Source organism: Tachyglossus aculeatus, chromosome 12 (genome assembly GCF_015852505.1).
Source record: "Tachyglossus aculeatus isolate mTacAcu1 chromosome 12, mTacAcu1.pri, whole genome shotgun sequence".
NCBI lineage: Eukaryota > Metazoa > Chordata > Mammalia > Monotremata > Tachyglossidae > Tachyglossus > Tachyglossus aculeatus.
In genome coordinates, this window is record NC_052077.1 from 20384318 (window position 1) to 20514234 (window position 129917).

At 41.7% G+C, this 129917-nt stretch overlaps 1 long non-coding RNA gene and 1 other non-coding gene across 3 annotated transcripts; one reads left to right on the plus strand and one right to left on the minus strand.

Moving 5' to 3' along the window:
- The first annotated feature begins 31611 nt into the window (after nucleotides 1–31611).
- Nucleotides 31612–121651, plus strand: LOC119935833. 2 transcript variants are annotated; one of them, XR_005453456.1, is made up of 4 exons: nucleotides 31612–31737; nucleotides 33468–33566; nucleotides 116802–116871; nucleotides 121548–121651. It is a non-coding gene; the product is annotated as an uncharacterized LOC119935833 (long non-coding RNA). The 2 variants fall into 2 exon arrangements; XR_005453458.1 differs by lacking the exons at nucleotides 116802–116871; nucleotides 121548–121651 and adding an exon at nucleotides 79202–79274.
- On the minus strand, nucleotides 67133–67270 carry LOC119935951. Its single transcript, XR_005453546.1, has one exon. It is a non-coding gene; the product is annotated as a small nucleolar RNA SNORA7 (small nucleolar RNA).
- Nucleotides 121652–129917: the final 8266 nt, after the last annotated feature.

A 129917-nucleotide genomic window follows, 5' to 3' on the forward strand; every position in this document is an offset into this window, starting at 1 on the left:
CCACCAAGGGCAGCTTATGGGGATTTACTGATCTTTCTATAATACCCGAAGCAGCAGCAGAAACAGTAATTCAGTTGAATAAGCTAATACCTATTTTGAAATGACCTTGTTTGCATCTTATAGTCATAGCTGGTTTTAAAATCAAAGGATGAATTTGTGTATCAGAAGGAAAATTAAAGGAAAAGAAATGCTGGACTTTTGCAGGTTTGACCCTCATTCCCTGAGGTCCTACATTGTGTCATTGGATTCCTTTGTCTTGATCTTATCCACTTCTTGCTATAAAGCATTTTTATGAGATGTGTTAAATATGGTATATAAAAAGTAAATTGTATTGTACTGTAGGTCAAGGCAGGAAGGACACCCTGGTTTAATCTTGTTACGGTCTTTCATCAGTTTTGTACCTCAGTTAAATGCTCCTCTGTCTCCCCAGGTATAGAATCATCCATTTTCTCCCAAGGGGTGGAGGGGAGGAGGAGGGATGGGAGCAGGGAAAAGGGACAGTGCAGAATGAAAATCTTCTGATTTGGCGCTCTGGCTGTGGCTTGTGACTTTATCCATTATAGCTTTCAGTATACCTTTCATGCAGTTAATCATCCTGCATTTCTTTTAAGGGCAACGTGGAGCTTAGCTTCAGAATTTTTATGAAAATTCCCTGTTTCAGAAGGTTATAATGTTTAATGGGATTCAAGGCTATTTCCTTCAGTAGGAATGTACTGAACAGGAGATCCTATAGCTGCTTAATTGGGGAGAGAAAAACACCACTGAGCACTTTCATGGTGCATAATATTGGAGTAGATACAGAGATAAATATGGATGGCGAGGCACCTTCCTTCACCGTGTTTGTAATCAAATAAGGGAGGCTAGAATTATAGTTAACATACTACCAACACAAATGTGCATCACTACATCTTATATTAAAATAGTTTTTTGGTGTGTTTGTTAAGAGCTTACTATGTGTCAGACACTGTTCTAAGCACCAGCAAGTTGAAAGTATTTATGCTGGTGGTTGGGTGAATAGGTAGTGAAAATTAGGCAAGAGCTCCTGGAGGATGCAGGCCTGATTTGAAATGTAAATGGAGGAAGGGCTGGCATTTGGAAATCTGGAGGAGAGATGGTGTTCTGTGTTTTGGGGGAAAAGCTTTAGATGTGGCTAAGGGAGGTAGGAACAAGAAGCCAGAATTGGCTATGAAGGAGGTAATGGGAGAAGAGAATAGATAGGTTGGAGAGAATCAATCAATCAATTGTATTTATTGAGCGCTTACTGTGTGCAGAGCACTGTACTAAGCGCTTGGGAAGTACAAGTCGGCAACATATAGAGACAGTCCCTACCCAACAGTGGGCTCACAGTCTAAAAGAGAGAACTAGGAGAAGCTTCAAAGGACTCAATCAGAAGTTTGAATTTGATTAGAAAAGCACGGGGGAATATTGAATGTTGGTGTGCAAGGAAGTGACATGGTCACAGCAGAGAAACAGCATGGCTAGTGGATAGAGCATGGGCCTGGCAGTTGAGGACCTGTGTTCTAATCCCAGCTCCACCACTTGTCTGCTGTGTGACCTTGGACAAGTTACTTCACTTCTCTGTTCCTCAGATATCTCATCTGTGAAATGGGCATTAAGATTGTGAGCTCCATTTGGGTCATGGATTATGTCCAAAACTGATTACCTTGTATCTACCTCAGCGCTTAGGACAGTGCTTAACAAATGCCGTAAAAAGTATGAAAATTGATGTCATCAGGGGAATACAGTGGGAGCAGTGGGAAGCTGGAGAGACCAGCAAGAAGTAGGTCAGCATGCAAGGTAGCCAGGATCTGGACAAGGGATTTGGCAGTAGGCACAGAAAGGAAAAAGGAGGATAGAAGTTATGTGGCAGAGAAGGAAAAAGCTGGAAAGGATAAATAAGGAAGTGCCTGGGGTCAGGGAGAAAAGAGAATGCCCACGATTTTCAGCTGTGCTTTTGTAAGTTAGCACAGTTCAGCACTTGTTTCTCGAAGTGAATGATGACTAGCAAGTTTATAGGAAATGTTTTTCTTGCTATTTTCCCAAACCTCTTAAGAAGCAAGGTCAGCTTGAATGAAGAATTATATACCTAAAACACATGTCATAAATACTGTGTCCTACAAGTTCAAAGCTGACACTATTGATGACAAGAGGTTTTCAATCGTATGGTTGATAAAAACCAACATGTGACTGACAATCCTTTCCCAACATGGTATGTAAAGATGGACCTTTAGGTCACTGTTGCCTGTGTTGTGTATGGTGCCATTTTTCCCTCTTGGTGTCAGGTTCCTCTGGACACCTCTGCTCGAAGATAAGCACTTCCATTTCTGGCTACTGTTTCTGCCCATTTCTGTGCAATATTGTTTGAGATTTTGCTTCATAGTGTCTTTGCAATGTTTTTTTATCCATCCCTCTTAGAGTTGCTTCATTTCAATTAACCGTAGAGAAGCCATTTGGTTTTTCCAGCCCTCGCTGGTCTAAGTGGGATGTGATAACCCTGCTTCAGTGTGGATAGTAGGACCTGGGTTCTAATCTCGGCTCCACCACTTGTCAGCTGTGTGATGTTGGGCAAGTAAGTTACTTTCTCGTGCCTAAGTTACCTCATCTGTAAAATGAGAATTAAAACTGTAAACCCTATGTGGGACAGAGACTGTGTCCAACCCAATTATCATGCATCTACCCCAGCACAGAGTACAGTTAATACAGTAAGAGAAGCAGCATGGCTTAGTGGAAAGGGCATGGGCTTGGGAGTCAGAGGACATGGGTTCTAATCCTGGCTCCACCACTTGTCTTCCGTGTGACCTTGGGAAAGCCACTCAACTACTCTGTGCATATTATCTCATCTGTAAAATGGGGGTGAAGACTGTGAGCTCCATGTGGGGCAACCTGATTACCTTGTATCTGTCTGAGCACTTAGAACAGTGCTTGACACATAAGAAGCACCTAACAAATACCATTATTATTATTATTACGGTTCCTGGCACCTAGTAAGTGTTTAACAAATACCATTTAAAAAAAACTGCTCCAGAAAGAACAGTCTCTCAGAGAACAGTGTTACAGAATTAGATCATTTTTCTCTGACAACATGCTTCTCTCAGTAGAGAATGTGATGGTTGTGTGCTTGCACACAACAACTGTCAAGGCAGGTAATAGAGCGTGAGCTTTCCTTCGTGTGGAGTTCATCAGGAGTGGAACACTCCCTTTTTGGAAGAATTGAATGCAGTTTCATAGAGTGGCAGATAGATATCCTGTTAGGTAAAATTAGTCTCGCTTTACATATTGGCTTCTTTAGGCAGCAGAAGCCATGAGTTGCAATTTGCAGAGAGTAAGCAACTAGAACATTAATAATGGAGAAAACAAGCTGATTTTTCTTCTAGTTAAGGTAATTTGGTGAAATTTTTCCAGACTATTTTAACCAAGCTGTCCTTTAAGGTGAAGGATTCCAGGATTATTTCCCTTTGCAGCAGTCAGTGGATTTATGCAAATTGGCCCCTGAAAACTCCATCTTAAATCAAAAATGTTAAAAACTGATTTCTCATTGGAAAAATGTAACATATTTTAAGTGTTTAATTGCTATAAATCAAATCTCCACAAAGCCAAAAATGCAATGTGTAAAACAATTCTGGGATCTTGAAGGACTTCTACCTTTGGTCAATCCTTGAGCTCCATCCTTCGAACTCTCTTTATCAGGAAATCAATCAATGGTATTTATTGATCACTTACTGTGTTCAGAGTACTGTACTAAGTGCTCGGGAGGGAACAGTGCAACAAAGTTGGTAGACATGTTCCCTGCCCACAGTGAGCTTACCATCTATGGGATGGGGCGGCAGATGGTAATATCACTAAATCACTTGTAGTTATATAATAATGATGACATTTATTAAGCACTTACTATGTGCAAAGCACTGTTATGCATATAGAGCTGTAGGGCTGAGGGTGGGGTGAATGGTCAGAAGTACAGATTCAAGTTCATAGATGACACAGAAGAGAGAAGGAGTTGGGGAAAGAAAGTTTAATTGGGTTAAGACCTCTTGGAGGAGATGTGACCTTAATAAGGCTTTGAAAGTGAGGAGAGTAGTTGTCTGGCATAAATGGTGTATACATTATCCTTCGTATTACAAGACTTTGAGCCAAAAACAAAAAGACACTGAGCAAATGCCTCAAGAAAATAGTAATGAGCTGCTAGACTAAAGGAGCCTTATGCTGTCTCCCACTCTTCCTGTTATATCACCAACTGGAGAATTGCATCAGTGATTACAACCCCTCCTACAACTGGTAACTGGACTGATTATTTGAAGAGACTCTGTAATAGAAGAAGAGAACTAACCACAGGTATCGACTCCATGTGATGGAGGGGGTATTGTTTGGGGTGGGGGGCAGCGGCGAAGGGTTAGAATCCAGATGCTGTTGCAGTGTGAACTTCTCTGGGCCACATAGTCTCTGTGCTGCATTTCAACCAAAATCTATGGCACCAGAAACTGTCAGGCTCTTTGTACAGCTTCAACTGTGCCCCCTTAACATGTCATATGGTAAACCACATCCCAACATGACCTTATGCTCAAAATGAACAACTGGCCCCCTGAAACAAACTTTTTGGTACTGAAGAAGCCTACAGAAATCTTAAAAAGGAAAGAGGGCCAATGTCTAAATTCAGAAACAAATCAACCAGGAGACAAGCCTGAAAAAGAATATTTTGAGGCAAGAGTGTTTTCCAGCATCAAGAAAATGATTTAAGAGCCAGAGTACTCAGATGAGTGATGCTCAAAATAACAGCAGTTAGTAAATTGGTGCTGCAAATTTTGAAGGTATGTTTAACAGAGTGACTTAGAAGTTAGGCGCTACAAAATGCCTTTAGTCTCTCAGGAAACCCTTCAAAGGCTATGAACTACACACGTTTGGAAGTCTTCATCAGGAGCTACTCTCTGCTGATGACTGTTCTCTCGGAGTATACACCCACAAATAAATGTAAATGCTTATAAACAACTTTGCAGAATGAGCAAACTTTATAGGCTGCTGTCTAGCCTAAAGAAGGTCAAGTTTAGGTACCTCAATGCCCAGGGGAATCTTCAGACATTCAGAATTTTTCACCTGTAATATACAGCTGAAAGCAGTCACTAAATTCCTTTAGGCAGTTCACTGTCCAATGGTGTAAAAATAGACAAAAATATAAAAATCATATCAATAAGACCAGAGCATCCTTAGGGACACTGATTGTCTTGTGCCAGAATGGCATCAACCTTCAGACCAGAAGTCCAGTTTATTCTGACTGTAAGACCAAGTCTATCATATTTGCTACAACTGATTTCTTGAGCAATTTCATCAGTGTCACCCAAATGTTACATTTAAATACCAAATAGCAAGACAGAAATTTAAGCAACTAGCTTCTGGAACCTAATCATTCTATTGGCACTAAAACAATGCTCATTTGAATTTTGTGTCATTGAACGTAATGTAGAAGTGTGGATGAAGGTAGAATGTGTAAACAAACGTTTTTAGTACAAAGAGCATTGGCATGGGAGCTAGGTGACCTGGGTTTTAATTTTGGCATTACCACTTGCCATCTCTGTGACCTTGGACAAGTTGATTACCTCCGTGCCTTCGTTTCCTCATTTGTAAAATGGGGATTCAATTCTTGTTTTCCTTCCCCCTTAAACTGTGAGCACCATGTGGGACAGGGACTGTCTGACCTGATTATGAGTTTTTGGCATATATTAAATGCTTAACAACTACCATTGAAGTATTTTTTCTTCTTATTATTATTACTATTGAAGGCTGAATGATGAGCTAAATTAAGAGGACTCTTATAAAGGAAGGCAGAAACATGTTTAACTGATATGGTGAAGGGCAAACTAAAATGATGTGGCATAACTCAGCATGGCCTAGTGGAAGGAGCAGGTCTGGGAATCAGTGAACCTGTGTTCTAATGCTGACACTGCCATTGGCTGCAGTGTGACGTTGGGCAAGTCACTTTATTTCTTTGTACCTCAGTTACCTCATCTGTAAAATGAGAATTACTAATGTGAGCCCCATGTGAGACATGGACTGTATCCAAGTGAAGCAGCATGGCATAGTGGATGGAGCACGGACCTGGGAATCAGAAGGCCATGGGTTCCAATCCTGGCTCCGCCACTTGCCTGCTGTGTGACCTTGGGCAAGTCACTTAACTTCTCTGTGCCTCAGTTACCTCTTTTGTAAAATGAACATTGAGACTGTGAGGCCCTCATGGGGCAAGGGCTGTGTCCAACCTGATTTACTTGTATCCACCCCAGTGCTTTGTACAGAGCCTGGCACATTGTAAACACTTAATAAATAAAATAATAATTATTACTATCCAAACTGATTATCTTGTATCTGCCCCCGTGCTTAGTACTGTGCCTAGCACATAGTGTGCACTTAACAATACCAATAATAATAAAAAAAAACAACTTAGGAACTTCCAGAGACCACAGACAGACAAATCTGGCATGTGCCGAGGGCCAGGTAGAGATCTTGGTGTTCCCAGTGCAGTGAAAATTGAAGTCTGAAAAGAGTGATGAGTGTGAAAACTTTGGTTGAGGGGGCGTACCATATTCTTAGGTCTGGACAAATAATGATAATGATTGTAGTATTTAAGTGCTTTCTATGTGCTGTTCTGAGCGCTGGCGTAAATACAAGATAATTGGGTTGGACACAGTCCCAGTCCCACATGGGGCTGACACTCTTAATCCCCATTTTACAGATGAGGGAACTGAGGCACAGAGAAGTTAAATGACTTGCCCAGGGTCACTAACAGACATCTGGCAGAGGTGGGATTGAAACTCAAATCCTCTGACTCACAGGCCTGAAGTTCTTTCCACTAGGCCATGCTGCTTCCCAAGTCTTGCCTAGGATAATAATAATAATAATAATAATTTTGGTATTTGTTAAGGGCTTACTATGTGCAAAGCACTGTTCTAAGCACTGGGCCTCCAGTGATCAGGTTGTCCCATGTGGGGCTCACAGTCTTAATCCTCATTTTACAGATGAGGTAACTGAAGCACAGAGAAGTTAAGTGACTTGCCCAAAGTCACTCAGCTGACAAGCAGCCGAGCCAGGATTTGAACCCATTCATTCATTCATTCATTCAATCAATCATATTTACTGAGCGCTTACGCTGTGCAGAGCACTGTACTAAGCACTTGGGAAGTACAGGTTGGCAACATATAGAGATGGTCCCTACCCAACAATGGGCTCACAGTCTAGGAGGGGAAGACAGACAACAAAACAAAACATGTGGACAGGTGGCAAGTCGTCAGAGCAAATAGAATTAAAGAAATAGAATAGAAACCCATGTCCTCTGACTCCCAAGCCTGTGCTCTTTCCACTGAGCCATCCTGTAGAAGGATGGAGCGTGGTTACAGTCATCATCATCATCAATCGTATTTATTGAGTGCTTACTGTGTGCAGAGCACTGTACTAAGCGCTTGGGAAGTACAAGTTGGCAACATATAGAGACAGTCCCTACCCAACAGTGGGCTCACAGTCTAAAAGGGGGAGACAGAGAACAAAGCCAAACATACTAACAAAATAAAATAAATAGAATAGATATGTACAAGTAAAATAAATAAATAAATAGAGTAATAAATATGTACAAACATATATACATATATACAGTCAGTAGGTTCCTGGGTTGGGCACAGTCTCTGTCCCACCTGGGGCTCACAGTCTCAATCTCCATTGGACAGGTGAGGTAACTGAGCATAAAGAAGTGAAGTGATTTTCCTTCGGTCACACAGCGGCCAAGTTGGTGGAGCCGAGATTCAAACCCATGACCTTCTGACTCGTCCCAAGCCTATGTTCTATTCACTACACCATTCTATTTTCGCAATTGTTCCTCCCTTCCCAAACACTACCACCCCTTTGGTGGACTGGGGCCTTTCCTATAATGTAGGACTGGCCTTCGTATGTACAGATGTCATTTTTCATGGGAAGGTTTTGTCCACGTGAGCAAATGTGGCAGAAAAGATGCTTATGCAACTGATGTTTCTACCATCCTGTTCACAACAGCTGTGCTGTTGCCTCTGTTAGTTGCAGTACTGGTTGCAGTTTTCAATTCTGCAACTGGCTTTCATGATGTTCCTAAATAAGAATAATAATAATAATAATAATAATGGCCTCTATTAAGCACTTACTATGTGCCAAGCACTGTTCTAAGCACTGGAGCTTCTGCCCTGAGAGATACTTTATCCCTGATCGACTCATGAGCGTGCTACTATGCAAACTCCCTCCTGGCCAAGGTCCTCTACTCTCAGAAGTACTTAGTACAGTGCCAGGCACATAATAAGTGCTTAGCAAATACCATAATTATTACTATTAATAACATAAGCAAACGTAGGACATAAGAAGAAGATCTTTGAAAGGAGCTAACTAGGAGAGCTGGCTTCTTTCAGGGTCTATCAATCAATCAATCAATCAATTGTATTTATTGAGCACTTACTGTGTGCAGAGCACTGTACTAAGCACTTGGAAAGTACAAGTTGGCAACATATAGAGACAGTCCCTACCCAACAGTGGGTTCACAGTCTGAAACTCCCCATCTTTCTCCTTTTCTAGGGTGCTTTCTAGCTGAATTGAAGGTATATCTGTAATCATTAGGATTTTCTTTTATAAAGTATCCTTAAAAATGTGGGAGAAATATAAGTATATATTTCTGACAGGTTCATATATCATTCAAACAGAAAAAATATTAGTATGTTAAAATAGATTTGCAGGTAAGATCTTAAAAAGATTTGGGAAAATTAAAAATATTTAGTGAGTTTTTTTAGTTTTAAAATTTAACTAGCCAAGAAAATGCATTAATATTGTTAGGGAGACTGCAAGGAGCACTGACTTCTAATTGCCCAATCAGTCAATCCATCCGTGGTACTTATTGAGTACTGACTATGTGCAGAGCACTGTAGTAAGCACTTACGGGAGTATATTACAAGTGAGTTGATAGACTTATTCCCTGATCACAATTAGGATACAGTCTAGAGGGACAAATAAAACATTTCTATAATGGAGTGAATTGGGATGAGTGCAAACTCGCATGCATGAAACATCCCACTTTTTTCTATTCATATTGGCACTTCCTGAATCTAGTGAGACAACATTTGGCCCATCGTTTCCTCAGAATTGCTATGCTTTCCAGGGTGATATATCAGTGGGTTTTTTAAATGGTATTTGTTAGGCGGTACTAAGTACCAAGTACTGTACAAAGTGCTGGGGTAGATACAAAAGAATCAGGTTGTATACAGTCTCTGTCCCACGTAGTGTTCACAGTCTTATTCCCCATTGTACAGATAAGGTAACTGAGGCACAGAGAAGGTAACTGACTTGCCCAAGGTGGCACAGCAGTTAAATGGTGGAGCCAGGATTAAAAACCAAGTCCTCTGACCCCAAGACCCGTGTTCTCTCCCCTTGGTCAGGCCAGGCTGCTTCTCACGGAGGCAACTCTGAGGAAGGCCATTTTGAAAGACAAGGCTGCTTGCTTTTTACCTTGCATGTCTGAAACCAGCTGGAGCACTAGAATAGAAGCAATTTGACTTAGCCAGCACTATTATCTGTCTAGATAGTATTATGAATGCTTAAGAAGTTCTCTAACAAAGTTTGGTCAGGAACAAAAAGCCTTTCAAAAACATGTTGGGTTCTTTCATTGCCATTGTGCTTTCCATTTTCTGGGTCAAAGTTGTTCAAATATTTAGAGCTAGAAACTCCCTTTCTCAGCCTAAAGGTATTTCTCTGGATGCAACAACAGTTACAATTGCCAAGTAGCTAGAAGAAGTACAGTAGAAGGAGTATAACTGGTTTTAAAGCTAAACGTGTGATCAGTACAATGGAATTAGTTTGTGAATTTGACTTCATCTTTCTCCAGTTAAAATACCAGCTGTTCTCTCCAATTCTTCAGGTAGGGGTGAGGAATTCAAAATCTTGTGGTTATCTCTTGGAAGAATGCATTTTAAAAACCATATAACTTTTGCCTTTTATTTCATTTGGAAACATGGATGCAGTGGAAATTTTCGCGTGATATGTAGAATGGAGGGCAAATAACTGACTAACTTAACTTTCCTTACCAAGTTAAATTTAACATAAGGAAAAGCCAGTGAATGCCCTTTTCAGACATCTAGTCCTTTGAACCTTCCAGATGCAAAAGCAGCTCTGACTCTTTGGGTAGAAATTTGCCACTAAAATCTGACCTCATAAAATTCACTTCAAAAGCACAGTAGAAGTTTTGTTGAAAATTCCTGTAAATTGAATGACATACGCTATTGTAATCATTGCAGTGAAGAGACTTGTTTACTTATGGGACTCTGGTTTTCTTCTCCAATACCCTCATTTTTTTCACATGATGAAAAACTCAATATAATCTATCCCTATTTATTGGGTATCTGTTAACTGTGAGATCTTAAACTAAGACATGTAGTAGTAATGGAGGAATGAAATTTCATGTTCAAGAGCTACAGAACCACATGACAGGTAAATATACCACATTAGAAAGATCACTCATTGAGATCTACCCCATAATTCTAGAAGATTATGAGCCCATCAGAAATATAAATGTAATTCACATTAGCATTGGAGGACTTTGTAGTAAAAGTGTTGATAGGGATTGAAGGAAGGAAGGGAGAGGAGTAAATGGGTCGAAGGAGAGCTCTTTCTTCTAAATAGCATAGGAGTAGATTTGGAGTCAGGAGTGGAAGGAGTGTCTAAAGGTCAATGTATTCTGCAGAACCAGGGAACAGGACGAAGAGACCAAATCAGCTCCTGCAAATAAAGACTGCAGTCCACTTAAGCAATTCTCAAAGCATCTGAAGATGTGGGATCATTTTCTCCGGATGGCTCCACAGATTCTTTTCTTTGGACAGTTTGCCTATTAAATGTTTCGGGGTTACTATTTGTCTCCTGGATAAGTTGTGAAGTTGAGAGTTACTTTTAAATTGGACTGTTTTTACATTTGGTTGCTAAGGTAATGTTTAATATGGAATAGCAGACGGGTTATGGGTGTGATTTTCTCTTTTTATGCAGGTGTAGTTGTGAGAAACCTCTGTTAGAACAAAGCGCATGGAAAGATCTTCAGAACTTGTTTTACTGCTTCTTTAAAGTTTTAACAGTGGTTTTCTGACGTGGCTAACATTAAAAAAAGAGGAGATATTGCCTTAGGTGTAACTTTTCAGGAGAACAAAGCTATGAGTATCTGGGTTCCATCTAGTCTATTTTCTTCTTTTTCATAGTTTTCATTGTGATCAATTTATTTTAATCAGTAGTTAAAACTTTTTTTAAAAAAACGTATGTGTCAATGAACCCCAAAGGCACTGTTAGGCCCTATCTAAGATTTCTTCAGTTCAGAACTGATTCAGTGGAACTCCCTGGATTTGCTTTTCCTTCTGGAGGCCCAATCCCCTTTTCCTTCATCCTATAGGGATTGTGGTTTGTTTTTCTTTTTTTTTTTTTTTTTTTTGATCTGAGCTTTTTCTTAAAGTTCCTGGAGTGGTGACATTGTTGTGCTTGCCATGTGTGATTCTGATTTACTAGTTTGGCTGTTGTCATTTTCTTCCAGCAACACCAGACCCCCACCCTACTTGTCTTTATGTTCCTCTTCGGAAATGGGGGTGTAAAACAAGTTACTATGGGACAGCTCCCCTAACCTTGGTTTTGCAATTGCAGCTCTGCTGCCTGAGGGAAGCCCGATCAATCAATCCATCAGTAGTATATATTGAGTGCTTACTGTGTGCTCTGCTCTGTACTAAATGCTAGGAAAAATACAGTCTAATTGGTACAATATATTTAGTAGATAGGATCACTGTCTACATGGAGTTTACGTTCCATTTTTTATTTGATTTGATTTAATAGTATTTGTTAAACACTTACTAGGTGCTAGGCACTGTATTAAGTGCCAGGGTAGATCATCAGGTTGGATACGGTCCCTGTCCCACGTGGGGCTCACAGTCTCATTCCACTAACATTAACATTTAAACATTTTGAACATTTCTTTCCCTTAGCTTGTGCCCTACCCATTGTTACTTCCCTTTCTTTATTTTAATGCCAGTCCACTGGTCACTTAGAAAAAGGGTGCATTCATCAAAGCCTTCATTCTGGTTTTTTGGAAATGAGCATATAGCCAGTGCCAGGGAATCATATATGCTTCATTCACCTCTGAAAGGAAAATGTGCTGAAGACTTCCTCTGATCACATCCAACTCAAAGGCCCTCAAGCCAGACCTATTTTGGCTATATCTGAAAGGGTACGGTTAAATTCAAACGGGTCTGAACCTAAGAGCATAAGACCCAATAGAGAAGAAATGGAACTGCCCTAAGTAGTTCACTTTTAGGCAGGACTAACACAATAAATGGGCCTCTTCCTTTGTAGCAACTCACTCCTTGGTGATAGGTTAGAGGCTTAAGGAGGATCCTTTTTAGTGAATTCCTGCTCATTAGGAGTCAGAAGGAAGTGGGGAGGGACCCTGATTAGGATGGGTTGGAATGAAGATCCATGGGAAGGAATGCTTTTCAAATTCCTTCACACAGACCGGCATCACCAGCATGGAGAGGAGTCATTCCATCTGTATCCCAATGGCCAGACCGATTTCCACTTGACCAGGCAGCTGGACAGTGAGGCTGGCATAGTGATTGGTAAAAAGCACTCCTGTGGTAAAAATCTCCCCCAAATGAAGGTCAATGGCAAATGGAATTTATAAAATGGTGGATCAAGCAAAGGATATTTCAGCCATCTTGCCAAGAGTGCAGAGGGGCTTTCCAGTGGTCGGGAACGGGACCAGGCCACAGAGCAGAGAGATGTGTCCACTTCCCTCATTCTTTTTTCGTGTATGTATCAAGCACTTACTATGCACCAAGTACTGTGTTAAGCACCAGGATAGGTACAAGATAATCAGATCAGTCACAGCCAAAGTTCCTGGCCCACCTGGGGCTCACAGTCTTTCCCTCTTAAAACCACTCCAGATAAGGAGACCCCACAGTTTGGGAATCAAACAGAAAGGGTTCTGCATTTGGAAACCTTGTATCCAAAACAGTAGGTAGCTCGATGTCTTGGGTGAGAAGAAGGCTGTTTAAGTCCATCCCCTAGAAGATTTTCATAATTATTCGGAATCCAAACTTTTGCTCTGTTAATGGGAAAATAAATAGTTTTCATTGGTCCCTTCAACTTTCTTTGATGTTCTTTTAGCACATGAACATTTTTGGGTGCTTTGCAGTTTCAGTTTTATGTTGCAAGAAATGCAAATGGGAAATCTTCTGACACAATGTAGTAATATTGCTTCTTTTAACTGTACCGTTTTCCTGATAAGCCATTTAAAGTATTCACTCGAGTGTAGGCAGCTCTCAAACTTGACACAATTGGCTGTATGTTGGAGTCAATTTCATCATAAGAACAATGTTCTAAAATGGGGATTGTGATTACCCAGAATTGTGTAATCAATTATAGAGGGGTAATATATAGCTACATGAAAGTATTTCTATTGCACTAGATTCATTCATTCATTCAATCATATTTATTGAGTGCTTACTGTGTGCAGAGCACTGTACTAAGCGCTTGGGAAATACAAGTCAGCAACATCTGGGGCTCCCAGTCTTTCTGTCTTACAACCACTCCAGATAAGGAGAATCTGACAATGTGAGAATAAAGCCGGATAGGGAACCTTGTCTTTGACTCCTCATTGGACATAAAATGGATGTCAACTCTCTGGTGACTAATGCCATAAAACTTTCCACTCCACATTCTTCTAGATCCTCTTTGGTGTGTGCCAAATGGAGGTCAGTCCTATATAACCTTCTTTTCCTCTAAAGAGTGTATGCCCTCCCACAAGCTCTTTCTCCACGGCTAGTTTTGCCAGAAGATTACATCAGGTTTTTCTCTTAATGCTCTATGGACTCTATCTCTCACTCTCTAGGTCTTAATACTATTTTCATTAAAGACTTCTCATGTGTTATTTTATTCACAATTACATCTGGTGATGGATATTTCAAAAGACAAAAATTGGTTTATTGATAAGCCCTATTTACGTCAGCTTCTGCTGCTGCTCACTTCTTTCCTCCCTCTCTTCCAGCACTTTCTTTCTGCTCTTGCTGGACCTTTTCTAACTCTTAAAGCTATGCCAATCTACCCTAACTCTTATCACCTAATATCATGCCAATTCTAAAAATAAATTCCACAATCTTTAAATTTCATCAAAGATGTAAACTTTCAATATTTGAAGCAGTTTCAATTAATATTTCTGATCGTCTCACTCTTAGATGACTTTTTTAAATGATCTTTACTGATTTTTTTCCTCCCTAAGGTTTGGTATTGTTTTTTTTTTTTCACACCTACTCAGCCAGTGTGTCGGATAACCTTGCCCATCTTCGTTGAACTCAAATTATTTTTTTTCCAAAGAACCTGGTTTTCCAAGCCAGTTACTTTGTTTGACTTGAGTGTTAGTAGCCTGCTATTGGTTCAGTGAAGAGCTCTGTTCTGAGAACCAGGACACCTGGGTTCCGGTCCCTGTTGTGTCTGCTGGGGCTGGTCCGTTTCTGGTGAAGATTCCTGAATGAAGAACCACTTTAGGCATCCATTCTGTAAGCAGGAGTTCTGGGCAGGGATTGTCTCTCTCTATTGCTGAATTGTACTTTCCAAGCACTTAGTACAGTGGTCTGCACACAGTAAGCAATCGGTAAATACGATTGAATGAATGAATGAATGAAAAATAGCTGGTTTGCTTGGATAAAGATCATAGCAGCTACCAAGGCAATTGCCTGTATGCTCATGGTGTTCATACTGAAGAAGTTATTTGGGAGGTTGGATGTGTCTTTTTGGGTAGGCCCAAATCTTGTATTACAAACAGTAAGTCAGCCCTCTATTAACCCAAGTAAGAATAAAATAAAGATATTTTTAAAATGTGGTTTAATGAAAATATATGGGAAACCAAGCCACATTCATCCCTAGTCACAATGAATGACACAAATTTTCTTAGAAATTACGATTATTTTGATTTCCCCCCCCATACATTTCTACTTCCTACTTCATCCCTTTCTTTGCATACCATATATGCTGTGACTTCCTATTCAGACTGTAACACTTTTTCCCAGGCTAGATTCAGTCCACTGTTGCCTTTTCAGGTTTATTGGTGTCAAGGCATTATCAACTCGTTGCCTGGCTGAGTTGTCATAAACGCAGGAGACACTAAGCCCTTGGTAATGGTGATGGCAGTCTAGTGGAGACTTGTGTGATTAAAATATTTTATCATCTCTAGTCGTCCTACAGGATTTCTTTTATTTGGCTCCTGCAATGAACTCTTGTACTGTAAATAGCGCAATGGTAGTAGTCTGAATGGTGCAGTAAAAATGCATCACTTGATGAGTCAGTTCATTTAAGTAAGGGAACAGGTACTGGGTTAAAATACATGTGGCAAAATAAAGCAGGTCAAATGAACTCATTCCGAAACAAAAAGTTATATTGTAGTTTACCACAATAGATTGGAACCTTTCTGCCCAGGTGTGTGTGTGTATATATGAGAGAGAGTGAAAGAAAGAGAATGAACATGTAGCTGGTTTGATCCCTTGTTCGATTACACCTTCCTTTGGGCTTGAAGTCCTAGTACCAAGTGAAGTTCAGTGGTACTCATTGACCTGTCCTTTCCTGATTCCCAGTCTCTACCCAGATTTTTCTTTAACCCCATTTCTGTGTGGCACTGAAATGAGCCCTTTAGCTCCCTGTTTGATATGTGACAACTACTTTGACTCCTCTTCTTTGAAATCCCATCTGGAAAAGGGATGAGGGATCAAGTTCAGAATCCAATTTTAGCTGCAGACCAACATGGTCAAGTGCTTATCATGTGGAGCTGCAGGGGTAGAGCCTGGATCTTCTCCCTGGATTGGATTATTAGCATCCTATGACCCCAGTTTCTCCCTCTGCAATTTGCTGCTAGTAAAATAAGAAAAATAAATGTGCCGGAAGCAGATTTCAGAACGAATTCATATAGTTCCAAGAAAAGGAGGAAAGGAAGAAACAGAGGAATCCTAGAGAGCTCAGTATTTAAATTAAAAGCAATATCACATGCACAAGAAGTAGCATCATGGCCCAAAGATATGGAAAAGTGAGAGCAAATTAGTTACTTAGGCACAGAACTATCCAGGGTAGGAATGCCACAGATGGACAAAGTTGGAGTAGATTATCAATCAGTGGTAATTACTGAACACTTACTGTGTGCGGAGCACTGTGCTAAGTGCTTGGGAAAGTACAATGCAAAAGAGTAGGTAGGCACGTTCCCTGACTACAATGAGCTTACAGTCTCGAGGATTATCAAAGAAGAATACATAGATAAAAAGAAAACTCATTAGAATGCCAAAATGAAATACAACATGGGAATCTGTAAAGGGAAATAAGGAAGATATTTTACAAATATATAAACAACTGAAGAGTAAAGGTAAAATTGCCCCTTTATTTTGACAAAGCTAGATATTGTTCAAAGTCATAGAAGACATCTGAGGGGTAGAAACATGTCTTTTCCTCCAATTTTACTTCCAAAATGACTTGTAAATGGTGATTTCTCCTCTCAGATCAGTAGAGGGAAAACCAGTTGGAGTTAGGGAAGTTGAGGCTAAAGATTCTATTAAAAAATTGGATGTGAATCCTCTTGTTTAATTAGCAATGTTTCACTCCAAGTGAAAGCTATAGGAAATCAAGTTCAAGGTTAATCACCACTGGCTTCCAAACCAAAGTCACTCTCTGAATTGCCTAAGGTCACTGTCTCCAGGGTGATTCCACACTGACTCTGGAGCCCTATTTCCATTCAGTCTGAACTTTGTTAAATTAGACACAAAGATTAATAAATGAGGCAGCATTTTTACTCTCATTATTATAATGTAATCGTTATAAACACTGATTAAACACCAACCGTGTAATGGATGGTGCCAAGAAACCATAGCTAACCACGGGCACATTCTAGTGATGCTTGGGGTCGAAACCTGGGGTAGATATGATAGTTTTCTGCAGCCCCTGCAGAGTCAACCATAGAGACTCAAAGGAGACTAGAGAAAAGCATTAATGTTGTCTTTAATCTGAATTATGTCATTAGGGTTGAACTCTAGAAAATGCTGTTTTACTGGATTATTTACAGAGTGCCTCCACCCTTGACTTGACCCCTCATTTAGATTTTATAATGCTACTTTCGTACCTAGGTAATTCCCCAGCCCTCACTCACTGAGGAGATTAGCCAACACTTCCTATTGCTGAGGCACTTTACAAACAAAACACCAAAGTACAGTGCGAGGGGAAAAGAAATAGACCTGCCAATGGCTGGAACCCTTTGCAGAGTGTCACTCAGTCAAGTAAGAGTATTTATTGTGCCTTCTCTATGAAGAGCCCTGTACTAAAAGTTCGGGGAGAACAATAGCATCAGTAGACATGACTGCTGCCCTTAAAAAGCTTTTAATCTAGTCATGGGGACAGATATTAAAATAAATTACAGTAGGGAGAATCAATCAATCATATAGATTGAGTGCCTACTGTGTGAAGAGCATTGGGGAGATTACAGTATAGCAGAGTTGGTAGAAATGTTTCCTGCCCACAAGGAGCCTACAGTATAGAGGGGGAGACTGTTAGAAGCAACAGGGTTCAAATATAAATTCATAAGTGTTACAAGGGTGGTGGGTGGGTTGGTGCAGGGAGTGAGTAATAAGAATAATAATGATGGTATTTAAGTGCTTACTCTGTGCAAAGCACTGTTCGAAGCACTGGGGAGGTTACAAGGTGAACCGGTTGTCCCACAGGGGGCTCACAGTTTTAATCCCCATTTTCCAGATGAGCTAACTGAGGCACAGAGAAGTTAAGTGACTTGCCCAAAGTCACACAGTTGACAGTTGGTGGAGCCGGGATTTGAACCCATGACCTCTGACTCCACTGAGCCATGTGCTTAGCTGATTCAGAAGTGGTAAAGTGGTGGTAAAGAAGAAACTATGGTAGGGAGATAAGGAATTAATCAGGGAAAGAAGGGCCTTGAAGATTGAAATAATAATAATTGGGGTATTTTTAAGCATTTATCCATGCCAAGCACATTTAAAGCACTTAAGTAGCTACAAGTTAATCAAATCAGACACAGCCCCAGTTCCATACAGGGCTCCAACAGTGGTCTGCTGCATATAAAGAGAGGGAGAACTCTAGGAAGACATTAAAAAAATTTAAGCATTTTAAAAGGCTTTTTCAGTTCAAGTTTTAGCCAAGTGTAAGTTTGAAGTATTATGCTTCATTCATTTCTTGGACGATCCTCTGATTCTTATCAGTGGTTGTTGGAGCTGCCTGAAGAACCAAGCTCTGCTAAAAAATAAATTTTATATACTTCCACTTGTTTCCTTTTGCAGCTTTGATAAAGGACTGATAATAGTGTTTCCACAGGATCCTGTCATTGGCTTGAAACAACATTCCTTACAGAATCAGTAGCTTGTTAACTAATTCACATACTAGTTATGTTACTGTTTCCTCTATTCTTCCATCTTGTTCTAGCTAAATAACATAATGCCAGCACACATTACAGCAAAAATAACTGTACTGTCCTCTTCATCTTCTGCATATTTACTGCAGTGTTCCAGCCACTTTTTGAATTTCTCTCACAGTTTAATGATTAGCAAACATTTTGTTGAATTAGTTGCTACGGCATGCCATGTGGTTCATCAGATCCGGGATTTAAAAGAGAGAAAGATAAAGTTGCACAGACTCTGTACTATGAAATGGGGTCTTCACAAATTCTTACAGATGATCTGCTAGGTTGAAACCCTTCAAAACAATTTGAAGACTTCAATCCATTGCCTTTGTCCATAATATATAACCACTGGCTGGAGGCAATTTAAATTATTTTATGATAGTTTGACATATTTAGTCCATTTCACTGTGCATTCATTGAAGGTGGAGATTGTTTCTCTTATGCACTAAAACACACTCATTAAATGCACTAAAAGATGGTTTTTTTCAGCCTTCCATGAGGTGTTTTTTTGCTACTACTATCAGCAATAATCATGACAATCAATCAATCAATCAATTGTATTTATTGAGCGCTTACTGTGTGCAGAGTACTGTACTAAGTGCTTGGGAAGTACCAGTTGGCAACATATAGAGACAGTCCCTACCCAACAGTGGGCTTACAGTCTAAAAGGGGGAGACAGAGAACAAAACCAAACATACTAACAAAATAAAATAAATAGAATAGATGTGTACAAGTAAAATAGAGTAATAAATATATACAAACATATATACAGGTGCTGTGGGGAAGGGAAGGAGGTAAGATGGGGGGATGGAGAGGGGGACGAGGGGAAGAGGAAGGAAGGGGCTCAGTCTGGGAAGGCCTCCTGGAGGAGGTGGGCTCTCAGTAGGGCCTTGAAGGGAGCACACATTACATAAATCATAAATAACAGAAGATAAGGAATCCTTAGCTCTTTTCTTTGTGAAATGATACAGTTGGCTAGCCTTCCAAATGAGCGCCTAGAATTACTGACCAATCTATCTTTTTTTGTTTAACCAGTCTTTCATCCCTACAGGTAGAAAAGTTGATTAGTTTTAATTATTCCTGACCTGAATTAAGAAGTCAGATAACTCTCTCCATGGCTGAATTAAATATTTACCGCAGGCCTTATAAGAAGGAAGATTTCCTTGCATAGCAGTATCTTAAGTTTGTTATCTTGATCCCCACAGAAAGCAAGATAATAATAATAATCATAAAGGTATTTAAGTGCTTACTATATGCTGAGCACTAAGTTCTAGGATGGATACAAGATAATCAGGTCCCAAATGGGGCTCACACTCCAACTAGGAAGGAAAAGCAGTGTGGCTTAATGGATAGAGTGAGGCCTTGGAGTCAGAAGGACCTGGGTTCTAATCCTGGCTCTGTCATAAGTCTGCTGTGTAACCTTGGGCAAGTCACTTAACTTCTTTGAGTCTGTTACCTCTTCAGTAAAATGCGGATTAAGAGTGTGAGCCCCAAATAGGACAAGGACTGTGTCCAACCTGATTAACTCATATCTACCCAAGTGCTTAGAACAGTGCTTGGCACATAGTAAGCGCTTAACAAGTACTATTATTATTGTTGACACACATTGAATCCCGATTTTGCAGATGAGGAAACTGACGCACAGAGACAATCAGTGACTTACCCAGGGTCACACAGCAGGTACATGGGGGAGCAGAGATTAGAACTCAGGTCTTTTGATTCCTAAGGCTGTGCTCTTTCCACTATGTCACGCTGTTTCTAGCCTCTTGGGCTTCCCCTAAAAAGTCAGCTAGCAGAGCTGTTTTTCTTGTAGGGTCTATATCTGTCAATCAATCAATGATATTTATTGAGTGCTTATGACATGCAGAGCACTTCACTAAGCTCTTGAGAGAGTGCAATACAACAGAATTAGTGGACCTGTTCCCTGCCCCTAATGAGGTTACAGTCTAGGCTTAAGTTGGGTTATCAATACCACCCTGTGGGGTGTTAAAATTTCGCATTTGTTATTACTTGGATCGGAGCCTCTGGAGTTCCAGCCAATGCTGCAATGTTATAATATCTATGAGGTTCAGGTTTCTCTTTTCACTTGCAATACAGTAGTCTCAGTGTAATGCTAATGCCTGTCCTACAGGATAACAAAGAACTCATGATGAAAGCAGTAGAGGGGCCTGAATGTCACCTAAACCTATTTGTTACCTACAAAACCAGCAAGGGTGCACCTGGAACATGGGTGCTGAAACCTAAACCCAGTTGACAGGCAAATGCCTGTCTGTGATTAGACTGCTTTGAATAAAAGATGATGGAAAGCCTCATGTTGTAAAGGAAATCTTTGTCCTACATACCTGTCTTGGAACATGAATTTGTAGTTGAGCCAGGTTGCATGAGCTATCTCCTTAACATCCCCAAAAGGGATCTTATAGAGTACTCACATATAACAAAATACATTTCAGTGAACATTGTAATGTGCAGACACATCTAACTGTTGGTTCATAGATGTGTCTATGTGGATTTGTTTTATACATAGGAATATAGCATACATAGGTATGATTTCCATGGCAACACCTGGAGCTGCACCTGAATAATTAACAAATCTTGACACACTAATTTAACCGGGACTTTGCTATTTTGTGCACTGACTTGAAATTTCCCTCTTCCCCAATTTACTGGTTGCCTGTAGCACAGGATTGGTGATTAATAATAAAAATGCTCTAAGCTTATTTTGTAACCATTGTTGCAATTATGATTAATCCTCAAATGGGGAGATGGTTCACTGGATTTATTCAAAGAATCAAAGCAAATCCTTTATCTCCTGAAAGCACTAAGTAAATAGGAAGTTCTTGCAGCAGATGCTTTATTTAATATAATGCACTGATTTATATACTAAATGCATTTGGAGTATGAGATTTTTCTATTTCCATTACAGTTTAATAATGCCACCAGCACTATGCTACAGTGAGAAACAAACAAACCCTGGAATAATGGCACCTTCAAAGAATCATTAAACTAAATATTTAAAATGTTGGTTACACTTTTTGATAAATATTTCATAATAATGATAAACTGTTATTCCTGATAAATTGTACTTTTTGAGCACTTAGTACAGTGCTTTGCACACAGTAAGTGCTCAATAAATATGATTAAATGAATAAATATTTGATCATAGTCATTCATTCATTCAATCGTATTTATTGAGCGCTGACTGTGTGCAGAGCACTGTACTAAGCGCTTGGAAAGCTCAATTTGGCAACAAATTCGGCAGCACGTGAATCTAGCAAGTGGGCTGTGGGGTCAGGGAAATGCTGAGAAAATGTTTGGTCATTCAAACCCAGATTCTGGCTGCTTTCAAAATCTTAAATAATCAGTGATATTTATTGAGTGCTTTATGTGTGCAAAGCACTGTATCAGGAGCTTGGAAGATCACTGCAGAGTTGGTAGTCACAATCTTGGTGCCCATAAGGAGCTTACAGTCTAGAGGGGAAGACAGACATTAAAATCAATTACAGATAGGGGAAATGACAAAATAGAAGGATATATAGGAGTTATTGCAGGAGGACTACAAGGTGTGTAGAGGGGCATGTCAGTCTCAATATTGTGGCTGGTTCCACCATCTGGGGCTAAGGCTTTGCATAGGGAACTGATTCTTTCTTGCTTGGCTGTGGGACTAAGAAAACCCAGGACCCTTCATTCATTCATTCATTCATTCAATCGTATTTATTGAGCGCTTACTGTGTGCAGAGCACTGTAATAAGCACTTGGGAAGTACAAATTGGCAACATATAGAGGTGGTCCCTACCCAACAGTGGGCTCACAGTCTTCCATGGATGGATCATTCCTTCCTGAATGCACAGTCCTGTCCACAGGGTCACCCTGGGAATCAGAGAAGCAGCATGGAAAGAGCTCGGGCTTGGGAGTCAGAGGTCATGGGTTCTAATCCCGGCTCTGCCACTTGTCAGCTGTGTGACTGCGGGCAAGTCACTTAACTTCTCTGGGCCTCAGATACCTCATCTGTAAAATGGGGATTAAGACTGTGAGCCACACGTGGGACAACTTGATTACCTGGGGTCCTCCCCAGTGCTTAGAACAGTGCTTGGCACATAGTAAGCGCTTAACAAATACCATCATTATTATTATTATTATATAGCATTATTATTCGATTCTGGACTGTTGCAAGAACTCCTGAACTGGAAGTTCTGAGGACTGAGTCCTTCCTAGCTCTCCTGGGGATTCAGTCAATCAATTGCTAGTCCTTCCCGAAAGGACAGTATGCAGAGCACGGTAGTAAACACATGGGAGTGTACAACAGAGTTAGTAGACATGATCCCTAACGTGAAGGAGCTTACAATCTAGTGGGGAGACAGAACCCAGAATAATTTGTAGATCAGATAAAGAAGAAAAATGGTATATGCGTGAGTTAATAGTTAAATAGTGAGATGTGGGAGATATGTAAATAAATACTGAATGTGAGCAGGAGACTTTGGGGAACTCATGCTTAAATGTTTTGATTTTGTCACCAGAGAAGTTGCATGGTATCAGGAGCAAGAGAGTGATGGGCGGCTGGTTTCAAGAGAGAATCAAAGGTCTGTAATAATTGCCAGGCACTGTAGGGATAAGGATTTGAAGGAGGTGAAGTAATGTTGTTGATTGGAAGAGAGGACAATGTTGTAGAAAAAAACGATAAATTTAAAGTGGCTGAAATCGGCCTGGTGCCTGGAGTTCCGCCAACAGCATCCTACATCGTAATAATAATAATAATGATGGTGTTAAGCGCTTATTTTGTCCCAAACACTGTTCTTAAGCATGAGAGTAGAGGAAGTGTCCTATGGTGGGAATCAAGTGCTGGATGTGGGTGGTGTAAGACTGATGGAAGGGATGAGGGGGTGAGGGAGTTGAGTTCAGCAGGGGTTGAGGGCAAAGATCACCACTTTGCTGGGCTCCTATACCCTCTTAAGGTCAGTACCCTATACTCTTTTCAAGGTCAGTATCTACCAGCCACGTTTAGAGAAGCAGCGTGGCTCAGTGGAAAGAGCCGGGTTTTGGGAGTGAGAGGTCATGGGTTTGAATCCCAGCTCTGCCACATGTCTGTTGTGTGATCTTGGGCAAGTCACTTAACTTCTCTGAGCCTGTTACCTCATCTGTAAAATGGGGATTAAGATTGTGAGCCCCACGTGGGACAACCTGGTCACCTTGTATCCCCCCCAGTGCTTTGCACATAGTAAGCGCCTAACAAATGCCACCATTATTTACCCAGTTCCCGGGTGTCCAGGCAGGTGGGTGGATTCATTAGGCAGAGTGTCTTCCTGGAAAGAGCATAGGAATGGGAGCCAGAGGACTTGTATTTTAATCCCGACTGCTACTTGCCTGCTGTGTGATCTTGACAAGTCACTTAACTTCTCTGTGCTTCAGTTTGTCTTTATCTGTAAAATGGAGATTGAACACCTGTTATTCAACACCTCTTAACCCTTCTACTTAGACTGTGAGTCCCAGAGGGGACAGAGACTGTGTCTGAGCTAATCATCCCATATCTACCCCAGTGCTTAGTACCTAATAAGTGCTTAACAAATACCACTGTAATGGTTCTTATCATTATTATTATCAGTGCCTGCCACTTGTATTTCTGGCAAATTTTCACAAAATCGTTGCTGCAGCACTGCTGCAATGATTGTAGAGTAAGCCAACCATTTGTAGTTCCTAAAATCTCAGTAGACATTTTTGTTTCACCATGAAAATCATTTTCCTCCTTCCTCTCCTTATTGACTAAGAAAAAGGAACTTCTGTCACCTCTTTCCTTTTTCTGATGATTCAATCAACCAGTTCTATTTATTGAGCACTTACTATGAGCAGAGCACTGTACTAAGTACGTGGAACAGCCCAATACAACAGAGTCAGTAGACATGTTCCTTGCCCACAACAAGCTTACAGTCTAGAAAGGATCAGAGGGACATGGTCAAGTAGAGTGGGTATAAAAAATGCAAGATGGAGAGAAAGAAAAGGAAGGCAAAAAAATGATTGAGCGAGAGACAGAGAGAGACAGGGCTAGACAAAGAAGGAAACAGAGAGACAAAGAGACATAGACAAAACAAAGACAGAATGGCAAAGAAAAGGACAGAGAGAAAGAGACAGATATGTCTCCACTCATGTCTCTGGACTGTCTCCCTCTCTGTGTTGTCGGCCTGGCGAACATCTTCCCTCGCCCACTCCCTACATCCCCCTCCCTTTGAAACTCAAAGACTTCCTGAAATTCCATTTCTTCTTTGCAGTCCAACTGGCACGGAGGTGGGAATTTTGCCCTGCTCCCACCTTCACTTAACATTCAGCTCACATAAATCACTCTTCACTCTCCAGCATACAAGCTCCAAATGCTTAGGTTTGTGTGTAATATATTTAATGCAGATTTAATTGGGCAAGTAGTGTTTAACACTTGCTCTGTTGCATGCTTATCTGGGCTGTGTGCCCTTTCTGAATCAGTAGTGTCTGCTTTGGAGTGCAAGCTCCCAGAGAGCAGCATCTGTTTGTTTAACCTAGCCTGTATGGCATCCAGCACACTGCCATGTGGTGTGCAAGACTAGACAGACCTAGTAATAGAAAGGAGTGAGGTCAGAAGCTTCGTTCCAGTCCTTCACTGTCATCCCTGGCAGAGATCGGTTGGATTCCGGCCCAGGTCCTCATGCGGGATCTGGTGTGCAGAGATTTAGGCGAAGGATCTACTTCACCTCTGGGTCACCAGCAGTCCAGAAGATCTCCTGAAGGCCAGGCCAAGATTTTCAGGAGATTCAGATGTAAGCTTGTTGTGGGCAGGGAACATGTCTACCAACTCTGAGAAGCAGCACGGCCTAATGGGTAGAGCACAGGCCTGAGAGTCAGAAAATCACAGGTTCTAAGTCTGGCTCCACCACTTGTCTGCTGTGTGACCTAGAGTGAGTCACTTAACTTCTCTGTGCCTCGGTTACCTCATCGGTAAAATGGGAAGTGAGATTGTGAGCCCCACGTGGGACAGGGACTGTGTCCAAACCAATTTGTTTGTACCCACCCCAGCTTTTAGTACAGTGCCTGGCACACAGTAAGGGTTTAACAAACACCATAATTATTATTATTAACTCTACTATATTGTAATCTCCCAAGTATGTAGTACAGTGCTGTGCCCACATTAAGCACTCAACAAATATCATTGATTGATTAGCGTGGGTCCCAGATGGAAGCACATTCAAGTCAATTGAATTCAGTCATATTTATTGAGCGTTTACTGTGTGCAAAGCATTGTGCTAAGCGATTAGAAGAGAACGATGTAATGATAAACAGACGCATTCCCTGCTCCCAAGTCTACATTTGGATGCACCCCAAATTCCTAACTCAGTCTAGAATTAACTAAGGCTGTCCAGTGCCTCCCCCAGACTGATGAAGAGCTGGATTTCTTGGGGTCTCTCCAGGATGGAATGGATTCGCCTTTGCGTGCCTCATCTGAACTCCATCTTTGGGACTTGGCTAGGCAGGATGAGGATGGCAAGAGGTAAATAGAGGCCATTCCTTCAGGCCTTGTCCCTCAGAGGGCATCTGTCTCCTGCCAGCCAGCCAACAGCACAGTTGTTCATTGTGGAGCCAATGGCAGGAGCCATTCCAGGGCACAGTGACTGTATCCATAAGTCAAAATAATAATGATGGTATTTGTTTTTATAATGGCATTTATTAAGCACTTACTATGTGCAAAGCACTGTTCTAAGCGCTGGGAAGGTTACAAGGTGATCAGGTTGTCCCACGGGGGGCTCACAGTTTTAATCCCCAGTTTACAGATGAGGGAACTGAGGCCGAGAGAAGTGAAGTGACTTGTCCATAGTCACACAGCTGACAGTTGGCGGAGCCGGGATTTGAACCCCTGACCTCTGACTCCAAAGCCCGGGCTCCTTCCACCGAGCCACAAAGTGTTTACTATGTGTCAAGCACTGTTCTAAGCACTGGGGTAGATACAAACTTATCAGGTTGGACAAGTCCCTTCCCACATAGGGCACACAGTCTTAATCCCCATTTTACAGATGAGTTAACTGAGGTGCAGAGAAGTTCATTCATTCAATCGTATTTATTGAGTGCTTACTGTGTGAAGAGCACTGTACTAAGCACTTGGGAAGTACAAGTTGTTACTTGCCCTAAGTCACCCAGTAGAAACGTGGCAGAGCCAGGATTAGAACCCAGGTTCTTCTGACTCCCAGGCCGAAGCAACATGGCTAGAGAAACAGCTTGGCTTAGTGGAAAGAGCACAGGCTTGGGAACCAGAAGACATGGGTTCTAATCCCTGCTCCGCCATTTGTCAGCTGGGTGACCTTGGCCAAGCCACTTAACTTCTCTGTGCTTTAGTTACCTCATTTGTAAAATGGGGTTTAAGAATGTGAGCCCCACATGGAACAACCTGATTACCTTGTATCTACCCCAGTGCTTAGAACAGTGCTTGGCGCATAGTAAACACTGAAAAAATACCAAAAGTATTATTATTATTATCAATATAGTCTTCTGACCTATACCCCCTTCCCTGACAGCTGTAGGCTGAGTCGGCTGCCCCAGGGCACCCCTGGCCAAGGAGCAGGACAAACAAACTGCCACTGACATTGCTGCCGTCTAAATGCTTTTGCTTGCTAGTGGTGGGGCCGCCCGCCAGCCATGCCATTCTGGAAGGTCTTCAAGAATCACCCCACACGTCGTGGGGCTGGGGGGGAGGTCGGAGCTGATAAAATGAAGGCTGAAGCCCACGCGTGCTTATTGCATCTCTGAAAACCCACTAGGAGAACGTCAGGCGCTTGAATGTTTCATTGCGTTTTATATTTCATAAGGTGCTGCAGGGTACAGAAAGGGAATCAAAACTAATGGCTAAAAAATGAAGGAGGAAGAGTGATGAGACCTGAAATTGAAAATTATAATGATCTTTTGTTACACTGGAAAAATAACACACTACAAAAACCTTTTGAGGGGGAAAAAGGGCAATGGTGGGAAAAATAGCATCCCTGACAGAAGGAATTTAATTAGGTCTATAAAGCAACAATTAATAAAAATGAGGTACTATCCTTCCTCTCTTTTCTCCAGTGAAACTGCTTAGGTGGAAAAAGGGGATGGGCAGATTGGTGGTGACACACACAATACAGGCATGGATAAATCAATCCTATTTAATCAATCATATTGAGCACTTACTATGTGCACAGCATTCTACCAAGCACTTGGAAGAGTACAATACAGCAGAATTAGCAGACATATTCCCTTCCCATAATGAGCTTTCAGTCTAGAAGGGGAGACAGACATTAATATGAATGAATAGGTAATTTATAGTATACAATTATAGGAACATAAGTACTGTACTGTGTGTCCAAAGGTGAGAGATTGATGTGCGTAGACAACACAGAAGGGAGACCAAGTTGGGGCAGAGAGGGCTTAATCAGGGATGGATGGATATGGTGACGGGATGAAGATTGCAGCACTTTTAAAGGGGAATAATTTTTATTGCACCTATGAAATGAGATTAATATAGAACTCACTGAAAAGGCATGTCCCCTCACTCTCAGAGTCCCAAAGGCAGCATTTCTTAGACCAGGGAAAGGAAGTCATATCCGTTCTTACTTTATCATTGAGTTCTGGGTGATCTCGAACAAGTGACTTAACCCTTCCGAACTTGCGTGTCCCCATTTTGTAAAACAAAAAATACCACATACCCACCTTATCATTACGTTTGGAGGATACAGATGGCCATCCCAGCTCCACCACTTGTCTGCTCTGTGACCTTGAGCAGATGACATCACTACTCTGTGTCTGTTACCTTATCTGTAAAATGGGGGTTAAGACTGTGCTCCCCATGAGGGACAGGGACTGTGCCCAACATGACAACCTTATGTCTACCCCAGCACTTAGTAAAGTGCCTGGTACATAGAAAGCACTTAACAAATACCATTAAAAAAAGTGCAGTTATATGGGACAATGAAACTTGAGTGGTAAAATTAATTGTAGGTAATAGGAACTGAAGTTCAGAGAGCCCATTGGATTCAATTTTCAAAGCTCAATCCTTCCTCGTCCTATTCCTACTCCCTTAATCCCTGTTGGTCCTAGTTTTTCTAACAATATTTATTCAGTGTTTACTATGTTCCAAAACACTTTGCTAAATACTGGGGTAATAATAATAATAATGGTATTTGTTAAGCATTTAAGATGTACCAAGCAGTGTTCTAACCGCTGGGGTAGATACAAGGTTATCAGGTTGTCCCACTGGGGCTCACAGTCTCTATCCCCATTTTACAGATGAGGTAACTTGAGGCACAGAGAAGTTAAATGACTTGCCCAAAGTCACACAGCTGACAAGTGTTGGAGCCAGCATTAGAACCCATGACCTCTGACTCCCAAGCCCTTGCTCTTTCCACTAAGCCACACTGCTTCTTGATAATCAAGTTGGACACAGCCTCTGTCCTGCATAGGGTTTTCAATCCAAGAAGTAGAGAGAGCAGGTTTCTTACTGTCATTTTGCAGATGAGGAAATGAGTCACAGAGAGGTGAAGTGATTTGCCTAAAGTCACACAGAAGTCCAAAGGATTAGAATTCAGCCCATGAATCTCCTCACATGCCTAATGGCCATTCTTGATACAGATGACAAAGTCGGATTCACCGACAGTGAGATCATAGAATTTACTTAGTCCACCAGCATCGGAGCCCTGCTCATTGTAATATGGCTTCTCGAGGAGGGATGTGTGAGAAGAACAGAAAATAATAATAACTTGTACTCGTTAAGTGCTTACTATGTGCCAAGCACTGTACTAAGCACTGGGGTAGATACAAGATAATCAGGTTGGGTACATTCCCTGTCTCTCATGGGACTCACGGTAGGAAAGAGTAGGATTTAGTTCCCGTTTTACAAATGAGGTAACCGAGGCACAGAGGAGTTAAATGACTTGCCCAAGGTTCCGCAGCAGATGAGTGGCAGAGCTAGGATTAGAACTCATGTCCTCTGACTCCTTTTAGACTCCCTTTTAGACTCCATTTTAGACTGTGAGCCCACTGTTGGGTAGGGACTGTCTCTGTTGCCAACTTGTACTTCCCAAGCGCTTAGTACAGTGCTCTGCACACAGTAAGCGCTCAATAAATATGATTGATTGATTGATTGACTCCCAGGCTCTTGCTCTTTCCACTAGGCCATGCTGTTTCCCATGACACTGCTGATTGAATTCCCAAGCGCTTAGTACAGTGCTCTGCACACAGTAAGTGCTCAATAAATATGAATGAATGAACTGCAGGGAAGGCAGACAGATGTTTTAAAGAGAAGGTGAAACATCCTCAAATAATGTGGTGAAGCAATGTCCTGTTCAGGGGAAATAGGAACAGAAGAAACAGCCTGGTATGGGACTATTAGGAGGGCAGTTGTTTTCCCTGAGCAGAGACTTCATAAAGCCCAGGAAAGCAAAAGGAACATACAAACACAATGGCACAGCACCTTTATATATGTATATATGTTTATACATATTTATTACTCTATTTTATTTGTACATATTTATTCTATTTATTTTATTTTTGTTAATATGTTTGGTTTTGTTCTCTGTCTCTGTTGTCTCTGTTCTCTGTCTCCCCCTTCTAGACTGTGAGCCCACTGTTGGGTAGGGACCGTCTCTATATGTTGCCGACTTGTACTTTCCAAGCGCTTAGTACAGTGCTCTGCACACAGTAAGCGCTCAATAAATACGATTGAATGAATGAATGACTGGCAGGATTCCAATTGGGAAATGACTCAATCATTTGGAACACCTTGATAAAGTATCTTGAATGGAAAGTAAAAGTAAAAGCTCTCCTCCAGTCAAGGCATTCTAAAGGAACAGGGGTGGTTAGATGGCCTTAGCTGGGCTTAGATTGAAACTGTGGGCCTGAGAGCCACAAAGAGTCACTTGGCTGCTGTGTGATCTTGGGCAAGTCACCTAACTTCTCTGTACGTCAGTTACCTCATCTGCAAAATGAGGATTAAGACTGTGAGCCCCATATGGGACATGGACTGTGTCCAACCTAAAGTTAGCTTTTATCCACCCTAGTGCATAGTACAGTGCCTGGCACATAGTAAGTGCTTAACAAATACCATTAAAAAAATAACAAAAATGGGCAGCTAGGAAGGTTTGGGTGAATACTTTTGAGAGGGGATTCACAGACTTATAGACTACGAGACCCATGTGGGACAGGGACTGTGTCTGACCTAGTGATTTTATACCTACCCCAGCACTTAGTACAGTGCTTGGCATCTGGTAAGCCCTTAACAAATACCACAATTATTATAATTACCACCGACTCAATGTTAGCAACATATAGTCATTTACTCAGAGACGATTTCCTCACGGCAGGATTTACTTAGAGGAGGGTTGGAATTCAAATAAGGAAAAGCTAAGATTTAGCCCACCAATCAGAAATCCAGTTCCTTATTTCTAAGACTAACCTTCCTATGAATATTGATCAGGCAATAAATAGCTATAAACATGGCAGCAAGCACAGCAACAACGTGTAGAAGAACAGTTAGAGGAAGAGGTATGTTATCCCTGCACAGTTCTATACATATATAGGGAGAATTGTCCTTCATATTTGAAGACGGCACTGATGTTGAAGTGGATGAGTACAGGAATGAAAAGGTCAATGCTAAATCCACAGTTCCAACACTGGGCACAAAATAGCCTGTCTCTGGTTATATGTTGAACGTTCACAGCGTCCCATTCGCAGAGTTTGTCTTTGTGTCCTTCTTTTTCGTTATTTCTTATAGAACTTTTTCTCGAAGAGAACCGATTCCTTCTTGAGAGCAGCGTCGTGGTAATCTGTCCTTGGTCATTGGCTCCCAGTTTCAACAGGGATGCAGCATTGTCTGAATCTTTGCTTTTGTTGTGTCCTTAGAACATTTCCTCTGATATTCTTGATTTTAGTGTTCCCAATTTCAGCTCTCCAGTCAGCACTTCTATCTAACTTTCACGTTTGCCTCACTTGTTCCACCCAGTATAACTCTGTTGAGAGGATAGCAAAGCTTCGATTCTAGGAGACTGACTACATTCTAGAACTTCATTGTTTGCGACCTCGTCATATTATGTGGCCTGTAAATGTCACTGATAGAACTGCTCAAGGAACTAGATGAAGCACCTGTGGGGTTTTCAGGTCTCACAGCCAAGGAGAATCTTGGACAAAATCAAGCTCCATCACAGATTCTGTTGGTTTGGTCTGAATACCACTCCGCCGCCATCCTGTTTGAAAGTCTCCCAAATTATGTGCTGGCCTTCCTGATTCTGTTTTCTACTTCCTTGATGGTCAGTGTACTGCCTAGATAAAATATTTTTGTCACAGCCTTTAGCTCTCTGTTGCCAATACGTTTTAATTATGTATATAACAACTGGTGCTGGCTCATCCATCTCCTCATTGTTCTAAAGACATTATCCGCCCAGATTGCCTGAAAGAGTTGGTGGTACAGTTTACAGTTAGTAAATATATGTCTTCTTGGGTGGCTGCTTCGAAGGCATATTGATTGACATGCAGCTATTGTGCTGTGCAAAATCGTTTGAGTTGAAAGGGTTTCTGGAGGAGTAGAAGCATATTTTAATGTCTACATCCAATCAATCAATCAATCATATTTATTGAGCACTTACTATGTGCAGAGCACTGTACTAAGCGCTTGGGAAGTACAAATTGGCAACACATAGAGACAGTCCCTACCCAACAGTGGGCTCACAGTCTAAAGGTTTCTTGTGGTAACTTCCAGTATGATTAGGTAGAATAAAAGCTTAGGTAGAGTAAGTGGCTCGGTAGAATAAGTGGTTAGGTAAGATAAGTGGCTCTGCCACTTATCTGCTGTGTGAGCTTGGGCAAATCACTTTACTTTGTGCCTCAATTACCTCATCTGTAAAATGGAGATTAAGACTGTGAGCCTCATGTGGGACAGTGTCCAACCTGATTAGCATGTATCTATCCCAGTGCTTAGAACAGTGCTTGACACATAGTAATTACTTAACAAATGCCATCATTTTTTACTGGAACAGGCCAACTACCCATCCCTGCTCTAGTCCATCAGCAATGGGAAATGGATCAGACAGGGAACTTTCCTCCCTTCCCCCCGAGCCATGCTGTCATGACATAGTCTCAGAACCTTGATAGACTTTTCAGGGCAGGGAAATTTGCCAAGTAATTTCTAGAGGCCAGAGTACTCGTGGTATCAAACGCAACAAAGGTCAACCAAGTGAAGCAGCATTTCCTAGTGGATAGCATTGGCTAGTTGATAGAGCACATGTCTGGGAGTCAGAGGACCTGGGTTCTAATCCTAGCTCGGCCATTTGTCCGCTGTGTGACCTTGGGCAAGTCACTTAACTGCTCTGTGCCTTAGTTACCTATCTGTAAAATAGGGGTGAAAACTGTGAGCCCCATGTGGGACATGGACTGTGTCCAACCTGATGAGCTTGTAACTACCCCAGGGCTTAGTACAGTGTCTGTCACATAGTAAGGGCTTAATAAATACGATAAAAAAGATCATAACAGCTGTGCCATTTTATGGCTTGAAGAGTTCAGTCTGATCAATCAATCAATCAATCAATCGTATTTATTGAGCGCTTACTATGTGCAGAGCACTGTACTAAGCGCTTGGGAAGTACAAATTGGCAACACATAGAGACAGTCCCTACCCAACAGTGGGCTCACAGTCTAAAAGGGGGAGACAGAGAACAGAACCAAACATACCAACAAAATAAAATAAATAGGATAGAAATGTACAAGTAAAATAAATAAATAGAGTAATAAATATGTACACCCATATATACATATACACAGGTGCTGTGGGGAAGGGAAGGAGGTAAGATGGGGGGATGGAGAGGGGGACGAGGGGGAGAGGAAGGAAGGGGCTCAGTCTGGGAAGGCCTCCTGGAGGAGGTGAGCTCTCAGCAGGGCCTTGAAGGATGATATTCTTGAGTAGCTGTTTCAGGAGAATTCTACCTAGAGAGTAATAAGATACCTTGAAAATTGTGGTAATCTACTTTCACTTTTCTCTTTGTAGATCCTGTGACATTTCCTTAGTGGTCCCCACCTACGTTGAGGAAGAGTTTGTACAAGCGCTTAAGCAGGGTGTCCTGTCCTTATTTGAAGATCTCAGCAGGTATGCCATCAGGTCCAGGTGCTTTTCCATTTTTCATGGTTGACTCCTGCAATGACTTCCTCAATAGTTGGTACAAGTGCCATGTCTTCACATATTGGAAGGTTTCTAATATTTTGCAGAGCCTCCTCTTCAATAATAGAAGGCATGTTGAGGAGAGCATGGAAATGTTCTTCCCTCCTTGTCTGTGATGAGACTAGAGCCTCCATAAGGTCTTTAGTGATGTTTAGCATTTTTGTGTCATGGAAGTCTGAGTAATTCTTGATCTCTCCTGCTCTGTCATCTCATCACCTGTCACACATGTTACAAGATGCAACACGGTTTTTTGAAGGCTTCACTTGGGTCTGATTCTCAGATGCTGCGGGATGTTTTGAGTGTTAACAATGTTTAGCAGCACGTTGACATTATAAAAGCTTGGGTTAACCTTGGAGGGTGGTGTAAATTCCATCTCTGGATGAAGACACAAACTTCTTCCGGGAAGCCCAGTGGCCACTGGAAAATTTGAGAAATCAGCCACTTTGCCTTTTGGGAAATATAGTTCTAACTCCAGTTTCTGAAATTTCCTAGGTCATATGCAGCATGAAATTTGATTGAGTGTAGTAATAATACAAGCTCCAACAGGAGATGGGATTATCTTGAAAAATAGCACCGTCCAACAGTCAGGGTAGGGTAGTAAAGGGATTTAAAAAAAGGATAATTGTTATCTGTATGTGGTGTGCAATGAATTGTTGACTACACCCATATTCATGCATAAGATTTTACTGTTCAGTCATTTTCATTTCCAAAGAAAAGGTGTGTATGTGTGTAAAGTCTTAACCGTAATTGAACAGTGAACCTGTTTCCCTTAGTCATTTGTGAAACCATTTTTCAGTCTTGGTTTCAGGCACTGGTGGATTTCCCAATAGGTACCATAAATCCCAGTCTAGAGTGGTTAATTTGGGTTAAGAAGCAATTTTTGACAAAAAAAAATACAATGAGAAATTTTTATAAGACTAATAATAGGGACCTGTATGTGTCCTTTTTCAAACTATCTGAGCACATGGGGACCCAGTGAAATTGAAGGCTACAATGTGGATAGATTAATTGTCTGATTAAGGTGGTGCAGAAAGAAGCTAGTCCTGGAGATTTATGATAGCCTGAACAAGAGAATATATATTTAACACAAAAATGCTTTAGTTTAGTGACTATGGGTGTCACTATGACAAGATTGCTTAGTCTTAGATGAGAGGTCTGAGAATTTTCAGTTTAGATTTTTGCTTTGGTCGTGGGGAAAGAAAAAGAGTAAAACTCTTCATGCTAGAAACAAAATATGTCACATAGCGAGAAGGTCTTCCTGTTAGAAATAAACTATGAAATGCAGATGAGGACTACATCTTTTATTTCAGAGTGACCTCTGTGAGTGCAAGCATGGAAGGAATGTTGATTGAGGAAAAATACCAACTTTTCTTCAGCAGAAGAAAGGCCTACGAGGGGCGGTGCAATCAGGCTGGTGCACCAAGTATCCCAGATCTGACTTTGGTGAACTTTTAGTATCATAGCCATTTTAAACAATGGCTCTGGATTTCATGTGTTCAATGTTTTTGATGTTGGATTTGAATACACTTGCAGTAGGTTGCAATGATACATTTTTTTTTTACACCCTTAAAGTAAAAGTAAAAAACTCTGCCTGCTAATTTATGGCTATTAATGAACAAATCCGTATTTGAAGCCACATCTTTTTTTTTCGTGTAAGAGACCCACAGTATTGGGCCTAATATAAAGACACTCATACACTCATCTCTCAGACCCATCTTGTAGCCAAAGTTCTCCAAGTGACTTGGGGAATGATGTTCCTTCTCAATATCTAAATTTTTCTGTCAGTGAAATTGGGATAATAACTGTTAGTTTTGACCTACCTCACTGGACTGTAGATTAGTGGGATCAATTTGTTCAAAAGACACTGGCAGCGTGGATAAGAAGTCCCATATGAGAACACTCCTGCAATAGTAGACGTATTGTGGGAGGCAAAAAGGGACCTTACTGTCCCCGGTTCTGGGTCTTAAGGTTAGAAGGTCAGAAGGTTATGTCAGATTTATTAACACTACAATCTTCTCTGCCTTCATTTCCATATGCATTTTCTGATAGAGCTCTGGTTCCTAAGGTCTCAAAGGACACAAATGGCAAATTAAATTAAAAGAGACCAATCTTCCCAATTTGAGTGAGACAGTCCTGAAATTTAGGAGTTAGTTTTGTCACTCATGTTTATGTCTCGAAAAACTAAAGCTTACCTGGGATGCTATCACCTGATTAACAACAAAATGGAGAAGGTGACGTAAGCAGTACGATAATAAGGATAGAAAAAAGAGAATGGAGTTGTGGCAGCCCCTAGCCTTGCACACACAGTCCAGCTCTTGGAAAGGCTTTGACAGCTTCCAAATCCCAGATCCTGAGGATTGGCCTCATAGTTGATCCAGAACTTTGGTCCTCTGACTCCTTCCCTCACCCCATCACTGCCACCTGGGCTGCAACAGCCCTGGTTGAACTGGTCCATTCAGGGCTGGGCTGCCATGGCCACTGCCACTTAGGTGATTTGATTGATTTGATTGGAGAAGCAGTGTGGCTCAATGGAAAGAGCACGGGCTTGGGAGTCAGAGGTTGTGGGTTCAAATTCCGGCTCTGCCAATTGTCAGCTTTGTGACTTTGGGCAAATCACTTAACTTCTCTGTGCCTCAGTTACCTCATCTGTAAAATGGGGGTGAAGACTGTGAGCCCCACGTGGGACAACCTGATCACCTTGTATCCTCCTCAGCGCTTAGAACAGTGCTTTGCACCTAGTAAATGCTTAACAAATGCCATTATTATTATTATTGTGACAGAAATATCAGAAGATGGCAGAAAACAGCTGGTGGTGGAGGGGGTTAGGGGGTGGGATGCAGAAATAAGCTTTATCCCTTCTGTGTTTTCACTCCCACTTTTCCTCCTCTCCTTTACTTCTCCTTCGTCTTCTTCATCTTCCCCCTCTCCTCCTCCTTCCTCTTTTTCTTTCCTCAAGATAGTAATATTAATAATAATGGTGTACATATTGAGCACTTACTATGTGCCAAGCACTGTACTAAGCACTGGGGTAGATGTAAGGTAATCAGATGGAACAGAGTCCCTGTCCCCTATGGGGCTCCTCTTTCTCTCCTCCTCTTTCATTCCTCCTCTCCTCTCTGTCCCTTTTAAGCTTCACCTTCAAACCACTTTAATTAAACCTCACCCACCCTCTAAGTTGCAAGTGGCATTTCGTGAAATATGCATCTTGGAATTTTTTTCTAATTGTAATAGGTAACATTTAAATTATATGTATCCAAAGCAAACATTACCCTCTTTTTTCCTGTGGTCAGTATGTCCATTGGCCAATTTTGTGTTTTAACCATTATTTTCACTGAAATACAGTGAAATAAAAACAGCCTGCAAAATGGCGTGTCACTGCTGATGGTATTAGTGATATTATGAACCACAGTTTCTCCTGTCTCTAAAACAGTGGAAGCTGTTGTGAAACTGAGATTCTTTGGAGAATGTCACATAAGTGTGGGCTATTAATTATACTGTTTTAATGTTATCTTTTGTTCTGAACAATAGTGCTCCTGAGGTCCTATGGAACCTTTCTCCCATGGAAGGGTGTCAGGTTTTGATTAAGCATCATTATATACAGTTCATTAACAGTGTACCTTAAAATGAGTTTTTGATTGAACATTTTTACTGGTCATTTAGCATAATTGATGGAATCTGTTGAGATGTCATCTACAAAGTTTTCCAAGCTAGTTATAATTTTCATTATTTTAGGTTTTGTTCTGAGAGATTTCATGTTTTTAAAATGAGGTTTTCAACATTTGCTTTTGATCCACTGCTAGGACTGTCACTGTTTTCATGGGTCCTGTAAGTGACCAGACTAGGGGTAAGGGACATAAATCTATCTCAGAATGAAAGAATCATACTGTCATCCAATCTTAGTTCCACTACTTGGTCTTGTTTGTCCTTGGGCAAGTCATTTCACTTATGCCTCAGTTTACCTTATCTGTAAAATGGGCATTAAGACTGTGAGCCTTATATGAGACATGGACTGTGTCCATCCTGATTAGCTTGTATCTACCCCAACACTCAATACAGTGCCTAAGTCTTAGTAAGTGCTTAACAAATACCATAAAAAGTCAATTCTGACAAATTAGGGAGATGCAGTAACTCAGATTGAGCTCATCATTAAATCAGCTTCTTCCTAATGCACCTTCCTAAGTGCCAAACTTTACAACTGAGAAGAAGCCGATCTATTGACTTACTCTGTCAGATTCCTAGACATATAGAATCTATGCAGTCCTGGTCCCTCTATCTGTTCTTATATTCCGGGCCAGGAGATGACTCGTTCCCTGGGACAGTAGATTAGTAGTTCAAATAAGACTATTTTGCACCCAGAGAAAAGGAATATTGGCATCATTTCTGAAATGCAAAATGAGAAAAGTGTCATGTGTGTTTGACTTTCAAACCACAAGAAGGGGTAGAAATGTTTCTGTTCTAATGAGAAAAGATCAGGTAGCATTATTGCAATCATTTGACCTGTCTTGGACTCTTGGGATAGTTCTGTTGAAATGTAGAGTTTTTCCCTTCCCCCTCTCCTAACGCTCAAATGCAGTTTTCTCTGACAAAGCAGCTTGGCTTTCAATTTCTAATCATATTGGAAGAGTTCAAGTTCAGACATGCATACTTTGAAAATGCTTGCAATTTTTTTTTTTAATTGTGTTTGTTAAGTGCTTACTACATGCTTATTATGAACAAGAGAGTCAGGTTGGACGCAGTCCATGTCCTGCATGGGGCTCACAGTCTTAATCCTTCTTTTACAGATGAGGTAACTGAGGCACAGAGAAGTTGTGACTTGCCCAAAGTCCTACAACAGACAAGTGGCAGAGCTGAGATTAGAACCCGGGTGCTCTGATTCCCTTGTTCTTTCCACTATTCCATGTTGCTTCTCACGCTGCTGTTTGAGAGGTGTGCCGTGTTAGTGTAGCAAGATGAGCTCTAGGATTCGTGATAAACCTTGTACTTTATATTAAGTGCTTAGGACACAGCACTGAACTCAACATGGTGTAGTGGATAAAGCATGGGCCCGGGAATCAGTAGGTCATGAGTTCTAATCCTGACTCTGCCACTTGACTGCTGTGTGGCCTTGGGCAAATCACTTAACTTCTCTGTGCCTCCGTCACCGCATCTGTAAAATGGGGATTAAGACTGTGAGCCCCAAGTGGGATAGGAACTGTGTCCAAAACGATTTGCTTATATCCACCCCAGCACTTAGTCCAGAGCTTGGCAAGTAGTAAGTGCTTAACAAATATCTCAGTTATTATTATTAGGTGCTCAATGAAATACCATTGCCACTGCCATAGGCAGAACAGGATTCAGTGATTCAATGCTATTAAAAAAGCAAAGACTGGGAAGTTCAACCAGCCCCTCACTAGAATATCAAGTCAGGTTATGAGCCCACACACTGGGAAATGGAAAGGGTAGAAGGAGGTTCAGGGGAAGGTTCACAGAGATGTTGAAAGAACTAGAAAGCAAACGTTAAGAGGAAATGATATTCTATCCTGAGAAACGAAAGTTAAAGGGTAAATTAATGAAGGTCTTTGAAATACAAGTAGCTCTTTTACCCAGAGAATGGTGTCCAGCTGCTCTCTCTCTCAACTGAGAATAGAAGGAGAAATATATTTTAACTGCAGCCTGAGAAATTTAGATACAAGAAAGAACTTCTTGATAATAACAGGAGTCATTAGGCACTGAAGAAAGCACCATGCAGGTGATGGGATTTCTTTTTCTGGAAGCTTTAAAATCAGAATAGATTCTTCAGCTCTAAGGGTGATTTAAGTAGGATGTATTATATTCTCCCAAGCATTTAGTATAGTGCTCTGCACAAGGTAAGCATTTCCAAACTAGATCTTTTCCTCTCTTCAAAGCCCTACTGAGAACTCACCTCCTCCAAGAGTCCTTCCCAGACTGAGCCCCCCTTTTTTCCTCTCCTCCTCCCCTCCCCATCACCTCCCCTTCCCCTCCCCACAGCACTTGTATCTATTTGTACATATTTATTACTCTATTTATTTTATTAATGATGTGTATATAGCTATAATTCTATTTATTCTGATGGTATTGACACCTGTCTACTTGTTTTGTTGTCTGTCTCCCCCTTCTAGACTGTGAGCCCGTTGTTGGGTAGGGACTGTCTCTATATGTTGCCGATTTGTACTTCCCAAGTGCTTAGTACAGTGCTCTGCACACAGTAAGCACTCAATAAATACAATTGAATGAATGAATAAATACTATTGAATGAGTGATTGGTTGATCAACGCACTTACACTATCAGTAATTGAAACTGAATTATTGAGTACTTGTACTAAGTGCTTCATCAGTTGGCATGTCTGTGATTTAATGACTGATCCTGCTGAAAGGTGAGGATTGATTTGGCCTCTTAAAGTCTCTTTCATCCCCTAAGTATCAATTATCAGCTACTCTGTATCCTGGCCTAAATGAATAGATTCTTCCATCTCCCTGTTCCCTCCTTCCTTAGCCACTCCCCCACCGACATTCATGCAGGGGCATTCATGCTAAGTACTTAGAACTGGTTGACTATGAAGAGTGACATGCATTAGCACTTTCCCTCATTTTCTCCTCAGACCATGATTTGTAAGTCATGACTTCAGAGTCCAAAAGAGATGGTTTGGGGTAAATGCCACAGCACACTTTCCCCACGTTGGCTTGACCTTAGGGCTCAGGAATTCCTGTGGCTACCTATAATTTGCTGAGGGGATTTGGCTAGTCCTTTCTGGGTTGACATTCCTCCTCCTCAAAGTCTTTTAATATGAGAATGTGGGAAAATAACTAACAGAAATTGTGGTAGTTTGCAATTGTAAAACAATGAAAAAAAGGTGAGTTAGAAAATATCAGTTTTCAACATGTCCTAAGACAAAGAGAGAAAAGATTTCTCCAACTAATACCGTGTTTCCTCTTAACTAGTGGGGGGAGAGAGAGAGAGACTTGCAACTAGAGAAACATGGAACATTCCAACTAGTGTTGTTTGACTGCTTTGAAAATAATCGGCTTTTTAGTCATTGTTTGTTTGCAAGAATAGAATGAAGCCTGTCTAGTGACTGGTAAATTGTGCATATCTGTCTTCTATGAGTTTCACAATTCCTTTGAATTGATTCTAAATATCTTGCAGGTTTTTCTTCCATACGGAAGATGAAGTCATTCATGGGAAGAAACATACCCCTGATATAGAAAACTATTAAAATATCAAGAGCACTTGATTGGAGTCAGTCCCTGAAAGGCTGAGTGATGAGAGTAATATACCCTCTTCCCTCCCTACTCCCCTTAGTCCCTACACAGTATTCCCTCTGCACACCCCATCCTCTCGCTGATAGTGATATAAAGCTGCAAGAACAAAAATGAACTAGATCTCCATGGACCCAATTACTCCAGAGCAACCACTCTAGCAACTCTGCTGAGCATCTTTCACCAAATCCTGAGCTCTGTGGTGAGCTGGAAAGTTTCAAGAGCCTCACCTCAGAAGCACTCTCTGCCCCCAATCTGGGGGTCCTGACATTTCCAGAACCCAGTTCGGGTGGAGGCATTCTGGGGACATTTTAATGTCTGCAGGGAGAAGATGGGGACTTCTCTCCCTTAAGATGACAGGTGTAAGGGGAACTCGTGTCCTCTGAAAAACAGGAAATCTCTAAGCCAGCAGGACTCATACTGTTTTCACTATGTTGTATTGCTCCAGTTATCAGGGAAGAGCTGCCAAGTTGCTGTGAAGCATCCATCTGACAGGGAGGGATATGCTCGCTGGAGCTCTGACTCCAGGGGTTATTTAAGGACTTTCTGACTTTCTGCACTGCCCTGTCTCTCCTTGAAGGTCCCTGGAAATGTTCCCCAGGGAAACTCTGGCAAAGCAAATTGGGTCTCTGAAGGGTTGTGTATTCTTGAAGTTAACACTGTGATGGGCACCCCTTTTCCCCAACTTGGCTTCCCCTTCCAAGTTCTGTCCTCCTGACTCTTGTTGGGAATGGTTTCTTTTTATCAAGTCATGGTCTTCCTGGTCTACCTCAGCACTCAGTGCAGTGTCTGGCACATAGTAAGTGCTTAGCAAATACCATAAAAAAGGAGTCGGTTATGATTCTCAGGGTGAGGCAGGAGATAAAAGAGGATAGGGAAGAGAGGGCCAGCTGATGAAGTGCCTTGCAGCCAGGAGTTTTTGTTTGAAACCTAATAGTTCCTCATCATGGTGACTTCCTTTGGGGCCATACCAGGGAGCTGGAGATGAAAGAAGTGATCAGAGCCAGGGGAAGAGGGCTAGGAGAGGCAGCTATAAGGTGATTTTTGGAGTGCAGCAAGCAGGTATTGCTGATTCCTCATTTCAGCTGACTCCCTGAGCTTGAGAACTCATAGTTGGCTCTGATAGCCATTCTTCACTCATCATCGGCTCCTCACCCTCTAAGTTTAATGCTTGTAACACCGCCCTGCCTGGGCTGTTGCCCACAGGTAAAACCTTGGTCACAGGTTCCACTGCCACTGCCTCCGAATGACGAAATTCCTGATGCAGCTCTCATTGGAGCTGTCACCATGGATACTACAGTCCCAGCACATTGATGGGATCAAGACTGTGACTACTGATTAATATCCATCTCAAAATTCAGTGGAGGAGAGGTGAAAGGGGAGAAGGAGAAGGGAACAGATGCAGGGAGTCTCCTGGCAGAATGCTTAAATCTGAAAGGAGCCGAATAGAGAGAGGACAGGAGAGTGAAATCGAGTGGGGAGGTGGCTGTGTTTTTGCAGGAAGGCAAAAAGGATAATAGGGAGGGGGCAGAAGGAGCATAAGGAGTGAAACAAGGATGGGGTGAGCTGGGGGAAGGAAGGAGGGGTTGCCTTAGCTCAGGGATTCTTGGGGAGAAGGGTGAGGGGCTACTGCATCAGCCCAAGTCAAAGGGGACTGTCACCCACATACATACTGGGAGGAGAGTGGTCCCTCACTCCCTGCATATCCTGGACACATTGGAGCCTTCTCAGGAGCGAGTGTGAGTAAACTCCTGACTCCAAATTGATGATCCCTTCCAAATCTTGTAGTACTATCACACTGTGACACTGTCAGGAGCCAGCCCTCGACACTGGCAGCCAGGCATGGGAATGGCGACTGTAGCTTCACTTGCCTTCTCTTGCCCTTTGCTGTTGCTTCCCAATTATCACCACTGGCTGCTGGACGGGCTGATTTCCATGCCGGCTCCTCTAGGGTCTTTGTCGGGATTTCAGCCAGGCAGCAGTGACTGCAACCACTGATTTTCTTGCTTCTGTCTGCTGCTCTAGTCCACTCTGAGTATATTAGCCTGTGTGATTGAGGTGAGACTGGGCTGGCCAGAAGTGTGGCCTGGGACTGGTTCTTGCTCTTTCTAGCTCCACTTCTGCTGAGACTGCAGTGGTGAAATGGTGGTGACTGGAAGGAGGAAAGAATGAACACAGGTAGGTTGGAGAGTACTAGAACATGAAGACATTATAATAATAATTGTGGTATTGGGTTTTTTTAATCATTTTAAGATAAGCGTTTACCGTGTGCCATACACTCTACTAAATACTGGGGTAGATATGAGATAATCAGATTGGATACAGTCCATGTCCCACTTGGGGCTTCACAGTCTTAATCCCCATTTTACAGATAACTAAGCCATAGAGAAGTTAAGTGACTTTTTTAAGGTATTTGTTAATGCTTACTATGTGTCGAGTACTGGTCTAATTGCTGGGGTAGATACAAGATAATTAAGTCCCGAATGAGACTGAGTCTTATTAGGAGGGAGAACAGGTATTGAATCTCCATTTTGCAGATGAGAGAACTGAGGCACAGAGAAGTTAAGTGACTTGCCGAAGGTCACCCCACGGACGAGTGGCAGAGCCGGGATTGGAACCCAGCTCCTCTGACTCCCAGGACCCTGTTCTTTCCACTAGGCCGTCTGTTGCTTCTTCTGTGTACTGTTAGTGTGTGCATGGGGATAAATTTGACTTCTTCATTTTATTTTTGAATGGCATTTGTTTAGCTCTTACTAGGTGTCAGGCACTGTTCTAAGCGATGGAGTAGATACATAAATACAAGTTTATCAGGTTGGACACAGTCCCTGTCCCTTATTCATTCATTCATTCAATCGTATTTATTGAGTGCTTACTGTGTGCAGAGCACTGTACTAAGCGCTTGGGAAGTACAAGTTGGCAACATATAGAGACGGTCCCTACCCAACAGTGGGCTCACAGTCTAGAAGGGGGAGACAGAGAACAAAACAAAACATATTAAGAAAGTAAAATAAATAGAATAAATATGTACAAATAAAATAAATAGAGTAATAAATACACACAAACATATATACATATATATAAGATGCTGTGGGGAGGGAAAGGAGGTAAGGTGGGGAAGGGGAGGAGGGGGAGAGGAAGGAGGGGGCTCAGTCTGGGAAGGAGGAGGGGGGGCTCAGTCTGCAATGTAACGGCCACATATCAAATCACTGCAGCAAGTCAAAAATCCACCGTCCAAACCAGGGACATCGCAGCATTGCAAGGGCAGGGTGGATCACAGGTGGCTGGGGGAGAGAGGAAGATCCTCATGGGTTTCGCAGTCTAAGTTGGTGGGAGGAGGATTTAATCGCCATTATACAGACGAGGTAGCTGAGTCACAGTGAAGTTAAGTGACTTGTCTAAGGTCACACTGCAAGCATTGGCAGAGTAAGGATTAGAATCCAGGTCCTCTGATTCCCAGGCCCGTGCTCCTTCCACTAGGCCACGCTGCTTCTCAGTTTGTATTTTTGGTTTTACTTTTGTTCATTTGTATTGCTAATATCCATTAAATTTCTATCCACCAGTGCAAGAGACTCAGTCAGAGGTATGGCCAGCCTGAACGTCTCATTAAATAATGGTTTCTGAATCATTGCAAGGTGAGGGGCAGGCTCAGTGATGTTTGCTACTGAGAGTGGTCTACCAGATATATTGTGTTCTGCACCACAGACTGCATCCTCGACCCCTCCTAGTTATCTTACAATGCTGTGGATACACAGAGTCAGGGTGAGTGAGTGTGGATGGCTCAGTGCAACCCGTCACCACTCTAGGCCAAAAACAGCTCAAGGACACATCCTTCTGGGCATAACGTAGCGTTCCCTCCAACCTGAAGTTCTATGAAAGTGGGTGACTGAAGACAGAGTGACACTAGTGGACGGCTCCAGGTCCAGCTTCAGACAACTTACTAGATAAGCAACAGCTTTGGTGCACAATGTCATGGGGAGATGGGACAGGTGTAATGTCAGAGTGGGAGGGGCAGTGGCATGGAAACGGTCAGTATATTATTGAAAGAGCTCCACTTGAGTTCAGATTTGCACCTGCTTCAATGGTCCCTAGGAGGGGAGCTCAATTTCTGTCCAGCAGTGAGGGTGGGTTGTGGGGGGCGAATTGACCACTGAGTAACATGTTGGTGATTGAGCCAGTGCCTGCTTCAAACATTAGGCTGTTCATCTGGGGAAAACTTATTTCCCCTTTAGCTGTATACAGTTTCATCACATTGAACCACATAATAATAATAATAATTGTTGAATTTGTTAAGTACTTAGGGAAGCAGTGTGGCACAATGGAAAGAGCACGGGCTTGGGAGTCAGAGGTCATGGGTTCAAATCCTGGCTCCACCGCTTGTCAGCTGTGTGATTTTGGGCAAGCCACTTCTCTGTGCTTCAGTTACCTCATCTGTAAAATGTGGATGAAGACTGTGCGCCCCACGTAGGACAACCTGATCACCTTGTATCCTCCCCAGCACTTAGAACAGTGCTTTGCACACAGTAAATGCTTAACAAATGCCATTATTATTATTATTATTATTATTATTACTACTATGTACTATGTGCCAGACACTGTTCTGAGGGCTGGGGTGGATACAAGCTAATCGGGTTGGACACAGTCCCCGACCCACATAGGGATCACAGTCTTAATCCTGATTTACAGATAAGGGAACTGAGGCACAGAGAAGTGAAATGACTTGCCCAAGGCCACAGAGCAGACAAGTGATAGAGCTGGAATTAGAACCTAGGTCCTACTGGCTCCAAGGCCTATGCTCTATCCACCAGGTCATGCTGCTTCTCCACATGGGCAGGGATACACTCCTTAGCAGATGGGCTAAGGGACTACAAAATATGGTCTGCTTGTAAGTGCAGGTTGTCTGTCCTTCAATCGCATTCTCACACATGGATGTGGTCAGCAGTGTTTTCTTGGAAAATGATGAATGGCTTTATATACGTGTGTGTGTATGAGTGTATGTATGTGTGTACATGTATATATATATATATATATATATATATATATATGTATATATATACACACAACCCCCCCAATATTGGTGTTTTTATTAAGCCCTATATGCCAGGCACTGTGCTAAGTACTAGGTTAGATACAAGATAATACAGATTGGCCGCAGGACGCAATCTGAAAGTCTTTATTCATCACAGATATCTGACAAATGGGATGAATGACATTTGTGCCCTTTGTGTGGTTGTGCAACTCACAAATCAGCCATCAAGTATCAAAGGTCTGGAAGCTGCACAAGGTAAATAGTAATGAGTCATAATATATTAAAAAATGATAATGTAATCCTCAGAGAAATGTGAGAGCCTTAAGCTGTCTGCAGGTATTTCTTTGCACGCAATGCCTACTTAAACCCCCAGGAAAATATTTGATTTTGTCCGTGGAAGTGGGAAATTGTTAACCGTTTTGAGAGATTAAAATCAGCCATTTCTTAGAAGTCCTCCAGGTCCCTGGGCATGATAGTGAAAACAGACACTTGACTGGCTGCAAAGGTAGGATGCCCTGCTATCTTGGGTGAGAGGCCTAGGCCCGAGGCAGGACATTTCTCAATGAACCCCAAAATAATCTCGGTTGAAAAAAAATGAAAATATTCCTTCCTCTTTCACAGTGTTTTTTCAGAAGAATGGCAAAACTTAACCAGAGGAAAAATAATGTGGCCTAGTGGAAAGAACACAGGCCTGGGTGTCAGAGGACCTGAGTTCTAATTCTAGTTCTACCACCTGCCTGCTGTGTGGCCTTGGACAAGTCACTTAGCTACTCCGTGTCTCAGTTTCCTTAACTGTAAAATGGGGATTCAGTACACTTTCTTACTCCTACTTAAACTGTGAGCCCCATGTGGGACAGGGACTGCATCTGTCCTTTTATCTTCCCCAGTACTTAGAACAGTGCCTGACCTATATATAGCAAGTGCTTTACCAAATACCATCATCATCATTATTATAGGTCTCTATGCCTGTGTAATCCACCAGGACTTTGAATTTAGAGCTAATAGCTCATTCAGTAAATCAATCAGTCGTAATTATTGAGTGCTTACTGTGTGCAGAACACTTTACCAAGTACAGCAGAGTTGGTAAACTTGTTCCCTGCCCACAACAAGCTAATAGTCTAGGGGGGGGTGGGGGAATCTTGTAGTCTCTTCTATTTCTTCTCTATTTCCTATCTGCACCTAGCATACATATTAGGTGCAGATGATTTATATTTATCACTGTACACTGTTCATTAGGGGAGTCCTTGTTGTGTTCAAATGATTGTTCCAATTAGGGTGCCTCCATCCTTTGATGTAGCTGGTGTAGCTCCAGTGAGTATAGATGTTGAGTGGATGTGTTAAGGAACTTTTTGAAATTTTTTAGGAACAGTTTATCAGCTCAGAAGGTATTTTTCACTTTTTGACCTAAACTATTTTCAAAATGATAAGAAAGAAGTAGGAATGTGAAGCACTCATCTGGGGGTATTTTAAAAGCAAATCATTCTGTCCCCCTTTTCCCCCTTTTATTTCTTAAATGATTCTGATTGGCTTTTACACTCAAATGAACTAAATAATTACTTAGTGGATCATTTGCCTTTGCCTGTTCGATCCAGGCAAGTTACAGAGTGCTGCAGAGCAGGGGCCGTATTCCACCTCAAACATTGATATTCTTCATCAATTAGTAGCAGCATGAGATTTAACTGTGGTTCAGGGTACTGTGAACAGCCGCCAAAAAGGTGAGAACTATCATATTTACATTGCCTAAGGTCCTGGCCTTCTTTCTTTGGGGATTTTCCGGATACTCGATTCTGCATATCCAGCAAAGATGAAGATTGATTTTGCACATCAACAAGACCTACAATCTCAAGAACTTACTGAGCCCGTTCGAGTTGCAAAACACCATAGATCCTGGAGAAAAGTACAGGAAGCAGAAATGTACCCAATCCTGAGCTCAGGGTGTTTACACTCAAAAGGAAGGACAAGGACAACACACAAAAAGACTCCGGCTGTTCACTAGGAGACTTTGTCGGGAGTTTTTGGAGGTTTGCTACGTAAGTGTAGCAAATTTTCTTTCTCCACAAACCCACATTATCAGAGCAACCCATCCTGATGCCTCCACTGACCCCGGAGTTGAACAGATAAACCCTAAGCACTCTCTTTCTCTCACCCTCACACTCCCTTGTTTATTGTTAAGGGCTTACTATGTGTCAAGCACTGTTCTAAGTGTTGGGGTAGATACGAATTAATCACTCTGTTCTGCACAAAGCTCACCTTCTAAGGTGACTGTCCCCTCCGCTCTACAACCTGCATCTTAAACACTTGTTTTGTAATGCTACCTACTGATCCCTTCCTCAATTTTCTCCATCCACTTCTCAGGCCGGCCAAAGCAGCAGAGAGACAGGGCAGAAGAGGGCAGAAGTCTGGGTCAAGACTGTGCTTCTGCCCACATTCCTAGATACACCCCAGGATAATAATAATAGTAATAATGTTGGTATTTGTTGAGCACTTACTATGCGCCAAGCACTGTTCTAAGCACTTGGGGGGATACAAGGTAATCAAGGTTGTCCCACGTGGGGCTCACAGTCTTAATCCCCATTTTACAGATGAGGGAACTGAGGCCCAGAGAAGTTGTGACTTGCCCAAAGTCACACAGCATATAAGTGGTGGAGCCGGGATTAGAACCCATGGCCTCCGACTCCCAAACCCGGGCTCTTAACACTGAGCCACACTGCTGTGAGGATCAATCCCCACAGCTCTGACAGGCTAGAGAAGCTTGGCCTACAGGCTGGGTATGGGGGAGGCAGAAGTGGAGGCAGTTAATAAAAACTCCAGGCAATGAGGAAGACAGAGGGAGAGGAGAAACTGTGAGGACAGAGAAAGAAAGGGACATTTCAGAGGCCCATTGAGGAGCCAGGGGCAGGGCGGCAGAGTAGGCAGGGGTGCAGAGAAGGCACATACGGAGGGTGGGGCTTGAGTGTTTGGCAGCCAGAGTGGGTGTTAGGCATCAGAATGGGCTTGCCACAATAATGTGAATTTATGAGGAAGGGAAATGTCCTACACTGTCTCCTCCTGAAGTTGCTGCAGAGAGGGAGCCGGCGAGAGCGTCCCAACCAGAGGCAGGAAAGGGTCTGGAGTGTTAGGACCTGGGCTAACTAAGCCTTTTCCCATTCTAATTTTCGGTCACTGCCGGGCTCAGCCCGGACAATGGTGAGTTTGCAAAAGATCCAATCACTATGTGGGAAGGACAAATCAGTCCACTACCAAAATAGCCAAGCTGAAGCAGGAGTTTTTAAACCCAGAGCTTATTTATTCTACAAGCCCACCACTAATTGAGGCTCTCAGAATCGTGGGTGATTTTCTTTTAGAGACTTTTCACTGCAAGTAACATCCAGTCCGCTACACTAGCCTTAAAAGCGGTTGGGGGGGAAATTGTTTGGCCAGCTGCTTGCTTGTTTTACATACTTGTCAGCTGGATTTCTATAAGGCTGCATCTTTGAGAGGCTTCCAGAGGTCCCAGCACTTGGGAAGGCACCACATGAAATAATGGCCCACCCCATGCTCTTGGTAGCAACCGATGCACCCTGTAGCTGTCCCCAGAGCCACACCTAAAGGGGGTCCAAACTTTCATTTCATTTTCAGGGCATCTAGGGCAAGAGAGAAATTAGCATATTTATTAAGCACCTAGTGAATGTAACATACCATACTAAGCAATTGGGAAGTACAACAAATGCACAAGAAATAATCACTTCCCACAAAGATCTCACACGCTAATGGGGAAGGCAAACATAGGAATAACCACAAGCAGTGGAACTGGAATAGATACATTTGAATAATAATAATAATAATAATTATGGTATTTTTAAGCACTTACTATGTGCCAAGCACTGTTCTAAGCGCTGGGGTAGGTACAAGGTAATCAGGTTGTCCCACGTGGGGCTCTCAGTCTTAATCTCCATTTCACAGATGAGGTAACTGAGGTACAGAGCAGTTAAGTGGTTTGCCAAAGCTCACACAGCAGATGAGTGGCAGAGCTAGGATTTAGAACCCATGTCCTCTGACTCGCAAGCCTGTGCTCATGCTGTTAAACCACATTGCTTCTCTAATGATTAGTTTGGTAAACATGCATATAAGGACTGAGATGGAAACAGCATGGGACTGGGAGTCTAATCTTGGCTCTGCTGATTGCTTGCTGTGTGACCTTGGGCAAGTCACTTAACTTCTCTGTACCTCAGATTCTTCAGCTCTAAAATGGGGATTAAATCCTACTCTCTTCAAGTTAGACTTTGAACTCCAGGTCAGTAGGGACTGTGTCCAATTGATTAACTTGTATCTCTCCCAGAACTTACGGCAGTTCTTGCCACTTATACCCTAATAATGATGACAATAATTATTATCATTAGGGTATTTGTTAAGTGCTTACTATGTGCCAGGCACTGTACTAAGCACCGGGGTGGATACAAGCAAATAGGGTTGAACGTAGTCCCTGTCCCGCATAGGGCTCACAGTTTTATTCCCTATTCCCCAGGCACAGAGATGTGAAGTGACTTACCTAATGTCACACAGCAGGCAAGTGGCAGAGACGGGATTAGAACCCTTGACCTTCCAACTCCCAGGCCCGTGTTTTATTCACTGCACAATAACAATGAACAAGTGCAAGAGGCAGCTAGTGTACATGTTGATAAGACTGGTGATTCTGGAAATTAGTTGGGGAAGCCTTGTTGATGGAGGACGGTTTTGTCAAGGGCTGTGAAGGTGGGGAGGACTTCTCCTGGGGGAATAATTCCAGTTTTCCCTGGGGCTGAAGCAGAAGATTTTGCTGCGTGGGAGACCAGTTCTGGGAACAAAGTGTAAGGATTTCCTGGGCTCTGGTACCTAGGGCCAAGAGCTCAATGCCATCTATATTTAGTCAGGCTCATTTTGCCTCAGTCAAAGGGATTAATGGTGAACTTCCAAGCTGCATCCCACCCATCTCAGTGCCCAAGTGCTGAGGTTGAATGAGGATCTCTGACAGGACCTATTTCAGGCAGGTGCAGGACCAGAGGTTGGGATGTGTTCTCTTGGCTGATATGGAGAAAAAGAACCTGGCATTTGTCTTCAAATCATTGTACCTGAAGAGTTCAGATGTTCAGTTTAATGTTTCTAGGCTAACACCTCCTTATCCTCTCTCAAACTGGATTAAAAGTGAAGGAGGTTGATCCACACCTTTAGGCCTAGAGTCTGGGAGCTGGCAAAAACTGCAGAAATTTCTTCTATCTCTGTCAAGACTTCATTCTGTCACATAGAGTCTGAAATTCCTCTGCCTGTAAAATAGAATGATATTTGCTATCTGCTTCTACTACAGACATTCTTGCCTTCTCTGAATCCTACTTCATAGGGTACTGCAATTAGTGGGAGGGTTTTACCTTGCAGGGCAAAAGGCTTAACTCATTACCAGCTGTGGCTTCTTAAAATAACCACTGCAAATGTAAAGCAAAGATGGTGTTCAGATATGGTGATAACTACTGCACTTATTGGTAGCATCATCTCCAGGGAAATGATCCACATTGTGAAAATGAACTTGGAAAATGCACTGAGATCTTTGGATAAATAGAAGATCAAATTAATATTTGTCATCACCACTCCAGCTATCATTAATCATTCTTACTCCTTTTTAACAAGTTGGTGGCAATCCCATTTTACTGAATATAGCAAGTGTTTCCAAACATTTTTACATTAGAGAAGTGAAATCTTGCAGACAAGGGTTGTCAAAGAAAGGTTTGAGGGCCACTGACATTTTATTCAGCCATAAAAATAACCCTCCAATTAGCCACACCTACATTTACCAGGCTTTTCCCTTCTCCCTTCCTGTCTGTCACTGCAGCTCATTTCACTAGGTTAACATAATGCCACCATCTCTCAACAACAAATACAATCAAATTGATCCCATCCTCCCAGATTCTCATGGAGATTTAAATGAAGGGCAGTTTATTCTGTATCTTTTCACCCCTGGGGTTGAACTTTTTTATGCCCCTTTTGAGTCGGCATGCGTTGATTTGTTAGGCTGGCTTGAGCAGTGTTCTTTTTGCAAACAAAAGCAGGGCTTCACAGGTGTGATGAATTCCGAGGCCCTTTTATAAAGCCCCAGCTGATCCAGTTTCCCTTAATCAAGCCCAATTGGTATTGGTGACGTTCATAATGAAAATCCAGCAGCCTGAAGATTTTTCTGCATTATTTGATCTTCAAATCTTCTCGGAGTCGTGCTTGGGCTCTGCTTGGGTGAGTAAGTGAGGGGTGGATTTTCTTTCCTTTGTCTACAGAATGTAGTTCTTGCTTCTTCTCAGATTTTTCCTTCTAACCTTTTCCTGCATATAGGTTGTAGAGAATCAGAGCTCACAATTAGGGGCTTAGCAGACACCAAAGTCAAGCTGAATACATTTAAAGAATCTCTGCTTTCTTCCCTTTCTACCTCCTTTCTTCTTCCCTTCCTCCCTCCTTCCTTTCCTTCTGCCCTTCCTACATATAGATTTTTCATGTTGCAGGAGGGTTGGGGGGGAGGTCTGAGGGAATTTTTCACGGTGCTTTTTCCAGAATAAGGTTTGTTTTCCCCCATTTGACCTTCAGCTCCCTGGAAACCTGAGTTTAACTGCTTTGATTTACTCCCATAATAAGGTGATCGATTAATGTTAAAGGCAGGCTTTATGAGGCCTGTCCTCAAATGGTCTTGGAGACTGCCATGGTGAGAGTGTTATACTGCCACACTCTGAGAAAGGTCACAGGAAGGGAATCAAAGACAAGATAAATGATAGTTTACACATCAAAAAACTCTCTGTAGAGCAGACAGGGAATGTAGAACATAATCCCTCTTGGGGTTTGGTGCAGATGGTATACAGTAAATATAGTTTCAATTGCGGTGATATCTTTTTTTCTTTTCAAAAATGGTACTCTTAAAGCCTGTGACATGTAGGCAGTGTCCCTCTGGTTAAACACGCCACAGATGGCGAGGTCTGAAGAGGCCCAAACATTGTTTTTGAGGATGCCTGGCCTTAAGATCAGTAACTGAAAGTTGGATTGCTTTTATTGATTTGTCCCAAGGGAGTAGTTTCAGAACCCTGGTTCACTTTTAGTTAACTCAGACTTCCCTCTTTTTAATATTTTGGCTGCATGCATATTGATGTTTTCAACTGATCTTTTTCCTAGAATCTTCTCCAGATCAGGAAACTGTAAGGAGATGTCCCAGTGTCTCCCTGGATTATATTGTGGTTTAGGGGATACCGTTAGAGAAGCAGCGTGGCCTAGTGGAAAGAGCCTGAGTCTGGGAGTCAGAAGACCTTGCCCAACCATTTATCTGCTGTGTGACCTTGGACAAGTCACTTAACTTCTCTGTGCCTCAGTTCCCTCATCTGCAAAATGGGGATTCAATACCTGTTCTCCCTCCTACTTAGGTGGTGAGTCCCAGGTGGGATCTGATTATCTTGTATCTACTCTATCACTTAGTACGATGCTTGGTACATAGTAAGCACTTAACAAATACCACAGTAATAATAGTTAACCAGAAAGAAAGAGGCAGACATCCTCTTTCCAGAACAGAAGTGGCGGAGGAAGGTGCCAGGCTTGAGGGAACTGAGGCAGTTCTAGACAGGGTGGCCATTTGTCTACTTTTTATCCCTGACAGAATGGTTTAAGTTGGATTTATGCTGATCATTAAAGGGGTGGTACGTATTTTGTTTTAAACCCCCAACCTTTCTCCACTGTGATTCCAATAACTGAGTTCCACAGCTTGGATGAGTTGCTTCAGCTCAGAGGGACCTGCAAGGAGAATGCAAAGGCTCTGGAATAGTGTGTGTGTGTGGGGGGGGGGGGGGGGGGGGGGGGGGGGCGGGGGAGAAAGGACAGATTTGTGTCACAGGCTTGGGAACCAGAGACTTGGGTTTGAATCTCATCTCCACCACTTGGCTGCTAAGTGGCCTTGGGCAAGTCACTTAACTTCTCTGTGCTTCAGTTTCTTCATCTGCAAAATGTGGATTCAGTACCTGTTCTCCCTCATACTTAGACTTTGAGCTCCATGTGGGACTTGATTATCTTGTATCTCCCACAGCACTTAATACAGTGCTTGGCCCATAGAAAACACTTTACAAACACCACAGTTATTATTATTCAGTGACATCATAGACCTCTGAACATTAAGTATTCTTGAGTGCCATTAGTAGTTACTCTGGTCCTACTGCATCAAGCCCAAAGATTGTACAGGAAGAGTTCCCTGGGCCACAGCAGTGCCAGGACCTGGAAATGGTAAGGCCTGACAATATGGCATAGTAGATATTATGGCCATGCAGCACTTTGAGCCTACTGGGTTGGTGATATCATCCTTGTTGGCACTGCCACAACTTTGCCAGGCGACACCACGTTTTGCATTGTTCACACCGATCGGCCAACTGTGAGCCTCTCCCTGGGAGGATACTGGCTGAGGCCCAGCTGCAGGCTTGCAATTTACCAGATAAAGGATGAAAGTACACAAGCGACAAATAGCAGCCTGATGGCACTAGCAAGTCTTGGGTGGAAGTTGAATGTCTCCCCACAATTCCATCTAAATCCAAGAGAGTCCAGCATGCCTTCAACCGTGTGAACCCTGCCTTCTCCTGGGGTCACCTATGAGATGGGAGAAGTAGCATGGCCTATTGGAAAGAACATGGGACTTGGAGTCAGAGGACCTGGGTTCTAATCCTAGTGCTGCCATTTGTCAATAGTCATTTATCAATAATAATAATTACAGCATTAAGTAGCTTGTCTGCTGTGTGACCATAGCAAATCAGGTATAGCAGACACATTTCCTGCCCATAACAAACTTACAATCTAGAGAGGGAGACAGACATTGATATAAATAAATTGAAGATATGTACATAAGTGCTGGGTTTAAACCCCGGCCTTAAAATAAGTATTCTATGCAAGCTGGAATTAATGATAATGCAACTTCTCTGGACCCCGAAACTCAAAGTACCCAGTGGACTGGTGCTGGCTCCAGCATCTAACTGAAATTATTTTCATTCCATGTCAAGCTAACTGGGCTTCAGCCAAAGAGCTGCTTGAGTCAGTTTAAGTATGTAAGTTTCAGTAAAGAACCTTTAACTCTTCATTCCCCTTTTTCAGATCCCCTGCCTGCACTGTATGTACTTTAATAATAATAACTCTGGTGTTTGTTAAATACTGTGTTCCAGGCATTATACTAATGGCTAGGGGTACACTAGGTGAATACAAGCCAATCAGGTTGGATAAAGTCCCTGCCCCACATAGGGCTCACAGTCTTAATCCCCATTTTACTGATGAGGAAACTGAGGCACAGAGAAGTTAAGTGACTTGCCCAAGGTCACACAACAGACAAGTGGCAGGGCTAGGATTAGAACCCAGGTCCTCTGACTCCAAGTCCCACGTTCTTTCCAATAGGCCATGTTACTTCTCCCGTCTCGTAGGTGACCCCGGGAGAAGGCAGGGTTGGCACAATTGAAGGCATGCTGGACTCTCTTGGATTTAGGTGGAATTCTGGGGGAGACATCCAACTTCCACCCAAGACTTGCAAGCGCTCTCAGGCTGCTATTTGTCGCTTGTGTACTTTCATCCTTTATCTGGTAAATTGCAAGCCTGCAGCTGGACCTCAGCCAGTATCCTCCCAGGGAGAGGCTCACAGTTGGCCGATGGGTGTGAACTCAATGCAAAACGTGGTGTCGCCTGGCAAAGTGGTGGCAGTGCCAACAAGGATGATATCACCAACCCAGTAGGCTCAAAGTGCTGCATGGCCAGCTTGATCAGACTGTCTTGGTCCTGTTACCGAGCCGAGAAAGAAATTCTATTTTATCTCTGGTTCCGGTCTGTTCCCAGCAAATGGTCACTGCAAAAGTCTCCCATTGGAGGGGGAGGTGTCCAAATGGACTGTGTAAAGTCAAGGACGAAGGAGCTTGGCCCCATTCTGTGGGGTCTCTAGCCAAAGACAGGAGCTCCCATGTGTCGCCAGTCAAGCAGGGAGAGACTCCTGTTCCGAACAGTGGGACAGGGATGACAGTTCGTTTAAACAATCTGCCGGGCCGATCGACTGATTTGGAAGCATAGGGAGACGGAATGGGGTGAGAGTTTCCCTGTGCCAACACAGTGGGTTCTTGGGCCAATCATAAAAGCAGGAATCCAAGTGGTGAGCTGCCAGTTGAGGCTGCTTGAAGTCTTCATGGGGACGAACTTAGGGGTGCGTGCCTGTGCAAAGGCTCTGGGAAAATGAGCCAAAAAAATAGCTGACTCATCTGACTTCACCTCAGATGACTCCGTAAAGGATTGAGTGCCTCAGCACAGTCTTCACACCTTAGAGCTTGAGGCTGGCTGGCCGACTGCCTGAGGCTGAATTGGGTGGATTCCTCTTTTTTTCCTCCCCTTCTTCATAATAGCCATTGTAAAAACTGAGCACAGTCAGAGATGGGGAGAGATGGGGAGAGAGCATTGCTAAAATGCATTACTGAGTGGTGTGCCAGGATTCTGCAGTGCTGCTGGGCTCTGCCAGCTGCTGCCCACTGAGAAGATTTGTGACCTATTTTACACTGACTTTCTCCCCTCTAAAGTTTTTTGCCTGAAATAATAACTTTTCAGTGGAAGCTGTGGAGCAGGAACCCAGGCCAAAATAATCCAGGGGCTTTGGGTAGTGCTGCCTTGGGCCCTGAGCTATGTGGGAGGCCCCCCTGCTCTTCAGAAAAGCTAATCGAGCACCTCCTCACTACCACTCTAACCACCATTTGGGATGCTGTGAAAAGATGCTGCCCAAAATAGATATTCCCAAAATGGCTGCTGCCTATCCGCAACATCAGAGGGGAAACAATGTCACTGGATGATTGATCTCCAGTCCCCATTGCCCGGCTCCTGCTCCCCATCCTTCTGACATGACGCATGTGCAGTGGCCATTTTAAATGTCTGTGTTGTGCTGAGGCTGCTGATGGAAGAGAGGGGGAAACCATCAGAGACCATTTGCTTAGATCTGGCCGTGGCTCTGCTGCTCTCCTGCCAACTGCCCAGTCAGTGTTAGCCAGCCTATTGTCTGCCTGAGTCCTCGGGTGACTGGCTCTTAAAAAGGGCTCCATCCGTTAAGGGGCTCAGCCCCAGCTTGAGGCAGTCAGGGGATGCACGGCCTGAGAAAGCCTTTCTTGGAGCCAGAAGATGGAATATGACTTGAGACTCCCCCATGCCTGACCTCCCCACCTGGAATTTCAGGAGGATTTTGAAGACGGGAGAGCAGTGACCTGCCAGATGTGAAGTGGGAAAACATTGCAGGCAGAAGGAAGGCCACAGACAAGAGATGGACAGTGAGAGAGATGAGACAAGAACAGTGAGTAGGTTGCCTAGATAATGGCATTACTTTCCCGTGATAATCCCACTCAATCAATCAATCATATTTATTGAGCGCTTACTGTGTGCAGAGCACTGTACTACTGTACTCCACACTGACCTTATTTTATTCATGTTCCCAACATGCTGGCATCATGCCAGCCCTCTCTAACCTCTTTGGTCTGGACTTTGTTGGAAAGGTAATGGGTACATAAGCAGCAGGAAGGCTGGAATTAGGCAGCAGACTGTAATTTGCCCACTCTATTGGTCAGTTTTGGAGCTTGGTTTGGAAATGACCCCAATTGTAATTTCTTTCTAGCCAAGTCATTCCAGGTCCTGTGGAGCCTGTTGGCCCAGACCACTCGGATGACGGCATCATCACCTTCTAAAAAGCAAAGCTGCAGGGAACCCCAGCACTCAAGAATGCTTACTGTATTTCTTTCCCCCCCTATAAATTCACATGTTGAAAACATGCTTTGTGAGTGTGCCAGAGGAACTTTACTGAAGAAATTGAACCCACATCTGACCTAGGCTTTAAAGGCATCTAGTCCATAGACTGTGGGAAATCTAATCAATGAAAACAAAAGGAGATAACTGTGTTTAAATGATAAATGATCAAAGTCCCAAGACTTAGTTATTAGAGCCAATCATACCATTTTCAAGGGATAGAGGAATGACTGACTAATGCTTCATTTTGAAATAAGTAGAACCAGATCAAAAACATGGAGCAGAAGTGGGGGGAAGTTGAAGACTAGTGTTGCTAGACAAAGGCACTGTCCAGTCTCGATTTGAGACACCATCACTAACCAAACTTATACTCCATTAAAACAATAATTTTGGATTTCAGCCACTCTTATCTGGCCCCCACTTCATGCCCCCAAGGGCAAGATTATTAGAGTTTGCTCCACCCTTTGAGGCTCTTTGTACTTCCTTTGTGCAAGTCTTCTGTGTATGTTCATTTTACCCTGCTCCTTTGGGAATTGAGGCAATTGGATGACAGCAGAAGCAAAGAGGGAAGAAAACTCTTGGGCTTCTAAAAAAAAAAGTGCAGATGCATTCTAATCGAGTGGTTTTATTTGAGGATCAATTTAGGAGTCAATGTGTGATTGTTGTTCACATTCAACAGATGTTAGAAGCCTAGTGGAAAAAATATAGGCCCGACCTGAGTTCTAATCCTGTAGTTCCCTTATTTGTAAATCAGGAATATCATAGCCGTTTTCCTTCCTACTTAAACTGAGCATGCCACGTGGAACAGGGACTCATTGTGGGCAGGGAATGTGTCTGTTTATTGTTATAGTGGACTCTCTCTAGAGCTTAGTACAGTGTTTTGCACACAGTCCTCAATCATCATCAATCATATTTATTGAGCGCTTACTATGTGCAGAGCACTGTACTAAGCGCTTGGGAAGTACAAATTGGCAACATATAGAGACAGTCCCTATCCAACAGTGGGCTCACAGCTCAATAAATATGATTGAATGAATGAAAGGGACTGTGTCTGACTTGGTTATCTTGTATGTACCCCAGTGCCTGGAGCATAGTAAGTGCTTTACAAACACCACAATAATTATTCTTATGTAAAGATCAGAGGCACTTTGAAGCAAAGGGCAAATAGGTAGTGGCCTATGCTCACTGGCCATACTTCCCCCTCCTCTGTTAGGGGGATGGAAAAGTCTGACAAGTCACCACCTTCCCATTTACTCTCTTGGTTTGCTTTCAACTTGGGTCAGACTTGCTAGGTGGACTGCTGGGGCAAGCTTTTCCCTGGGAGCCTTCGGCATGGGCTCTCTGGCCAGCGTACTGCGCTAGTCAAGATCTCTCCCAAGGAGTGCACAGGAAATAATGGTGGTGATGGGGAGCACGATGCTGCCTCTCTCCACTTCTCCTAATTCACAATTCTGGCTGACGTATAAAAAATAGCTTGCAAAGAGGATTAAATCTTTCCCTCCCTGACCCACAGCCTTCATCCCTTTGGACGGGTCAATTCTTGGTCTTCAGAGTAGTTACAATTTGTAGTGGATACATGGTGTTTATTTTTGTCAAAATTTTCTTCTCCTTGGAAGTCAGAGTCTAGGTTCCCTTTCCTCCTTTCTAGGTGCCTATTTTCTTCCACAGTTGCTCTTTTCCATTCTGCACTGTGTCCTTGGTTACATTAACAATTTTCTCCCTTTGGCTGAACTTTGCTGTCTCTTTGTTCCCTCCCCCAAGGTGGCATTCAAAACCTTTTCATTTTTGCCTGATTGCCTTTCACTTGGTTAAGTGACTCTAGTGTTTATAATCCAAACGGCATTTAGGAAAGTTTGTAAAGCACTTTTGGATCCTCTTGAAACGAGCTGTGTAAGAGTGAGACCCATTATCAGTGCTGCTCTAATTGTGCTTTGGAGGGCAGCAAGTGCATTTGGGAACAAATGGGCAGTAAAAATTCAAAAGGGGAGGATTTTTTTCTCTTTATACTATGCTGTAGACGAAGGCCATTTTGAGAGGAATTGAGATCAATTTTCCTTCCAAATAGTCACATTATTTACATAAGGAGAGACTGATATTACTTGAAGGAAACATCTCAGTTGCAAAATGGAAAAGCACCTAGACAAAGGGAACTGAGAAAATCAAGCAAGGACAAGCACCTGGCTGATACTAGAGGACCAGGGAGAGATGGGCCTGGGCAGGTGACAACTGAAGGGCAGAAGGGATGTTGATGCTTAGAAGGTTCCAGAATGTGGTTTGTGGTGGGGAATGGGGGCTGAGGAGGAATGTTAAAAATGCAGTTGTTAAAAGCAAATCCTGTTTTTCCTGGACTCTTATGGGCTCGGCATTATATGGAGGAGATGTGTGGAATGAATCTCTTTGACAAATTATCCCAGTTTCTTCCTGCATTGCCACAGACTTTCTGAGCAGTTGGTGTCTGAGAGGGAGATAAAATAAAGTACCTGGTCCTGAGACAGATAGCCAGTCACAAAAGAGTTTCATCTTCTAGTTCCTGTTTTGCATTTACAAAACCCAAGGTCCTCAGTGGCTGAGGCTTACCTAAAGTCCTAGAACAATTCCATTCGCAGAGCTTGGGTTAAAAACCTCAGATCTGTATTCTGTCCATGGTAGCACAGTCTCTTCACCTTGTGCAGAAACTAAGAATGTGCCTTACTCATTTTGTTGCTCCTCTTTCTCTTTGAAAAAGAGAAAGCCAAATGTGCCAAAATAAGCCAAGGGCGCCAAAAAGGTATAAAGCCAAATGCGCCTTTTGCTAATGGAAGGGAATAATGATTCCATTTTGGCAGGCACTCAGGAGCTAAGAATCCCTTTTGGATTCCCAGAGTGTTATACAGATCTCTTTATTTTTTGTTTTACAGTCTTGTGGGCTTACACTCCCTTAATTTCTCCTACCCCTTGGGTATTGAGGGTGAACAGAATTTCCCAAGGCTACAAAGCCACAGCTAAATCAAGCCAAATCTCACCTACATTCAAGGAAAACCTCCAGGAGCATTACCAGTGTTGGGGTTCTTGTCCTCAATCATATGTTGGTTCTTTGGCAAAGAAATTAGTTTACTTTTGAACTGGACTCAAATGTCTTAGTTGTTCTCTCTGCTAATAAATCAAAGTTTTTTATTTTTATACTGAAATCTGATTTATTATTATTATTATTTAAGTATTTATTGAGCACTTTGTGTTATTTACTATTATAAGTGCTGTGATAGATACAAGTTAATTAGGTCAGGCATGAGTCCTGTCCCACATGGACCTCACAGTCTATCATTTGAGAAAGGCTGGAATTCCCAGAGCTTAAATCCTAAACAATAATAATAATAATAATAATTATAGCATTTGTTAAGTGCTTACTATGTGCAAAACACTGTTCTAAGTGCTGGGGGGATACAAGGTGATCAGGTTGTCCCACGTGGGGCTCACAGTCGTAATCCCCATTTTACAGATGAGGTAACTGAGGCTCAGAGAAGTTAAGTGACTTGCCCAAGGTCACACAGCAGACATGTGGCAGAGCCAGGATTTGAACCCATGACCTCTGACTCCAAAGCCCGTGCTCTTTCCATTGAGCCACGCTGCTTTTCAAAGTAAAAGTAATTAGTTAATATTTGCTAATACTTGGGAAGTGGCAATGGTTCTTGGGCATGTGGATGGGGAAAAGCCATATCAGTGGAATATAAATTGCAGTCTTCATTTTGAAGAAGAGCAAAATATAAGACTGCTTCTTCCACCACAAGGCTATCTCCCTGCTTCTCAAGAACCTCCACCTCAAATAGAAAAACTCGTTACAATTGACTTAAATGTATCCAGTCAGTTCTCCCCCTCCTATTTTACCTCACTGATTTCCTACTACAGCCCAGGCCACACATTTTGCTCCTCTAACACCAACCTACTCACTGTACTTTGATCTCATCTGTCTCATCGCCAACATCTTCCTTGTCCAGTCCTCCTTCTGGCTTGGAACTCTTTTCCCCTTTCATATCTGACAGATAATGGTTCTCCCCAACTGTAAAATCTCACTAAAATCATATGTCCTCCAAGAGGCCTTCCACACCTAAGCCCTCAGTTCCACTATTCCCTCTTCCATCTGCACTAACATCTATGTACATAAATCAGTACCCTTTAAAGAATTGATATTCAACCCACCTTCAGCCCCACATCACTTATGAACATAGCCATAATTTATTGTAATGCCGGTCTCCCACCTCTAATGTCTGTCACTCTGTGCACAGGGAACATGTCTAGCAAGTCTGTTGTTTTGTACTCTCCCAAGCATTTAGTACAGTGCTCTTCACACAGTAAATCTTCTATTGATAGGGGAAGCGGTGTGGCGAAGCAGTACTGTGCCAGTCTAGAAGCTGGAGGACCAGGTTTGAGTCTAACTAATCTCATTAGTCTGCCACATGACCGTAGGGGAGCCACTTCGTTTCTCTGTACCTCAGTTTCCCCATCTGTAAAATGGGGGTGATAAAACCTGCCTTGTTTCCCCTACTTCACAGGGGTGTTGTGAGGATTTGAAATTAACTGATTAATGTGAGAGTGCTTTGGTAATAAAATTGGGCTCAGGGGCTACGAGCTAGTGTGTCCATGGGTGGGGCCGCAGGCATCTCCTGCCCAGAGTCTTTGTGGGGACTATTGATTTCATGCTTCCCAATTGAGAAGAAGCCTGGCTTAGTGGAAATAGCATGGGCTTGGGAGTCAGAGGTTGTGGGTTCTTGTTACTGTGTGACTTTGGGCAAGTCACTTAACTTCTCTGTGCCTAAATTACCTCATCTGTAAAATGGGGATTAAGACTGTGAGCCCCACATGGGACAACCTGATTACTTTGTCTCTACCCCAGTACTTAGAACAGTGCTTGGCACATAGTAAGTGCCTAACAAATACCATCAACATTATTTTTGATTGGAGTGCTGTTCACATTGGCCTTATCTCATAATAATAATGATGGCATTTATTAAGCGCTTACTATGTGCAAAGCACTGTTCTAAGCGCTGGGGGAGATACAAAGTGATCAGGTTGTCCCATGGCAGGGCTCACAGTCAATTAGATTAGCTTCTGCCATCGGGTGGTCTGGGCAAAACACTTGGCCTCTGTGTTTGTTTGTTTCCTCATTTATGTAAAGGAGAGGCTAATTTCTGATGGCAGTGGAAAAAGAAAACTGGATCCTGTAGCCCATGAACATTATTCTTATTGTCCAGAAGGCAATTAGGACTCTCTTCCATCCTCAAGTTACTGACATTTGGTTTTGCATTCCCAACAAGAAGTGGGATGAAATTTCTAGGAGATTCATGGGAGGTCCAGAAATTGGAGGTTAGAGCACTTGGTGTCTAGAGTCCATTCTATTCTGCACCTAGATGCTTGTGTCCAGACAGCCTTGTGCCTTTAATGAGATTTTGCAGTGACAGGGCTGGAACAGATTGTTGGCATCATGGCAGCCAGGATATTGTCGAGAGTAACTTGGCAGCCCTCATAGGTGTTGTGATGCTGGCTCTCTGCTCAAGGGCAAGACTATAGGGGGAATATTAGACACGAAACAGAGTGAGAAATAATGTCAGGAAAGTTCAGAGGATGAAAGCTGTAGCATAAATGTCAGAAATTATTTTAGGTTTACATGCTTTAAGTCCTTAGTGAGTGGGGACACAGCCAAGAATTGCTTCAGCAATATTCCTTCATAAATCTGCATAATCATCTCTCGGCGGGACTTTGGTGAAATTACAAGTATTCATTTACTAAATTGGGTTCAGTGTCTGTATCATACACGCTGTATGAATATTCAGCGCAGGGAGGGCTTCAGAGCCGTGTGGAACTTAGCACACAAATTGAATGTAACTCAGAATCACCCTACTCTCCATTTTATGCTCATTTTGGCCCAGCAATGGTATGGTATCTTAAAGAAATGGCCCTAATTGGCTGACTAATCTTTGGCCTTGGCACACTAATTTTTCAAGATTTATATCTGATTTTAGCCTAAAGTAACTCTATAAGAGAGGCTTCGAATAATAATACATAGGGTTATGATTGGCTTCTCAGAAGTCAGTGACAGCTGGCAAGCAGATTCAGGAAGACTGTTTAATTACAATGCACAGTAACAACAACAGAAGAAAAGTTCAATGAGAAGAAACAACTCCATTAGAAGACAAAGACCTGTATTGAGGGGGAACACAATTCTGTATTTTCCAAATTGCCAGATGGATTTGCATTTGGAGTTGCCTTGGCCAGAGCTGATGAGGACTTGTTTATTTTACCTTTCACGGCTCAGGACCTTTTTCCCCCAAAGCCACCAAACTACTTTCCAGATTGAATATACTGAGGCTCTTCCCTGGCTGAAGCACAGTTGAGTCTGAAATACACTGAGAGAGGCCTTAACCTTTGTGTCAACAATTTCATAAGGGGAAAAAAGTTAAATGCTCATTTTAGATGACAAGGGAATAACCAGCATTTAGACTGAATCATCTCATGTGAGAAGTGACCAGGACAGCTAAAGTCAGTCAGTCATATTTATTGAGCCCTTACTGTGTGCAGATCACTGTGCAAAGTACTTGGGAGAGTACAATATAGTAATAAACAAGTACATTCCCTGCCCACAATGAAATAACAAGGAATAGTCATACCTTTAGGTTTGGGATTTCCAGAAGCCATAGTGTGAATTTGGGAACAACCACAGATTTAGGCTAATCATGAAATGTATCATCTCATAAGACATTCTCTCTGAATGCTTATATTGTTGGTATTCTGGATGGCACTATTTCATCCTGTTTGAGGGTCACCCTTAACTACACTGTTACTTTACCTCCTTACTGTGCTGAATGCAAAAAAAAAAAGCCTAGGAGAAGAATGAGAACAATGTTGAGAGCCTCACTCTTCACCTTTAGGAAACTAAATGAGGGAAGGACTTCCCTACTGAGTGACTAAACCATTTCTCTCGAAGCCATTGGTTCAGATGGAGGCCAGGGGATGTTGCCAACTAACACCTTCTTTGTAGACCATGTGCTCATTACTTCAAGAAATGTATATTCTTTGGGAATGGAGTGGAACATAGTAGTAGGGGGGAACAAAGTAGAAAGGTAATGTCATATTGGGTCAGATTAATGGTCCAACCAGTCCAGCATTCTGTTCCTCAGGGTGGCAGCAGGATGCTTGGAGGACTTGTGTGATGGTTATGGCTATATCACCTAGTATCTTTAAAATTTGTTTCTTATAATTCTTCATGGATCTCTGGATCATATATTGAACAAAATGCTTTTGGACTTGTTGATACTTTCTGCCTGCACAGTCTCCCTTGGTAATAACTTCCCTCCCCTCTCAGGGTCACACCTGGAGAATTTCCAACATTCTACTGGTCTCAACTTTGGAAGGAGAATAAAGCAGAGTCATATTCATTCCATTTCTAGCTTGGGCAGTGGCTAGCATTTGAAAGACAATCTGCTAAAAGGCAAAACTCACCTCTGCTGGGCAGCAGTGGCATGGGAGAGAATCAGGGGTGGAGACTCAAGTTTACTGCATGGAAGGAGGCAATGGTGAACTACTTCCATATTTTTACCAAGAAAACTCTATGGACACACTAACAAAACAACTGCAGATGGAGGTGGGGCGTTCTGGGAGAGACATGTCCATGGTTTCGCCTATTGGTCAGAGATGTCTCGACAGCATAAGACAAACAAAACAAAAATAACTTCCCTAGATTTAGCACACTATTTGAAGAAATACTTTCATTTGTTTTCAACCTACTTCCATTGAGTTGCCATGACTAACTCGTCGTCTTGGTGGAGTGGAATTTGATGAAAAAGAATTATGAGTTTCCTCAAAAGGATGTGGGCAAGGCAAAAGTATTTTGCATAAGAATTGAGGAGGAAAACGCAATGACTTGATTCTCATCCCTGGGGCACACCCTCTCATGTCTGTCCCACCTGTGGATTTCAAGAGCTAAGAAGGATGGAATGGTACAAGAAGGCATAGTGCAGTTCATAGTCAACAGGCTCATTTTAATTAGTCTGTGTTCCCCAGGTGAAAAGCAACTCCTTGCTGCTTTCTACTACCCTGAGATTGTGGATGACTATTGGTGGTTCTTAGAAAAAAATGCTCCCAAAATGGTTCTTAAAAGCAACAATGAGAAGGAGCAGTGTACTGGAACAGCTCTTTTCAGCCCCAGGTGGACTGCCAAGGGTTTAGGCCCATGAACAAATAAACATTTATTAGGGATCCTAGCAGTTTTTTCCAAGGGTTTAGGCCCATGAACAAATAAACATTTATTAGGGATCCTAGCAGTTTTTTCCTCAGCAAACCTTTAAAATATTTCTATCCTTTCCAATGTTAAAATATTTATTCTAATCAATGAACCAGCCTTCTGAGGCAAGTTTGGCCAGTAGCATGATGCAGAAAGTTAATGTGCCTCACCACATCAAAAAATGTAGAAACAATGATCTAGAGGAAGGAAGAAGCAGTTCTAATCAGGGAAAACCGGAGGATGAGTCCAGGGCCACAGAAAGTTGTTGTTTATAGGAACCCGACAGAGACAGTAGCACAGGAAAACATACTAAGGAAAAGTTAGAAGAAGTGATATGAGATGGTAGAAAGACAAAGAGTAGGGTTAGGAAATGGATTTTTGAAGCCATCAGGATTACAGTGACAATCAAAGTTGAAGGAATACTTGGGACATCTCCCAATCAGTTAGTGAATGGTATTTGTATAAGTACTGTGTGCAGAGCATTGTACTAAGAATATGGGGGAGTACAATACAGTAGAGTTACTAGACAAGATCCCTGCCCTCAAGGAGCTTTCTATCTAGTGGGGGAGAGAGTAAAATGACAGAGGAAGCAGCAGTGTGTAAGGATATGTGCATATGTTCTGTGGAGGTGGATGTGAGGTGAGTATCAAAATATCAGAGAGAAAATAGAGGATTCTCACCTTTGCAGAAGAAATGACCTAAGAGATTCCAAAAAAGAAGTCAGAGAAATGGAATGAGACTTAGACTATAGGGAGGGTTTGGGAAAAGAAAATGTGTTTCACTTTGTCAAAAATAGTAGAGCAGTTTAGTAAACCCAATATGATAAATAAATCCTTTCACTTCAGATGGTGAGAAGAAACCTTTGAAGCCAATCTGAGATCAGATGAGGATTTTGTTGTGTGGGTTTTTATGTGACCCAAATCCTTATTATAATCAGTTGCTCTGTTGGCTTGTGTGAAACTTCTCATCTTGTTTTATGTTGTCGCATCATTGGGACAGGGAAATGGGAACCCATAGAGATGCCATGAACACCTCTCTCCCAGAATGCCCCACCTCCATTTGCAATCCTTCTGGTAGTGTGTCCATAGAGTTCTCTTGATAAAAATACGGAAGTGGTTTACCACTGCCTCCTTCCATGCAGCAAATGAGTCTCTGCCCTCGACTCTGTCCCATGCCGCTGTTGCCCAGCACAGGTGAGTTTTGACTTGTAGCAGATTGCTTTCCACTCGCTAGCCACTGCTCAAGCTAGGAATGGAATGAATATGCCTTTGCTTGACTCTCCCTCCTGTAGTCGAGACTGGTAAAGTACTGGAAACTCTCCAGGTGTGACTCTGAGAGAGGGTGAAACTTCTTACCCACAAATCAATTAGATCCAGATCTGTATTGAATTGCTCTAGAGGGATCATTCGGGAGGAAAGCTCTTAGCTGAGCTCTGGGATATAGACAGGAGACTTTTGTAGAGATGGTTATCTAACAATGCTAATTGCAGGTAATCAGAGAAAATTTTTTTATCCATTTCTCTACTTTTCCTAAACCACCATTGTTCAATCATATCTACTGAGTGTGTACTGTGTGCAGAGCACTGTCCTAAGCACTTGGGAGAGTACAATACAATAGAGTTGGTAGACAAGGAGATTACAGTCTAGAGGAAGAGTTTACAGTATAGAGCGGTGGTCTTTAAACTGTCCAAATTGGTATAGTGTAAAGGACAGAACTTTGTGTCCAAACCCCAAGAAAACTCCTGTATGTCCGCGTGAAAGATTCTAGTTAGTGGATCCATGCAAAGAAAAGATATTCTCCTGCCCTGCCTTGGCAACTGTTCCATTAAACGGGTGTAGAAAACAGGCCCAGAAAGTCACTGAGGAGTTCCCAGGTCAAATGAGCTATTCGCATGCTCCGTTTAGTGGAGTAACAGAGCATGAAGCTCAGCACAAAGGTAGGTCAGAAGAATGCATGTGTTCCTTGGTGCCTTTACTTAGATTACAGATGAGGCAGCTGGATTTCAGAAGGGACATTCAAGGAAAGGTTTGTCATCTCAGTAAGCAGGGGGCAAAGCTAGAGAGTGTGTGCCTGGGGACTAGGAAGTTTCCATCAGGCTGTCTAGAAACTTGAAAACTATTTTTGTCTCATCGTTCATTTAGGCACTCTTGTTACAAAGTGTGAAAAGCACTGAGCCATTTCCCTCTGCCCTGCTTTTGCCTGGTCCCTTGTTTAAAAAAAAAAAGTGAACAATGGACTTTTTGGTCTCTTGTCTTTAGCATTCCCCTTCCACAGCAGTCATCTTCTCTGTGGGTATAATTTTCAGATCAGTGGGCTGCAAACCCTGAACCTTAGCAACTACAAATAGAAACACTGATTTGACAAGGTGGAGTTACTTATCTCATTTTCTTGTAAATGTTACATTTTGGGGTTTTTTAAATGTGTGTTTAAGCATGGATCTATTGTGGATTTTGAATTCAGGTTTGATTGAATGAACCCAAAATGGAGATTTTTCTGTTTATCCAGAAATGGCCACTGTGATTTCAGTTCAGCCAGCCTCTCTTTAGCCGCTATATGCTAAAGCATATGTCCTAATCCATCCTGTAGATGCTGGAACTCTATGGAATTAAACAGAAGCATCCAGGACAAAACCTGGCCCTGTGCATGAATTTGATGTGAGGAGTTTGGTCCACTTCAATTAGCACCAACTGGGCATGGGTAACAAGGAAATCGAACTAGAATCTTAGAGGCAAAAGTCCAGAAATTTGATGTAGTTTAGTGAAAAAGCACTAGAATTGAAGTTCGTCAGTCTCTTCCGAGAGTACGATAAGTTCGCTGGAACAAGATTACATATTTGAAAGAGTCACAGTGCCCTTCACCCACTCTTACCCTCGACCCCGATCACCCCCGTCCCGGCCCCAGCCTTCTGTAAGGGCTTCCCCTTTTCCTCCTCACTTTACATCTTCCACATTGTGGAAACCCATCCGCAGAAAACTTCCAGCAGTGAAAATGGGGACACCGGTCCCACTTTGCAGCTCTTCACCACTATCTTGAGTGTTTCTGGGAATGGTGTCCTTGTAATACCATCTGCTTAAAGTGCCATGAGGCCCCATAATGCTTGGGATGTAGCCGCAGCTTCCTCCCAGCTTCCCTGCCTTGCCTTCTGCACCAGGCCGTGCATCTCCCCTGGATTCAGTAGACCCAACTCTGCTCCTCATTCTGGGACCGTTGGCAAATATCTGGCCATCCCCTTATCCAGTTAAAAATGGGGTATCGCTATTGGGAAGCAGCATGCCCTAGTGGATAAAGCACAGGCCTGGGAGCCTGAGGACCTGGGTTCTTATCCCAGCTCCACCAGTTGCCTGTTGTGGGACCTTGGGCAAGTCACTTAACTTCCCTGTGCCTCAGTTTCCTCAACTGTGAACGGGGGATTCAATGTTTGTCCTCCCTCTTACTTGCCTGTGAGCCCCACATGGAACAGGGACTGTGTTCCATCTGATTAACTTGTGTCTACCCCAGGCCTTAGAATAGTGCTTGGCACATTGTAAGTGCCTCATAAATACCATTAAAAAAATTCCTTGGAGGCTACCTTGGAATTGATGTGAATAAGGCATAGATGGAGGAAAAGAAGCTCTAGAGAGCCGAAAGGTTGTAATTTTGTGAATGAGAGAAAGAAACCCATTCACCATTACCCACACAATGGGGAATCATCAGAGTGGTCTGGGAATAACCCACTGGTGCATCACAATGACTCCTGTTGCATTTTCTGCCAAGAGCGGAGTTGCTTTTATCTCCATTTCTCCATAAAGAAAGAGATGCTTCTTACTCTTTACTTCATTTGTTGGTTGAGAGCTTTATTGAGATCATTAATCCAGGTGCCACCTGTCTCAGTCCTGGATCAGAGCTGTCTTGAAGGAAATTAAGTTTTACAGAGACCAAGGAAAATATTTGCTACAGTTGGCATCGCTGTATCTTGCATCTTGAAGGGACTTGTTTCATGTCGTAGGTCCAAAGGCTCTGCTGACCATTCATTAACTTGTTCCTTCATTCCCAGCAAGTTCATTGGCGACACTTAGCAAAACTTGGAGGAACAGCTTTCTTTAGTCTTCAATTCGCGACAGTTCCCCTTCTCTTTGGCAGTACATTAATGGAAATGGAAAATTGCCTCATTCTAAATGTCAGAATAACACTGCACCAAAAACAATTCAGTCATGTCTTTCAAACCACGCACATATGGTTCATCACCAAATGTCAATGTTCCCCCTCCCTCCCCATCTCTTTATTTTCTTTCCATTTGTCTCTGATGATTACCATTGTTTAGATTAACTTTCTAACAACTTTGCATGTGTGGGTCACATACCCTTATGGCAATCTCTTTAACCCGCCTTTAGCCCTTCCACCCTTAATAATTATAGGAACTGTGGTATTTGAGTGCCTACAATGTGACAAGCACTGGAGTAGGTACAAGATAATCAGGTCAGTCTCTGTCCCTGCCTCACATGGGGTCCATAGTCGAAGTAGGAGAGAGTAGGATTTAGTCTCCATTTTACAGATGAGGGAACTGAGGCCCAGAGAAGTTAAGCAACTTACCTTTGGTCACACAGCAGGTAAGTGACAGATCCAGGATTAAAAGCCAGGTCCTCGGAGTCCCAGGATCATTTTCTTTCCAGTAGGCCACAATGTTGAAAATGTGCCCCTTAAAGCCTGACCTCCAGGGGATATTTAACTTCCTGTTTACTGGAGAGGAAACTGAGGCACACAGGTCATCATTTTACAGCCTTTTTCACACACCTCATTGGCAACCGGCAGCTTAATGTTTAAACACGGAGGATCTGTTTTGATGGTTACACTAGCTTTTTGGCAGGTAAAGTTGAGATTCCAGATGAACCTTTTTAATGTAATGTTGTGCCAGCAACTGGCTTTGGAATAATAAACCATAAGGCACTATGGATTGAAAAAAGAAATCGAATTTTGAGAAATCTTAGACAAATTGAAGTGTTCTTTTGGTTAATTTTCATTCTCCCACAGTCACCTCAAGGTAACTCAGTAGGTGATTAAGATTTTATTGATGGTGATTTTACACTTCCCTTTATTTCCAGAACCGGAAGACCCACTCTAGATATCAAGTTAAACTAAGCATAGGGTGATTTTGAGGTGGTTGTGGCTGGTAGAAAATCTTGCCATTCCATTTTTAGGATCAAGAGGTTTCGGAAATCTAATGACCAACAGGGTGCTTAACCACATCTTAAAGCTTTTAGAGGTTTTTAGGTTCTCTGTTATTAATTGAGCTTTCTACAGGTATTGTAAAGGGTGGAAACTAGAAGCTTGTTGACTCTCTTTTAATGAAGGATACACCATGCTTGTAATAGGAGAAGGATTGCTTGGGAATAGCTGTCATCATCTGACAAATGTACGTGGCCCTCCAGTTTAGTATCTCTTCTCTTAAATTGGTTTTGATTTTCTAAACGAGGTGTTGCTGGTTTAGGCTGTGATGGGCAATTTATAAAAATCATTTTTTTCACCAGCTTTTCCAATTTGAATTGTAATATAGAAGCCATGTTGCTCGGTGGATAGAGCACAGACTTGGGAGTCAGAGGACCTGGGCTCAAATCTTGACTCCACCACTGGCCTACTGTGTGACCATGGGCAAGTCACTTAACTTCTCTGTGCCTCAGTGACCTCATCTGTAAAATGGGGATAAACTATCTGATCTCCCTCCATTTTAGACTGTGAGCTCCATGTGGGACAGAGATTGGGTCTGATCTACTTAATATCTATGTACCCCGGTGCTTAGTACTATGCACTTGATTGCTTAACAAATACCACTGCCATCATTATTATTACATATTAACTAGATTGTAAGCTTCTTGAGGGCCAGGACCACATTGTCACTAGCCCCTTTATAACATGTAACTTGTAAATCAATCAACCAACCAATGGTATTTATTGTTTACTGTCTTCCCTCCCAAACCCTGTCCTTCCTGTCTTTCTCATAACTGTAGACACCACCTCTACCCTCCCTGTATCACAAGCCTTGGAATTTTCTTCAACTCATGTTTCTCATTCAACCCACACTTTCAATCTGTCATGAAATCCTGTTGATTCTCTCTTCAGAGTATCATTATAATCCACCCTTTCTTCTTCATCCAAACTGCTACTGGGCTGATCAGAACACTCATCATTTCCTTCCCTGACTACTGCATCAGCCTCCTTGCTGATCTCCCCACTCCAGTCTTTACTTCACTATCTGTCTGGATCATTTTACTAAAGAGCTTCCATTGGTTACCCACATACCTCCACATCAAACAAAAACTCCTTACAACTGGCTTTAAAGCGTTCACTCAGCTCTCCTCCCCCTACCTAACCTTGCTGATTTCCTACTACAACCCAGCCTGAACACTTCACTCCTCTAACACTAACCTAATAATAATAATGATGGCATTTACTAAGTGCTTACTATGTGCATAGCACTGTTCTAAGTGCTGGAGAGGTTACAAGGTGATCAGGTTGTCCCACGGGGGGCTCACAGTCTTAATCCCCATTTTACAGATGAGGTAACTGAGGCACAGAGAAGTTAGGTGACTTTGTCCAAAGTCACACAGCTGACAATTGGCAGAGCCGGGATTTGAACCCATGACCTCTGACTCCAAAGCCCATGCTCTTTTCCACTGAGCCACTGAACCTACTCACTGTACCTCAAGCTCATCTGTCTTGCTGCCAATTTGAGGAAGTATAAAGCTAGTAATGAAGAGTCTTCTAGCAGGAGCAGTGGTTTACCCCATTCATTCATTGAATCATATTTATTGAGTGCTTACTGTGTGCAGAGCACTGTACTAAGCGCTTGGAAAGTACAAGTTGGAAACATATAGAGATGGTCCCTACCCAACAACGGGCTCAGCTTGGCCCATAGTAAGCGCTTAACAAATACCAACATTGTTATTATTATTATTATTCACTTTTGTGAGCTGAAATAAAATAAAATGGGCTGGTGAGAGAGAAAACAGGATTAACTATAGAAGAAGAGAGATTATTTCACATATAGCTGAAAGGAAAAGATCCTAATGAAAGAAGGGGCAGGGATTAAGGGGGACTGAAAGAGGATTTGAGTATGTGTGAGGATTTGAAAGAAAGGGAGGTAATGGACTTCATTGTCAGGAACAAGAAGTTCATATTGGATCTGGAAGTTAATGGTGTGTTAGCGAATGGAGTGAAAAAATGGGTTGATGTGGTGACACGATGGGCAAAGAATATTATTTCACTTAAGCATTCTGAATTGATGATAGAGGTGGGAAGGCTAACATGGAATAGTTGCAGCGGTCAAAATGAGAAATGACCGGACATTGTTTTTTAATCATAGTCACAAATATCATACACTTATAGTTCATGGATTACCATCTTTACAAGCTGCATGTCAAGGAGAAACATTACAGTATGTGCTTCTTGATCAGCGTGGGGTGTATGCATGTAGACAATCATTGCTTCCAACATTCTATCCAGATAGATGTTTAAACTTGTTTAAACATCCAAAACACTTCAATAATGAATCATATTTATTGAGTGCTTATTGTGTGCAGGGCACTGTACTAAGCACTTGGGAGAGTACAATATAACAGAGTGGGTAGATATGTTCCCTGTCCCCAGTGAGCTTACATCTAGAATGTACTTAGTGAAAGTATCTTATGGAAGAACTATTTGTTGTTTGAATTTCAGATATGCAGAGGGAATTTTGACCCACACTTCTTCCAACAGCAGCAATCTTATTTCAATTTAATGAACTAATAAATGTTTTCTGATCACTCCTCTTTGGGGGAGCTTGGAATTAACAGAGGGGAAGTGTCTAGGCAAAGTGAAAACACAAAGGAACTATTATAAAAATGTTGTATGTTTTGAAGACAATCATCACAAATTTTGCCAAAATCCCCTGCAGATTTCTATTGTCTTGGGTGTAAGGAATAAGGGAAATTTACAGAGTGTTTGCCAAATTACTTTAAAATAGGATGTTTTTCCAAGTTTTCTTAATGAGATGTCAGCTGTACTTTAAAACGTGACTCAGAAAGGGGGTTATTTTTGTGCTTTATCTTTTTTGCTTTCCCTAAAGATATGAAAAATACTAATTTAGAAATTGGCCTGTTCCACTTCTCATTTTAACAATGATTCTTAAAGAATTGATTCCACTTGTGAATAAGCTGATTCACAAAAGAATTAAAAAGAACATACATTTGTGTGAAAATGGTATTCTAAGTGCATGAATGCTAGAGAGGAAAAGCTTCCAGAGTCCTTTTTATATCTAATCAATTAGCTTGTCTAATCCATTTTCCTGTGGATAGTTGACCTGACATGACTTCAGATTAGTTTAATAGGGATTAAAGTGGCATGAAGTGTATAACTCAATGAATTTGCAAGTACAAGCATGCTTAGGAATTCATTTATCTTTGAGGGTAGAAGGAAGAGAGGAAGTTTAAAGTAAACTCTGGTTATATTTACAAACACGGATCATTTGGAGAGAAAGGTTATTCCCAGCAGAGAGGTGTGCAGTCCGGGAAAGCAGACAAGCTCTCCTCTTCTACACGACCACTTGATCCACATCCAGATAAAGCAAGCCTTTGGCACTGAACTCTTTAGGCTGGCATGATGTCTGCATAATACCCGTAGCCAGGAGAATCAAGTCAAAGACAGCCAAATTGTGATATCACTCCCATAAAACCCTTGGTGAAATGCCTTGGTTGATTTAAATTGAATAAGAGCTTCTAAAATGTATTAGCTTCCCAAAGCATGCTTCTCCCTCCCCCCACCCCCCAACCCTCGCGCCCCGCCATTAGTTGTTTCTTCTTTAAAAATGCAGTGGATTTTGGTCACCGTTGGACACTAGCTGAAGTCGCCATCATACCCTACGTGACATAGTATGCCGGAGACACAGTCACTTCTAGTGGCTTATAATGCTAAGATGGAACAAAGTGGCCATTCAGTCATTTGATTTGCTCTACCAGGAGGTGAAAGGCCATTCTCTCTCTAGCTCTGGAGTTAAGAGGGTTAATCAGGAAATGGTTTATACATAGAGGATGTCAAGGACTTTGAAGAAAGTTGGGATGACTAGAGGTATTTTCAGTGGATGGTGTGGACGCTGGCCAAATGACTCAAACCCAGAGTTGATTCAGAACTTCTGCTAAGTAGGAGTAACCTGAATGGTGGAGGTCAGGAAAAATGGATGGAAAGCATGGAATACAATATCCATCAGAATATAGGCCCAGGTGGGCTTGAGAACATCCATGTTTCTTAAGACAAGATGCTTGGTAAGGCTGCAATAATAATAATAATAATAATAATGTTGGTATTTACGTGCTTACTATGTGCCAAGCACTGTTCTAAGTGCTGATGCTGGGAGGCACTGAGGGAAGAGAGGAAGAGTTGATTAGAAGCACAGAGAGAAGCAGCGTGGCTCAGTGGAAAGAGCCTGGGCTTTGGAGTCAGAGGTCATGGGTTCAAATCCCGGCTCCGCCAATTGTCAGCTGGGTGACCTTGGGCAAGTCACTTAACTTCTCTGGGCCTCAGTTACCTCATCAGTAAAATGGGGATTAAGACTGTGAGCCCCCCTGTGGGACAACCTGATCACTTTGTAACCTTCCCAGCGCTTAGAACAGTGCTTTGCACATAGTAAGCGCTTAATAAATGCCATTATTATTATTATTATTATTATTATTATTATTTCTTGTTATCAGACCAATCCCAGAGTAGGAAGGTGGTAATGCCACCTTTATGGGGAAGCAGAATCGTCTAGTGGATAGAGCACAGGCCTGGGATTCAGAAGGACCTGGGTTCTAATCCAAACTCTGCCACTTGTCTACTGTGTGACCTTGAGGAAGTCACTTCTCTTGCCCAGTTACCTCAGCTGTAAACTGGGAATTAAAACTGTGAGCCCCATGAGTGACATGGACTGTGTCCAATCTGATTACCTTACATCTACCCCAGTGCTCCCAGTGCTTAGAACAGTGCCTAATACAGAGTAAGCTTACTCTTAATGAAAACCATTTAAAAAAAAAGAATTTCAGTTTAGATATTTTGTTATGAGGAAAGTTTTATAATATAGAAACATTTATTGGTTTGGATTTATTTTGAGAAGGAGTAACGACGTGCCTTTGATTTGAAATGAGCAAAGAAGAACTGTGACCTACATGAGTAATGAGAGAGAAGAGAATGATGGAGCCATAAAAAGGGGGGAATGGTTGAGAAATATGTTTTGCATGTGAAAGTGGGATAGCAAAAATTCTTTGTTTTGTTGCTTTGAGGAACGAGTCCTTTGGTTGCATAGATTTCAGAAGAGTTTTGAACTTTATTTTCTAGATGTTGTGCTATATTTTGATTGTTAAACTGTGAGTGGGGGGGTAAGAGTCCTGAGAGATTCAGATGTTCATAATAATTATGGTACTTAAGCGCTTACTATGTGCCAGGCACTGTACTAAGCACTGGGGTGGATCCAAGCAAATCCGTTTGGACACAGTCCCTGTCCCACATGGGGCTGACACTCTCAATCCCCATTTTACAGGTGATGTAACTGAGGCACAGAGAAGTAAAATGACTTGCCCAAGGTCACGCAGCAGACAAGTGGTAGAGTTGGGATTAGAACCCATGACCTTCTGACTCCCAGACTTGTTCTCTATCCACTACATCATGCTGCTTCTCTAGCAGCATGATACTTCTTTGTGTTAATAACTAATAATTGAAGTTCAATTGGTATTAACTTAATCATCTCCTTTCAATTGTTGCCAATCCATCTAAACCATTCATAAATTTTAACCTTAATCCTTACCTCATCCCCAGGTCTAACCCCCAATTCTAACCCCAGGTATAGTTCCCAATCCAACCTTGCCACAACTAGTCTTGGTCATAACTGGAACTCGTGTTGAAAAAATTTTGACAATTGTTATAGTCATTTAGGTTTTTGGAGGCAATCAGAATTTGCCAGTGATTGGATGTTAGGCATTTGGTTTTAGCAATTTATTGCTCCCTCATTCCTTCAGTCACAGAAGAAAATGACTCTAATAAAAGACAACTTGGCTTGTGGAAAATAAGTTTTATTCACTTTCTCATTTACGGTCACTGATGTGCTTGGGTGATTGCATCTTTAATTTGCATGTTAGGTTGGCTCTCATCAATAATGTGGCATTAGTTCATGCTGTATAACTCAGGGTGCTGATGGTAGCAAGGAACCCTGATTAGGAAAGCACCCATGTGTAGACATCAATGCCCCAGAGGAGAGATTGAAAAATCAAAGACACCAAAGGGAGGTACAAGTAAAGAAATCTAGTGTGAAATTAGCAGCTGTTCTTCTCCCCCAATCCTTCCCCTCTTTTCCCCTTTTTATAAATCTGAAGCCTAATGCTCTCTGTGTGAAGCCCCTCAATCCTTAGAAAAGCTTTCAAGACCAGGTACTGAGATGCCATCCATGTGATTGGTCTAGGTTTCTGTCTTTTTTTTACTACTTTCCAGGCACTATTCGAAGCCCTGAGGTAAATACAGGATAATCAAGTTGGAAACAGTCTCCGTCCCACATAGGGCTCACAGTCTTAATCCCCATTTTACAGGTGAGGTAACTGAGGTACAGAAAAGTGAAGTGACTTGCCCAAGGTTACACAGCAAACAAGTGGCAGAGATGGGATTTGAACCCAGGTCATTCTGACTCGCAGACCTGTGCTTTATCCACTAGGCCACTCTGCTTCTTAAAGTAGATGTCTTGGGAGAAGACAACTTTCACCTGAGGATCAATGTTACACCAAAGGCACTTGGGATGGATTATGAGGCATAATAAATCCTCATAAATCTCCTTTTTTGGAGATTTCCCACCATTCTCTCTCCCACCTAGAGGTACACTAGTGCGTGAGGCTGTTTGTTTCCAGTAGAACAGAGGCTGGACTCTGAGCTAACTGGAAGAAGGAACAGGGGTTCCTGCCTCACTTTTGGAAAGGGCAAAGGTGAGGGGAGAGAACTAAAAGTTGTTTCTCAGGGATTTCTACTGCAGATTTTCCCCAGGAAGATGTTTCCACAGGAAAAAAGCCCCGAGTAAACCACCACTACCCAGAAATAAAGGCCCAGGTCATTGCTTTCTGGGAAGAAAATTACCAGGTATTCTTATCATATGTCAGGAGCTGGGGACCAAGACAAGGGAGAAAAGTGGCTGTTCAGTAGACAAATGAACCACTTTCCTCTCTTTCCATATGGGTGAGGCAGGTAGATGTCTTGGGTAAAAATCTAAGGCTGCTGAAGGTACATTTGCTAAAATAGTTATTTTTAGGTTCTTTACCCCAGAATACTTAGAGAAGTCCTCTGCCTAGGTGAGTATGAAGACTGAATGATCAGGCCTGATTTGGTGACTAAGAGTCTTGAGGAAATAGTTCTGCACTATGATATACTAGTTATCTCTCATGTGCATATTCCTTGCCTTTTATTATCTTTAAATCTGCATTCATGAGTTATTTGGCCAGCATTGAGAGGTTACAAAATGGTTATGTTATTGTTCGAACCACTGGATTATTTGATCCCAGCTATGGATTATAAATCCACCTCTGGTTGTCAATTTTTTTCCTTACCCTGGCCCATTAGGCCTGTGGTTAGGTCCAGTCAGCATGATTTAATTTCACTTATATAAGAACTGAACTTTTTTTTGGGGGGGGGGATTTTCACCCATTAGGCAATGAAGTTTAGGTACACCTATGCTGTACATGGTCTGGGATATCTAATTTTTATCTGGGGGTGGGAGAGAATTGAGAGGCAAAAAAAAAGTTTTAATTTAACAAGAATGATTAAGGAGTCATGATTTGACAATTTTTTGACAATTTGGGGATACTTAAGTGAATAAAATGTATCACTGACAGCCCACTAGACTCTTTGAGGGCAGGGATCGTGTCTACTTACTGTATTTTTTTCTCCAAAGCATTTAGTACAGCCTGCACACAGTAAACACTCGGTAAATATTTATGAAAGAAATAGAGCTCTGAATCCGCAGCGAGAACAGCACTGAAAAGGAAACTACTGAAATAAGTCTTCACATGCCAGTCCGTTGTGCAGTTTTCTTCTATTGAAATGAATAAAAGGGTTTTTTTGGTTATTTTTCTTATTACAGTAACCACATTAAAAGGCAACAGACTTCACCTTTCAACCCCTTTCAAAGTCCCTAGCACTAGTTCTTCAGGGAACTTCTAATGTAATTGGCAGTTTCTACCAATTGTATGGAAAGCATGAAAAGGAAGGAAACTAATGACCTACTTGGAGAATGAAATTGTTTTATTCATCTGTATGTAGGCATGTGAGCAAGTGGATATATTACGGTTCAGAATCTCTGCTGGGGACACACTGGAACAGCTGAGAGAAGAGGTAACTAAGAATCCAAATATAGTCTCAAATTTTGAAAAGTCATGGTCTATGGAATACGTCTGCTTTCGGTGTAGGTATGACTCAAAGGACTTTTGTCTGAATAGTTTAGGTAGACCATCTACTAACTGTCTCTGCTTTTTAGATTCTCTGTCTTCTGCTCAAACTCATTCTTTAAAGGTGGCTCGATCTTTCCCAGTATTCTGTTGGAGTTTGTACTGCAGAGTCAAGGTAGCAGTGCTTACCCTGAGTTCTCCCCATTTTCCCTTGGTACTAGAAAATGAGGGGGTGGCTTTGTACTTGCAAGCCATCTTTCTAAGTCCCAGACTCCCAGATGGCTATCATTGCTGCTTGTAGTGGCACTCATTACAGCTTTAACTCAAACAGGCTTCATTGACTCAACGGCTGCTAAGTTGTTGTAGGGGTTTTTTTTGTTTGTTTTAGGTTGTTGTTGTTAGTTGGTTTTTTTTATTCTCACTCTTTTATTATTTCCTTGGCACCTCCACCATTGTGTTGAGAAGCAGCCGAGACTAAGACAGAATGATGCGTGATGTGAGGAAATTGGAAGCGACTATGTTTACTGTACTGGCAAATGCACTATAAATCTTTGAAACCTGGCAAGCCCATCCTAATAGCCTATCTTTTAAGTTCATGTTACATTGCTTGAAGTCTCTTTAAAGTCCAGGCAAATACTACAGGTAAGAGGAAAGTCAGGAGTTTGACTCATGCTCACTTAAAAGCGCTCAAATGAACATAAAAAGAAATAAAACCATTGAAACCTAAGTAATGACCTTTATGACTGAGAATTCATTATTACAATTCCTCTCAGTACTGTACAGCCTGTTTCTTGAACTACCTCTAGGCAGGGGTGTCTGAGACATTTCTTGCTTTGCTGGGCTCCATCCATGATAATAATTGAGCACTTACTGTGTGCAGAGCACTGTACTTAGTCTGGAAAAAGTACATCAGAGTTGGTAAGACACCATCCCTGCCCACAAAAACTTACAATCTAGCACAGATTTCAAAACATTCAACGTGTTTAGTATCAATCATATTTATTGTTTCCTGCTTGGAGAACACTGTACTAAGCACTTGGGCGAGTACAATTTAACAGAGTTGCTGGACATGTACTCTGTCCACAAGGAGCATACAGTCTAGAGATCTTGAACACCTCTAAAAATTTCTTACTCTGGAAGTTTGGGTGCCTCCATCAGTTTTTCTGAAAGCCTTAGACAAAGCCTGACTCTGAGGAGGAGAGGGCAGGAACAGATGTGGTGGAGGAGGAGAGAATAGTCAGAAAACTTGAGCAGGCATGGGAGTTAAACCACACGGGACTGTCAACTACACATTTGAATGAATATAGTTTATTGAGTTTTATTCAGAAAGTATGAATAAAAGCCAGAAGTACAAATGATTTCTTTGAAAAAAGAAATTGCCCAGACGTCTGCCTATTCATATTGAACAAATAAGCAAAGTGGATACCAAATGTAGTAAACCTACACAAACTGGAAATCAGACTAATTACTATGTGCGCTGTCAACAGAGGAATCTTAAGATGAACAGGTAGTAAAAATAGTACAATAGGTTAAATTATTTAGATTGACATTTGTCTGATGGAAAAGAAGAGAATAGGGAGGAGAGGAAAGGAGGATGTAGACTAAAAAAATATTGGAAGAATGGAGAAGAGCATTTTTATTGTTTTGCCACTCAGTTAATACCAGAAAATGGTTGGTTTGAACTGGGACTGGACATAAATATCCCAAAATTTTCAGCCTTTAAGAAGAGAAACTATCTGCAGAACTGAGTAGATTCTCTAAAAATGATTTATACATTTCAAAGTTTCAGGAATTAAGAATGCTATGATTGGTCAGTGGGCCTGCTCAGGCCTGAACAACAGCAGCCCACCAACTTTACAGCATTGGCAAGTGTTTTTGATGAGTCCCTAGACAACATTCTTGCGAACTTGTGGTGACCAGAAGTTTCTAAGGATTGAAAAGAAAACTAAAGGAATGACCAGCTTGGAAAAGGGCTGTTAATAGAGACTGTCACCTCAACAGCTCTACCTGGGAAGATGAACAAATCATTAAACAATTAATATGCAACCTCCCAAAAAAGCATAAGATAGTGGGAAACACCCACATGGCTTTGTGAAGAGCAATTGTATTTAAACAAATTTAATTTCCTTCCATGATCAGATAGACCATATAGGAAACAATAGATAAAACAATAGATAAAATGTATATAAACCCCAGAAAGGCCATTGATTCTATCCTCATTTAAAACCTAATCAATAAATCAGTGGTATTTGAATACTTAAACTGTGTGCAGAGTACACTTGGGGGAATACAATATAGTAGACTTGGTAGACATGATCCCTGCCCCCAAGGGCTAGGAATTGAGATCTTGGCCTTAATACTGTTAGGTGTGGTGTACACCTGTTTGGGTAAAGGTAGGTTTATTTCTATCCTTCCTAGACTTGTTTTAATTTTTTTTTCCCATCAGCAGTTATGGCTTTCTGGGATCGGGGGCCAATGGATCCCATACAGATGATTATTGATCTAACAGGAACTCTGGATAATAACAGTTCTATGCAACCAAGCTGACTCAGTAGGAGATAAATTTCAGGGCACTATAACGTTCTCTTTACAGAAGCCTTCAGAGAAGGCTAATCTCCTCCAGCAGCTGAATTCCAAGTTCCAGATCCACAAATTGGCAAAGGCTGAGGAACTGCCTGGGACAATCACATTAATAGTATTTTTGAATACCTGTGTAGAGCACTGTATTAAGCACTTGGGAGAGTACAACACAACTAATAGACATGAACTCTCACATGTTCTGTGGTCGTGCCGCTCTATCTAGCCACACATGAAAACTGCTAACCCATGAGAAGCAGCAGTGCTGGCTTCAGATGTTTGGTGGCCAGGAGACTGGAAAACCTTAATTGCCTCCCCTCGTTTTCTATGATGCCATACCCAACATTTTCCAGAGGTCAGTGTGTGAAGATCTTTTCTTCACCAACAACCACATCTCCGTTTCCCTCCTGCTACCTGCACCAACATCATGGAAGCTCTTAAACAAGCACCCTGGGAAATTTGGCTCTTAAATCCTGATTTCTGCCTCATTAGTGGCTTACTTCCATCCTGAAGGTCACACAAACCCCGTCATAGAAAGAAGCAGAGAGACATTTGGATCTTGCTTCTGCCAGCTTTGCGAAAGGCTGTGAGATCTGAAACTTACCATCTGAAGCTGGTCCTGGGAGGCAGCTGGGTCTCTTGGGAAGAGCTCTGGACTGAAAGCCAAAATACTCAGGTGTTAACAAGCCATTAACCTCTGCATGCATGTTATCCCAACTCTAAAACAGGGATTAGCTACCCTCTTCCTTCCTGTTAGATTGTGAACACTGTGTGTGTTTAATCCAAGTATTTTATGTACACCCCAGTGCATGGCACATAAGTGCTTAATAAAATCAGAATAATAATGACCCTTCATTGGCTAGCAAATGGTCCAGAGTAGGCATCACGGTCACATGAGTAATATGACTGCCATTCCAGGCTTCCTGCCCTACACCATTCATAGTGTGGCAGTATTCATTCATTTAATCACATTTATTGAGAGCTTACTGTATGCAGAGCACTGTACTAAGTACTTGGGAAGTACAGATCGGCAACATGTAGAGACAGTCCCTACCCAAAAATGGGCTCACAGTCTAGAATAATCCCTCTGAAATGTCCCACTGAACTGTGAGGAGCAACCGGCTAATTGAGACAGATCATGAAGCTGGGTCTTGTGAAATGAAGAACTCTGAATTGCAAGCTTTTCCAATTGCTCCCCCAGCTCATGGAAGATACTGCAGCAGGCCTATTATTCCCATTGTTTGGTATCTTTTTAACCAAGCCTTACATCTGGGTGGTAGTTTTAGTAAGCCAACTTTCATGGAAATCATTGATATAAGCATCCTATTCACTGCACAGTGTTTAAGTGTGCAACGTGATGCAGTTGCCCTGCCAGAACTGCTTACAGAACAAAGCTCTCATCATAGAGAACCATATTATTCTTCCTTGAAAGTATCTTTATGCAGCATTATTGTCTAATACTACACGATATTTACTTGTGCATTATTCTTTTCAAATCATCTGGGATCTCCATATAGCATGTTTGTTTCATTTTGAGGTTAGCTAATTTTTTCTTAAAAAATAAAACAAACTCCTACAATAACTCCATAAGGCTAGGGGATCTAGTAATTGATTCACCCATTTTCTGCAATGAAGTTGGAATAATGAGTAAGAAGATCATGAGATTTGCTAGGCCAGCAGTGGGCCAGTGCATTTTGGAGAGAGGATTTCCCTTGACTGTGATTCCATTTGGGATCTAAACTGTGCCAGGCCAAAGGCAAATGTTATATGCCAACTTAACATGCCTTGTGTATTGTGCCAGCATTTTGGGGATCATTACCATTTCTCCCACCCCCCAGCCTGCTCATCGGTGGTGACAGCAGCCACTGACAACTTGCCAAGGCAGAATCGAATCTCAGGGCCCTTATGAGCTTATGCTCTTACTGGATAAAGTGTTCCCAAGCAGAAAATTCCTACTCATGGCCCAGAGGGTTGGTTTTGCCCCTGCATGGTTAGCCACTTCCTCCTCTCCAGCTTCTGCCATTCTTTCCTTCTTGCCAAAGTGTCACCATGGAATTCCATGCCTGCATAGTTTGGACAGAACTGCTAGGGCTGGGCAGTGCCAGTGGTTGGGGTGGAGAGTGGTTGGCATTGGGAGCAGTGAGGAGTGGCAAAATACCATTTTAATCTTTATTATTATTATTGAAGTCCTGGTCCAGTCCCCCACCCCATCTTTGCCATCTTCCCATTCTGTAACTTTCCTTCTCCCTCGTCCTCCTTTTTTCTTTTTTTTCCTATTTTTTCTCCTTTCCTCCTCTCCTCTCTCTTTTTATCTCTCCGGTTCCCTTTCTGTCCTTCTGTCCTTGTCCCAGTCCAGGCTGGCTAAGGCAAGGGTAGTGTACAATACAGAACTACTGGCATCCACAGGCCTTTATGATCAACAAGATGGGCTCTTAGGGCAGCTTGCACAGACCTGAAGTCCTACCATGTTGAATTGTGACCAATGATAGCATCAGAGTTTTAAAGACACAGAGAACTACTTCTCTCCTTCTGCCGTTTGCTCAATGGAGACCTAGCCATTGAATCAGTTTATTTACCAGTTTGCAGGAGAGATTTTTTTCACTTATTCATTTTTTTCAGATTGCATGGAGGGTGTGCCTTTGGGGATCAGCAATGTAAGGTTTTATTATCTTCAGAGCTCTTAAAGTTAACTTGGACACAGAGGGAAGATTTGCAAGATGAAGAGTGAGAAATGATTGCAGGAAAAGGGATGGGAATTGGACTCAAATGTGCCATTCCAAAGAAGTAATATGTAAGACTAATCCTGTTTTCAAAAGAGAAAGATAACTGGAACCCAAAGCTCTTCTTATCTAAGAAGGTTCTTAGTTAAGGTCCTTACTTCTAAGAAGGTGTAGAGGAGAATCAAAGGTGGATAAAAATATGAAAGTATACTGGCCATGAGGAATATGAATAGTTGCTTAATGTTCCAAGGTTTGGTCTGTATAATTGGATGACACTGATTTCAAGGGGTGGAAAAGAGAAGTGAACTTCTGCTTCACAGCGAATTTCCTGTTTTAATATGCATTGGGCCCTTTTCTGTTCCCCTCATTTTGGAGCAGAGACATGAACAATGTTATCTGATGAAGGGTTCTGCTCCTCTAATCAAGGGTTTTGGTTCCAAAATGTAACTATAGGCATAGACTTGGGTAAGGGTAATGGAAGAGAGAGAATGAGATTAGACATTTGTACCAGCAAGCATTCTTTCTCATACTCAGTGTTTAACTGTTTTTGACCTGTCTGGATGGAGATCAGATTTCCTCGTCTGTGCAGATGGTGTTCCTCTGCATATCTTGCCAATGGGAGAGGCTCCAACTTCCCAGAGAGATCCCACCTTTAGTGCTCGGTCATGACACTGGAAGGAGCAGGCGAGTGGCTTATTGTGAGCCTCTTTCAGTACTTCTGGTTGAGGTCATCAGTGCTCTCAGGGTTGTGGAGAGTTGGCATATTTCACATCATAAACTCAGCAAAAAGGGTGGCTTAGTAGCAAGAGCACGGGCTTGGGAGTCAGACGATGTGGGTTCTAATCCTGGCTCACCACTTGTCTGCTGTGTGACTTTGGGCAAGTCACTTCTCCGTTCCTCAGTTACCTCATCTGTAAAATGGGGATTAACACTCTGAGTCCCACGTGGGACAACCTGATTACCTTGTATCTACCCCAGCACTTAGAACAGTGCAGGGCACATAATAAACCCTTAACAAATACAATCATTATTATTCAGCGCCTAGAACAGTGCTCGGCACATAGTAAGCGCTTAACAAATACCATCATTATTATTCAGCGCTTACAGCAGTGCTCGGCACATAGTAAGCATTTAACAAATACCATAATTATTATCATTATCTAATTTCTTTAATACCATTCAATCAATCAATAGCACTTGTTGAGCAATTACAGGGTGCAGAGTACTAAGCACTTGGGAGAGTACAATAGAGTGAGTAGGCATGATACCTGCCCATAAGAAGCAGCGTGGCTCAATGGAAAGAGCATGGGCTTTTGAGTCAGAGGTCATGGGTTCAAACTCCGGCTCCACCAATTGTCAGCTGTGTGACTTTGGGCAAGTCACTTAACTTCTCTGTGCCTCAGTTCCCTCATCCGTAAAATGGGGATTAAGACTGTGAGCCCCCCTGGGACAACTTAATCACTTTGTAACCTCCCCAGCGCTTAGAACAGTGCTTTGCACATAGTAAGTGCTTGATAAATGCCATCATCATTATTACTAAGAGCATAAAATGTAGCAGGGGATCCTCATCATCTTCAGTGACATTTATTGAGTGCTTACTGCTTGCAGAACAGTGTACTAAGCACTGGAGAGTGTATAATACAACAGCATAGATAGGCATGTCCCCTACGACAACAAGCTTACTGTCTAGAGGGGAAGCCACACTGATATAAATAATCCATAATATATAGTTTATAGATGTGTACATAAGTCCTGTGGGTTGAGTATTAGATACCCTAAGGTATCAGAGCTATGTGCAAGACACTGTACTAAGTGGTTGTATACAAACAAATCAGGCTGGTCACCGTCCTTGTTCCATGTGGGGCTCACAGTATCAATCCCCATTTTACAGATGAGGTAAGTGAGGCACAGAGAAGTGAAGTGACTTGCCCAAAGTCACACAGCAGACAAGTGGCAGAGCCGGGATTGATCATTCATTCATTCAATTGTATTTATTGAATGGTTACTGTGTGCAAAGCACTATGCTAAGCACTTGGGAATGTACAATATAACCACAAACAGCCACATTTCTGCCCACAACAAGCTCTCAGTTTAGAGGGGAATCAGACATTAATATAAAGATAAATAATGATTAGAACCAATGACATTCTTACTCCCGGGCCTGCTGCCTCTCAAAAAGGCCCTTCAGGAGTGGCACAGCTTTGTAAAGCTTCACTATCATAAAAGCCAAAAGAATCTATGAAGCCCTTTCCCACCAGGCAGAATAATCACTGAAGAAGCAGGATCTATTACTCCTGATGTTGTCATTCCTTAGTTTCTTCCGAGTCTCCCTGCAGCCTCTGAGACCAAGACATGCACTACGTTTCGTGGCTGTCTTTTGTCTCGCACAGCTGCAGCCCTGTAAAATCTCCTGGGATTTTTTTAATATACTTTTAATTTGTGAAAAAAGGCCTAAGGCAATAAAGAGAGCAACACTTTTGGTATGGGTGTGTTTTAACTAAACCAGATGTTAAGCATTATATATTTTCTGAATAAAATCTCATATTCCAATTTAATTTAAGTTAACTGGAGGATATATATACATGTATATACACATACGCATATGTGTGTATGTATTTATAATGTTGGATCCATTAATCCCTGGCACTATCATACAGTGGAGAACCTCAGATCAAAAAGAAACACATAAAGAACTCAATAGTGAGCATCAGTTTTACTGGGATAGTCCAGGAAATTTAATGAATAGAAATTTAATCAAGGACTAATTTGGTATCAGCAATTCTAGGTAAAAGACTGAGGGGCATAGAGCTCTCTCAGGATTATGGGCAAGATAGAATCTCCTATTAAATCATCTTCGGGCCTGACTTCAAGATGAAGGAATTGATTGTAGTGCTAGTGGTTTGTTACAGTTCTACTTTTTTTTCTGGTATTTGTTAACTACTTTGTGACAGACACTGTACTAAGCACTGGGGTACGTACCAGCTAATCAGGTCAGACACAGTCCATGTCCCACATGGGACTCACGGTCTTAATCCCCATTTTACAAATGAGGTAACTGAGGCACAGAGAAGTGAAGTGACTTGTCCAAAGTCACACAGCAGACAAGTAGCAGAGCCAGGATTAAAATTCAATTCCTTCTGACTCCCAAGCCATTGCTTTCAGTTGCACCATCTTGTTCCTGCCAGTCATTTTCCCACTGGGGAAAGGAGTGCAACACTTGAGCAGATGAGCAAGAATGCAGCACATTGAGAAGTGCATATGTGGCTTTGCCCATTTTAGCCAGCTGTTGGCACAACTATGACCAGAACCAGGTCTCCTAATTCCCAGAGCAGGGTTCTTTCGTACTGGGCCATCAGCAGGGTTCAGACTTAGTACATCTCTAGTACAAAAAGAGTTAAATGCTTTTACCGGGGACTGTATCCATGCAATATATTAAACCTAGAGTCCCACTTCTTGATTAAAATTGGGGTGTCTTTGTTTAGCATGGACTTGTAGCTTTTCATTCATTCAGTCGTATTTATTGAGCGCTTACTGTGTGCAGAGCACTGTACTTAGCGCTTGGGAAGTACAAATCGGCAACATCTAGAGACGGTCCTTACCCAACAACGGGCTCACAGTCTAGAAGGGGGAGACAGACAACAAAACAAAACATGTAGACAGCTTTTGAAAGCAGTAATAGAATGCAGACACAAGGTTATCTTCCACCATTTCCAATATCCTCCACAGTACTCTGCTGGTCGCTCTAATACTTTACTGATGGCACACTTCAGTACTCTCAGCAGACATAGGAGCGCTTAGTAGAGCCAGACTGCTGGGACTACAAGATTCAGGTGTTGGACTACTGGCAGTGAATGGTGCTGCCTTTTGATGTAATAAAATACAGTACTGTTTCATGTGTATATTACGTATACATCATCTGTCCTTCTGGCATATCTATTGAATACATGTACGTGTGATTCAAATTAGATGGTGTGCAGGTGTAGCTGAAATGAATTATGCCAATCTATTCCACTCTGTGTGAAGGTACAGACTGCCCTTTACCACGCTGATGTGCTTGACACTTTGAATGCTGGATTCTGTTTTTGAATTTACCTTTTCGTATCCCAGTCTTCTTGGGTCATAGACAGCAATCCCTCTCCACAAGTCACATTGGTCAGTCACATTTCACTTTCAACTGTTCAGATTTAATAATAATAATTTTGGTATTTGTTAAATACTTCCTATGTGGCAAGCACTGTGCTAAGTGTTGGGTTTGATACCGGATAATCAGATCGGACACAGTTCCTGTCCCAGTTGGGATTCACAGTCTAAGGGGAGGGAGAAGAGTTATTTAACCCCCATTTTAAATATGAGGAAATTGAGGCTCAGAGCAATCAATCAATCGTATTTATTGAGCACTTACTGTGTGCAGAGCACTGTACTAAGCGCTTGGGAAGTACATATTGGCAACATATAGAGACAGTCCCTACCCAACAGTGGGCTCTCAGTCTAAAAGAGCAGTTATATGACTCCCCATGGTCACACAACAGACAAGTGGTGAGGCAGGATTAAAATCCAGCTCTTCTGACTCTCACTCCTGTGCACCCTCCCATTAGGCCAGGCCATTCCACTACATTATGTGACATTTTGTTTCTTTATGTCTTTGTTCTGTCATTCTTGCTTGCGAGGTTCCATTTCAGGATGCAATATTGCAACTGCTCATCTGCTTTCTCCACATGCCCTGCCAGGCAAAATTATTCTGTGAGGACCTTTGCCACAATGCTGGTGGACTGTATTAAATCCCAAACCCATCATGACATTTAATATTTAATATTTAATATTGGGTATGACGGATAGGTGACATGGAAGAAATGCTGGATGTGCCTTTTAGTAAGCTCCAGTCCTCACAGCCATAGTGAGCTGTTGGATGTTATTACAACTTTACAGGCCTTTGACCTGATATGAAATTTGACGTCTCTTCATTGTCTAACTGATTCACTAGATCATAAGCTTCTTGTGGGTAGGGAAGGTTTGTTTTGCTTGTACTGCAAGTGCTTAGTACAGTACGTAGCACTCATTAGGTGCTCAAGAAATACAATTAGTACTACTATTCTGTCAATTTCCCAAAGGACACACTGGTGGTCCATAATTACTTTTTAAGTTTTTGTCTCTCTGAGCATTGCTTGGGGAGTGTGCTGCCTAGGTAATGGAACTCAATGACCAGCACTCAGATCTGGGTTGGTGATGGAAAATTTTGGATTGTTTCTAGGGTCTCTCTGGGGCATTACCTTGGCTTTCATCAGACTTGTTGCAAGTCCATGGGGTTCTTCTTTTTGAAAAAGTATTCATGATCATCGCTGAGTTTTCTTGGGTATGCACCTCCAAAGAATAGTCATCAGTTTACAGTAGCTGTAGGATGGCTATCACAAGGACTTTCAATGATGCTTAGGGCCAGTTGAGCTGAAAGTGGATGAGAAATGTTAAAAATATGTTTCTGGTCTCTTGTCACATCCTCAACTATGGCAGCATAGAAAACTTACTGTAGTCATTATAATTGTGAAAAGTCATTCACTACAGATTTGGAGCCAGCGGCCATGCTCCAGTGACCCAAATTTCCACTGTTTTCAATGTAGTACAATTCAGCAATCCTTAAACAATGGTCATGAATTAAGGCAATTCATGTTCAGTTATTAAGAAAAATAATATTTCTTATTTTAGCATTGTTTAAAATTTGGGTATGAGCTGTGTGTTATTAAAAAGACTGTATTAAGTATTTACTTTAAGGGTTGTCTTCTTAAATACTTGGGAAAATATTGTTTTTAAGAACATGAAAAAATCTGAGACCTCAAGAACTTAATCACCTAATTCTCAACTCCATGTCTTATAAAACTTAGTGTTATTTTATGTGATACTTCCCAAGAACACTACTATAATGCTTTTCAAGGTTTTCTGTGTTTATCATTAAAATAAATACAGAAAATCATTTATTCATTGAGAAGCAGCATGGCTTAGTGGAAAGATCACGAGCTTGGGAGTCAGAGGTCATGGGTTCTAATGCCACTCTGCCACTTGTCAGCTGAGTGACTTTGGGCAAGTCACTTAACTTCCTCAATTACGTCATCTGTAAAATGAGTATTAAGACTGTGAGCCCCATGTGGGACAACTTGATTACCTTGTAGCTACCCCAGTGCTTAGAACAGTGCTTGGCACATAGTAAGTGCTTAACAAATGCCATTATTATTATTAGTAGTATTATCATTAGGACTTCTCTGACTCTTCATTGGCTAATAAGCACCATGTTTCATGACTAATTTTAATACATTTTGAGGAGGGTAATTAGATGAAGAAGGTGAAAGCCTGATAGAATATCATCATCACATTTGATATTTCTGGTTTAGAAATAAAACTGTGGCAGATAGCAAAAACATGTGTTTTAAAATATTATAATTTTAAATTGTATCCTTTTCTTTCTCCCGTGGTTTCTCAAGCGCCCTCTTTGAGTAACAACGTGTGTGTGTGTGTGTGTGTGTGTGTGTGTGCGCGTGCGTGCATGCCGGGATATGGTAGAGTTAGAAAATTAATAAAAGCAGAACTACTACTTGCTATTTGACTTGATTGTAGTAACGTATTGTTTAGCGTGTCTTTTTAAGTACAGTATATGGATTTAGGCCTTTGCCAATTTTTAGGAATTTCATTTTGAGTAGTCGTCCTGCAAGGGATCCTTTTTACAAAATATCCATGCAATATCTATAATAAACAGAGGTCTAGGTATGGATTGGAGTTTGTAAAGATGAAGACATAGAAAAGTATGAGTATTATGATCAAATGGTGCACCAAGAAGGACAAGGTAGACAAAGATGAAAGACATTCAAGGTTGGGTCTAAGGGGCGACATGTAGCACTAAGAAACTTCCAGTGTGTGATTGTGAGTTTGTTCATTCCATCGATCATTCAGTTGTATTTATTGAGCACTTAATGTGTGCAGAGCACTGTACTGAGTGCTTGGGAGAGTACAATACAATAATACAACAATAAACAGATACATTCCCTACCCACAGTGAGCTTACAGTTCAGGGAGGGGAAAAAGACATTAATATAAATAAATATATTACAACTATCTACATAAATGCTGTGGGGCTGGGAGGGGGAAAGGACAAAGGGAACAAGTCAGAGTGAAACAGAAGGGAGTGGGAGATGAGGAAAGGGGAGGGGGCCTTAGTCAGGGAAGGCCTCCTGGAGGAGATGTGCCTTCTGTAAAGCTTTGAAGAGAGGGAGAACAAAGTGTACAGGCTGGGCTGTAGTAGGAGAATAGTGAAGTGAGGTAGGAGGAGGAAAGGTGAATCTACCCTATGCTGGGGTTAGAACACTCTGTAATTGATCTGGGCCATGAGCTAAAGGATTCACATACTCTTTGGGCCCACATACTTCTTAAGGGTTTTTGCTTTCCTTGCTTATAAGAACATAAGAAATGAGATTGCCGGGTCAGATCATTGGTCCATCCAGTCCATTATTCTATCTCCCACAGTGGCAAGAAGCAATAAGATTCTTGGTTGCAATACTTGTCCTCTTTGACTTTCCTCCTAATATTTAGGGATAAATATCCTATAACAACTTCTATATTCTTATTACTCCTTGACTTGTGAAGTGGGTTTTGATTTTTTTTTTAAGTGCTTACTTTGTGTTAAGCACTGTTCTAAGCACTGGGGCAGATATAAATTAATTAGTTTGGACACAGTCCCTGTCCCACAGGGGAGCTAGGAGTTTAAGAGGGAGAACAGGTATTGAATCCCCATTTTACATTGAGGATATTGAGGCCCAGAGAAGTTAAGTGACAGGTCACACAACAGGCAAATAAATGGCAGAGCCAGGATTAGAACCCAGGTTCTCTAACTCCCAAACCCATAGTCTTTCCACTATCAATGCTACTTGTTTTGAGCCACCATCCATCACACTTTAAGTGCTGTTCTGGGTTGTGGAAATTAAGTAAATGATAGATGATGATGATCATCATCCATCGTATTTATTGAGCGCTTACTGTGTGCAGAGCACTGGACTAAGCTCTTGGGAAGTACAAGTTGGCACAGACTGTTCATAATTTTGTAGGGTTCAATCATGTCCCCTCTCAGCCTGTGTTTTTCTAGATTGAAGAGTCCTAATCTGTCCAGCCTATCCTCAAAGGAAGCTTCTCTACCCCCCTGGTCATCTGATCACCTACTCCATTTCACCTGTCTATGAGGTAGCCAATTAGGAGAGATAATGACATGCTCCACAAGCACCGGCCAAAGTTGCCACTGTCTCCTGGGCTTCTGAACCCACAGGCTGGGCACAAAGCAAAACCCAGCAGGATGCAAGTCAGACTAGATGACCTTTCTGGGCACCATAGAAACAGCAGTGAGGGAAGACTGAACCTTGAGAAGCAGTGTGGCCTAATGGGTAGAGCACAGACCTGCGAGTCAGAAGGACCTATGTTCTAATCCCGGCTCTGCCCTTAACTGCTGTGTGACCTGTCACCACTTCTCTGTGCCTCAGTTACCTCATCCGTACAATGGGGATTGATTGTGAGCCCCATGTGGAACATGATCTATGTCCAACCTAATTAGCTTGTATCTACTCCAGTGCTTAGTACAGTGTCTGACAGAGTAATTCTTAACAAATACCTTGTAAAAAAAAATCCTAAACCCCAAATCGCCTGGAGCATTCCTAGGGCCTGCTGATTGTGGCTCAGTGGAAAGAGCATGGGCTTTGGAGTCAGAGGTCATGAGTTCAAATCCTAGCTGTGCCTATTGTCAGCTGTGTAACTTTGGGCAAGTCACTTAACTTCTCTGTTCCTCAGTTACCTCATCCGTAAAATGGGGATTAAGACTGTGAGCCCCCCCCCGTGGGACAACCTGATCACCTTGTAACCTCCCCAGCACTTAGAACAATGCTTTGCACATAGTAAGCACTTAATAAATGCCATTATTATTATTATTATATATCAGCAGGCCCTAGGAATGCTCCAGGTGATTTTGGGTTTAGGACTTTTTTTAAAGGTATTTGTTAAGAATTACTCACTGTCTAAGTAGCAGGGAGAACAGGGAAAACGTATACATATGTATATATGTATACATATATACATATGTATACGTTTTCCCTGTTCTCCCTGCTACTTAGACAGTGAGTCCCACATGGGACAGGAACTGTATCCATCCTGGTCAACTGGAATTAACTTGAAACTTTCACAGATAGTAAACCCTTAACAAATACCATTAAAAAAAATGTCATAGGTCCCTGGACAACTAGGATTCCCAGCAATTTAGAGAAGTAGTTGCTCATGTGCTCTTGAATCAGTGAAAGAGGCCTCGGGCTTTGGCCCACTTTTGGCCTAGTTCAGACCTGAACTAGCCTTGGCTACCATGGTCTGGGTTCCTTTTGAAGCATTCTTGGCTAGGCCAGGAATGTCCAGCTCATGCAGAGTCTTAGGAGAATCTCAGAACAGGGCTCCAGGGAGCCTGGGATCACTGGCCCAGATATTTGGGAATCAATCTGGGGAGATTTGATGTCAGTGCCCAAGGCTGTGGGACCCCTTTATCCAGCCATTAGTTGAGAAGATCAAATAACAGCAGCCTCGGTAACAGACTGTTTCGTCTGTCTACCTGGCAGCAAATAAACATTTTGGCAGAAGCATCCTTTCAACACCCCAGGACATTCCAGTTCAAATAATGTTTTGATGCAGAATCTGGATTTGCTGTTAAAACTACCACCCAGGATGAGGTGGTTTGATTGATTCCTTCCCTAAGTAATTGTCTGCCATTGTATAGACAGAGTCTAGGATTTAATGCGGGTAGATGAATTTCATTTTTGTAATTTGCTAAATGTATGTTTTTAGTCCATTTGGTATACCTTGTTGGTGTCTATTTTCCTCTTGGTGGTTTGGAGACCCTTGAGTTTTAGTCTGGCATTGATCTTTCTTGTCCATTTTGCCTTGAGGGTGGTTTTGGGTGTATGTGAGTGTATCAGCTAAATTTATTGAGCACTTATTGAGTTCAAATATGTCTGTTATATTGTTGTGTTCTCTCCCAAGCACTTAATGCAGTGCTCTGCACACAGTAAGGGCTCAATAAATATGATTGATTGATCAGTTGTGAAACACTATACTTAGCACTTGGGAAAGTACAATAGAATCAAGATATACACACATTACCTGCCCTCAAGGGGCTCCCAATCTGAAGGGAGAAGCAAACAGCTAGTATGTGAGTCTATCAGCTGGATTTATGGAGCACTTTCTGAATGTGAATGTCTGTAATATTGCACTTTCCCAAGTGCTTATATGATATTCAGGTACGATTAACTGACTAACAGACCAAAAAACTATGTACAAATAATGTGTGTAGGAGGATATAACAGGAAGAGAGAGAGAGAGAGAGAGAGAGAGAGAGAGAGAGAGAGAGAGAGAGAGTGTGTGTGTGTGTGTGTGTGTGTAATGTTCAATTACCTGAATGGATTCTGCCAGGCTCTTACCAAGTGGATCAGCAGTGAAAGTGAAAATGGGATGGGTAACAGAGGAACTAGGCTGTGCTCCTCTCCATAAACCTTCCCACAGGGAATTTTCCATAAATTGGCAGAATAACCAGAAACTGCTACTTGCGAATCCCTTGTTTCCCAGGATCTCCCAGCAAAAAAGCAGCTTGAGATGCCACCTCTTTTTAACTACCCTTTTTAGAACTGCCAGCCTCTAACTGGCAACAGGAGTCTAATGGGCAGTGCTGTATGCAAATTGAACCCCCTATTAAAATACGTCTGTGACACTTTTTCTTTCAGGCTCTGAACTCAGCTTCATTCACCTTCACAACAGTTTCAAATCTCACACACGTTCAAGATGAAAACATTTCAAACTAGCTCACTGAATCCTCCACTTGTTTCAGAGTCTTTGTTGGGAGGAATAGTGCCGCAATATGTGTGCAATATGTGAATGTCTATCAGGAAAGGAAATGCTTACCCAAACATTCCTTCCTGGTCTCGCTGCTTGAGTACATACCCAGAGACACTTTTCCAAAGCAGCTAATGCTATTCCACATACTATATCCCCAGCTGGACAAAAGATGAAGGAAACCAATGACAAAGATATCCCGCTTTTCATGTTACTTTTCCATAAAGCCCATGGGATCAAATTATTTTGTTTGCTTTTTAAAAGTGAAGGGGCTAAGTAAGGTTTTAATGTTTGCCCTTTTATTAAATGTTGCTTCTAATTAACCAACTTTCTACTTTAAAGAAGCAAATTGATTTTCTGCTCAAGAGACTGCCGATAAAATCATGGTGATTAGTGAGATCAGCAGTTAATTATTAAGTTCTAATATATGGCTGTAGACTAAAAGCAATTATTTGTCAGATAATGGCTAATCAAAACATGAGGATTCACAGGACTCCTGAATTCTTTCATCATTTATATTGCAACAATTGTAAATGAAGGCCTGTGAGTTGCACCTGGTAGTAGGTTTCCATGGCTAAGTTGTTCCCTTCCTAAAAAAATACAGGAGCCAAGGAGTCTGATGAATCCCAGAGCAATTGGTTGTCCCCACAAATGAGTAGGAGAATTAGAGTCACTCAAACTTACTGACCACATCCAGCCAAAAGTTGGGCACGATGGCTATCCTGGAAGTTGGCGTGCCACTTTCAGGCCACAGTTTGGTTTCCTCGGCACTATCCCATATTTCTGGCCCAGAAACTGAAAAGAAATCATGAAGGAAAACCTTAATTTCTTCAAGCCCTCAAGGGCTTAGTACAGTACTCAGCACATAGTAATTAATAAATATGACTGATTGATTGATTTGGATTTCCATGCCACAGTGGCAGAACTGGAGGTCCAGAGGGTGCTTTGGGGGATAGGTTACATTCTAGTAACAACATACATCAATGTATGGTTGCCAGCAGGGTAGGTCAGTTCTAAGCTGACAGCTTGGGGATGGAAATTCTATATTCTGCACAGCTGGCCCAGGGAATTCTTTCTGCTCAAGTTAGACCATTGAGTATAATACAGAAGGGACAAATTTCAGAAGTTGAGTGGGATTATTGGTGAATTTGTTATGGGTTTTGTTTATCATCACAGTCTCCCCACTCTAGTCCATAGTACACTCTGCTACGTGGATCATTTTTCTACAAAGCATTCAGGCAACATTTCCCCACTCCTCAGGAACCTCTGTCCCTCCCTCCAGGCTTGCACCTCCTCCCGCCTTCAGTACATCTCCACCTGGATATCCACCTGCCACCTAAAACTCAACATGTCCAAGACTGAGCTCCTTATCTTCTCTCCCAAACCCTGTCCTCTCCCTGACTTTCCTGTCACTGTGGACGGCACTACCATCCTTCCTGTCTCACAACCCTGCAACCTTGGTTTCATTCGCTCCCACAGCTTCTACTATCATCTCTACGCTGATGACACCCAAATCTACATCTCTGCCCCTACTCTTTCTCCCTCCCTTCAGGCTCATGTCTCCTCCTGCCTTCAAGACATCTCCATCTGGATGTCTGCCCGCCATCTAAAACTCAATGTGTCCAAGAACTGAACTCCTTATCTTCCCTCCCAAACCCTGCCCTCTCCCCACCTTTCCCATCACTGTTGACAGCGCTACCATCCTTCCCATCTCACAAGCCCTCAACCTTGGTGTCATCCTCGACTCTGCTCTCTTGTACACCCCTCACATCAAATCCTTCACCAAAAGCTGCCAGTCTCACCTCCGCAACATCGCCAAGATCCGCCCTTTCCTCTCCATCCAAACTGCTACCCTGCTGGTTCAATCTCTCATCCTATCCCGACTGGATTACTGCATCAACCTCCTCTCTGATCTCCCATCCTCCTGTCTCTTCCCACTTCAATCTATACTTCATGCTGCTGCCCGATTATCTTTGTGCAGAAATGCTCTGGGCATGTTACCCCCCAAAAAAAATCTCCAGTGGCTACCAATCAACCTACGCATCAGGCAAAAACTTCTCACTCTTGGCTTCAAGGCTCTCCATCACCTCGCCCCCTCGTACCTCACCTCCCTTCTTTCCTTCTACAGCCCAGCCTGCACCTTCCGCTCCTCGGCCGCTAACCTCCTCACTGTGCCTTGGTTCTGCCATCGACCCCCGGCCCACGTTCTCCCCCTGACCTGTAATGCCCTCCCTCCGCACATCCGCCAAGCTAGCTCTCTTCTTCCCTTCAAAGCCCTACTGAGAGCTCACCTCCTCCAGGAGGCCTTCCCAGACTGAGTCCCCTCCCCCCCTCCCCCCCACCTCCCCCACCTTACCTCCTTCCCCTTCCCACAGCACCTGTATATATGTTTGTACAGATTTATTACTCTATTTTACTTGTACATATTTACTATTCTATTTATTTTATTTTGTTAATATGTTTTGCTTTGTTTTCTGTCTCCCCCTTCTAGACTGTGAGCCCACTGTTGGGTAGGGACCGTCTCTATATGTTGTCAACTTGTACTTCCCAAGCACTTAGTACAGTGCTCTGCACACAATAAGTGCTCAATAAATACGATTGAATGAATGAATGAATTCTATATGAATTCCCTCAGTTGTGCTTACTCATTCCCATTTAAGATCTGTATGGAGAATTGTAAGTCTCCTGGTCATACCTAGCACATGGAAAGAGTAGAAATGCTGCCTCTTTATTCTGATGAAGTGAGGTATGTTACCTCAGAGAGTGATTTATGGCAGAAAACGTTAAAGCTCAGGGTCGAATCCACCATTCCTGCATAGCTTCTGGGGCAGAGGAGCTGCCGAGATTGCTCAGTGTCGATTTTGAACTTTCTTATCATAGCTCAAATCTAAAATTGCTCCTGACACAAAAGGGCAAAAGCCCGCCAATTATTCCAAAATTTTCATGATCTGTGTTCTCTGCTTCAAGGGGAAACGTTTATCACCAGGGGGCAGGTGGAGCAGAGGGTGGATGGGCATGTCTCCACAGGATCTCTGCTCAATGTGGCTCCTGTTCACAATGATGAGGCAGTGAAGAAGTGGGGACTTAAGGTTGGAAATGATTGGGCCACACCCCCAAAGTGAGGTGTAATGACTGGTTAGCCTTAGTTCTCCAGAGGAATTGGGAATAAAATGTGCACAAGGCTTTGCCATCAGCGCAGTTATAGGAAGACAGGTGACAATGAGAGATTGGAGCTTCAATCAGTCAACTGTGAGCTCAGTTGTTTTGTTCACAGCTTCATGGTGCAGGAGACTGGACTCCTGGGACCATCTGGGAATGTGTCTTCCACTCTCCGAAGCACTTAGTACAGTGCTCAGCACACAGTAATAACTCAATAAATGTGATTGCTTGATTGATTTGGATTTCCTTGCCACAGTGGCAGAACTGCAGGGCAGGAAGGCACTTTGGGGGATAGGTTACAATCTAGTGAGCCCAGTCAGGGGACAGCTGCCACTATCAGACTGAGAATTTAAGTCCCAGGGGCTTGATGCTACCTCAGGTGATCTGTTCTGAGCAACTGGTGTCCCTGGAGAAATCTACTGCATAGGCTACAGCATAACTATTTTAATGTAGTATGATCGGAGTTCTGTTTCTAGGGAGAAATTGAGATAGTTTTGGTATCCTTTGTGTGGTATGACATGAGAGAAGACTGTTTACTTTTTGGTCTGAACCAAGTTGGGTGAATGAGAATGATGAATAGGGGATGGAGCAATGGGGTTAGGCCTTATGATAATAGCCAACTTCCTTCCATCTGATGTCATTTCCAAGTCTATATACTAGCTGTTCAGTCTTGACTGATGCCGTTGATAAAACTTCTTCTTTGTAATTTTCACTTTCATTAACAGACCAGTCTAATTTCTAGGGTCTGTGTCTATGTTTACCTCCTAGAAAAAAAAAAAAAATTATGTTAGAGATGATGGGTAGACTAGAACTAAAAATACTAAATCTAGCCCACACTCCTTGGACATCCACTTTTTTGGTTTTTGAGAAACTGGGTTTATTTTCCCCTAGATGCCAGTCTTTGGATCAAGGGATAGGAAGCGAAGTATTGGTGAGGGATCAAATTGTACACTCCCTTCAGAATGTAAGCCTACTGTGGGCAGGGAAAATGTCTACCGACTTTGTTATACTGCACTCTCCCAAGTGCTTAGTACAGTGCTCTGCAAACTGCAAGCACTCAATAAATAAAATTGCTTGCTTGATTGATTGGTAGTGCCAGGAGTGGGCCATTAGACTTACCCTGAGGGAAGAGGGGTTGAACTCTGCTGCTTTACCTTGCACGTTTTATGCTGGGATTTCATAAGTTTCTGCTGGTTTTTGTATTTTGTTTTTTCCCCAGCGGGAGTCAACACAATATGGTAAACTTGTTTAGTTCCATTTTTATTTGGCCTTACCTGTGATCTTGTAGGCCCTCATTCATTTATCATTCCAACCAAGTGTTACTTTGAGAAATATTATGAGACATTAAAAATGTGTGCAGTTTTAGATTAAGAAAAAAGTGTCTTTTTATACAGAAGTTTAGTTCGCCTCTCCATTTTAGTTTTACAGGATCATTAATGACCGATGTACGTATCTGTAACTTATTTATATTAATGTCTGTCTCCCCCACCCTCTAGACTGCAGGCTTGTTGTGGGCAGTGAATGTGTCTGTTTATTGTTGTACTGTACTCTACCAAGTGCTTAGTACAGTGCTCTGCACACAGTAAGTGCTCAGTAAATATAAATGAATTGAATGGTTAGTGAAAATAAGCAGGAGGCAAACCAAGTCCCATTTCTTGGTGGGGTTTCACTGTTGCATTTGTAAGTGGAATCAGAGCCAGATTCTAATAACTTAGTTATGATAATCACAATGCTTATTTTATGGTTAAGTGTTGTTTGGTACCCAGAAGATCAGCTCTTAAGTGACTGCTTTTATGACTTACTTAGTACACTTTTCCTTGGTTGCCAAATCTTAACATTTTCTATATTACTACTATACTAGCTGATACTGAAATCTTGTATGGTCACTTAGAGGAAGAAGGTTTTGCAGATGACTCAACATATGGAGAGACACATTTGTCTTAGAGAAAGGTAGATTTTTACCTTCTCTTGTGTTTAAACTAAACAAATTCATGAGGATGTTACTAGGGTCCATGTGGTTGTGTTGATTGAGAGAAGTGCATGTTTGTATCAAGAGTTTGATAGAACTATGGAAGAAGGCTTCATTGTGAAACATGATACCTCTTGAAAGCCATATGGGTGGAGAAGGAAGCCTTTCAATGATAGAAGTGTGTATAGAGGTTCTGTCTTAAAATAGATCTCATTGTACGGGAAATGTGTATTTGTTTGGCAGGAAGTTGATGTTAATTGACAAGATGTTTTCTTTGAAAAGTAGGGTGTGTTGGGTGCAATTTTGGGATATTAACTTAGGATGAAATGTATTTCTAGCCTTGAACCTTGCCAGAAAAATATCCTCATATAATGTTTCTAGGATCTATTTTCAACTTCTTTTGTACTGGGGATATACATTCAAGATATTGGTTGTCTAAAGAGGCTGTGTTGTGAAATGAAATTTTGGTCATAGTAACTAAATTAATTGGATCTATAATAGGTCCATTTGAATTATACTTTGTAATAATAATGATGGTACTTGTTAAGCGCTTACTGTGTGCGATGCACTGTTCTAAACACTGGGGGGATACAAGGTGATCAGCTTGTCCCATGTGGGGCTCACAGTCTTAATCCCCATTTTACAGATGAGGTAACTGAGGCACAGAGAAGTTAAGTGGCTTGCCCAAGGTTACACGGCAGACAAGTGGCAGAGCTGGGATTCGAACCCATGACCTCTGGCTCCCAAGCCCAGGCTCTTTCCACTGAGCCACGCTGTTTTGTAATTGACTAATTGAATGATTTTCTTGTCCAACATCTACCTTACTTGACAGCATGGCTCAGTGGATATAGCTCGGGCTTGTGAGTCAGAGGTCATGGGTTCGAATCCCAGCTCCACCACTTGTCTGCTGTGTAACCTTGGGCAAGCCACTTAACTTCTCTGTGCCTCAGTTACCTCATCTGTAAAATGGGGATTAAGACTGTGAGCCCCACATGGTACAAGCTGATCACCTTGTATCTACCCCAGCGCTTAGAACAGTGCTTGGCACATAGTAAGCACTTAGCAACCACAATTATTATTATTATTTGCAGAAGTTCCAGTTCAGCCATCCCATTGTTCTCAGAGCTTTAACTGGTTCAGTGACTAACGAACTTGTATTTGAGTGTTTTCTTTTCAAACTCTGCTCCTCCTCATGATTACATTACCTTGAATTTGTAGAACACTTTGGAGGCACGCGGGGGAGGTGCTTCATATCGATTACCTCATTTCATTTTCACAATATCCCTATGAGCCTAGAGGTGATAATTATTACTCCCTATAAAGTAAAGAGATGTGATAACTGTAAGAGGAATCCAAGGCACAGAGAGGTTTAGTGAATTGACCAGTCACACAGCAGATTAGCAAGACTTCTGGGACTAGAACCCAGATCCCTTGACTCTGAAAGGAAAAAAAAGGAAAAAAAGAAGTGTTCCTTCTACTACACCTCAATAGCAAGCATGTTCTGTAGGCATATAAGAGAATAGTCTCTTCTCTTTTATTTTACGTCGCATTTCATGAAGAAGCAGCAAGGCCTAGTGGAAAGAGCACTTGGTCTGGGTGTCAGAAGGCCTGGATTCTAATTCCAGCTATGCCACTTGCCTGGTATGTGACCTTTGGGAATTCATTTGATCCTCAGTTTCCTCATCTGTAAAATGGGGCTTCAAGACTTGTTCTCCTTCTCACTTAGCCTGCGAACCCCATGTGGGATAGGGACTATGTCCAATCTGATTAACTTGTATCTACTCCAGTACTTAGAATGGTATTTGGGCGTATACTAAGTGCTAAACAATACCATTATTATTATTATTATTATTATTATTGTTATTATTATTATTATTGTTACCTGCAGAGCTCAGGAAAAATTAACCAAGGATATGGTAGTCTGCTGAACTATGGTTGGCTTAATTCAGTCTTCAGACTCAAATGTGCTATTTCTACATTCCCCTGTTTGCTGAATTTAGAGAGAATAGTTTTACCAAGAACTCTTCTAATTTCTCTTTTTAAAAGAAGGTGCTAACATCTTAAATAGGTCAGTATGTTTTTGAATGTGGTCCACAGCTATGTGAGTGCACTATATTTTAAAATTAATTTTAAGGTATGAGGTTGTATTTCTTTAACAAAAGAGGGTATTTAAGAGCCTTTTTATTTTTTTCTTGTCCTCAACAGTGTTTCATTTTATGAAACAGGTTTTTCTGCAGTGACTGCTATTTTTAGCATTGTTAATGGTTTAGTTACTTATAACATAACAATCCTACCTTCTAAAAACTAAAGAAAGACTCCCATTTGTTACATTAATTTCTAATACATTTAGCTACTTGAATAAAATAGAGGTGTATAATGAGAGGGATTAGAGGACGTGGAATTCATTAATCCATGAGATGGCAGTGATGCCAAACAGAGACAGGCATATATTTCTCAGATGTATCTCATTGGTAAAGTGATTATTCCTTTCAGAGACCTGAGGTGGATGAGAATTTGTTAGTCCTCAGAAAATATCTTTGCAGGAGTTAGAAGAGGAGTTATTTTTAATAGAAATTAATCAGAATAATTGTATCCATAGCGCTACATAAATATGTTTATATGTATGAGTACATTCATTCATTCAATCGTATTTATTGAGTGCTTACCGCACTCAGTGCAGAGCACTGTACTATGCGCTTGGGAAGTACAAGTTGACAACATATAGAGACCGTCCCTACCCAACAGCGGGCTCACAGTCTACAAGGGGGAGACGGTCAACAAAACAAAACATATTAACAAAATAAAATAGACTAGTAAATATGTACAAGTAAAATAAATAGAGTAATAAACCTGTACAAACATATATACAGGTACTGTGGGGAGGGGAAGGAGGTAGGGCGGGGGGGGATGGGGAAGGGGAGGAGGGGGAGAGGAAGGAGGGGGCTCAGTCTGGGAAGGCCTCCTGGAGGAGGTGAGCTCTCAGTAGGGCTTTGAAGGGAGGAAGAGAGCTAGCTTGGTGGATGTGCGGAGGGAGGGCATTCCAGGCCAGGGGGAGGACGTGGGCTGGGGGTTGACGGCTGGACAGGTGAGAACAAGGCACAGTGAGGAGGTTAGTGGCAGAGGAGTGGAGGGTGCAGGCTGGGCTGTAGAAGGAAAGAATATATATAGATGTATATATATAGGTATACACGCTAGGGAGAAAGAGAGAAACTAAATTGAGGTAGAACTTAGACATCCATTTTATTCCATATTTTAGGTTGAATTTCTTTAAACTTTTAGCTAGGGCAGTGTGGCAGAGACTCCTGGTGTATGAACTGCAAATAGAATCTGATCACATTAGTATTCAGGCTTCCTAATACTATTGTGATTCTGTCTGTGGAAATGACCAGATTGGGACTTTCTGGAAATCCCTGCACTTTACCCCCAAGTTATAATGCAAGAGGGGATGACGGATAATTTTCAGAGCCAATCGGTGGAACTGACAAGGAGGGTGGTGGGAGCAGTGTTGTGTTTTGGGGAAGAGTCAGTTCTATTGAACATCTAATTTACATTTCACATCCCCTGCTGCACTTGTGCACATATATTTACTCTTCTCCTACCTTTGCTTTGTTTTGGTGTCTGACTCCTGCTCTAGATTGTAAGCTCCTTGTTGGCAGGGATTATGTTTACTAATTTTATTCTACTCTCTCTCAAGCACTTAGTTCAGGGCTTTCCACAAAGCGATCGATAAATATTATTGATTGATAATTGGGTGAAATTTGGAGATGTTGTGTGGATATGAAAGTGCAGATATCCTAAGAGGCATTGAGTATTGAATAAAATAATAATAATAGCTGGGGTATTTGTTAAGCGCTTACTATGTGCCAGGCACTGTACTAAGCGCTGGGTTCCATGTGGTCCCTGTACCACATAGGGCTCACAGTCTTAGTCCTCATTTTACGGATGAGGCAAACGAAGCCCAGAGAAGTTAAGTGACTTGCCCTAGGTCACACAGCAAATAAGTGGCAGAGTGGGATTAGAACCCAGAGCCTTCTTACTCCCAGGCCTGTGTTCGATCCACTAGGCCTTAAGGCAGGTACTGTACAGACCAAAAATACCCAGAAATAAGCTCTTTGTGATGCTGCAGTTTGTCCAGAAAACTTCATGAGGTATGTGATGTGGCTCATGGTGAGACTCAGGAATCAGAACCTATAATAAACATACTTGAATTTCATCTCTCTTCCCTTCGCTCTGGTCCAGCAGAAGTACAACTGATTATTCCTTAACAAATCTGGGTCTGTAGTTAGGAAATTGCCTTCAGGTGTCCAAATATTAGTAGAACCCTATAGGAGTCTGTAGAATCAATTTTATAGTGGGCAGCAACTTAGAGAACTGAAATCCACTAACAGAACATTTTCAGGAGCAGAGAAATTAGAGGATTCATTCATTCAGTCATAATAATAATAATAATAATAATGGCATTAAGTCATACTTATTATTGAGCGCTTACTGTGTGCAGAGCACTGTCTAGCAACATCCTCCTCCTTACAGCACTGCTCTCCCCTGGTTCTCGCCAGTTCAAGCGGCATCTGTGTATTTCATAATTGCAGCAATGCAGCATAATTTTTTCCCTTATTTATCCCAGGGGTTTAATTTGATCTGAGGGCTTCAGCTTCTGAAAATCTCCATATATCTGGATGATTGCCCCTCCTGCAGCCAACCCAACACCAACTACTTTGCATGATTCTGTTCCTACCAACAAGGAACAACACAATAGCATACTATTTGCATTTTGTAGTCAACAATTTTCATATCCCTGAACTGAGAGCAAAACATGAAGTCACTTTACAATGAAGCATCGTGGCTTAGTGGAAAGAGCAAAGGCTTGGGAGTCAGAGAACATGGGTTCTAATCCCAGCTCTGCCACTTGTCTGCTGTGTGACCTTAAGCAAGCCACTTAACTTCCCTGTGCCTCAGTTACCTCATCTGTAAAACGGGGCTTAAGAATGTGAGCTCATTGTTGGGTAGGGAACGTCTCTATATGTTGCCGATTTGTACTTCCCAAGCGCTTAGTACAGTGCTCTGCACACAGTAAGCACTCAATGAATATGATTGAATGAATGACAACATGATTACCTTGTATTCATTCATTCAATCGTATTTATTGAGCGCTTACTGTATGCAGAGCATTGTACTAAGTGCTTGGGAAGTACAATTCAGCAACAAATAGAGATAATCCCTGCCCACAAAGGGCTCACAGTCTGTAACCCAGCACTTAGAACAGTACTTGGCACATAGTAAGTGCTTAACAAATGCCGTAATTGTTGTTTTGATTATTACAATGTGTTCTACCCATCCTTGGAGGTACCTTAGAAGATACCATGCTGAGGCCCACTCTGACCTCCTCACTTTCATTTTGTGCAAAGCTACTTGGTTTCAGTGGATAAAAGAGCATTAAGTCTAACAACATTCAGAAACCCTGTGAAAAGCTGTAAAGTGATCATTTTTGCCCAGGAAAATTTCCAAAGATTAGCAAGATGATTACCTCATATTTGTGATTTTTTTTTTTCATGTTTTTCTGGAATTCTAAATGGAGTTTCAGGAACTAGAACTTATGAAAGAGGTGAACAACTTGGCAAGGGGACAGAGAAGAGCAGTGGAATTTTATCTAAAAGTCAGAAAATATATTTTCTAAAGAAAAGTTAAGGATTTGAGGTTATGTGGCATGGAGATGGGGAGCCTAAGAAAAATTGGATAGTTCTGTGAATTTATGTGGAATCCCAGATAGGTAGAGCTACTATTTTAATGGTACTTGTTAAGTGTTTACTGTGTGCCAGGCACTGGGGGTAAGATACAAGCAAATCAGGTTGGACACAATCCTGTTCTACTGGAGCTCACAGTCTTAATTCCCATTTTACAGATGAGGTAACTGAGGCACAGAGAATTTTAGTCACTTACCCAAGATCACACACCAGGAACTGGCAAAGCCGGGATTAGAATCCAGGCCCTCTGACTCCTGGGCCCGTGCACTTTCCACTAGGCCTTGCTGTTGTGCATATGTGATGTGAAAAGGATAGCGAAGTGAGGAGCTCAAACCTGAATTTATTGTAAAGACAAATGTCTGTAAAGTCATAGCCACTTATATAACAAACAGGTCAACCTGGAAAACCCCTGGTAGAGTCACTGCAACATTTGCTGACAGATACGAAAAGAATCTTCTCCAGTGGGTCAACAACAGGTAAAATCATCATGTGCAACATCTCAGACCAGCATATACTGCAGTCAAGGTTAAATTTTGTCACTGTCCAAGAAGGCAAAGTTAAAAGAGCTCAGAAGCCAACGTGGGAGTGTCAGTTTAGTGAAGATGAGTTTGCAGAGGAATTACATGTATTGAGCTTCAACTAACTCCCCCAGGAGAATAGACAGTAATTATGATACATTTCTTACACAAATAACCTCATCAGCACATAACTAAGCCAAAAGCATAAACAACACCAGAAAAGAAATGAAGGGTCATAAAGGAGGTGTGGGAAATGATGACTAGAGGGGCACATATGAATGCTAAAGGAAAAAATGTTTAAATTATGTTTTGAATGTCCTTGTATAAGACCCTCCATTCCTCATATAGGGACATTCAAAACATGATTTTACAAACCTAGGAAGAGCTTTTTTTTTTTTTTGGGGGGGGGGGGTTGGTATTTGTTCAGTGCTTACTATGTACAAAGCACTGTTCTAAGGGGGATACAAGGTGGTCAGGTTGCCCCACATGGGTCTCACAGTCTTAATCCCCATTTTCCAGATGAGGTAACTGAGGCACAGAGAAGTTGTGACTTGCCCAAAGTCACACAGCCAACAAGTGGCGGAGCCGGGATTAGAACCCATGACCTCTGACTCCCAAGCCTGTGCTCTTTCCACTGAGCCACGCTGCTTCCCTAGCCATGCTGCTTGAAGTTGAAAGAAGCAGCAGGAATAAGAGAACATGAAGAGCTAGAAGAGTCAGAGGCTGAACAGAATAATCCCTAAACCATATAAGATAAGATATATATACCATATACCATATACCATCATATACCATATAAGGTTAAGAAATAGAATCATTATGGATGAAATCTGTGTAAAATTCTTCAGTGACCACTAGTTATCTAGTGTCAGAGTTAGACAACTAACCCTGATGCTGGAACTTGTACCCCAAGGAAATTTGGGTAAAATGAAGTTGTTCATTTGCCTGTGGATGAAATGTGGATAGTCCCTAGACAATGCTAACATAATGGCTGGAATATCTCAAAGTAGGAGATAGTCCTCTCTTTAATAGCCTTGCTCAAGATTTCATTGTGAATAAGTGTACTATGACTGTGAGCTCGTTGCAGACAGGGATTGTCTCCTTCATTGCTGTATTGTACTTTCCTAAGTGCTTAGTACAGTGCTGTGCACACAGTAAGTGCTCAATAAATGCAGTTGAATGAATGAATCACAGACAGACAGATTACAACGGGGTTGGTAGATGCAATTCCTGCCCACAAGGAGCTCAGCCTAAGAGGGAAAACCTACATTTAAATAGATTAGAGCGAGGGGAAGTAGGATATAAGAATATTTACCCAAGTACTGTGGGGCTCAAATGAATAACAAAGTGCTTAAGGGGACACAGCCAAGCTCATAGTTGACACACAGAGGGGGTATGATGTGTTTAGTCTGGGAAAGCCTCTTTAGAGAAGATGCTTTTTGAAGGTGGGGTGAGTGGTAGACTGTCAAATGTGAAGCGGGAGGGAATTCCAGGTCCAAGTAGCAATGTCCTGAAGACAAGAGGAAATGGGAGACTGCAGAGGAGAGAGGTCAGGACTGGAGAGGTAGATTTGGGAATCAGTCGCATAGAGATGGAAGTTGAAGTCATGGCAGCAAATGAGTTCTCCAAAGGAGTGGGTGTAAATGGAGACTAGAAGGGGATTCAGAACTGAGATTTGAGGCACCTCCACTGGTAGAGGATGGGAAGCAGGGGAAGAGCCAGATAAAGAAACTGAAAAAGAGAAGTCAGAGAGATAGGGCCATTCCAGCCCCTCAGCCACCTCAGGACTCTTATGCAGATTGGTCTTTGTTATTGTTTTTTTATCCTCTTTTTGTTATTGTTTTTTATTTTTTATTTTGTTTTTTTTTTGTTTTTTGTTTTTGTTTTTTTTTGTTTTTTGTTTTTTTTGTTTTTTTTGTTTTTGTTTTTTTTTGTTTTGTTTTTTTTGTTGTTTTTGTTTATATTTTATTTATTTTATTTTGTTTTTATTTTGTTATTGTTTTTTATCCTATATTTATTTTTTAGACTGTGAGCCCACTGTTGGGTAGGGACTGTCTCTATGTGATGCCAATTTGTACTTCCCAAGCGCTTAGTACAGTGCTCTGCACATAGTAAGCGCTCAATAAATATGATTGATTGATTGATTGATTGATCCTCATGTATTAATCCACTTTTACTTTATATTCCTCTACTTCCCCATTTGATTGTGTCTCAAATCTACATCTCCAGCTCTTCCATTTCTCCCTTTCTGCAGACTCGCAATTCCTTCTATCTTCAAGACATCTCTACTTGGATATCCTGCAGACACTCAAACTTAACATGTCCAAAACAGAACTCCTTATCTTCCCACCCAAATGCTGTCAGTGTCACTGTCCTCCCACTGACTTTCCCATCACTGTAGACAGCGCCACCATCCTTCCTGTCTCTCAAGCCTCTAACCTTGGAATTATCCTTGACTTTCCTCTCTCATTCAACCCATATACTCAATTTATCACTGAATCCTGTCAGTTCAACCTTCACAACATGGCTAAAATCCTCCCTTTCCTCTCTATCCAAAATGCTACCATGTTAAGCCAAGCACTTAATCTATCCCAACTTGATTACTGGATCAACCTTCTTGCTGACCTCCCTGCCTCCTGTTTCTCCTAACTCCAGTCCATATTTCACTCTGCTGCCTGGATCATTTTTCTACAGAAGCATTCGGTCCTTATTTCATTGCTCATTAAGAACCTCCAGTGATTGCCCACCTACCTCGGCATCAAAAGGAAAATTCTTACCATTGGCTTTAAAGCACTGAATCACCTAGCCCCCTCATACCCTACCTTGCTGTTATATTACATCCCAGCCCTGCACACCTTGCTCTTCTAATGCCAATCTACTGTACCTCAATCTCATTTATCTCACTGTCAAACTCTTAGCCACATCCTGCCTCTGGCCTGGAATGCACTCCCTCTTCATATCCAACAGACAATTTCTCTCTTAGCTTGCAAAATCTTGTTGAAGACATATCTTATCTTCTCCAATAGGCCTTCCTTATTATAGTTTACTCTTCCAAGCATTTAGTACAGTGCTCTGCAGACAGTAAGCACTCAGTACAGTTGATTTTTTGATTCCCTAAGCCCTTATTTCTTCTTTGCCTACTCCCTTCTGCATTGCTCTGATTTGCTTCCTTTATTTAGACTTTTCTCAGTCCCACAGCACTTATGTACATATCCATTATTTTTATTAATGTCTATCTAACCTTCTAGACTGTGAGCTCAATGTGGACAGGGAATATGTCTACCACCTCTGTTATTGTACCCTCCCAAGCGTTTAGTACAGTGCTGTGTATACGGCGATATGATTGATCCACAAGGACAGAGATTGCACACAATAATTTTTAAGAACAATGATGACACAAATATTCCTTGTTATTTCCAGTTTTATCATTTCAAGTCAACATATTAATATAGGCCAATGGGCTTTCTTTTGTTTCTGATTCCATCTGATGTCAGAAGATCCAGGGCTGTGTATTATTTTTTTTGAATGCTCAGTTCATTCAATCATATTTATTGAGTGCTTACTGTGTGCAGAGCACTGTACTAAGCTCTTGGGAAGTACAAGTCGGCATCATATAGAGATGGTCCCTACCCAACAGCGGGCTCACAGTCTAGAAGTTAATGCATCATCACTGTGGGCAATAGAAAGTCACCTCTAGTGGATCTTAAATGTAAAGCTGAAAGCAGAAATGTAGAAAGAGACTTTGAAATTTTCATAGATATTGCAGTAATCTCTTCCTTCACCAGAGAAAACCTGTGAGTGTTAATTCAACAATGTTGTTGAGGGTTTTGCTTTCAAAGACTACAGTTACGCAGTGGAAATGGATGCTTTTCATAAGGGTCCAGTCCTTATTTCGACTCACATGCTTGCCTCATTACTAAAAAGGTGTTCTTTACTACCAGTTGCTCAAGAAGAGTCTCTCAAGTTGCCTAAATCTGAACTGGACATAAAATCTAAATTTCACAGAGAAATCCTTCCAGAGCAATGCACAGATCCCTAATTATGAATTCATCTCAAACAAGAGAGCTGAACAAACCCAGCAGGCTCCAGCCTTAAAAATCAGAAAAACAAAATATGGTTAAGGAATTTTAAAAACTTTTTTTTTAAGTGACACATGCATTTATTATGCTTTTGTTTCTTTTTTTATTCAATCCTTCAAGTATTCATTTCCTCTCTCCCCAGAAATATTCTTCCAGAGCCTTTGACAGACATCTCTCCTGTCGAGAACATTGTCAAACTCTCTGTACTGTCGTTGATCAACCAGATGCCAATAATCCATCTATAAGCATTGCATGAGAGTTGAGTCCTTGGAGGAAGAAACCTCTAACCTTTAACCTCAAGAACTCTATCATCTCTTAATACTTATGATTTGTTTTGGAGTCAGTAGAATCTGAGCAAGGAAGAATTCTGATGTTCATAATAGTAGTAGTAATATTTAGTAAGTGCTTACTGTTTGCAGAGCACTGTATTAAGTGCTGGGAGATGATAGGTGGAAATTAGACATAGTTCCCGTCTCTCCATTGGCTCACAATCTAAATTAGAGGTTATGGGTATCCGAGGAAGGTTATGGAGATGACAACAAGGATAGGGGGAGGTATTGGATTAAACAAATTTTAGGTTAGATTTTTGAGTCTAATGGTTTTTGAAAACTATTTGCAGGACTGACCCAATGCTAGCATTATGAAGTGTGTAGCTACAAAGCAAACCATTTGCCTACTGGCTATGGGGAAGAAACATTTGGAGGGTGATAGGGAGGAAAGGAACAAGTTAATGGATTTTTTCAGCTAAATTATAAAAATAATGCTATTTTCTACTTATTTAGCTCCCTTACCAAGTGTGGGTGTGCTCTCATGACCCTTCAAAAAGCAGATAAGCAGACTTTGCACACCCTTTGCTGTTCCTATGTTTTCTCTTCTCATTTCAAAGCAAAGTTATTTGCCACAGATCTTCCAGCGATGGAGCTAGAAATAAAAACCAGGTCCTTTGACTTGCCATCTGGTGCTCGATCTGCTAGACCACACAGTCTCTCTGATTTGCCAACCTGGGTGAATGGGAGGACATGTGGGTGGATGGTTTTGGTGCTTTTTCCTCTCTGGAACTACAGTGTCCACCCCCTTAGTGAGACCCAAGCGCTTAGTACAGTGCTCTGCACACAGTAAGCGCTCAATAAATATGATTTAATGAATGAACTTACACAGTAAGCGCTCAATAAATATGATTGAATGAATGAATGAGGCTAATGTGGGAAGTGAAGACTAGTGTACTTGAACTGTCAGAACCATTTAGAGAAGCAGTGTAGCTTAGTGGAAAGAGCATGGGCTTGGGAATCAGAGGACATGGGTTCTAATCCTAGCCCACCACTTGTCTGCTGTGTGATCTTGTGCAAGTCACTTAACTTCTCTGTGCCTCAGTTACCTCATCTGTAAAATGGGGATTAAAAGTGTGAGCCCCATATGGGACACCCTGATTACCCTGTATCTACCCTAGAGCTTAGATCAGTGCTTGGCACATAGTAAGTGCTTAACAAATACCATCATCATTATTATTATTTGATTTTTAGAGTCTCTAATCAATTTTGTTAACATGTGTTGTTTTGTTTTCTGTCTCTCCCTTCTAGACTCTGAGCCCGCTATAGGGTAGGGACCGTCTCTAAATGTTACCAACCTGTACTTCCCAAGTACTTAGTACAGTGCTCTTCACAGAGTAAGCGCTTAATAAATATGACTGACTGACTGAATGAATGAATATCAGTGTATTTGTGGCATGGGTGGGGTGAACTTGTGGAAGAGGTGGTTTTTCGAAGTAAATACCCTTGGAATCCCATCAAACTTCATGACCAAGTCACCAAAACTACATCTCTGGGACTCAGAGCTCCTATATAATAATTGTGGTATTTGTTTAGTGCGTACTTTGTACCGTGCACTGTACTAAGCCTGGGGTAGATAAAAGATAATTGGATCCCACATTGGGGCTCTCTATTTTGCAGATGATGGAACTGAGGAACAGAGAAGTTAATTGACTTGTCCAAGGTCACACAGCCAGTAAGTGGAGTAGCTGGAATTAGAACCCTGGTCCTTTGACTCATAGGATCGTGCTTTTTCCATAAGGTCACACTGCTGAATAAGTACAATTGAATGAATGAATACTTCTCTATTCAGCATGCAAAAGGTTCAGTATATAGTCAAATGGAAAGGCAAAGAACTGGAGAAAGTAAACTGCTCACTTCAATGAGGCACTCCAGAACTGACTGCTGACCACTGATTCCTCCTACTTCCACACCAGCTTCTTCTCCCTAAAGCTTTGTCTCTTTGTTCTGCCATTTGTCTGCTGTGTGACCATGGACAAATCACTTCACTTCTCTGTTACCTCATCTGTAAAATGGGAAGTATTCCCATTCTTCCTCCCTTCAAAGCCCTACTGAGAGCTTACCACCTCCATGTGGCCTTCCCAGACTGAATTCCCCTTTATTCTCCCCTCCTCCTCCCCACCCCATCACACCCCCTCGCTTCCTCTGTCCTTCCCCCTTCCCCTCCCCACAGCACTTGTGTATATTTGTACGTGTTTATTACTCTATTTTATTAATGATGTGTATATAGCTATAATTCTATTTATTCTGAAGGTATTGAAACCTGTCTACTTGTTTTGTTTTACTGTCTGTCTCTCCCTTTGAGACTGTGAGCCCGTTGTTAGATAGGGACTGTTTCTATATGTTGCTGATTTGTACTTCCCAAGTGCTTGGTACAGTGCTCAGCACACAGTGAGAGCTCAATAAATACGATTGATTGAATGAATGAATGAATAAAATGGGGATTGAGACTTGAGCCCCACATGGGACAGGGACTGTGTCTACCTCGATTTGCTTATATCCACCCCAGCACTTACTACAGTGCCTAGCACAAAGTAAGCACTTAACAAATACCATCATCATCATCATTATTATTAGAAACTCCAGGCATTTTATCACAATTTACTTTTTAATCAGTACTTGCTGTCATTTTCTGCTTTATTCCTGGGAAATAGAGCTCCCATTTACTCTTGATTTGGGATAGAGACTGTGTCTGATCTGATTGAATTGTATCTACCCCTGCACTTAGTACAAAGCTTGGCACATAGTAAGCGCTTAACAGATTCCACACCTTTATTGTTCAGTGGCTGGATTCATGTGGAAAGCAAGAAATGTGTTTGCCTCGGGGCACAATTTTGGGAGGACAAGTGAAGGAAAGTAGAGGTTAAAAGATCCCAGACTCCTTCAAGTGGGAAGTGGCGCCTGAGGGAACAGAGACATGAGAGGGAATGAAATGGCCCTCCTCTGCTGCATGTGGGGTAGGAGGTCGGGGCTCCCCCCAAGAGAAACAAATGCTTTAGTTTCAAGGGTATGGGTGTACTTCACTATGTATCATCATGGAATAAAGGAAAAAAGAAGCAATTAATTTTTGCCCACATCAAGGCAGCTACATGTCTGGAGTTGGGCAGGGGTGTTGGAGGCAAGTCATAATAAATCCCGAATTGGAATCTCTTTGGGAGTACACACAGAGGCAGAAGACCAAACTAGGAACTAAATATTGAGGTAATGGTTATAGACCAACTTTCTAAGGACTTGGAAGTTATAGAAAAAATTCTACTAAAGAAGGAGGGAGTCAGGTGAAAGGGAATCTTGAGATATAATAGTAATGGCATTTATTAAGCGCTTACTATGTGCAATGTGTAGATAAAGACAGGGAGAGAGAGAGAGAGAGAGAGAGAGAGAGAGAGTGTGTATGTGTGTGTGTGTGAAAGGGAAAGAGTGGAATATGGAAGAGAAAAAAATGGCCAAGGATCTTCAATTTTGGGGTTAGACTTTGATTTGGAAGTTTGCAAATGCATTTATTTTGACCATTTCAAAATTCATGATAAAAAATACGTTCATGTAAAGCGGTCAGTAGATTGATCTAGAGAAATATTTTTACTGTAAATATAACCTTTTATCCACATTTTACCCATATATTTAAAAACTGAAGCTGGAAAGCTTATTTTGGATGATATTTAAGGGTCTGAGTCACGTGAAAGAGCTCAGGTCAGAAGGGTGTTTTTCCTAGGTGATAAAACACCAATTGTTTCCTAAAATGGAACTTGAACTCTTAAAATAATTGAGTGCTATGGAATTTTTAGGGGTAGGAAAGTCCCTAGAGCAGCAGCAGGGGAAGTTCACTTGGAAATGGTTTAAATCCTACCAATATACTAGTTATTTGTTCTCCGAATTCTCCAGTGTGTGGTTTGGTTATCACTGGAGAAGCAGAGCAGACTCAGACCAGCCAGTGGATCCTGAATGCTCTCCAGATGTGCTGGTTGGAAAGCTATTAGTTTAGCTTCAGACTTCCAAATTCCCAACTTCGTTTAGGCATCAAGCCTATTTAGTTATCTAACATTAGCATTGAGCAGGTCCTCTGACTGACGGCCTCTGTGGCATAAAATAAACCACAACTGGTACAAAAAATACTTGTGGCCAACTCTTAATTACTCAGAGACTGTTCATCCAATATCCTCTCCCTCCTTCTGTTGCCTGCCTATTAGCTATATCCTGCTCACTTACAACTTCACCGGAGAGGAAGTTGAATTTCAAATGTTTAATTTTGCTTCTTGTTAACGTTCCTGATTAAGTTCTTAGTACAGTATTTGGCACATAGTAGGCATTCAATAAGTATCTTTGACTGATTTAATTTTGTTGGGGCCAGAGGAGGGAAAAAGCTTTGGTTTGAGTAACCTTTGTGGGCTACCTCTGACTTTAATGTATCTTTGCTTCTGCATGCACTTTAGCATGGGAAATTGTGTTGCTTATGGTTTATTCCAAATGGCCTGTAATGTCTGCTTAGCAGGTTCCCAAGAATGGAATATTAAGAAAATGCCAAGTATGGTTTGGAGCAAATGGGCATAATTGTGTATATAATAATGGTATTTAAGTGATTACTATGTGCCAAGCATTATGGGCAGGTGCTTTTAGGCTTCCCACGCACCCTAAGCCTGGCTCTATCTAGCCAGTGCAATAAATAAGTCCCTTATGCTCATACATACTAAAATTCTCCGAGCAATATTTTGGAACGCTTTTATTTTTTTGGAACAATGTTATTGATACAAATGACTGCAGTGAGGATGCTACATGAAAAAAGTGGATTTCTGCATCTTGGGAATAATGAGTGTTTGCTCAGAGCAGGGCAAGGAAAGCAATTTTTCATTCAATTCATTCAGTTGTATTTACTGAGCTCCTACTGTATGCAGAACACCACACTAAGCTCTTAGGAGAGTACAAAATAACAATAGATACATTCCCTGCCCACAACAAGCATAAAGTCTATTGATGATGATGATGATGGCATTTGTTAAGCCCTTACTATGTGCCAAGCACTGTTCTAAGCACTGGGGGAGATACAAGGTAATCAGGTTGTACCACGTGGGGCGCACAGTCTTAATCCCCATTTTACAGATGAGGTAGCTGAGGCACAGAGAAGTGAAGTGATTTGCCCAAAGTCACACAGCTGACAAATTGTGGAGCTGGGATTAGAACCCATGACCTCTGACTCCCAAGCCCGTGCTCTTTCCACTAGCCATGCTGAGGGAGCAGTGTCAATTTGAAGACAGGCTGAGAAGATCATTACTCTCCAGCCTGGAAATATGAAAGCTGAGAGGGGGAGATTATTGATGGTTACAAAATCAAGAAGAGGGTGGGACATTATTTATATTAATGTCTGCCTCCCCCTCTAGACTGGAGGCTCATCTTGGGCAGGGAATATGTCTGTTTATTGTTAAATTGTGCTCTCCCAAGCGCTTAGTACAGTGCTCTGATCATAGTAAGTGCTCAATAAATACCACTGATTGCTTAATTGATTGATAGGCAACCCCAGAATTGATGGTCACCTCTGCTCACAACAGCTGGATGAGGGGACCTGCGTAGGAACTTAAAGGTGAGTGATTCAGGAGAAACCAAAGGAAATGCTTCTTTACACAGTGGATTCTAAACATCTGGAATCCTTTACCACAGGAAATTATGCAACCAGAAAACACCGATAGGTTCCAAACAATTTAGGGTAAATTTATGTAGGAGAAATATACAGATGTATGCTTTATTCAGATGTATTTATGAAAAGTAAATTTATAGACTAGAACTAGTGTGGCCTAATGGGTAGATCACGGGCCTAAGTGTCAAAAGAACCTGGGTTTTAATCCCAGTTCCTCCTTTTGGGGAGGTCACTTAAATTCTCTGTGCCTCAGTTGCCTCATCTGTAAAATGGAGTCTGACTGTGAGCCCCATCTGGGATATGGACTGTGTCCAACATGATTAGCAAGTATCTACCCCAGCACTTAGTACAGTGCCCTAACAGAATCATTTTTTTTAAGTCGGTAATGAGTTACCAGAGAGAAAAGTTAGGGATGAGGATGGTTATTGAGGAGGGGAACCAATTTTCTGATCCTTCAAGCACACTCTGTTTTCACTATCAGAAGCAGAATGTTGGGCTGGGTGGATCAGTGGTCTGTTCTAGTTGGCATTAGGTTTTTATATTCCCAAAAGATTCCATCTAAATCATGATCATAATGTGTATATATAAAGGAAAAGGCTGTAGTGGAAATTTGGCAGCAGAGTTAGCTTTAAAAAAAGAAACTACTTTTAACAAAATGAAAAGGAATTAAATGACACCATTTCAGTGCTAAAAAGGAACCAGCACCATCTTTCTTAATCCTATAAGGTGTTGGTTTTCTCCCGAGTACACCTGCAGTCAATCAGCACAAAGTCACATTTCCTCAATGTCAGGGACTGAACACCACAGAACTTCTAGAGGTGAAATTTCAGTTGAGGTAGGGAAAGTTCTATTCAAAATCAACCAAGATTATAGTCTTCAGTTATCTGTTCATTTTTGCGTAAACAGTCTGGTCACTATTCCAACAGGGTTCCTTCGGGTTCTTTAGATGACTTACGGTGACGTTGCATTTTCACAGTACTCTAGATACGTAGCCTGTTTTAGATCTATTTTTCATGACAGGATATCTTTTTCTCTCCGCAGCTGTTTCCAAATAGTGCTAAGAAAGGTGCTTTGTGATAGAGAAGGGTTTTTTTTTTTACTTGTTTCCCTTTTATGGCTTGCCCTAGGGTAAACACTGTACACTGCATTTACACACAGCATGAGATTTGATTTTTTTTAGAAATTATACTTACATTTGATGGTGATTATTATATTTGTTATTGCTTACTATGTATCCAGCACTGTTGTAAGTTAATCAGGTCAGGCCCAGTCCCTGGCCAACATGGGGTTTACAGTCTAAGTAGGTGGGGGAATGGATATTGAATAAGGAAATTGAGGCACAGACTTGCCCAAGGTCACACAGCAGGCAAGTGGGAAATCAGGATTAGAACCCAAGCCCACTGGCTCCCAGGCCCATACTCTTTCTACTAGGCCACACTGCTCCTTTCTGTCAGTTATGTATGAGAGTTATCAGTCATCTTCAAGATGGATATGCTTATATCAGTTCCAGAATCTTGTACTAGGGGCCCTCTATTTTGGAAAGTACAGTACTGTGTATTACATGGAAACTGTAAGAGGGCAGTTATTCTTGATACAGTCTTCTATACTGTAAATCTGCTCAACATCTTGGTAAGAAGTACTATTCTTTTGTTCAAGCTGGAAAACAATTCACATAGGTATAGAGCAAAGGCAAATAAACAGACTAAATATATATTGCTTTTATTACTTTTGAAACTTGTCTAAAGATGCAGTAGCTCCCAGCTTCCAAGTTACTGTGTTGCTACAATTCACAGGATGCTCCATCTCATATTTTATTTAACTAGGAATATGAGGGAATTAAGGACAATGCTTGGGGACTCCCCAAATGTAGTGTTTCTTTTTGGCCTCTCACTGGAAGTGGGGGCATGATGACAACTTTATAATAGTAGCTCTTATTAAGGGCCATCTATTTTTTAAAAATAATCTATACCAGGAATTACTCCCAAAGATCCAGGCACACTTTAATCAAGAAGCATGAATTTAAAAGCAAACAAAATGCAAAAAAAAAGCCCCTCACATAAAAAAAAAAAAACATGTTCATGGACCTGAGCTATTGGGAAATTCAAAAGTCAGCTCACATGAGAGAGTTTATCTCTGAATGATCTAGGATATGTCCCTTTGCCCTCAGAAAAATGACTGTAGAATCCTGAAGGCAACCAATTCATGTATTTACTTTGCTTATAGATGGGAATGTGGAAATCATGCTACCAGCTCTAGCATAGTTACCAAATAGTTTACTCTCCAAGCACTACGCACAGTAAGGGCTCAATAAATAGCATTGATTATCCCGTTATCAGCATTTTGATATGTGTTTTTTGCAGCAATGGAAGCAATTCCTATTTATGAGCACGAGGATGCATTTCACGTTCACTGTGTCACCTGCTTATAGTAGCATTCATTCATATTTATGAGCACTAACTGTGTGCAGAGCACTGTCTAAATGCTTGGAAAGTACAATTCAGCAATAAAGAGAGACAATCCCTGCCCACATCGGGGTTACAGTCTAGAAGAGGGTATCAATATAAATAATAGAATTATATATAAATATATATATACACATAAGTGCTGTGGGGCAGGGAGGAGGAAGCAAAGCAACGGGAGCGAGTCGAGGTGATGCTGAAGGGAGGAGCAGCTGAGGAAAAGGGAGGCTTATAATAATAATAATAGCATTTATTAAGTGCTTACTATGTGCAAAGCACTGTTCTAAGCGCTGGGATACAAGGTAATCAAGTTGTCCCACGTGGGCCTCACAGACTTAATCCCCATTTTACAGATGAGGTAACTGAGGCACAGAGAAGTCAAGTGACTTGCCCAAAGTCACAAAGCCGACAAGTGGCGGAGCTGGGATTCGAACCCATGAACTCTGACTCCGAAGCCCGGGCTCTTTCCACTGAGCTGCGCTGTTACTCATATGTCTATATCTGCAATGCCTATTTTCCCTAGATATATTATTGTGCTATGCTTTTATATCATTAGAATGTGCTCACCTCAGCTATGAAATTAAGTTCACAGTATATTTTTCAAAGATTATTGAAAATACAATGCAATGAAGACACGTGTCTATGATTAAAATTCATTTATGTAATACTATCATGTATAGAAGTTGCCATGCTATTATGAACATAATAATAAGACATAAATGATGGAATGAGGTCAAAATCAGATGTTCAGGAAAATCCAGAAAAAAATTGTTCCTTTAGATATGGGCAGTTTTGACAGATTCCAGGTATTTGGAAAATCAAATCAAATATCCATTTTCCATTCATATCACAAGCTTTCCCACAAACGTGCCTTTTCAGTCCCGATGGATTTTTTATTTTCCTGTGGGAACACCTACATCTTCTCTGAGAATCACCACTAACTTGGGAGAAAATATATCCAGAAAACTCTTTTTCCAACACGCAAAAAATTTTAAATTATGCATTTCAACTTATAGACAGGATCATGGGACCTGACAATATTCAGCCTGGAGGGACCAGCCTGTCTTTATTAGAGTCTCCTCAGTAGGGGTTGAGAAGTGTTAGGGTGGCATTGGTGAAGAAAAGCCTTGGAAATTGTGAGTGAGGACCAGTGAGCGAAAGTCTAGGCCTGAACTGGGGCTGGACAGAGGGAATCCAAATAAGGAAGAAGGGGAAAAAGAGGAGAGGAAGGGAAAACCTTCTTCTTCTTTTTTAACTCCTGGCCCATCCTTTTATGCCTACAGATACCTACCTACACAAACATTCTCTCCACACTTCCTCTTGCTCTGAGTTTCAGAAACCCAGTATCTGGGAGCAGATTACATTTCGTTTTGCCGCAACCTGGTGAGGCCAATCTTTTGCTTTAAGACAAAGAATCAATCAATGTTATGTATTGTTTGCTGTGTGTGGAGCACTGTATTAGGCAATTGGGATAGTAAACTAGATTAGGTAGACACCATCCTTGCCTTCCAGGACCTTCCAACCTAACAGGAATGTGCCAAAACTGAGTTCCACTAAACTAACTTTTACGTAACATAGACGTTAATCAATGTCTGCTCTACTTCAGGGGTTCTTGTGACCCCAGCTGGGGCAGGGTAGCTAGGGTTCGAGGAAGTTTTCTAGCAATCAAATCAGAAGTTCCATGAGTGATTATGCTGAACTATTACTAGGTTGGCAGAGTGTCATTCATACCAGCTGCACAGCACTGTGGTATTCCATTCGGTGGAACCAGAAGGAAAAGGGCAGAGTCTGGCTGCTTCATTTCTTATCTGAGGTCATGTGTCAAACTTTCATATTTAAATACCATTTATTTAACAAAAAAAAAACTTAGAGCAAAATAAACTCTGAAGACTTTGAGTTATTTGCCTTGGGGAAAACTATTAGCAGAATGCCAAGAACTTCTTTTGATAATTTTTATCAAAAACTAACAGACAGGTTCCATACATCAACCTCTGCAAATTCCCCCACTCCAGTCCTGGATGACTAAGGAAGGATTTTAAGTGGTGCCATGTTTTGTAATAATGACCTGTTAAAGTCTCGTGTTCAGTAATAATGACCTGATAATTTACTCGTTCACTTAAGAAGTCATCATTCACTGTTTTCACTGATTCATTCATTTATTAGGTGTATCTGTTGCCAGATCTCCATGAGTTGGATTCCTTGGTGTCTTTGGAATTTGCAAGGATGCCCCTCTGTGCATGCAAGAACCAAAGGAACGAGAAAACAGATTTACCTTCAACAGTAAGATCTCATTTTTTTTCTCCACACACTCCTAATCAACAGGGAATGAAAGAAGGAGGAAAGGAGTCATGTTGGAGCCAGTGCAGTTCCTAGCTATTCAGCTGCTAAACAGAGGCAATTTATTAGTAAATCCAGCTTAACAGTTGTCAGTTAGCTGATAATTTGCATTCCTAATACTGCTACTTGCAGTCTTCATTATTCACCCGGACCTTCACAATCTTGGGGCACTTATGTGATTTGGAGTATTTAACCTCTTGGATCAAGTGAAGTGAAGCACTGAATTTTAATCAGGAGAAAAGAAATCTTGGCAGAATGGGACTTGCTGAAGGGAGAGGCGGTTTGCGGGGGAGGCAGGGGAGAAGGAGAGCTGCAGATACAGTTGTATGAAATCCCTGCTTCTTTTCTACTAATGGTCTGTACTGGGAACTATTTTTCAGCTATATCATTTGATGGTAATACGGGTCCCTGGGGCTGAAGACTGCATAGGATTTGTATTTTGGAGTAGGTGGAAATCCTAGTGTCATAGAAAGTATGTTACTTAAAGGTATGGGGCAGTTTGCTCTTTACAATCAAGTTGAAAGTTTCAACTAAATCTCTGATGAAAATTCCACCTCCTCCACCACTTGGCATTAGTCTCAAGTCACTTTTTTGCACAAGAAAAGTGTTTAAAATCTACTATTCCCCAATTCATGAAACTCTGGAATACAGCTGAGATTAACATACAATCAAATTGTAGGAATTAATTGTCTTTACCATGTCAAAAGAGGGTTTGGAAAATGAGACTTTGAAAAGAAAAAGGATGGACTGAAAGAATATCTATAAAACATTGAACCCAGACTTGGGAACTGGTTTAACCTTGGCAAAATGGTGTGGGTAATATGTCATAGCAAGAGGCATTTCTACTGAGGCATTTCTACTGAGAAGCAGCGTGGCTCAATTGAAAGAGCCCGGGCTTGGGAGTCAGAGGTCATGGGTTCTAATCCTGACTCCGCCACTTGTCAACTGTGTGACTCTGGGCAAGTCACTTACCTTCTCCGTGCCTCAGTTCCCTCATCTGTAAAATGGGGATTAAGACTGTGAGCCCCATGTGGGACAACCTGGTTTACCTTGTATCCCCCATCCCAGCACTTAGAACAGTGCTTGGCACATAGTAAGTGCTTAACAAATACCATCATTATTATTATTACCTACAATATGCATTACCTGTTATGTAAATCACTGTTTACAGGTTGCACATCCTCTGGGGGCTAAGGTTGGAATTTTGAGGGGGTTTGTTTGCTTTTTTTGTTGCTGGGGTTTCAATAAGTAACAGACTCAAAATCAGTTAAACCTAGGGAAGCAATGCTAACTTTGTCAGAATTCTCTTCGCTTTCTTCATCCCCTCTTTGAGTCCTCTCATATTGTTCATTTAAACCCACAGGCTGTATAGCCTTGCCCAGCAGGACTTGCCAGATGCCTGGGAGCTTGAGGGAGCCTATATTTTCCATGGCTTCCAGACCCTGTCTTAACTATCTCTTCGTAATGCCTTCAGAATGGCCCTCTCCTCCAAAAACTTTGCCCCTGAGAGTCCTGTTCTTTGAAAATTCAACCCATTTTGAACGGAATCTGGCTGGTGATGAGAGGACACCCTTTTAGGGACTTCTAAAGGTACTGAGGGAAAACGTAGGGGGCCTTCTCCATGAACAGAAATGCTATTGCCAGGAAACTAATCCTACATCAGGTGCACATTCTGGGCAGCTGAACTGAACCTCAATTTCCTCATCTGTGAAATGGGGCCACCATTCATCGAATCCAAGCTACCAGTGATACTTTATTTGGCCCTTTTGTCACACATGTACTAATTAATTGGAGTCACTTGGAGCAGAGTAACCAAGAGAACCATATAGAAATGGGACCAGAACAGCATCTAAAGTTAACTAAGGTCTGACAGATCTGTAGTTCATACAAAAAAAAAAAAACTATCTAACCCCTGTAATACAATGTCTAAGTCTTCAGTTCCTTGCCTCTTGTATTTATTGATGATGATTTTACAGAGCTTGGGATGGGTTGGAGAAGATTTTCCATCACCTCAAGTGGTGCAGCAGAATAAGGAAGATAAAAGAATGGGATCACTATTGTAGTTTTGCTCGGTATTAAGAAAATGAGTCTTCTGACACCTGTCCTCAAGTTAGCATTCATGAATGGGGTAAGAGACGATCTTCTCACTATTTTCTTACTTCACAAGACTTTTAAACGGTTCCAACTTTTAAGAGCAAATTTTTAGCAGCTTAAAATATTTCCAGGAATTCAAAAATCAGTGAACCTTATACAATTGTAATGGCAGGTTTTGGCTGTTACGTCCCTTTTTATATTTCTTTTTTTCTTTATGGTCTCAGAACAGTGCTTGACACGTAGTAAACTCTGAACAAAGTGCTAGGGTAGTTACAAGTCAGTCAGGTCGGACACAGTCCCTGTCTCACTTGGAGTTCACAGTCTAAGAGGGAGGGATAATTGAAATCTTACTTTATGGTTGAGGGAGCTGAAGCACAGAGAAGTTGTGTCTTGTGTCACACAGCAGGCAACTGGCAGAGGTCCTTTGACTCCCAGTCTCTTACTTTTTCCACTAGGCCATGATGCTTCACAGCCGGGTCACTTGTTACCACTAGCACTGGGGTGCAAGAACTTCTGTAGAATTACTGCTCAGTAAATACTTCAGCTGTGAAATATACTTCCTACTGTGCTTAAAGAACAAATTCAGTTTGACAGTGTTTCCTGCTCTAAAAGGACTTACAGGATGGGTGTCTACTTGTTCAGAGAAACCAAGCCAAACTGTGTCTTTCACCAATAAAAGATACCGTAGCAACAGTCTTAAGTTCAGTGTTGTGCGGAGCAGAATCTTGATACAAAGGGTCAAATTACCTGTTCTCTAAGGTGTGCCACCTTCTAGCTACAATAGCTGTTTGGACACTCTTTATAACATTTTTTTCCCCGAATCCTCTCCTCCCACCCCATGAGTATGCTATTAAGGGATCTCAAGCTGTGGTTTTCCAAGGAATATGGAGATACCTGACGTTCCCCAAGGATGTTCTCCTGCGCTCTCTGCAATTCTAATCATGTTTCCTGCAAGTGAAGGAGAGGAAACCCTGTGATTAGTTACGCTCACATAATGCAATGCCTGATTGCTAGTGCTATTCCCTCTACCCTTTGCATCCCTGAGGGCTTGTTTTGCCTCTTAATGCTTCATAAATTATTTTCACTGCAGGGTCATCAGAGGGAGAGTAAGAGCAAGATATAGGGAGGGAGAGAGAAGAGGGAAAGAGAAGAGAGTGAGAGAAAGTGTGTCCCAGACAAGGTGACATAATTGCTTTCCTTGCAAAATGAACACCAATTGATAGCCTAGTGACTAGAGTAGGTTTTTGGGTTTTTTAATGGTTTTTGTCAAGCACTTAGTGCCAGGCACTGTATTAAGCACTGTGGTAGGCACAAGATAATTGGGGTGGACACAATCACTGTCCCACAGAAGGGCTTTCAGTCTTAATCCCCTTTCTGATATGGTAACTGAGGCTCAGAGATGTTAAGTGACTTGCCTAAGGTCCCACAGCAGACAAAGTGCCAGAGATGAGATTAGAAACCAGGTCCTCTGAGTCCCAGGCCTGTGCTGTTTCCTCTAGGCCACACTTTAAAAATATTCAATAACAGATTCCTATTGTCTAAAGTAAAATGAAGAAAAACAGCACAAAACTTTCATTTGGCTATGGGCAGGGAAAGTGTCTGCTAATTCTATTGTATTGTAATAATAATAATAATAATAACAATAATGGCATTTATTAAGCATTTACTATGTGCAAAGCCCTGTTCTAAGTGTTGGGGAGGTTACAAGGTGATCAGGTTGTCCCACGGGGGGCGCACAGTCTTAATCCCCATTTGACAGATGAGGGAACTGAGGCACAGAGAAGTGAAGTGACTTGCCCAAGGTCACCCAGCTGACAGTTGGCAGAGCTGGGATTTGAACCCATGACCTCTGACTCCAAAGGCCATGCTCTTTCCACTAAGCCACACTGTACTCTCCCAAACACTTAGTATGGTGCTGTACATGCAGTCAATGCTCAATAAATATGATTGATAGCAACAAGAGCCACATAAGTAATGGCATTTAGTTTCTGTTATGATTACTTTGAGAATAGTTGTGGGCAGGGAAAGTGTCTGTTTATTGTTATATTGTACTCTCCTAAATACTTAGTACAGTGCTTTGCTTACAGTAAGTGCTCAATAAATATGATTGGATGAATGAATATGAAATTGATCCCAGTAGTTCATTTTTATAAAATTTGTACCTCGAATGTTGTTCTCTTCCAAGTGTTCTGCACACAGTAAGCACTCAGGAAATACTAGTGATTGATAGATTGAATATAAGCAGAATGATGCATTTTACAATTCCTTGCCTTCTTTCTTGATCATCTCTCCTCCTTCTCCCTACCCACCCCCCACCCCCATTTAAGGCTATCAATTATGGATTGGACAGAAGACACCTTTTGACTGTTAAATTGTTTTTGAGTCGTTATTCCCCTCTAATTAACTCCAATTCTCTTTGACCTAAAATCATGAGCCAGTCAGTATACCAATCCTGAAACTGATTCAGCGAGTTTGGAAACTGCTCCTTGGATTCTCACAGACCAGGTTTCCTTTCTTAAAGTGAGAATGATCTATTTTGCCTCCAAGATTCCAAGCTGTCCACATTTTCCATTATGTCTGGCAGTGAATTTGGGCTGTACAGGGCAAGAGCCTATAGAGAGGCTAACCCTGGTGAGAGACACAGAGGTGCCGGCCAGATCTACTCTCCAACATGCCACATTTTGGGGTGTGTTGTGCTCTGCTCATTCATTTTAATGTGTAATGGTACCCTCTCATCAACCCTTAACACTCTTCATTCTTCTTTCACTCTTTACTTCGTCATGACTACTGTGTTTTGATCTTTCAATTTTTGACAGCATTTCTGTGATGTTTATGATTATGGTACTTGTTAAGCACTTCCTTTGTGCCAAGCGCTGTTTTAAGCACTGGGATAGATACAAAATTAGTCATGTTGGACAAGATTCTGTCCCACATGGGGAGCATAGTAGAAGGGAGAATAGGTATTGAATCGCCATTTCACATTTGAGGAAACTGAGGCACAGAGAAGTGACTTGCCCAATGTAATACAGCAGACAAGTTGTGCAGCAGAATTAGAACCCAGGTCCTCTGATTCTCAGGCCAGGGCTCTTTCCTGTAGGTCAGGCTGCTCTGTGGGTTTGAAAGAGAGTGAAATCCTACCTAATGGAAAGTAAGTTTTCTTAAATTGTGATGTTGTGTACCCTTTGGTTTCTCTTTCAACCTACTCAAAACACCTTTCACACATTTTTCCCTTCTTTCTATCCTTTCCATTAGGAATTTGTTTTTTGCCCTGTGACATAGTTTATACCTGTCCTTTGAGTTTGATGCTATTTAGGATGAGATTTCATCCTTGCATGTCATTGAAAGGCAAGCCTAGCACACTGTACCTATGAACTTGTAGACAGTAGGATACCTTACTCTTACAGACACCAACACTAAATGGTAACACTCTGTCCTTCCTCTAACAACAGACTAGAATGGACCTTAGTTTAGGATTGGGAGAAGAGGGGAAAGGCATACTGTACCATTATCAGATTATGTGCTTGAATTATTTTGCAGGAATGATGATGTTTTGAACAGAACATTATTAAAAGGGCAATGAGGTTAAAGTTCTCAGTTCCCAAAGAAGAGGTGTTTCAACCCAGCGGCATATTGTAGAGTTACAGAAGCTCAATCTGCTCTTGTGTTTTGATTTACTTCTCCGTCTGGACTCCCACTCTGTTCTAACCAGACACCCTGAACGTTTTTCCAATTCATCAATAGCTCTTGCCAAAGAGCATTTCTTTTTCCATCGTTTTCCTGAGGCTCTGTTCCTGCTAATTCTTCCACTTGCTATTTGTTACCTGTTCAAACTGCATCTGTTCCACAGTTTAACACTAGTGGATGTTATTGATTCAAATCATCTCCTCCTGTATTCTGTAACAAAGCTTGTGATGTACACATAATTATTTCTGTTTCACCTTTAGTGGGAAACGTCTTTCAAGCAAGTGGAAAACAGTTTGAGTGGTACGGGCATTACTAAATCTAACTTTTTTCTCTACTCTTTAGATTTGTCAACTAGTGTCTGTTTTATGTATATCTGTGAGTTTACATGTTATCCAAAACTTCAGATGATAGCTTTTATTCAACTTTCATATGATGTTGTGATCTTTGAAGTCTGATCAGCATATTGGTCTATTTTTCTGGAGCTGTGGTGAGGCTGGATATTGATTCTAGCTGATTAAGGGCCAGTTGTTGACTGAGTTTTCCAGAGCAGTCTCACTGCCACTGGGACCTAATGGAAAGACCATGGGACTGGGAGTCAGAGGACCTGGGTTCTAATCCCAGTTCCACCACTTCCCTGCTGTGTGACCTTGGGCAAGTCTCTATGCCTCAGTTTCTTCATCTAACTACTGTGTGACAGGACTGTGTCTGATCTGATTTTATCTGAGTGTCTAGTACAGTGCTTAGCAAATACCATTATTATTATCATCCTAAATAATGGAAGAGCACAATTTCCTTTTCTTCTTTCTGCCCTTCAAATTTCAACATCTCTCCAGTGTTGGAAAATGTTCCATAACTTCCCTTGATAATCTATTCCAGCATTGGACACTAAGAGTTCCACTTAACCGGAACTGTTTCTGTGAGAGTTTATACCTGCTTGGTCATTTTCTGTTCTCAGTGGAGATAGGGAAAAACGAGTCACCTTGTGTATCATCTTTAAGATTTGGCAGGATATTAAATCATCTTTCTCTCTTCCAGGCAAATAATCCCAACTCTTATCTTTCCTCACAGGGCCTATATTCGAATCCTATACTAATCATTGTAGCTTTCCTCTCAATCTCTTCCAAATTCTCCTCCCTCCTGCAATGGAGGTCTGATCTAGGCGTACCTCTATCGTGTCGGTCCGATGGAGGGCTTTTGTTCATTGATTGTTAATTACTGGATTGAGTATTGTGTAGAATTAAGCTGATAATATTCCTGGAAGAGGCAAAATACTGGGCACACCAAACTAAATTTTCTCATGGGTTTCCAGTCCCAACAGGAAAGGAGACTAGAGAGTCATACAGTTTCAGTGTGTTTTGAAGTTTGGTGATAAAACTGGTGAGAAGCAGCGTGGCTATCTATGATAAGCAGCGTGGCTCAGTGGAAAGAGCCCAGGCTTTGGAGTCAGAGGTCATGCCACTTATCAGCTGTGTGACTTTGGGCAAGTCACTTAACTTCTCTGTGCCTCAGTTACCTCATCTGTAAAATGGGGATTTAGACTATGAGCCCCACGTGGGACAACCTGATCACCTTGTAACCTCTCCAGCACTTAGAACACTGCTTTGCACATAGTAAGCGCTTAATAAATGCCATCATCATTATTATTATTATTATTATAAAAAAGACTTTTAACAAATTGGACCCTGTAATGTTCAGAGTTGTATTTCTTTTCAATAAGCGTTACCTCATTTCATAATTAGTTGTAAAGAGAAAACACCATTTCTAAACTAATGACTGAGCCTTGCCCCAAATAAATGTTAACCTGTAATAAATGGAATCTCTTGCTTCATGAAGAATCCTTCTTTCTGGTTTACGTGCAGGAGCTGTCTTGGTTTTATTCTAGCCTGAGGTAAATTGCTGTCGAGTAAATGTGGTTCAAGGTCAAAAATCAATTAAATGGAAATTACAGTTATTTGTTTAAGAAGTTCAGGTAATATTTTACATTATAAATCTGTTGGATGACAGTCCATGTGGATTAATCAGCAACCCGTTTTCTCTCTGGTCATGACTTAATTCTGCTTTTGACAGGAGAAATAAAAAAGGAATAATTATAAATTGTTTAGTTAGAGTGGTGCATTTAGAGGTCTTCCACTAAAATTCCCTGTCTGAAAGCAAAATGGAGTTGTTGTTGTTATGTAGAGTAAACTGAAGAAAATCAGATTAATTGTTTCAGTTCAGAGCTAGGAGAAAAAAATGCATCCTCTAGGTCAGTCACATCAACTCTGCTCTGGCCCTTTACCCCAAACCCATTTCACTAGAAGCAAAGGCTGACATGCTACATGCATACATTGCTTAATAGAAATCTTATCCAGGGGTAAAGAAGTGCTGTAGATCATAGATTGTCACCATTTTATCAATCTCTGAAAACTGCAATCTTGA